At 38.7% G+C, this 144,179-nt stretch overlaps 6 protein-coding genes across 6 annotated transcripts; 3 read left to right on the top strand and 3 right to left on the bottom strand.

Moving 5' to 3' along the window:
• The first annotated feature begins 55,997 nt into the window (after positions 1–55,997).
• On the top strand, positions 55,998–66,226 carry efcab14 (EF-hand calcium binding domain 14). The gene is made up of 8 exons (XM_036596645.1): positions 55,998–56,860; positions 60,004–60,149; positions 60,467–60,612; positions 60,844–60,942; positions 61,110–61,220; positions 63,061–63,136; positions 63,259–63,384; positions 64,024–66,226. Exons 1-8 carry the CDS (start codon positions 56,685–56,687, stop codon positions 64,197–64,199), a joined length of 1,056 nt encoding a protein of 351 aa, XP_036452538.1. The 5' UTR covers positions 55,998–56,684; the 3' UTR covers positions 64,200–66,226.
• Positions 66,227–67,805: 1,579 nt separating this feature from the next.
• On the bottom strand, positions 67,806–69,839 carry znf830 (zinc finger protein 830). The gene has a single exon (XM_036597504.1). It carries the CDS (start codon positions 69,711–69,713, stop codon positions 68,652–68,654), a length of 1,062 nt encoding a protein of 353 aa, XP_036453397.1. The 5' UTR covers positions 69,714–69,839; the 3' UTR covers positions 67,806–68,651.
• Positions 69,840–71,798: 1,959 nt separating this feature from the next.
• Positions 71,799–86,396, top strand: LOC118826419 (ankyrin repeat domain-containing protein 13C-like). Its single transcript, XM_036597382.1, has 13 exons — positions 71,799–72,423; positions 73,805–73,846; positions 74,110–74,214; positions 78,009–78,094; positions 78,338–78,383; positions 79,440–79,506; positions 79,663–79,807; positions 81,189–81,320; positions 82,517–82,678; positions 83,924–84,003; positions 84,230–84,328; positions 85,532–85,632; positions 85,836–86,396. Exons 1-13 carry the CDS (start codon positions 72,132–72,134, stop codon positions 85,964–85,966), a joined length of 1,488 nt encoding a protein of 495 aa, XP_036453275.1. The 5' UTR covers positions 71,799–72,131; the 3' UTR covers positions 85,967–86,396.
• Positions 86,397–92,971: 6,575 nt separating this feature from the next.
• On the bottom strand, positions 92,972–106,833 carry LOC118826417 (serine/arginine-rich splicing factor 11-like). Its single transcript, XM_036597381.1, has 12 exons — positions 106,529–106,833; positions 104,849–104,982; positions 101,892–102,001; positions 101,246–101,314; positions 101,060–101,109; positions 100,746–100,867; positions 99,034–99,121; positions 97,572–97,691; positions 95,626–95,715; positions 94,855–94,932; positions 94,568–94,742; positions 92,972–93,839 (listed from the first exon to the last, which is right to left on the bottom strand). Exons 1-12 carry the CDS (start codon positions 106,648–106,650, stop codon positions 93,648–93,650), a joined length of 1,350 nt encoding a protein of 449 aa, XP_036453274.1. The 5' UTR covers positions 106,651–106,833; the 3' UTR covers positions 92,972–93,647.
• A 4,338-nt stretch (positions 106,834–111,171) lies between these two features.
• Positions 111,172–121,577, top strand: rpe65a (retinoid isomerohydrolase RPE65 a). The gene is made up of 14 exons (XM_036597048.1): positions 111,172–111,242; positions 112,126–112,208; positions 112,414–112,564; positions 114,532–114,639; positions 114,756–114,897; positions 115,306–115,453; positions 116,285–116,366; positions 116,520–116,652; positions 116,857–116,996; positions 117,785–117,914; positions 118,142–118,256; positions 119,929–120,023; positions 120,223–120,334; positions 121,432–121,577. The coding sequence occupies exons 1-14, from the start codon at positions 111,232–111,234 to the stop codon at positions 121,575–121,577; spliced, it is 1,596 nt and encodes a 531-aa protein (XP_036452941.1). The 5' UTR covers positions 111,172–111,231.
• Positions 121,578–124,271: 2,694 nt separating this feature from the next.
• On the bottom strand, positions 124,272–132,248 carry LOC118825913 (RING finger protein 11-like). Its single transcript, XM_036596779.1, has 3 exons — positions 131,665–132,248; positions 128,166–128,335; positions 124,272–127,290 (listed from the first exon to the last, which is right to left on the bottom strand). The coding sequence occupies exons 1-3, from the start codon at positions 131,785–131,787 to the stop codon at positions 127,119–127,121; spliced, it is 465 nt and encodes a 154-aa protein (XP_036452672.1). The 5' UTR covers positions 131,788–132,248; the 3' UTR covers positions 124,272–127,118.
• Between the last annotated feature and the right edge of the window lie 11,931 nt (positions 132,249–144,179).

Genomic DNA, 144,179 nt, shown 5'->3' with positions numbered 1-144,179 from the left:
CAGAGCTATAAAGCTAATATAGGTAAAAAAAAGCAATGGAAATTAGCATCAGGCAAACTGCATGCAAAATCATACCAAAGTCATTCTGACTGAGTCTAAGAAGAACTGACAAAATATGCATGTAGGCCAATTTACAAGAAAAAAATGTTCTAGAAGCCATGTATGCATAATCAAACTGGGGAAATATTTTAGCCACTGGCCATTAATCCCCTAATAAGCCATGGTTTTATTACACACTTTTATAATCTAAGAATAGCTCCATTAGTTTGCATTGAAGTCCTTGTAGTTACTGAATAATAAGCCTTTGTATAAAATAAACCTGGAATGTTAAGGGGCTAAAGTGGCAAGTGCCTAATAAGGAGAAGGTTTGAGTGACGGAGGCTAGTTCTACACTAGTTTTACACTAGCAGTTATGTACATATAAAAGTATATAATTACAAATATTACACATTTTCATGTGAATCGGAAGTTATTTATTAATTTCATTCTAGTAACTAAATAATACAATTTAAGATGAATAACTGAATGTAACAGCTACATTTTAAGACATTAATTATCTAAATGTTTTTTTAGGGGACCAAAACCTTCTTCTATGGCATCACTACAAATAACCCTTTTTGCCACCTTTGGTTTAAGACAGTAATTGGCCCCCATACCCGAGTGAAAATGCATATAGTTGTGTGTAAAAGTTTGGGCACCCCGGTCAAATGATGTTTTGCTGATTGTCTTAGTAAAAATAAGTTACATATCCTCTACAGAGAACACGCTTCTGCACATTTTAATGCATGATTGCTGTTTATTTACTGTATTTAATATATAGGAAAAAAATGAAACATAAAATGGGGCTTGTGCACAAGGTAAGGCACCTTTTATTTTTTATGTTTTTTTTTTCCAATAAGCAAACAAACATAAACTGTGCACAAAATAGCCATCTTTAAGTATGTTTCATGTAGATGTTGTGTTAACTTATTTTCACTTAGAAATTCGACAAAGCACGTCATTTGACCAGGGGTGTTCCAACACTTGTGTATATGACTGTACAACTGTGTGATTTTCATTGAAATTTCTACTTGCAGCACTCCCATCATCATTGTCATCCTCCCACCCAGCCGAGACTGAGGGCTGATCCACTGTGTCTTGACCAGAGAAACACATTTCCGGCTGGAAAACTTGGCCTAAGAATGAATTGCCATCTAATCCCCTGCAGATGAAATCAAAACACCAGGAATAGCCCTGTCCTCTCTGTTTGATAACTCTGGCTTCAGTCTCCCCCTGGGCTTCCAACACGATCATTCATTCTCTCAGCCTGTCTCTAAGTAAAACAACTCTTAATATATACTAAACAAACTCGGTGCATAACCTGAGCAGGCCACCAAAAACCCAGCATCTGATAAAGCCATGCCCCCATCCATTACCAACTGTTTATGAAATGGAAAGTGATAGCGAAGTAATTTGGAATTAAACCCTGTAATATTCTGCTGAGTGGGTGAACTGGATCACATTACAGATAGAGCGGACTTCTCTATTATTCACGAATGTGGCAACTCGCTCTAGAACGTAGCCCCATATTACATTTCTCAGAAGATAAACGGTGTGCTACATACAGGGGAGAACATGTTGCTATTTTATTATTATCTGGCCATGCCTGGCAGTGGTCATGCATTTTCAGATATTAAAACATCACTGGAACTTCCTGAAGCTGTCGCCTGGACAATGTGCTGGTGTTATTTCCACCAAATATGGAGCACTAGTGAATTTTTTAACCGGCCCTTTGGGAGCTGCTGTGGGACGAAAATAACACGAGTGAAAATGAAGAGAGGAGACAGACTTTAAAAAACTGGCTTTGCTTTTTTTTATCCCAGTCCCACATTAATAACCTGAACCTTCCATGTGTTCACATTTATCAAGTGTGTGGGAGACCAGTTAGTTAAAAAGGGGAAAAAAAAGCATCTTCAGTTACCATTAGGAAAAAAATGAAAGCTAAAAAACTGATCATGTAAATAAATGTAGGAATTCCTTTGCAGGGTTATTAGAGCTGAGTGCGTATTACATAAAGTCATTACTCAATAGTAATTAATTGAACAGAAATGAATTACAAGCTCACACAGTGAGACTATCTGTAGTCTCTATTATATTTGTACTGCTCTGCATAATGTCAGTGTCATAACAAGGCCTTACATTCAGAAATGGTAACTTTATAGGAGATGGAAAAACGCTCTTAACTTTAATGTACATTAATATAAATAAGATCTTATTCCACATCAGCTTGGAGCATTTCTATTGGTCCATTCATCATGGAATGTTCCCACAAACTAAAGAACAGCTGCCATTTCCAAATACAAACGGTGAATTTGTGATGGTGACAATGCACCCTTAAGATATTCACTACAGGTGAACAGGATCATTTTAAAACAACAGATAACAAAAGGAAGCTTTGAAGGTTGAAGGTCTGAAGGTTATTAACTCTCACAAGTACATTTTTGTATTTGAAGCTTCCCCCAAAAAATATATATTTAAACATGCAAAAAATGCATATTAATGCACATTTAAAAACTAGAATCTGAATGATGTTAGAATTATAAAAATGTAATTTTATTTTAAATACACAATCCAGAAAAGATTCTACTGAGCAGACTGTTAAAGTCTCATTCTTTTACTGTTTAATCAAGAAAACACTATGCGTTTTTATTACTAGAACACGTTTGAGGTCATGTTGTAGTACAAAATCTCATAGAAATCCAGCTATAAGCAATAAGAAATTCTTCTGTAATATCTTTCAGAAAAATGCGAGGAATAATACAATTTGATGAATGCAGGTTTTCTAGTACAGGAGGTTTTTGGTTGTGAAAAGCCAGTTTTGAGAAAACCTTTAAAAAAAGAGTCTCAGAGCTGCAGTGAGATCTCAGAAAACATGCTTCACTTGTGTGGATGTTGTCATTACCAATGAAATAGACATATTTGTATGTTCTAATTAGAGTCTAAGCTTTTCAGAGATACATGACCTAACATGGTTGTGCTAAGTGCGACTGAGGTAAGCCTACATCAAACTGCTACATTTTGGAAAGTATAATTAGTAGTAAACAGAGGTAAATTGTTAAAACGTGTTGAAATAAATGTCTTTTGAGCCTTGACATTTTTATAATCACAGTTTAAGAGACTTTATGTTATGCATGCAATTTACACAAAAATCAGAAAACCACAATGTTTCTTCTGCCTGTATTTTCTTGTCTTAAAAGTCTTCAGAGTGGTGCCATAGAGGAACCACAACTGGTTCCATAAAAAATCTTCCAATAGAAGTTTCCAAAGAAAGTGTTTCAAAAAGACGACTCCATCATTTTACCACCTAATATCTATCTGCTGCATCTGCAGCAAATGATTGCCTACCACAAGCAATATTTTAGACAAGCTTCCCCTGTCGACTTGATGCTGAAACTGGGAGAAAAACACAGGCTAGACAAATATGAATTCATAGCATTTTCGATACTATAAAAAATAACACTATATAATGGTAACACATAAGTAATCAAAAGTATCAGTTCAAACTTTCAGTCATTATGTACAGTACTGTGTCAGAAGCCACCTCTATTTAATTTCCAGTCAAAAAGGCCATAAAGTACAAGTTAATCATTTTTTAGCCAAAAACAGAAGCCTCAACAATTAAATATGAATAATAATTATTCATTAATATTAATAATACATATTGCCCTTATTACAGCTTCCATTGTTTTTGGGAGACTCACTTTCATTTTTTAAAGAAATCTGCAGGAATTTTTTTCCACACCTCCAAAGTTGAGTCTTAAAAGTTGGTTGCATTTTCTGCTTCTCATAATCCAAATGACCCCAAACAGATTCAGTAATGTTGAGGTCTGGACTCTGGAGTGGTCATTTTCTTCTTTTTTGTCTGTTTTCTTTTCTCAGTGAGGCTCTTTGACAGCTACACATCCTTTCAGGCTCATAGCGCTGAGTTGTCTTCTCACAGTAAAAGGATGGACAGAAACACCTTTGGATTTTTTCAGATCTGAAGCAAGAGCGAAGCTTGATTCTCTTCTCTCTTTTAACCTTTAAGTACTGTTTATCGAATGGGGTCAGTTTTGGTGGTCTACCAGGTCTTGCATGGATTGTGAGGAGTACCATTTTTTTAGATCTTTTACGATTTACCATGTTATCATTTACCATTTTTTTTTACATCTAATCTCCTGAATTATCTACTGAAAAATGTATGTATTTGTATTTAATGGCTGTGTTCACTTAAAATTAAAATTAACTGCAGCATTTTAAGGTAAGTGGTAGCCAAATCATCAGGAAGGTGATGATATAACTGGTAAATTCCAACACAACCAAACATATCAGTCCATAGTGTCACAATATGGTTGACTGCCCCAGTCAACTGTAAGTGCTGTTATTGTTAAATGCAAGCAACTAGGAGCAACAACAGCTCAACCATGAAGTGGTAGACCATGATAAAGTGGGGCCAATGAGTGCTGAAGCGCATAGCACGTAAAAATCACCTCCCTTCTGTTGCATAATTCACTACAGAGTTACGAACGGCTTCTGGAAGCAACATCACATCATGAAATGGGTTTCTAAGTGTTGGCTGAATGTTGCTTCCAACTTTGTGGCAACAGTTCTAGGAAGGCGCTTTCCTGTTCCAGCATGACTGCACCCCTGTGCACAAAACATAGTTTGATGTGTTTATTGTGGAGGAACTTGAGTGGCCTGCATAGAGCCCTGACCTCAACCTCACTGAACACCTTTGGAATGAATTGGAATGTCTATTGCGAGCCAGGTCTTCTCATCCAATATCAGTGCCTGACCTTGCAAATGCTCCTTTGACTGAATGGGCACATGGCTGCATCTGGGCCAGGATGGCTTGCCATCATTGATGGAACAATGAACTGAATTTAAGTCAAAGAATTTAGACCAAGCCAAAGTCCTGACCTTAATCCTATAGAAATGTTGTGGAGGTACCTGACGCAAGCAGTTCATGGGAGGAAACTCACCAACATAACAGAGGTGAAGCTGTTTTGTACAGAGGAACGGGCTAAAATTCCACCAAGCCGATGCGCAGGACTAATCAACAGTTACCGGAAACATGTAGTTGCAGTTTTTGCTGTACAAGGATGTCATACCAGACACTGAAAGCAAAGGTTCAGATACTTTTGCCACTCAAAGAAATGTAATATTGAATCATTTCCCTCAACCAAGGGGGTTTTTGACTCATTTGCTTAATTTGGTTCTCTTTATCTACTCTTAGGACTTTTGTGAACACCTGATGAAGTTTTAGATCAAATCATGCCGAAATTCTAAAGGGTTCACAAACTTTCAAGCACCACTGTAAGTGACCATCATCAGGGAATGGTCAGGTGTCCACATACAATTTATGATCAAAATTACCTTACATAAATGATGTGGTTGTATTATCTGTGAACACACAAAGATCAATTTCAGCCAGTACTATTTTAAAGTACTTGGATTGGATCGGAGGCAAAAAAGATACACAGGTTCAAAACATTTCTAGGGAAAAGCATGAATTTACTGTCTGGTAATCGACTGTGCAGTTCAGAAGCAGCTGATAGAGATTAGATTGAAAACTCTGGAGTATTCCACCCGCTAAAAGGTTGTTTAGAGAACCAAAAGTGGAAGCATCGCTGCATGAACCCTTTTGGCACCATCATTTTGAACGGTGTATGCTGCAGCACAGGGGCATCTGATATGATCCTACATGCTTTGGAAGCATCGCCACAATCAACAGCCTCTAGTCAAATGTCGAGACTGCGATGTCTGATGATATGGGCTTTCAGCCCCCACTCATACCCTCTCTGTTTTGACTGACAGCTCTTTGTCTCGCATGGCTAAATCTTTCACTGCTTCCTGTACAGCGGCGAAGTCATGCTCACTGTACTCCTGATCCAAATGAATCTGCCAAATGAAGCGAGCCGCAAAGCCACAAAGCATGAACTAAAATAATCTCTGATTAAAGAAGTTCTCAGTAATGCCCAGAGAGATCGCTGTGTTTTAAAACAAAGCCGGAGTGCCAGTGATGTTTCAGGAGTACGTCAGTATTGGCTTTGAGTCAAATCCTGCTGAGTGATGTCTGATATCATGGACGGTGCTCTGTCAGCCTCAGTCTTCATTCTCTCACACATTTTTTATTGCTATGGTAACAATAAGCAGACATTTCTAATCTAATCAGTCATTTCTGCCCCTGGTTTGAGGACACCTAGCTTTTCCATTGTTTTTAATAAAGATGGGCAATTTTTTGTCGACACATTAAAGACTATATACTCTTAAAAATGATGGTTCTTCAAGGATCCTTTAGTAAAGGGAATGGATCTTTTCAGAACCATGAGTCCTATATAAGACCATTTCATGCTTAAATGGTCCTTTGCATGGTGAAATGGTTCTCTCAGATTGATGGAGAATGTGTTGTACATGATTCTATATAGAACATTTTTGAAAATTCTTCTATATAGCACCAAAAAGGGTTATTCTATTGTCACAAGCTTGACAATATAAAAATAGCAGATCCCTTTTCGGTGCTATATAGAGCTATTTTCAAAAAGTTTCTACATAGAACCCTATATAAACCACATTCTCCAGGCAGCTATATTTTGAGGACAATAATATCAGCCATATAAAGGCATGATTTCCTAGCTGTCCAAAAAACATGTATCTCTATTTTTTCTACACCATTTGAGCACAACAGCTTTCCTTTACACTGTGTGGAATTTTCGGGATGAGTGTGCTAACAGAAATACTTCAAAAGTAATTGAAATAAAAGATTTTTATGTTAACTTACATTAAAAGTAAACAATGTTTTGCCTTCTTCTGTATTTTTTTGGACAGTGCCAATTTGTAATAAAGTCTGTCATGGTACTAGGTTGGAAATAAAGCCAAAGCCACCCATTTCATCCCCTTGCTGTGATGTCAGCACACATCAGCATTCAAACCTTCAATGTCTTTAAACCAACATTGGTCCAAAGAAGCTTCACAGCATGCTTTCAACAACAGTTTGGAAAAGAAAACTGGGTTCCACATTCCACACCAACTCACCAAAAGCATGTCCAGACACATGGATTCTAACGAAAACTTCAATTTATCTATATTTATATTGCTGCAGGCGGAACAAAACCTTGTATCTCCATTTTTTTAATTTTTCAGTGTTTGACATTATTTGAAAATGCCTCTTTCATGATGAAGGCACAAAAAGAAATGGCCCAAAATTACTCGGACAAAAGTCTGGTTACATTGACTTACATTAATAGTAAAGTAGGTTTTTTCCTTCTCCGGTAAAGTTACCATTTTGGAAATACAAGGTTATATCAGCAGTGATACACACACACACACACATATATATATATATATATATATATATATATATATATATATATATATATATATATATATATATAGAGAGAGAGAGAGAGAGAGAGAGAGAGAGAGAGAGAGAGAGAGAGAGAGATAGATAGATAGATAGATAGATAGATAGATAGATGTGTGTGTATGTATGTGTGTGTATATATATATATATATATATATATATATATATATATATATATATTTAATGACTATTTGCTACATAAGCCACAAAAATGTTATAAGCGGTCCTCTAGGGGAAAAATAAAATGCAAGAAAAAGGTAGGATATGGGCTCTTCACAGCTTCTCAACTAGCCTGGGTTTCCCGAAATTATCTTAGTATAAAGATTATTCTTAAATGTAGAGCAAGCATCACATTGATGATACTGAAGGTAAGATGCTTTTGGCAAACTGAGCCCTGAAAGCTTTAAGAAGGTTAAGAGACTAACAGCGGTTCTATGGTATCACTCTAAAGAAACCTTTTTGGCTTCATTATTTTTAAGAGTGTACACAGATTCTAAACTCATAATTTTGCAATTGAGTCAGCTGTCATTCAGTGTGAGGAAGTGATGGAAATGAATCACAGACATCTCCACAGGGTCAAAGGTCAGTTGGACCATTCCAAACCCACATGGGGCTCTTTAGCTCAGCCTGAGCAGAACCAGTGCTGCCTAACGTTTTCCAGCCGGAGTGAAGTCATCTTCAGCTCTGGAGCAGCAGATCTGTCTCTTTAGAGTCCGGAGAGCCCATTTAAAGAGATCTGCTGTCAGTCTCCAACACCCGGCCACGCCTGCCCCGTCCAAACGGTCAGAGCAGAGTCAGAGCGGAGTTTCTGTGCTCTTTACAAGCTCTGGATTTCAGTCACGCAGAAGAGAGTCAGTGGACTGATGATTAAACCAAATCCAACTGGAAAATTAACTAATGGATCATATTATTCAAGAGGTTCTGTCAATGTGTCTTACTTGAAGTAAGAGCAGAGAGAGAGAGAGAGAGAGAGAGAGAGAGAGAATGAATGAGGCCTACAGAATTATTGGCACCGTTAGTAAAATCAGTGAAATATGCTGTGAAAAATGTCTTTGTTGTTTATCAGACTGATCTTACAGTGAAATGTGAGAAAAAATGTCTTTTTCTGAATAATCTGACTTCACTGAAACGTTAGCCTTCTCTCACATTATTGAGTGTAAGATGAAGCTGATAAACAAGACAATCTATCATATTTCATTTCTAATGTTTACCAAATATGACAATATTGCTAGAGGACATTGAGAGTGAGAGAGAGAGGGAGAGAGAGAGAGAGAGAGAGAGAGAGAGACACTAAAGAGAGACAGACAGAAGAGAGAGAGATGGACAAAGAGAGAGAGACAGACAGACAGACAGAGAAAAAGAGAGGAAAGAAAGAGGGACAGGAAAGGACAAGGAAGGAAAGGAAACAAAGAAAAAAGAAGAAAAAGAAAAGAAAGAGGGAAAGGAAAAGAAGGAACAATATGGAGGAAAAAAGAAAGAGAGACAGGAAAGGAAAAGAAAGAGGAAAAGGAAGCAAAACAAAAAAAAGGAAAGGAAAGAAAGAAAGAAAGAAAGAAAGAAAGAAAGAAAGAAAAGGACAAGGAAGGAAGGAAAAATAAGGAACAATTAAATGAAGAAAGAGGGATGGGAGAGGAAGACAGTAAAACAGAGAAAAGGAAAGAAAGTTAAGCAGGAAAAATTAAGGAAAGAGGGAGAGCAACACAGAGAGAGAGAGACAGCAAGAGAGTGAGAGACAGACAGAGATAGAGAGAGACAGACAGAGAGACAGAGAAAGAATGAGAGACAGTAACAGAGTGAGATAGACAAAGAGAGTCAGACAGAGAGACAGTAAGAGAGTAAGAGACAGACAGACAGAGAGAGAGAGAGACTGAAAGAGAGAAACATAGAGAAAGAGAAAGTGAGAGAGAGACAGACACAGAAAGAGAGACAGATGGAGAGACAGAGAAAGAGAGAGAGAGAGAGAGAGAGAGAGACAGATAGAGAGACCTCCAGAGGTATTGGCATTTTGTACATTTTTGGGTTTTTTTTGTGAAAAGACAGAAAGAGAGATGGAGAAAGAGAAAGAAAAGAAATAGAGAGAAAGAAAGCAAGAAAAAGAGAAGTATAGGGAGAGAAAGATGAGCAATAGAGAGGGAGAGAGAGAGAGACAGAGAGAAAAAGAGTAAGTGAGAGGGTGAAAACTCCCTGCAGTATCAGCGTGACGCTGCTGAGTGTCTGTGATGGTCAGAAACAGCAGTCCTGTCATGGAACTGTACAAAACGGTCACTGAGATAAGAATGAACACAAACACACGTCCAGAGCTGATTCCCTGCGTGGTACTTCCTCCCCCCTGCTGTCGCGTCCTGAGCCCCCCTCGGTGTGCTGATGCGGTGGGGATGCGGCTCTCTGGCCGCTTTGTTATGGTAATAACAGTAAGCCTAACTGTCCCCACTTTGCCTGTCAACTCGCATTTGCTTTGCTGTTTCTTTTCACCGGAGGATGCTGCTGTGCTTCTCCAGGCTCCTTTTCCTTTTTCTCCTCTCACCATGCTTTTTTCTCTCTCCTCCCCTCCATTCCTTGTGTAGACCTTCTACTCCTGGAACCTATTATTCCATCCCTTTCAGCCCTGACTAAAAAAAGAGTCGCATTCTAACACTCAGACCCCGACTCAAACTGAGCCCGATCTCGACCACAGCAGCTCAAAAACAGTCCATAAAAACGCTCCTAATGTAACTCACTGAGGAATCTAATCATTCTCAGGTGAGAAAGTCGGCTCATCCTCTGCTCATAATGACGGTGCAGAATCATAATCATGTTCTTTAAGCTCTGTGTTTATAGCCGCCCCTTCTGTTAGTGCCAGCATTATAACCTTCATATAAAACCGTATAAACTAATCAAATGAAACTCATTTCTCTGTTTAATACAAACTGAACTCAGCTCAACAGAAACAGCACTAAACTCATCCATCACCATCAGCCAAGCAGGCAGTACAGAAAACACTCTATTTCTTTCTCTTTCCTTCCTTCCTTTCTTTCTTTTTCTTTCCTTCTTTTTCATTATTTTTCTTTCTTTTATTCTTTCTTCTGTTTATTTTTTCTCTCTTTTCCCCTTTTCCATTTCTTTTTATACTGTTTGTTTAATGTCATTTTCTTTCTTCGTTGTTTTTCACTTTCCTTCAGTTTCCCTTCTCACTTTGTTTACTTTCCTACATTCTTTCATTTTTTATTTTTTTCCTTCTCTTTGTCGCCCCCCCCTAAATTTTCTTTCCTTTTCTGTGCTCCTTCTCTTTCTTTCCCTCTTTTTTCCTTCCTTTCCACTTTCTTCATTCATTACTTACTATTTGCTCTCCCTCTTTCTTTCACTTTTTCCTTCTTATTTTTTTGCTTTCTTTCCTTTTTCTCTTTCTTCATCTCTTCCTTTCCTATTCCTCTTTCTTCATTTAATTTGTCCTTCTTATTTTTTTCGTTCTTCTTTTCTTCCTAATTCCTTTGCTTCTTCTTTCTTTTTGTTTCCTTTCATCTTTTTTTTCCTTTCAGGTACATCTTTCTTCCTTTCTTTTTTTGTCCTCATCCTTCATTCCCTTTTCTTGTCCCTCTTTCTTACCTTTCCATTCCTTTTTTTTGTTTTCTTTTCATCCTTTCCCTTTCCTGTCCCTCTTTCTTTCCTTTCCTTCTTTTTCTTTTTGTTTCCTTTCCTTGTCCTTTTCTCTTTACTCAACCTCTTTCTTTCTTTCTTTCTTTCTTTCTTTCTTTCTTTCTTTCTTTCTTTTCTGTCCTCTTCCGTTCTTCCTCTTTCTTGTCTCTTTCTTTCTTTCCTTTCCTTCTCTTTTCTTTTAGTGTTCTTTTTAGTGTCATCTTCCTTCTTTCTACTTTCTTGTGCCTTTTTTCCTTTCCTTCTTCTTTCTTTGTTTCCTCTCCTCTTCTTTACCCTTTCATGTCCATCTTTTTTTCTGTATTGTTCCGTCCTTTCCTTTTCTTGTCCCTCTTTCTTTCCTCTCCTTTCTGTTTTTTTTTTTCCTTTCCTCTTCCTTCCCCTTTCTTGTCCCTCTTTCTTTCTTTCTTTCTTTCTTTCTTTCTTTCTTTCTTTCTTTCTTTCTTTCTTCAGTTTTAAAGTTCATTTCAGGCTTTGGCTGAAAGTTTCTTCTTCTTCTTCTTCTTCTTCTTCTTCTTCTTCTTCTTCTTGTTCCTCTTTCCATTACTCAGTTTCTCTCACTCTCAGTCTCACCTCATCTCTGTCTCGTTAATGGGCGTCATCTGTCTGCTCTGCAGTGAGCTTCAGTCTGGAGGCGTCTCCGTCCTGCGGCACCTCGCTCCGTCCCCTTAACACTTCATCCTCCACCTCAACCTGCACGCCGCACACCCGCCACTCTGACGCTCCCCACATTCATCGCTGCATATGGTTTGAATACTTCCCCCAAAATCTTCATACACCAAAAATAATCCCCACTGATTCAAACTACACATTGTTCACTCCAAACTGTCAAAACTTTTTCTCTTCCAGATCGAAACCTGCAGCCAGTTTGTTAAATGAAGGTCAATCACTTGGCTGATGTTCTGCAGCTGTACTGTAGTAAGACAGACATGCTGGTAATGTGTTTACTCAGAAATGGTGGTAAATTACTGCATTTACTGGAAGATGTTCATATGGAGCACTGTTGTGTTTTGGCCGTCAGCATCACTCCTAAATCCCTTTCTGAAACTGTCCCAACAACAAACAGCCTCAGAGGAGTTGTTTCAGATGCAGTCCTGTTGTTTAACTCTGACAGATCATAAACCTACACGGGCATGAATTATAGAGCAGAGCAGGAGGGAGGCAGGCTTTCCAGCTGCCACTCAAGCCTTTCCTACGGCAAAATGCATGTGACTCCAAGCAAGATTTCCAGCATGAAATTGGCAAAGACGTTTTTCAAAATAATAGTCAGTTTTGCAAAAGAAATTGCTGCTGTTGTTGAAGGTGACAATTTTGCTTAATTTCAGTGTTTGTCAGGTCCAAAAAATAGTGATGATTATAATATTGACAGAATATTCTTATTATTCTTCTTATTATTATTATTTTATTTTTACTTTTTTTTATTTTTGTCATGGTATTTTTTTTATTGTCAAGTGCCCACATAATCACAATTCATAAGGACTTTTCAGGGACATCTGGATGTGGTGCTGTTTTACCATAAAACTATAAAGCTCAGCAGAGTGAAACTGGAAAATCTACTGACTATCTGCTGTAAATTCCACCTCTTCGTGCCTCTCAGGTTATTAGAATTGCGAGGAGCACTTGAAACACTAATTCAGCGGTGTAAAAAGTCCAGGAGATGCACGAGGCTTCAGCTATTCGCTCCTTCACATGAGCTGTCATAACTCATTTACTGAATCCCTTCAGAGCCTGACAAGTTTGTCACTTCAGATGACCAAAGCACTCTTCATTCAGGTCGACATGCTGGCTTACGGTCAGTGGTGGAAAAGACTGCTTTGGTCCTTTATTATTTCACCTTCTAGTGGTTTTCAGTTATGGCACATCTGTCCAATTTTAAGTAACTAAATTTCTGCATTTTCTATTTTTTTATTCTAAATTTCTATTTCTCAGCCTTTTTAATCATTTTCAGTTTTTAGATTTGTTTACATCTTTACATTTCCACCACTTGTCTTTAAGTCACAGTCATCACCTGTGACAGAAAAAGCATAGTGTAATTTGATATTAATTACCTTTCAGTCATAACTGATTGAAACAACCTGAGAAATTCTGTCAAAAGTGCAGATTCTAATCTTTTAATACCACACTTGGTATTTTGACTTGAAATTGATGAAAATGGGCACAGATATTACTGACATTTTTCCATTTTTACTATATTTTTCTCATTGACATCGAAGCAGAAAAAAAGTTGATACAGAATGTAAATGGAATGCAAATATCATTTTTGCTGAGCTCACTATGTGCTCATTAAACTATCAGGAAGGGGCCGATCATTTCAGATTGGTCTACACCGCGCTGTGCCATGCCTGCAGTTTCAGAATTCACAATCAGTTTAGAGTTTGCCGTCTCTTGGCACCTAGTTAGAATTCCACTTATCCATGCCAGTTCCAGCTGTATCCTTAAGCATGGGGTTCAGTCCTGCATCCACACAGCCCGACAAAAGTCATGGAGGAGAACCATAGCATACAAATTCTATACAGTCTAGCTAATTAAGACACTACGACAAAGTCTATAAAGGCTTTCATGGCTTAATAAATTGCTTTGAAATCTTGCACCGCTTTAGATACACACTAAACCAAGGTTCAGAAACAATTCTTTGAATGCTGTTTTTTTAAGAAAGATCACTTTCAGTACTGAAAGAAAGATCACTTTCAATACTGCTTACAGAAAAAAATCACTTTTAATGCTGCTTTCAGCTAAAATGGTCTTCAAAAACTTGATGGACTTCAGAAACTGTATTAACTCATTTTCAATGCTGTTTTCAGAAAAGATCATTTCAATGCTGTTTTCAGAAACTTTATTTACTCATTTTCTATGGCTTTTAGAAACTTTATTAACTCATTCAATGCTGCTTTTAGAAACTTTATTAACTCATTCAATGCAGCTTTTAGAAACTTTAGTTTTCAGTGCTGTTTCAGTGCTGCTTTCAGACAAGTTTGTTTTCAATGCTGCTTTCGGGAAAAGATCATTTTCAGTGCTGCTTGTAGAAGACATTGTTTCAACGGTGCTTTTGGAAACTAGTTTTCAGCGCTGTTTTCAGAAAAGATCATTTTCAGTGCTGCTTGTAGAAGACATTGTTTCAACGCTGCTTTTGGAAACTAGTTTTCAGCGCTGTTTTCAGAAAAGATCATTTTCAATGCTGCTTTTGGAAACTAGTTTTCAGCGCTGTTTTCAGAAAAGATCATTTTCAACGCTGCTTTCCGAAAAGATCGTTTTCAATGAAATGATTATTCACTGTTTTCAGCAAGACCATGTGTACAACAGTGAAAATATCCACTAATCAGGTGGCCTTAAGAAAATAGTTTTCTTAAAAGGGCCACAAATGTGGGGAAGAAAAAAGGCTAACAAAAGTTGAAATTCCTGTGTACTGGTGAAAAGGAAGCTACAGAGGTTCGTGTTATCTTACGGGTCGTCTCGCTTGGTCGCTGGACAATAAAAAAAGAAAAAAAAAGCCTTGTCCACTTCGAGATGCAGCTGTGCAAGGCGTACAAAATGGGCTCTGAAGTTCTCCAAATCCGGAGCTTTGAGATAGGCTATTTGGGCTTTTGAAATAAATGTCACGCCGACATTTTAGGTGCGGCGCCGAGGTCCTGAGTGCTTTTGCCTCCACAAAATGGCGCCCGAAAAAAAAAAAGAAAAAAGAAAAAAAACTCCTGTCACTGCAGCAAGACATCTGCATGTGTGCAGCAGTCTGACAGGATTTGTTGGACTTTCTAAATCGCTCCTTTTCCCCACGCATTGTTATGCGAGCCCATCTCCCAAACAGACTTGACAGAGAGCTTGACGCTAATGTCAGTCAATTGGACGTTTTGTTTTGACATCCTCGCTGCGGTTGTTCTGTTTAGCATCCCGCTTACGTCTAGTCACTTCTCGTTTCTTGCCCTTGTTCGCGCTGCTTGCCAAGTGTGCCTTGTGTTTGGAGCGATGTTGTGGTAAACTGCTGTTTTGCCAGCAATATCGTAATTGCGCTATTGACAGCTGTATTTACATGAAGCCCTGGTACTGCGTGTGTTTATCTAAAAACCTGCGGAGGGGCTGAGGAGCGCTGGGAGGTGGCAGGGCGCGAGCTGACAGGCAGATTACGTCTCTGAGAGGCGAGCGTAGTGGGGTGGGTGGTGGTGGTGGTGGTGCTGGGGAGGGTAACATCGCCTAGGCATGAGGGTGCAGGCAAATTACACAGCAGCCGGGCAGCGAGTGACAGGAACAAGCTGTGGAGGGACGCCTTCGATTCCCGGGCCAGTCCCCATATAAGACAGGATCAGTGTCAGGAAGAATTTGACTCACAATTATTGTGTTTTGGTCACCGTCTCCATGGCCCGCAGGCGTCTCCTCAGCCCAACGTATGGAGCCATCTTATTGTGTATATGCAAATGTTTGGAGAGGGTAAATTCTGAAGCTGGCACCTAAATTTCTCAAGGAGCGCAGGAGCAGGTGTCACTTTGGCTCGTCGGCACCCCATTAGCCTTGTCCTCCAGGTTTTACCCCTGTTTCCTAGTTTCGTACACTTACCGAGACGTGCATCCTCTGGGGCCCAAACTTGAAATGCGTTTCTGTTCTGAAAGTTGAAAACATCCCTTCATTAACTCAGTCAACAGCAACTTCCGAGAATATATTCCTGCAATGCTTACTACATTATAATGACTGAGGATTAAGTGCTGTTTGAATAGAAAAGTAGAAGTTAGAATCAAAGATGTTCACATTGATATGATCGTATGCCAATGTTGTATACTCTGGTCAAATTTCTTATTATTTTTATTATGTGTTGATTTTCTAAGTGAAAGTAAGTTAACACATCCTGTATTTTAATGTACAATTTCTGTTTTTTTGGTTTAACATATAAAAAAAAAAAAAAACTAAACATAAAATATGAAATGTGCCATAACTTTTGCACAAGCCACAATTTATGTTGTTTTTTTTTCCAATATGTTAAATTTAGCAATTAAACAGTAGTTGTGCTTTAAAATGTGCAGAAATATGGAGGATGTGTTATTACTTATTTTCACTTGTCCTTTGACCAGGGGTGCCCAAACTTTTGAATACAACCGTTTTAGCAATGGTGTCCTCTTTATGGTAACAGCTAAGTTGGAAAAAATAAAAAAAAATGTTTTTCAGTGTTACATTTGTGAATAAATTGAAATGTGGCCATTTACACCCATTTATCTTACCTACTATTCACTTTTTGACCACTTTAACTCACTGAACCCTGCCTTCAGAGCAGCTGGGCTGTATTCAAGTCCATGTTGGCCACAGTAAAATGGATCAGCATATGGAATTGGAGCTTTGAGTGTGCTAGTATGTTTCCTATCACTGCATAAAAGAAGCTCTATGCTGCCTTTAGTGGTGGATGCACTGCAATAGTTTTTAAACTAGCTTGTGCACACATTCAGAACACATTTACATAAGTATTTGTTTAATCAGCACAATAAAAGGTGACAGAAGTGTGAAGGCTATTTGTACTCATGTGTTATTGTTATTACAAACTTACAAACAAAATAAATTTTGATGTCAAATAAATACGATGCAAGCATTTAGAAATCACATTATTAAAGGAGAAGAGTAGATTAGACTGAAAGTAGCATTAAAAGCATTAAAGTTAAAATAGACTTGGCATTGAATGGCTAAAGGAAAGATGACCTGTAGGTGACCAGATCACTGATAAACATCATCTTTCCTTTTATATCTTGCCACAGAGTAGAGGATGCCAGTACTTTAGTCTACTAGTGTATTAGTACACTCTTATATGTTAGCATGTTTAATATGTTTGTGCTCAAAAATGCCAAAATAAAACAAACATTTAAATGTTCATCTTTGAGAGTTTGTCCTTTAGATATGAAAATCAATGCAACACTGAAAGCAAAAATACAAAGCACTGAGAAATCGCATTATTAAAGAAGAGTAGATCAAAAGGCAGAAACAGCTCTGTATATTAATAAATTAGTACATTCCTGTTTATATTAACAAGCTCAAACATCACAAAATCAAACAAAATAGAGATCTCCGGCATTATTAGATGTTCCTTAGATATCAAAATAAATGCAACACTGAGAGCAAATAATGCAAAGCAATGAGAAATCACAGAGGAGAGCAGATTGGAAGGCAGAAAGACCCGCACAGCATCAAAGGAAATATCCCTGGCATGAAAGGGCCCAAAGAAAGATGACCTGTAGGTGACCAGACCACTGATTAATGTCCTCTTCCTTTTTATATCTTGCCACAGAGTGGAGGATGCTAGTATTTCAGTCTGCTTGTACATTACACTCTCAGAAATAAATGGTATGAACTGTCACTGGGGCAGTATCCCTCTTGTCACTGGGGTGGTATCCTCAAGGGTACATCTCAGGAAACATAATTGTACCATAATCTATTGAAATTTTCTAAGTTGTATTGACTCCACACACCCCGTCTCGTCTCCAGGCTTTTTATTTTATTGTTCTGTTTTAAAACATTAGGTTATAAAAAGGTACAAATATGTACTTTTCACCTGAAAAAAACTTATTTAATGTTTACAATTGGACCTTAAAACCACTGTTGTACCTTTGAGGGAGCATTTATATTGTCTGTACCTTGATGAACAAGAAATGTACCTGCACAGAACCTTTATTTCTAACAGTGTAGTACCTTTCTTCATATGTTAGCATGCTTAGAATGTTTGTGCTCAAAAATCACAAAAGAAAACAAAAATAAAAATGTTCTGCTGTGAAAGAAAACAGTCTTTAGATATCAAAATCAATGCAACACTGAGAGCAAAAAGAAAAAAAAGGGGAGAAACAGCTTTGGCAGTTTTTTGCCTTGGCGTTAAAGTGTTTTTTGTCAGTATATTAGTTTGCTTGTATAATAATATATTCCCCTTCATATATTACTTGGCTCAAAATCTTGGTGCTCAAAAACAAAATAAAACAAAAGTCTTTTTAGATCATGCACTTTAGATGAAAATAAATGCGAGACTGAGAGCAAATGTACATAAATGTAAAGCAGACAGAAATCATGTTTTTAAAGAAGAAGCTTTTTGCCTTGGCAAGGTCCACTTATGATGTTTGTATGGTTTTATGTACCAAAAACAGCCATAATTTATTTTTACGTTGCCATTTTCCAGCCTCTCTTTATCCATTAGAATTAGGCGGGCTGTTTTGTTTTCAGGCCTCTAAGACTGGTCTATGTTAATCTATGTAAAAGAGCTCTGTTCTGATCGGCTAACCTGTATTGTGCCTCATTCTTAAAACAGTCCAGGCTGAAATGCTCCTTATAACCTCAGTGTGAATGGGTGGGGCTAATCAGCCATAGCCTGAATAGGCAGATGTTTAAAAATGCTTTGGTGTTTGTGACCTCACAAATAACATAAATTCAAAGTTGGCTATTTTTATTGTTTAGTTTATATACAAGGACCATGTAGAGTGGGAACAAAATATAATTTTTTGAAACTTGAACAATGTTTGCATACTTTATTAAACTCTTATTTTTGAAAAAAGTGAAGAAAATTCCATAATATGGGCCCTTCAAAGAGTAAAAAACTGAGATGACCTCTAGGTAACCAGATCATTCACAAGTGACAAAACAGTGCACTTCCTTCACTGTATAGTTAGCACAGAGCAGTATTTCATTCTGCGTCTACTGGATCTCGTACAACCCCAGCGGACCTCCGCTGACTGACAGTGCTTAATGCCCACGTCCATTACAATTTGCTTTTCCTCAACATCCGACAGCTTGCTGGTCAGTTTGTGTCCGATTTCAGCCTCAGAGCCTTTGACATCAGAAGGCTGAGCAGTCAGAGGTAATTTATCAATAAATGATCTTTTCCAGATCCATGTAAATGACAAACATCCTTTAATACTGAGTGGACGTTTGTTATTTAGAGCTTTACAAGGTGTAGTTATCATCAGAAGCATATTGTAATTGTACATTAATTATTTCTGACTTGTAGCTCATTGAAACAAGTTGAGATATTCTGTTGAAAGTGCAGATTCTAATTGTTCAGTCAGTATCAAATTTGTGTTTGTAAGTATAAGAGGAGATATAGCGTATGTCCAAAAGTTTGTAGACACCTGTCTGTCAGCTTTTAAATGGCAAAAAGGTGCCCGTAGACACCCACCCGAGCTCCATCTCTCCAGAGAACACAGTTCCACAACCCATTGCTGGGGGGATTTATACCTCTCAAGCCAATGCTTGGCACAGGGCATGGTGACCATGAGCTGCAGCTGCTCCAGAGCATCACATTCTACTGACAAATGCTTTTTGTGTGCAGATTACATGACTGTGTGCACATTTTAACATCAATGTGAGCAATGAGTGCATTTTAAAGTAGCTCAGTTCTCTAATTAGAAGGAGCGTCTGGACACTTTTGGCCATAAAGTGTATTATATTTATCCGTCCAAGTTGTTCATCCGTTATTATCTTGCTTTGAGGAAAGAAAACTTTTTATCACTTCATGCCAGAAGTGCAGACTTGAACCTACCGAAACAAAGTAAATCAAATATGAATGTAATAATAATCTACATAATTGTGCAATTATATATGAATAGTTGCGTAATGTGAATCAAATGTTTAGGAAAATGACAATTAAAACTCTAGAGGACCTCTAAGGGTTAAGAACAGATTTGATGTTTGCCCCAGACACTCTTGCTCTGCCATCTCATGTCATTTTAAAGAATTTCGAAATCTCTTTTCAAGACACGCCAGTATAACGTCTTGCGGGTAGTGTGCCCAAAAATGAGGGGGAAGCGTATCTTCCTATCCCGGCGTGCATGTTAGCGAGGAAATCTAAGCGCCATCTCATTCTCATTTTTAATCCTGTTCTCTCTCCTGTGGTGACTGCGAGAGGAACTCTTTAGTACTGCACACACAACTGTAGAGAATGTTAAGAAGCAGTAAATCTCTCTTCTGCATTCTGTTCCAGCCCAGCAAACCCTGGGCTCTGAAAGCTCAAGGCTTTGTTACGCTCATACTCACTGTTGACACAACTAAAGCCTGTGAAAATACCTGTTCCTGGCCTCATAATCCGCTGTTAGTACCGAGCCCCTTCCCCTCCTTTTACACATAGAGACAATGTGCAGCGACACATTACTGAGCGCACAGTCATTATTGAATATCAGGAGTGGAAGTCCGGCCAAACACTAGTTTCTGTATTTGCATGCTCAGAGTGCACTCAACCAACTCAACACAAAGCCTGAGCATGCAGAGTGCAAAAGTTCAGAGGGGAAAAAAAAACAGCCTTCTGTTGTTTCTGCTCTTCGCCTCTGGCCTAACATGCCCTGAATAGGCCAGGAAATGGACAGTGAGGATCGACAGAGATGCAGAAAATGCTTTAGAAATCATAAAAAATAAAGATAAAAGTGAAAAAAGTAGAATTATATCTTAAAATCCTTGAATTATCTGTAATACATTCTTAAATGCGTGTTTATTAGGACTGGCCCTAATCATTTCAATGCTTGAGTATTCATTCATTATGCTGGCATGTTTCTTTATTTAACATTCAAAGTTTCGTTTTTTTTAAGCCTCAAAAATTGTAGCCTAAACTACAACACATTTTATCAGCAAACCCTTTAGACAGAATAGTTATTGCTTATGTATGGAAAACATTAAAAATAAATTAGTAGTAACAAAGTTAACATGTCAGTATTGCGCTAATGTAATAAATTATTATAAATCCCACCAAATTTTTTATGCAATTAACACTGGTTTCACCCTTCAAACCATCTGTAGCTCCAACATGAATCCCAGCTGCTCATGCGCTGCTGTTGTGACACTGCGATGGCATCCCTCTTGTCAAGGGCAGATCTAGGGGAGCTGGCTCGCTCCAGAAGAAATCTGATTGGCTCCTTAAGTGCCCCCCCTCCAGGCACTTGCCACCTCCAAGCACATAATTGACAAACTCATCGACTTTTAGTGAAATTCCTGAATTTAAATGGTGCCACTCATATGAAACTGTTCAGATTAAAAGAGTTTCAGGAGCGCTACTGGATAATATTAACTAAAGTTACTGGTACTTTAATTGTACTGTAAAACGAAACCTCTTTGGTGCAACAGAAGTTTCTTGAGCAGTTTGTTGCACTTTCAAATATATAATGTTTTTCTTCTGGGCGCAAAAAAGACTACTATGTGCAAATTATCATTGTTTGCAGCCAATCAAGTACCACTTTGTTTAGTCTGAAACTGATGTAGAACACATTCATTTCTATGCACTGTGCTCGCAATGAAAGATAAGCAAATTATATTGCGAGTGGCAATAACGGGGGTCCAAGCACTTCGTGCCTTAGGGAGCCAGTGTAGGCCTTTCAGCAGATAGAAAACAAATAAGTTTTCAGAATGGTCTCTATTTATAAAAACTGTTGAGGAGGGGTCTCTAAAGGAGAAAAGTTTTCAAACTTCCTGGAAAGCAATACAGTTTCTGACATGACTTGAATTGCCATAGTAGCTGAACTCAATGAACTGAATCATCCTACAGAAAGAGCACCCAATCTTGGTCCTAGAGATCTGCCACCCTGCAGAGTTTAACTCCGGTCTTTATATAACACACCTGATCCAATTAATAGATGCCTTCAGAGGCATTTGAAAATTAGACACAGAGTTGTTGGATCTGATCTCTCCAGGGTGGTGGATCCACAGGACCAGGATTGGTCCCCTCTGTTCCACAGCAATTACCTGTTTCCCTGTATAAGTGTACCATAATGTTTAATTTTCATTGAAACTCATTAAAAAATGCTAAGCTAAATTGTCCAAGCATGTGGAACCTGTACAAGGGGTTGGTATCTCAACATATCCCATTTGTCACTACTTATGAGTTTATATGTCTGTATTTGGTAGTTGGAAATTGTTAGCCTCATGGTTAGATTAGGCAATATCACTATCACTACTAACATTAGCACTGGAGAACACCTTCAGGAGACTATGCTAGACAGAGCTTGCGGGACAAAGGTAGATAAATCAATAGTCAAGTTGAATTACTGAAAGTAATAAATACACTGTGATTAGATTTTTTTTACTTATACAGCTATAACAAAATGCACTGCTTGCTTTTAAGTGGAAAGAGCAAATATGATGTGCAATGTCTTGTGATTAACTACACAAAGCAATATGATTCATCATGATTATTATAATCATTTGACAGGTCGAAAGTAAAGAATTATAGCTGGTTTAGGTGTATGCATTCTAAATTGATGCCAGCCATCCACATCTACTCACCTAACAGAGCCACAGACTACACCAGTTGCCACACAGGTGAGTGGGAGCACTTTTAATTATAAAATGTTAGGAAAAATTCTCAGTGCAAAATCTGCAGTAAGAGGTGGGTGTACTGCTTTGATGAATCATCTCAAATACGGAAGTACAGACAAAAAAAAATTGGGCCAAGCACAAAATTCTGATGTTTTTTCCTAATGGTTTTGGGCTGGTCAGAGTCCAGATTTAAACCCTATAGAAGAATATTTAGTCTCACATGAAACACAAACTAGCTTGGCAGTGTTTTTCAGCTGCCATCAGTGCTGAGTGGAACAATATTAACTCTGTAATAGGCTGTCTGCAAGTAATGCAATTAAGACTAACATTTAAAGAAATTAAAGTGAACAGTTATCCCATACTAACCTTATTTATTAGTTTAATTATTGTTAATTTACTGGCCTCTAATCAGTTGTTAAGACCACTAAATGCTCAATATTTTTTTTACACATAGGAGTGTATAATGATCCAAGGATCCGAGAACGGATGGTAAACACTACTAATACATCATTGCTGTCTACTGGACATATTTCGAACTACAGTCACAAACATGCTTAAAACTATGGTTAATAAAGCATAAATTAAGCATAAACAGGAGGGGGAGTCAAGAATAATTATTCGAGTACTTGTTCAGAAACTATTTAAAGCTTGTAAAAATTCTGCTAGTGTCTTCCCTGTTATTTATCCTTATATGTTGTTGCTGTCTAAACAAAATCTCATCATTTATTTTTTTTATTTAAAAGAGGCAGCTGAGCCGACTGAAATGGTCCAAAAATACTGCGAATAAAATTTGGTTTCATTATTTTTATGATTTTTTTTTTTCCATAAAGAGTCCCTGAAGCAGAGGAATAAGAGGTCCCTTAACGGTTTCCTTACCCCAAATGCTCTGGCTCTCTCCATGATGAGTTGTGACATCATCCCATTAAATAAATAAATAAATAAATGAATAGATAAATAAATAAACACCAAAGAAAAACCTCCCCTTCCCTTTAGTGCCCCCTGGTGAACACCTATTTTCAATACAGTTGCAAAGAAATAAGGCAAAGAAAGAAAGAAAGAAAGAAAGAAGGAAAGTAAGACAGAAAGAAAGAATGAAAGAAAGAAAGAAAGAAAAACATACTCCCTCTGGAACATAACTGGAGCTCAGCTACAGCAGTGAACGAAAGAGCCTGTCACTCTGTCTGGAATGAAACTGTATCTATAGCAGTACAAGTGAACAAGCTTTAAACCATTCGAGCACATTCAGTGCCCTCTAAATACTCTTACTCTAAATATGCCCTTTTTTCAGCATTGAGAAAATCCTCCTAAATTTAGCAGACTGTACACTGATGGCCCGGAGCAGACTCAGTGAAAAGTCGGTGGATTAAAAATCTGTCCAGAGTACTGGAAAAGAACAGAGGAAAGTAGGCCAGCTTGATTAGCCCTACAGTGTATGTCTCCTGCTCTTGAATAAAGATTTCTCTCTCTCTCTCACTCTACCTCTCCCCTCTCTCTCCCTGCCACCTTTCAGAGATGGAAAGCTTTAAATTAAATATCAGAAATCCTGAATATGATGATAAAACCCAAAAAAGGACATAAAGGGGAACACGCTCAAAGGAGAGTTGGAGAGAGAAAAAAAGAGGGAGCAGCTCTAGCGGACCCCTTTAATCTCCACTCGAGCCCACCGCAGTGGAGAGGGGTGCAGCACACCGGTAAAGTGAAGACAAAAGGCTCTGCACACATCCAGACCATCAGGTGCAGTAGATGCTCCGAATGATAATGTTGATGCACAAAACTGAGAAAATGAGGCGTCACTGCTTCTTTCGGACACAGACACGCGTAATTGTAGGTGTTCGCATTCTGCCATCCACAGGCCGTGAAATTGGACAAAACAAACAAGAGTTCAAACAATCAAGTGAGTAATTAGATTTGCAACACAAATCTGCAGAAAGGCGGCCGAGCAGAAAGCCGAGGCGGTAAAGCCCTACAATGCTTCACATTCCTTTTCTATAAGATCTGCAATGATATGTTCATGCAAATAAAGAGCGCATTTAAAAACATAAAAGAAGAGGAATTTTTGCTCATATTCAGCACATTTTTCCTCACCTTTATTTGCTATTCCATTTGCTTCCCGTGTGCAATGAATATGATCTCTATCTGCATCCCAAACACGTCATAATCTACATTCCAAAAACTGTAAGAGACCTAAAAGCTTGGAATCACAATCACGGTTCACAAGTTTGAACTGTTTTCAATTAAGTATTTAAAAAAGCAAGTTGTTGCAGGTATATACATAAAATGACAATTTAGATTTCAAGTCATTTGTACAAAGAAACTTTAGATGTGTCCACATGATCAAATCACAAGCAATTAATATAAGAAATGACTATAAACAAATAATTGTAGTTTATCATTTATCACTGAATGAAGTCCTAGTGTTCCCAAAAACCAAGGAATATAAAATGAAATATCTCAATATCTTCTAGTTTGGCCAAATTACTTTTTTGTTGAGTGAAAATAAGTTAACATGTCCTACACAGGGTATAAACTTAAATGTGACATTTTTTGTTTTGCAAAAAAATTTAGTGCACAATTTCTATTTATTTTCCAGCTTTAACGTAAAACATAAAATGTGACATAACTTTGCACAGGCCACATTTTACATTTTGTTTATCATCCAATATGTTAAATTCAGCTAATAAACAGTAATTGTGCATTTAACACTTCATTTGACCAGGGGCACCCAAACTTTTGCATACTACATGCATGCATGCTATAGAGTTATTCCTGAATAAAATATACAGCAATTATTCAAATAACAAGTGATTCCAAACTTTGTAAATGCTACTGTATCAGTTTGTGGAATATATTTTGATGTTGGAGATTTTTCAGAATCGGCAAAGTTCCTCTCAATGAAGTATCTCATCTTGTCGAATGAACCTCTGAGATGATAAAAGCTCCCTTCTTGCTAACATGCAACTGCTTTTAGAGCCTGCTAATATCACAACCATCATCTGCTCACTTCTGTTACACCAATAAAGGCTGAACTGGTAAACAAGAACATGAAGCACTATCATAGTTAGTGATTCTGAACAGTGTTATGGTTGGGGTCAGGATTGGTTACACAGTTAGGCTTGAGACCAGGTTTAGATTTTGGGTTGAGTTTAGGTCAAGATTTAGGGTAAATTTAAATAGGTAAATCTAATTGATAATTAGTAGAATGTATCAAGATAAATGCAAGATAAGCATCTACAAAGCATTTACAGTGGGCTGTCCAAATAAAGTGTTACTATTAGAATATATAAAATGCATGTGAACCTAACGTTTAGTATGAAGATAATATAATACAAAACACTCTTCTTATATCAAGAGAACTAATTAAAAGTACTTTAAAAAACAAGCAAATGAGAGGTCATTAAACAGAATCCAAGAGTGCTAAGAGCTCTGGGAAACTTTGATCATTCAGAGTGTTTTGATGTGCAATGTTTGATTGTTAATTGCAGAAAAACTTACCAACTTTTTTTTTTACAGTGGTGGTGATAGGAATTGATAGTGGTAAAATAGTATTAAATCTAAAAATAAGGTCTATATATAAGGTCTATAAGGTATATTTTTCCTTACAATGCCTTACATGTTCCTCTCCGCCATCAATGGACTTTAAAATACCTTGTAGGCCATCATAAAACATGTCAGACATCAGGCAGCATATTCACAACCATTTAGCGTAAAGACATTCTGTGAGGGAGCTTTTAAAGGCTTTAAACTTTCTCAAGAACAGAGCATTTCACATCAAACCACTAAATGACTGTTTACATCTTAACTTTTAATTATGCAGAGATTTAAACAGTCAGTAGAATTCCACTTCAACACTTTCTGAATTGCTGATGGCTCTCAGTTTAGGAAATGTGACAATTAAGAAGAGAGAGAATTTATATTTGACAACTGATAATCATATCACCTCATTAACTATACTTAATATTTTACAATTATTACAATTAAAAGCAGCATCTGCACATTTGTGTCACCAGAAAGGAGAAATGCAAGCAATTTTCAATGCTTTGGCACAAAGACAGGAAACCAGTAAGAACACTGGGTAGTCTGGGATTCAGATGAATGGGTCATCAGTTCCCAAAAGAAATGTACTAGTACTTCTGACATTTCACAGAACCTGCTAGTCCTTTGCCTGCAATTTTAATTTCACATGTCACACAAGCAATATGAACTGGCATGAAGCCACAAAGCCAGTTCTTTTACAGGTGGGAAAGTGCTTTTAAAATTTTGTGAGCTCATAGTCACTTTATTTAATCAGAGCCCAAGCCGGATTGTTGGTCTCTGGGGGGAAACACCAATATAAAATCAAAATTAAACTGAAATGCTGTAAAGCCTTGCCTTGGCTGTAACCCCAACTGCGTGTAACCTTACATGTTCATTGTACAATCTACATAATAGTAGATGCATATAGAAAACTGGTACCACAAATGAAATATGAGATGAGATTGTTATCATGGCCAATACAACCTATTCAATCATGGTTGGCAGTACAACTTCAGGAACTGGAGTGAAAGTAAAGGTGATCTTATCAAGAGAGCCATGTGTGCTCCCTGTGAGTCAATATACAATATTTCAAAATTGGGAGATGTTCTGTTCTCTTTGAGAAGCTCTCAAAGTTGTCTCCTGCTTGCAGCAATATCTGCACTCCTACACAAGGTTATCTGTCCACTTCTGTCATATTGGTTGGTAGACCCTGTTGTGAATAGTCAATAGTTAACCCAGAGAGTCTCGAAATTTCTCAAATGCCCTTCTGTAATGTCATAGCATCAGCCTGTGGCCTTACAGCAGTACAGTTGTCAATACTTCTGCCAACAATAGCTAGAGTACTCACACCAACAAGAATGCTACATTTACATAAACCCAACCAACAGTGCAACACACTTCTCTATAAAGCATTCATCTGCTCAGCTCAGGCATAACTGTTGCCCAGTGAACACTTTATAATCGTAGGTTAAAGCATACTGTCACACAGCTGGTGTGACAAAAATGTCTGAGCACCCTTTAACTCGCACTTTGGTCGAGTTTATGCTTGGAAGCAACCTTTTCTTAACACAAACTGACATTTTGTAAATTAGTTTAGCTATGGAAATGGGTAGATATTGAAATAATCTATTTGATCATGGTCCATGCACATAATCTGACCACAGCTAGAGCTTTAAATTCAACATGCATGACACAATGCTGCTCTGCTAAATAACTGAAGGATTGACCGCAACAGTTGCTAAGCAGTGATTGTTGTACTAGTAGTATAAGTAGTAGTAGAAATAGTAGTAGAGTAGTAGTAGTAGAAGATGTAAACGTAGTAGAAGTAGTAGTAGCAGCCATAGTAGAAGTAGTAGTAATAATCATAATAATAGTAGTAGTAATAGAGTTATTACTACTAGTAGTAGTATTAATAGAAGTAAAAGAAGTAGTAGTAGTAGTTGTAGTAGTAGTAGTAGTAGTAGAAGTAGTAGTAGAAGTAGAAGTAGCAGGAGTAGGAGAGGTAGTAGTAATTGTAGAAGTAGTAGTAGTAGTAGTAGTAGTAGTAGTAGTAGTAGTAGAAGTAGTAATTGTAGAAATAGCAGTAGTAATAGTAGAAGTAGCAGTAGTAATAGTAGTAGCGGCAGTAGTAGAAGGGCTACTATCAGTAGAAGAAGAAGAATGAGCAGTAAAAGTAGTTTCAGTAGTAGTAGGAGAGATAGTAGTGGAAATAGTAGCAATAGTAATAGAAAGAACAACAACAGTAGTAGTAGTATAAATAGTAGGAGTAGTAGTAATCATATTAGTAGTGGTAGTAGTACACATAGAAGTAGTAATAGTAGTAGTAATAGTAGTATAAGTAGTAGTTGTAGAAGCACTACTATCAGTAGTAGAAAACGTAGTAGTAATAGGAGAGCTAGTAGTAGAAATAGTAGCAGTAGTAGAAGTAGTAGTAATGGTAATCATATTAGTAGTAGTGCAAGTAGAAGTTAGTATTAGTACAAGTAGAAGTACTAGTAGTAATAGTAAAAGAATAAGAAGTAGTGGTAGTATAAGTAAAAGTAGTAGTAGTAGTAAAAGTAGTACTCATAGTAGAAACAGTATGAGTACAAGTAGTAGCAGTAGTAGTACTTGTAGTAGTAGTAGTAGTAGTACAATTAGTAGTAGAAGTAGTTATAGTACATTGTACACACTCTATTTTCCTATTGTACAAAGAGCTGTTTAACTTCTGATGCCTGCAATACCCTGCTATTCCAAACATTTTTTGTCCTCTAAGAAAAAACAAGCTTGAAAACATCTATACTATACATTTTTGTTGAAACTCGTGTGTCAGCCATGCATTTTGTTGAATATGCAGACCAAAGTGCAACTGCTAAGCAGTGAACTCAGTCTATTGCTATAATCTCAACTATGCAATCAAAACAAGATGGCACATCCAGCAGCAGCATGAGAAAATTGTATGCAGTTCGATTTACTCCCAAATTCCCACCACTTTCAGATGCTGAACATCATTTTTTAAAATGACATTTGCCAGGGAGACTATTTCAAAGCTATGCACATTCATTTCGTAGTTATACAGAGTTTTCTTCTGGATCTGCCAGCCTTTTTAAATTATCAATATGTTGTGGATGTACTGCACCCCACGAAATCAAGCAATAGAACAAACACAGATCCAGAACACTGTAGCTATGAGTCTTGTGATCAAGAAAAAAAAAGGAAAAATGAAAATTGTACACCATCTTTGGAAAGTGTTCCAACTTCTTCACTTTTTCTGTAATGTATTTTCTTATAGACTTGAAAAGATAAAACAATAAACTGAATCATTTAAAAAGAATCTATCCCCATAATCTCAAATACTTATGAAATACTTATTTCCCTTCAGTAAGTATTAAAACTGTTTTTAATACTATGACCCTGCAGACTGAGCTGCACTGCATTCAGTTTCATCTGATCGCCCTTGAGATCTTGATCTTGATTGCAGTGTGCCTCAAGATCACGACTGCAGTCCACCTGTGGCAAATTCGACTGATTGAACATGAATCAGAAAGGTACACAACTGTCCGTAAACGGTCCCACAGTTCACAGTGCATGTCACAGCAAAACCAAGCAATAAAGTCCAAAGAACTCTCTGTAGACCGCAGAGATAGAATTGTGTTGAGGCATGAGATCTGGGGAAGGGCTTAAAAAATTGCTAAAGCATTGATGGTTCCCAGGAGCACTCAGGGCTTCATCATTGTGAAACTGAAGAAGTTTGGAACCACCAACAGGCCACGGAGAGCAGGCCCTCTGGCCAAACTCAGTGACCAGACAAGAAAGGCCTCGGGCTACATTCACACTGCAAGTCTTATTGCTCAGTTCTGATTTTTTACTCAGCTCCAATCCTTCTGCCTCGACAGTTTATATTCATGTAAGTGACCCACATCTGTCGTTAGTGTGAAACACCTGAAAGGACCTGCACAACTACATTTTCTCAAGTTGCTGACACACTGCAGGCACTGAATGATGACATGAATAGGCACTGAATGATGTTTTTAGCTCATTGAGGATGCATGGTCACATATTAGATATGTATCCAGACTAAGGCTGTGCTTGAAAGTGGCTCAAATCTTACTGATAAATAATGTTATTTTTCATTCCTTGCAGCCCACTAGACTATTATTTATGTCATACCAACAAACTCCCAAATGTGTTTGGATCAACATTATGTCTCACATGATTTCATTCAATATGAGAATTTAGCCAGCTAGCCCGTCTATGTATTTTCAAATTGGGAATTTGATAACTAATATATACACCGATGAGGCATAACATTATGACCACCTCCTTGTTTCTATGCTCATTGTCCATTTTATCAGCTCCAGTTACCATATAAGTGCACTTTGTAGTTCTACAATTACAGACTGTTGTCCATCTGTTTCTCTGCATACTTTGTTAGCCCCCTTTTACCCTGTTCTTCAGGGGTCAGGACCCCCATGGACCCTCACAGAGCAGGTACTATTTGGGTGGTGGATCATTCTCACACTGACGTGGTGGAGGTGTGTTAGTGTGTGTTGCGCTGGTACGAGTGGATCAGACACAGCAGCGGTGCTGGAGTTTTTAAACACTTCAGTGTCACTGCTGGACTGAGAATAGTCCACCAACCAAAAATATCCAGCCAACAGTGTCCTGTGAGCAGCGTCCTGTGACCACTGATGAAGGACTAGAGGATGACCAACACAAATTGTGCAGCAGCAGATGATCATCTCTGACTTTGCATATACCAACAAGGTAGGAGTGTCTAATAGAGTGGACAGTGAGTGGCACAGCACTGCTGTGTCTGATCCACTCATACCAGCACAACACACACTAACACCACCATGCCAGTGTCACTGCAGTGCTGAGAATGATCAACCACCGAAATATTACCTGCTCTGTGGTGGGTGTGATAACAAAGCAGAGAAACAGATGGACTACAGTCTGTAATTGTAGAACTACAAAGTGCACCTATATGGTAAATGGAGCTGATAAAATGGACCCTGAGCATAGATACAATAAAGTGCTCAGTGCATGTATATATGAGTATGTGTGCCCTGGATTTGTCTGTTCAAGCAGCTCTGAAAAAACAGATCAGGGTGATTTTTAGGCAAAAGAATTTTGGATTTGCGCCAGTTCAATCCTGCAATACAGACTTGTTTAAGGAGGTAAGTAAGAACCCAATGGCTGTTGGAGCTTGAGAAATCCTGTGCAGAGATGGAGGAACCTGCCAGAAGGACAACCATCTATGCAACAGTACATCAATCACGTCTTTATGGTAGAGTGGCTAGATAGAGAACACTTTTAGGTAAAAGACATATGACAGCCCACCTGGACCCCTTACTCTGAGGACTCTTAAATACATTCTGTGGTCTGATGAGACAAACATTAAACTCTTTAACCTGAACTGCTGTGCCTGGCAAAAGCCATGTGCTACTCATCACCTTGCTAATACATCCCTATTCCATATGGCGAAGCATCATTCTATTGGGATGCTTCTGTCCAGCAGAGACTGAAGACTGGTCAGGTTTTAGGGAATCCTAATACAGAAAGCCTTTCAGAAAACGCAAATGACCACAACTTCAGACTGGAGAAAACATTCACCTTTCGGCACAAAAACGACAAAACACACAACCGAGGCAACACAGAAAGGTCTGTGAATGTCCTTCAGTGGCCCAGGCAAAGCAACCCCCCACCGCTCCCCCCACAGTCTCTAGAGGCCACAGTCACTTCCCAAACAATCTGACAGAGCTTGAGAGGGTCTGTGAGTCAGAATGGACAATACCTAATTCCAGATGTGCAAATGTGGTCAAGGCCTACCCAAGAAGACCCAAAGCTGTCATTTTTGCCAAAGAGAGTTAAATGATGAGTTAAAATTCTAAATGATTTTAATTAAGTCTATAACAAAACAAAGAAGCGGGAAGAAGTGAAGAGGTCTGAATACTTTCTGAAGCCACTGTCTTCCTCCTTTTGTGTTAACTAAGCCCCAAGGTAGAGTTCATGTTCCCCTGAGTATACTCAGTTTTGGCTCCTCTCTGAAAATAGAGGATTTTATATGCGGCATGATGAGTTCGTATTTGCTCAAGCTCTCATTTCTTCCCTTGCTCTCTTGCAAAGTCCCAGCCATAATCCATGCAAAGCCTTATTCTGTGCTGTACACGCATCGGCTGCCCTTCACGGCCAAAAGAAAGTTAATCTCTGTTTGATGGAGTTGAGCATCTCTGCAGTTCATGCACGCCAACACAAAGCCCAGATGCCAAGCAGGGCTAACTGAGGTGATGTTAGCTGGAGATGTGTCCAACGATGACAAAGACATCAAATAGACAATTAGGACTACTATGTGGGAGTAGTACATTGTAGGTTGTACCAACACTTCTGGCGTCCCCATTTGCCCTCCCTTGACTGGCAAGCAAACAGAGTTATTTCCATGCTCTGTCACTTGGTGAACTCTAACTGCGGTCAAAGTGACTATGGGCTGGTTTCCCAGACACAGATTAAGCCTAGTCTTGCAGTGAATTGCAATGACAACGATGATGCTCCGTTAAAAATCCTTTTTAAGCGAGGACATGTGTTTAATCTGTGTGTGGGGAAAGAAAATGGCACATCACATTCGAACACTATTCTAACGAGTCTACCGTGTTCAAAGCACAGCAGGATTCCTCGCTGGTCTATTTGATTCAAAACACCTTGTTCCCATGCATTCCCATCTGCTGAGGCATGCACCGTGTGATTCATGTCTAAGATCATATTTATCATGAATTCTGGCTTGGCGATGGCTCCAAAACAGATCTCACACTGACCTCAGGTGGATAACTCATCTGGTCTTGATAAAATTACTGACAAGGGCTTTCAGTGATCTCTAAAACATCCTTGTTTTTGATGACAGTGGGCTGGCAGGATGGGCTGTTGTCTCTTACTAGCAGATTTAGTGGCTTTGATGACTAGGAATAGGGCTGTACGATATGGACATAAAATGCGATGTTCAATAAAGCTGCCTGACATCACGATGACTATATGAGAAGCAATAAATTATTATTAATATAATGTGTCTCTGACTGAATGTGACACAGGGACATTCATTTCTGGATGTGTGAACAGAAATATAACTAACTTGTCCTTTAGGTGAATAGCAAAAAACAAAATCACAAAAGCACCATTTACTATTGTGCAAAATGAAACAATACTAATACTAGAAATACTAACAGCTACTTACACCATAACTGCAAGCATATTTTTTGTGCACTGAAAGGCTGAGAAACAGCAATACCTGAACAGCTTTTTCTATAAAGGCTACAAAAACAAATAAATATATATTTTTATAAAGATACACAAGAAGAAATAATATTTATTTATTTGTTAGTTTGTTTGTTTATGTTTAGTTATTAACTATGTTTGTTGTGACAGTAGCCACTACTGCCTCACACACTTAAAACATAATACTGGGTGTGTCGACAATCCTAATGTTTAAAGTATTTTTACAGGCTTGTAGTTCAAGATAGAGTAGTTTCGAGCTGTGCATGTGTGTTTTGTAATCAGCTGTTTAGCCTAATGGTTAAGTTGCTTGTCCCCCATATAGGACAGCAGGATTCAGTCCCAGTGCATATGTTCTGTCATGCAGCTCTTAATGATGTTTTTATTGCTGATGGGCATTTCATTCAAATTATTTTGAAATATTAGAAAAAAAAGTATAAAAGTATAGGACTCCTAAGGCTACAAGTTACTGCAGACTGGACACAAGGTGGACAAAATGCAGTATCCTAAACTTGCGGCTTCCTATTCAGCACCTCTCATTTGCTGTACTATAATAAATTGAAATCCATACAATAAATCCCCAGTAGATGAAGGCGACTTGAAATTTACCCCGATAAAGTTGTCCATCTAAAGTCTTTAAAGATAAACAGACACATGTTAAGCGTGTTTTGAGTTTACATTGCATTTCACTTTTTTCACAATTTTACCCTAAAAAAGTGAGATTTAGCTGATACCAAATGTGATGAATTCGATAACTAATATATGGTATTGAAAGATTAATTCCATTAAATCTATACAAATAGAGTGTAAAATTAAGCTGAGCTTCTTGTTTATCAGCTCTTTTCTGCAATGCTTCCTATGTACTATAGCTGTGCTTTGTACCAGCTGCTACCTGCCAGAGACCCTCTGGTGGTGCGGCACCATGCTTCTCATGTGGTGTGCAGTAGCCTTTAGCCAGCTACAGCAGATTGGGCTTGATGGTCTGTGATGGTCTGTGAGAGTAGCCAGTTGCAGTTGGGGGCGGAACAGAAAAGAGCGCTATCAAGCCGGACAGTTTTACTGGCAGCACCCCACAGCTCTCACAGCACTCACATATCAGAGAACATTTTTTTGAAGAATATACATTTGAATTTATATTCAAATTAATAACCACAAACACTACACACTTTTATAAGCTACATGGTTACAGTTTGTGTCTACATCATTGGCAGATCAGCCTCAGCCAATGAGAATTGAGTTCTGACATCATCAAGCTCATGTTGGGTGATGAGCAACTGCGGTGCCTGGCTCTGAAAACCTGATAGCCACCTCCTTAAGCTCAAACCAGGTGGTGTTCGCTTTGTATAGTTAAACAGAACAAGCCTTCTTCCTATGCTTCCTTTTCTGAAACGAGCAAAACATAAGACACAGGCTCTACACTGCCCTCTAGTGGAGCACAGAGCTCAGACAGTTCATGGTTCTGAGATGAGAATGTGTAAAATTATAGAGAAGCTAATTTACAATTTGATTTTTAAAGCTCTAAAACTTTCATGATTATCCCAATATTCAAAAATTCTGACCCGTCCATACTGAGAACAGATTTTTTGTGTCTGAAATCTTCTCATCTCTGCTCTGGTAATGGTGAGACAGCAAAGTTTTCAATCTAAACACATGAACACGATCTACATCCAATCCAAGCACAAACATTTGGCCAGACCTCTGACCAGCACTAACCTCATTACACATCTTCATCTCCGCTCACAATGTAGGTGATGAGTTTCCAAAAGTCCAAAAATAACAAGCACAGCAAAGGAACGCTGGAAGGAAGAGCTCTCTCTTCACACCTTTTCGCTAGCTCAGGGCTAAACTGAAATGCTCTCTCTGCAGTGGGCCGCAGCCTGTCCGAGCGTTTGAAGTCTGAGGAGAGACCGCAGCATCTAGATTGATATGGCTGCAGAAGCTGTGAGGAGTCGTGGCGAGGCCAGTTTTACAATTTCTTGGAATGATGATGTCACTGCATTTCCACTATAAAGTCTCACTCAGGCAGCCATAATGGATTTTCAGCCTCCACACTTAGCCCTCCATTCCTGTTTTTTTTTTTTTTCATGATTTCTGGGCAGTGGGAAAGTGCGAGTGTGGTAGGCAGATTTTCTGACGCTGCTTTGAGTGCAATTGTGTATGGAAACGTGTGATTTCCCCTGGCGGTTTCACTGTTCACCATTGCGGCCGTGCTTTTTTTTTTTCACAGGCCTTCTGGTCATTTGCATTGCTGGTCCTTTTGTACAGTCGCTCACAATGAGCTCTCAGAATTTTCTAAATCTTCCAAATCTTTTATGTCCATTACGAGCCAGTGAAGGGATTTAATCAAGCCGCTGATGATTGTAATTCTCTGGCAGTTGTGCAATAAGCCCCAGTGTTCATGGGAAACAGCTTCTCAACAGTGTGCGACAATGTGGATAAGGTAATGTTTGCAAGTTCGGTTCAGTTAAATGTCACTGAAGTGTTGTTTGTTCAACATTATTTTCTGCAACAGATATTGACACAAGGCCAAGAACGAGGCAAAATCAAAACCATGTCATTATGAGTGCAACTGAGTGCATGAGCAGAGTTTTGCAAGGGACACTAATGAACAATAAAGTTAACAGCATTTCATCAGCTAAAAGACCTACCTTTCCTCAAGAGAGTGTCACTCTCTTTCTTTCTTCCTCTCCCTCTAATCACCATTTAGTTCGTGCAAAGTGCTTGGTGGACCTAATTGTTATGAGGGATGGTGAAGCAGCAGAATGTTAATAAAGAGTGTAAAAATAAATAATAGGGCAAAGTCAGTTTTCTGAAAGAATTATTGGCCTAATTAAAGTGCAGCAAACAATCACTTTTACGCTTTTCTCAACTCTGATTAATAGAGTCAGAGAAAGACGGTGGCTCAAAAAGAGATTTATATAAGAAATAAAGGGTTATGGCAACAGTTAAAGGGTTAGATGTTTGTGACAAGGTGTCTCACTCGCAGGACTTCATACAACAAGTCAATCTTCACCACTAGAGAAATAAATAGACATACAGTCACAATCAAAAGTTTGGTCAAATTACATGTTTTGTTGATTTTGAAGTGAAAGTAAGTCACACATCCTCTACAGAGGACACACTTCTACACATGTTAATACACAATAACTGTTTGTTTGCTGAATTTAGCATATTGGAAAAAAATAAAACATTAGATGAAAAAGTTACGGCACATTTTGTGTTTTTTTTTCCAACCTTCTCTGTACACTCTCAAAAAAAGGTATGAAACTGTCACTGGGGCAGTACCCCTCTTATCACTGGGGTGGTACCCTCAAGAGCACATCTCAGTACCTTTAGTCAGGGAACATAATTGTACCATAATCCATTGAAATTATATTTTCTAAGTTGCATTGACTCCACACACCCCGTCTCATCTCCACGCTTTTTATTTTATTGTTCTGTTTTAAAACATTCGGATATGAAAAGGTACAAATATGTACTTTTCACCTACTTTTCACAATTGGACCTTAAAACCAAAAGGGTACATTTACACTGTTTGTACCTTGATGAACGAGTAATGTACCTGCACAGAACCTTTAATTCTAACAGTGTAGAGGATGTGTTGAGATATTCTCACTTAGAAAATCAACAAAACGTGTAATTTGACATGTTTGAACTGACAAATAGAATGATGCTATAATTATTGGTAATTGTCTCTGTATTTCAAAAGAGGAATGACCTGTCATTTTTGATACTTGATATTTGTCAAAAAACAATAAAACAATGTTAAGATGGATGGTTGTCAACATTGCCTAACAGAGGACAAACCTGTAACCAGACCATTGATGTAGCGTAAGCATGGCTGAAAAGCCCCCCAAAAATTCCAAATAAAAATGTAGATGTGTGTCACGCATTCAGATAATACATGTGGTAATTTTGGGGGGGTTTTTTCTTCCAATTTGTTCACAAACCCCAGAAAATCCTATCATATATATTATGTGTCGTGAAAGTATCAAGTATCATGATATATTTCTTGTCCTATCACACACCCTTAATAGATCGACAGCTAGATAGATGCACCTCAGTCTTACGTCCTATCTAAGCAGCCTGAAGTGCATGTGAAGTACTCTCCATGCAGGCCCAGTCATTGTGGATGTGGCTGGGCAGAAGCTGGAGGAGGGGTACAGCTCTCCCCAGCTGGGTTTCTGGCTTTGTGTGGAATTGCCTTAGACAAGTCCAAAGCTCTAACTAATCTCTTACCCCCTGCCCTGCCAGCCACTCCGAAACCCTCGAACACGTCCGCCTCAGCGGGACAGCGCTAGCCGGCATCTATTTCTAATCCCCTCTTTATCTGTATCTTCCCCGCGCGGCCTTGTATTATTGAATTATGCCAGGAGACCTTGTTGTAGCACTAGTCAGGAGGGCATGTGGTTGGCATATCTGTACATCTCCAGTATTTTTCTGAGGACAGAAGTCATAGATTAAGTCAGGATTTTGGAGATTATGTCTTTTTATTATTGACCCCTTACACCCCTCTCAGATCAGCTCATTAGTGGTTGCAATGTTTTGCTGCATGTCTGTGTTCATATTACACCATATAATGATGCCAAACATAAGCCAGAAATATCTGATGCAAATAAGATGATTTGGCTTCATGCTACACAACTTTATTAACCAGTACTTCATATCCTGCTTCACTGTAATACAGTAACGGCAACACTTGTGTTATTAAGCTTGCAAAGCTTGAGTTGGCAGCCATCCAGTTAACAAACAATAGCCTAGCCTATAGCACAAAGCAAGGATAGCTTACCTGCAAAACTTCAGTATTTTCGTTGTCCTAAGAAAAACAGATATGTGCATTTTTCTCTACATCATTTGAACACAGACCAATAGAAAGGCTCCAAAATTACTTGGAATAAAATCCCTTTACATTAATTTACATTAGAAATTACATTAGAACATTTTTGCCTTTTCCTGAAAAGTTTTTTGCAGGGTTTCTTTTTTTTGGACAGCAACAATTTGCTTAATAATTTAATAATAATTGATACTTAATACAACAAAAATAAACAACTGTGCATTAGGGTAGTTTAGACTTTGGCTAGCTGAATGTACTCTGTGTGTCATTACTGACACCATGGAAGATAAAATATCCACAGCACAAATTATGCAATCCAGAACTTTTATACCTGAATTGTACCTGCAAATAAATCAGGCAAACCAGAAGTTTTATACCAAAAGTGGCACAGCATGGAACATGTCAATCTGACTGCAATGTTTTTGCTTTTACACCAGATGCAAGTGAAAAATGTGTATTTTTGCACATGCTGTTCACAGCTTACTACTGGCAACTAGCAGCAAATAATTATGAGTTTGGTGTAATAATAAATCTTTATTTAGATAGCACTTTTAATTTTAGTTGTAAAATCTTACACTGGACTATAGGTAATGTGTTGGAAATAAGTCTTTACGTTCTAAACAGACAAAATAAGCCACACTGCTCTAAGCACAAACTAGCCTAAACTGGGATGTTTTTAATTTATTTAAAAACACGTTTCAAGCTTGCATTCCTAAGATTCTCTACACGCTCAAAAAAAAAATGTTTTTCAAGTGTTCTTTAGTAAAGAATGGTTCTGTTTAGAACCACAAGTGAACCATTTAATGTTAAAATGGTTATTTGCATGTTTAAATGGTTCTTCAGATTAATGGAGAATGTATTGTACATGGTTCTATATAGAACCTTTTTGAAAATGGGTTCAGCTACTGTTATGATGTCAAGCTTGTAACAACATTTGCTGCAGTTCTTGATGCATGTGGCTGGTATGTGGCTGAAAAGGTTACATCGATCAACATAGGAGCATGTTGCAAACATCTTGTACTGGCTGCCTTGTGAGAAGACAAATTTGCAGACAGACTTGCTGCTTTGACAGGCCTTTGGTGATGTGCTATAAATGTGGCTCGCCTGTTGATTCTCTACATAATTTATGGCTCCTTTTGGAAAAAAAAAAAAACAGTGAGGGTCACTGCTCTAACATCAAATGATAACTGCACCCATCTCTGCAGACTGCAGACCGCAGTAATCCTGGCTAAACCATTTCATATTTTGTGAGAAATCTTCCATTTAGGCCATTTTCACATGAACTTTTGTTCTCTATTCTGGTTCCCCAGAGAGTTTAGAAAGATTTTTACAGAATATGTTTGTGTTTCACAATACTTAATCCAATCTGTTTCAAGGCATGACTAGAAAGATACACATTTCTAATATGCAAGGATGACTGCCAAACATTTTAAGCTGGAAAAACATACATATTTACTTATTTATGTGTTTATTCATTTATTTATTTATTGCTTGTTATGATGTGTGTGTGGCAAATTCCCATGTATTTTCCAAATGTATTTTCTATTTGATGATGGTACAATATGGGTGGAAACTGTATGGGATGTGTGTGTAAAATTACAGGATTTGTAAGGCGTGTTGCTGGGCTGATCCTGGGCAGAATGACAGAAATATGTAGCACACGCAGCTTTATCACAATCCACAGAGGTGATGATTTGCAAATAATTTGATCAGCGCAGAAATCCGTGAAGCAAAAGGCGTCTTACCCAACTTTACTGACTGGGAGGGGATTTGGTGAGATGAAATCCTCATAGACATGTGCAGATGTTAATCATCTACAGTGAGATCCTAGATCACACCCTAGATCATCTACCCTAATCACTTTAATAGAAACACATATTTTGTACTTCCATTTATTGGCCCCTTGCTGAGATCCACCTACTTTATAGGATAGGTGTATAGGTGTTCAATAACAGATTGTAGCCCATCTGTCCCATCTGTTACCAGCACCCCTCTCCCTCACACACCTCTGGTCAGTTTCTGAAAAAAAAAGGCTAGTGAGTAGAGCTTTAAAAAGGACCTGAAATGTTGGTCCAAACTCGAATACAACCCAATAATTTTCTATCCTAGTGCAGTCCGTCCCAACACATAGCATGGCAATTTGAGCCCAAACACAGACCTGCCAACCCTGGGAAAATATTTTGCATAGCACAACAGTATTAAAAAAACACTTTGTTTAGCACACAGTCATTTCCCCACTTGCCACCTTATCATCAAGTTTGGTTGTTTAAAATATCTGCTGCTCTCCCCCTGTCAGTGTTATCCTTATCTGACATCGTGTTCATTTTAATTGTAAGGCATGCACACACACATCTCTCTGTAACTTTTATTTCTGTGGCACATGTACTTGTTTTTTTTCTTCTTTTCATCCTGCCAGGATCGGCTCATTATGGTTACAGGTTTGCCTGCAGTGATTTTGAATACAGTTCTGTGAAAAGTCTCATTTAACAATCTGCAACAGACAGACAGTATAACTTCACATTACTTTGTGCCAACTTAAATGCCTGGTGAACAAGCAAGCTAGCTAATGTAACATTAAGCTAACATTATTAACGTTAAATATTTTCCCACGGTTGGCAGGTCTGTGTTAAGTTAGCTAATTCAATTGACAATTTCAACTTTCCACAGCCACTCCAGCCCATTTTCCTTTGCAAAGGAGTTGAAAGCACCGTCCTCCCTGTGGAACCAGCCTGATGGATTGAGGAGGCCGAACAAGAGGCATTTCGAGTTGCTGTTGGTTTACAGTCTCTGGAAATGATTGACATTATGCATTTGTCATGATGGTCGAACTCTTCTTCTTTTGTTTTCTGGATGGCTAGCTGCTGCGCCCTCTTGCGTTAGATTTGAGTACTGCACATGCACAATTGAACTTGCAGGCATCACCAGCTTCATGCATAGAGTGACAAATCGTATCGGCATACTCTGATGTCAAAACCTGCTACAGAAAATATGTAATGGCTGGAAGGTCTGCAAACGTGACCCAAGCTCAGCAAAATTCTATCCAAACCCAACCCGATCTGCAAGTTTTAGACCAAAGTACCAAACAAGCTCATTATCACCAAAGTGCTATGTGAAACCTAATATTTCTAATGACAACATGGTTAAAATACAGTGTGACAACAATAGCTGTCATTGAATAACAGACAAATACATATAATATATTTTATATCAAATGACAAATTCATTCATCAAGCAATGCTTTTGAAAAATATCCTTAACATTTTTTAGCCTAGATGAACTTTCTATACTGCGCTGTTCTCTCGCTGTGCGTTTGCTGACATCTTCACCACTTTAATCCTTCATCTCTAACATACTGAACACACAGCGTATAAAGTAGCTTACAAACAAATTAAGTGTCCTGTTGGCTGCTCCAATCTGTACTTCCTTGAACAGATCCACTGTGTTAATTTCCACGCATCCACTCATTTGGAAAATTACGCCCGAATCCAACAGAACCTGACATGAGCAGTGGGGTCTTGTTGGGTTTGGGCAAACATTTTAAGCTATACCAGAGAGTGTGTGGATTTTTAGTTTTAAAGGGTTAGCAGTAATGAACGGTGGTTGCAAAAATATTATATTATGCTGTGCAGTAGTTAGACATGACATTTCAAAATACCATATGGCCATGAAACACTCGCTGGACCCTGAGAACAAAGTGCGTGCCAAACAAGCTTATACCCTAGAACGTCTGCTCTCGACAAAATGAGCTCAAGCTGCACAAAACGTACCCAGGTTTGACAGTATGAAGCGGAGCAGGCCAGGGTTGCCAAGAGACCTCAGGCCCGGTAATAATAGTCTGCAAACCGTTATAATTATTAATGAATATGAAAAGTGTAGATTACACTAGCAGCAGGGAGTTATTTGAACTTGTCATGTGGGGGGCAAAAAAACCCCAAAAGTGATTAAATGCAGCTGAATTTCAAAGGCCGTCGATGGGATTCTTCATTTATTTACGCTGTCCTATATCAGCGTTCGCTTTCTTTTGCAATTAAGTGCCCTGCGTGAAACGACAGCGCTCAATGCCCTGAGTGACGTTTAAGAGAGAGAGAAAAGAGAGAGAGAGAGAGGGGAGAGAGAAATGCAATGCATTTCACCTTGGCACACTGTAACCCTTATCTCTTACACTACTTCTGTGTTTTTATGAGGCTAATGCCAGTGTGATCCAGCGTGCGGGCAAAAGGCTTTGAAGGTAATACCCAAATGTGCTGACGGCCTCCCCTGTGTATCCCCCCACATGCTCCCACTCATCCCCCGGCCTGTCAGGCAGTGAGCAGAAGAGACGCCTTTACAAAGAGAATCGCAGATCAGCCTCTGCATTAGCAAACAAGCGCACAGCACTCACCAGCCCAAAACCCCCCCCCTTCCTATCCCCATCCAAGCCCCTAACTGTATGTGGAACGCATGCCTCGACAACAACGAATCCGAGCCTTCCGATTGGCTAGCTGCAGCTGAGAAACGCTGGCAGCCTTTGAAAGTGACAAAAAGCCGATGGTGAAATCAGTTGTTCAAATCTGGTTAGAAGGGTCCGGGGTGGAGATTAAACAGAGTGGGAAGTTCTGACGACAACGTCTTCCAAACAGCTTCCTGAAGGGATTTCCAATTGGTTTGTCATTGATTATGAGACCTATTAAGGGTTATCTCTTTGAAAGAATCAGTGGCCAGGGCAGCCCTGTGCTTTCGGGTAATAGAACTGCTATTATTCTCCAGGAATCTGCCCAGTAATTGCAGTCTTCTCCCTTGCGATTAGCAAGATGTTAAATGCTGTACATTTCATTAAGACTGAGTTTACTTTGTAAAAAAAAGACCCTTGGTGCCTTTGTAACTTATTACATTAGAAAGGCTAGAGAAACTGTCAGTCATTTCTGCCTCAGCCTATTAGCCAAGCGTATAAGGGGTCAATTAGGTTTTGACTTGGCTGGTCTAATTAGCTGTCAGTCATTTTTCACATCTGCCAGTCATTTTGTCATTTTAAGTGATGCAAACATCAGGCATTAGGCTTAAAATTGTAAGTTGTAGTCTTACACATTTTCCAGCTTTTCCCCTACAATAATAAAAGCCGGGCAGCCCAGTCGGCCAAACTTGCATGCCACTTGTGTGAAAAACAGACATTAGGATATAACTGACACATTAAATGCTTACTAGCATTTGATTTAATGTGGTATTCATTTAATTTTGGGCAAAATACAATATTTTCAAATTGTTTTGCATGATCTACTTTCAATTTTAAAGATGCACTACATTCAGATCCCATGTACAGCATGGATATGATTAGAGGTGAGCTGGTTTGTGCCAAGGGAGCAGCGTAATCGTCTAGCATCTAGTCACCCATTATGATCCATAAATCAGTTATACATGAACTCTTTGTATATAAATTAAATGAATATAAATGAACTTATACAAACATAATTGCATGTTTTGAAAATAAATGTGTAGAGAATTGATAACAGTGTAATTACATGTATAGTGTTTTTGAAACATTGTTCTGCGTGATAATACTACACCAGCCCCCACACAACTGACGACACCACATACTCACGACAACACTGGCAGAGTCTACCACCCAGCCTGAAAAAATTCTAGGAGAAACTATTTCCCATGGTTATTTTTTCCACATGTTCCACAACTCATGCCATCCACAGAGTTGGCCAACATCCCTAAACTGGCAAGGCCTTGCCTTTCATCTCCCAGACAGGCCCATCATACCCAATCAAAGGCACCACAATGGAAGGCTGCACCATGTGGAACTCTTGGCCGCCTCCAAACGCATCTGCATACACTAGTCCTAGAGTCCAACTTCTTGTCCACTCTAGTTCATCGTAAAGTTTCAGACCTTTGTGGTTGAGCTGCGGTCACTGGAGAGAGAATACAGCTTTGTGGGTAGAAGGCCTTCATATACTAACATTAAAGGAGTCAGCTGAGCCGATAAGAATGTTATGTTGAGACTTTGCAGGCAGATCCCAGGGACTCCCCTATTACTATTAGCTTATCAGGCTTTAGATTCATTACGATAGACTTCAAATGCAGTTTTGGGGGTTGAATTAAGTTTATCTTCCACATTCAAATTACATCTAATGAAATACAGATTGAACTTGAATGTGATAGATAAACTTAATTCAACCCACAGACTTGAAACACAATCTCTGATTTATCTTACGCTGCATTTATTTATTTATTTCACCCACCCTCCACTCCCTCCCCCACCAGAACAGGGCTACTGAACAATCTCTTTTTTTTTTCTTTGCATCAGATTAAAGTCCGTCTACCAGCTCAGAGACATAAAACACAATGCATTATGTGTGTATAAATAAGGTTTAGTGCCTGTACGTGTGGGGTGTGGGGTCAGATAGACCTATAAATATGGCTCCAGTGGGAGAGTTCACAGTCTCTCAGTTGTGCCCTCAATTGCCGAGGCTCCATCAACAGAATAACCAAGAGTTCCCAGAGGTGCACTAAAGCCCATCCGCTAAACCCGCTGCAACATTATGGACGATGCACTCGCGGACGGTTTTCTGGAGGAAGCTCAGGCCTAGCCTGGTTTGTCTAGTTCACATCTAACTCTCTGCCTTCAGGGAACTAGCAGGTGAGAACCTGGCCTTAGCTCATCTCTGTCTCCGACACTGCATACGATGATTGAATTTGATGTGTGTGTTCAGGGAGTTCACGGCCATGTTCAGCATGCATGTCAATTTGGATCAGGAGCAATTCATCAAAGAGGAATTGCTGTGGGCTCTTACTCTTGACACTGACATTGATGAATAAGGCATTATCGTGGGAGCAAAAATACTTTTCCTGCAAAGGGTCTAACCTAATCAGGCTGAACTGTGCAGGCCTGTTTGCCTCCGAGTCTCTTGAAGCTCCTGCCTGGAACCCTTGCAACTGGCAGCCTAGTTATTATGTACCATTACAACAGATGTAACACTATACTAGAAAACCAGCCACTAAGACACAAAATATGCAGGGACTTTGATGCCTGTAGTGTTGTGTTGGTAATTCCTGTTTAGGGCTTATTTGTTTTTGACATGAGCAATCAATCAAACTAGGGATACACCAAAATGAGAATTGTGTGATATCTAATATTATTTATGTATATATCTGCTAATACATAAACATTTATAAAATATCAACTTTATTTTTAGAAAAATAACAAATGTTTAGGGTTACAAATGCAGTAAAATGAATAAAATGCAGATGATTTAGCAGCAACCCAGCGTCGCCTAAACGTTCTGCTTTTCCAGATACAGCCCTGCTAAAAAAATCATAGAAACCATTAAGAGTTTCTATTGGTCCCTGATGCTGTCCATTAGTCACTAATGGTATCTTGTGGTTTCCTGATGTGTTGCTATCACAGTGTAAAGGATTCTAATGGTTTAACAGGTGCTCTGAAACCAATTGCACATGTATTTGATGGTTTCCTAACGGGATCTAAAGGTGTCCTACAGGAAACTAGTGGTCTCTACTGATAACTATTAAGCCAGTTGTCTGGTTTTAAACCTAATGTTTCTAATAGTCTTTTTTCATCAGGTACTACAATAAATACATCACCAAATATCAGTTTGAAATATCGGTCAAATCAAAATATCTGCCGATAGTTTTTTTTTAAGCAAATAGCTGCCAATTCCCATATGATTCTGATATCATTGTGCATCCTTAATTTGAACTAGGCATGTGCACGAGTACTCTGTTAACTGTTCGAGGTGCCAGCACGCGAATACTGAAATCACTATACGGTATTTGTTTCATTACAAGAAGGCTAACACCTCAGTGCAGTGCCAGTTTTAGGACTGTAAAATGACAATGTTGTTTGTATTTGTATGTATATTATACTTTGCTACTATGAAACATGAGTGCTTTAACGTGGTCGTATTGCCAAGGACATGTTGTCAAGGACGTGACTCATCTACCACACAATCTGCAGAATTCTCTTTGCTATGTAAGAATAATAAAACATGTTTTCAAGTGTTTCCCTCTGTGTGCTGATAAACTTTTGTGCTACTGATTTTTTCCCTATTCCGAGGTTAAACAAATATCTATTCACTGTTTATCAAACTGTATCAGACTGTGCATCCCTAATTTAACCAACACTGAGAGTTATTCAAAACAGCACATGACACTATACAGAATGTGAAGGGAAACTAAGTAGACAGTCCAAAGAATTTGTTCGAATGTAGTCCTTCCAGGAATTTGAGATTCAAATTCATGCAAATTCAACAGCAATCCCTCTCGATATTTGCAGATTGAAGACGATTGTGATTTTGTCCAATGACCACATTATAACCACATTAAATGCCATGTAATGTGGAAATTCTGCAGTGATTGGACAAAATTGCAAGCCCTCACAAACCGTGTGAGGGTTGGTTGAATTTGCATGAATGTGTAATTGAAAATTGTTGAAAGACTGTTTTACTAATAGATTGCTGATTAATGAAAACATTAACTGTACATCAACTAACTGAGGGGTATATTTTTAAGACATCATTAAAAAAACAACCTAGATAGATCAGCATATTCATGAACATTCATTTTAAATGCATTGATAACAAATAAATAAAAAAACAAACCACTATGTACTGTCAGATGTGAAAGCATTTCATCCATCAAACACAATTATCCAGGATCAAATCACAAGCAAAGAAATGAGTACATGAACTGAATCTGATCAGTGCTGTTTTATAATCATTTGATTTAATAACAGGTGGATCAGTGCTTATTTTCTTTTAATTGAAATGTAACAGATCACAGTATAATTGAGTGCATGTTAACAGATGAGGCACTGAGCTGCTGGCAGGAGTGTGTACCATATTTTTCTTGATTTCAATTTTGATTATTTAACATACATCAAATTAACACTAAATTAATTACTCGCATTAATGGTTATTTACACCCTCATCATGATGAGGCAGGTGTTATCCCACTATGCATTCCTCAAAATGCAGCAGCTGTTTAACATACAGCATTAGGCGGTTTGTCAGCACTGACACTATAGATATATAAACTCAAGCTGTTTTGTTTGGTTTTATTTTAACATTTTTTTTTATTTTCATGGTCTTAAATTTAATAAGACCTTAATTAGTTGGATAAGTTGGGATAATCCAATAAATAAATAAATAAATAAATAAATAATCCTTAAACTTCTCCTTCACAGAAATTGACTGACTCTGCATTCCTCCACTCTACTAATTCAATAAAGTGGCTTAAAGAAATACAAACCTGATTTACACTCGCAGATATTATGATTTGAATAATTGATGTCATGAAGTAATAACATCTCTTGAATTCACGCTTTTTTGAATGACGTTTTAGAGAATTCTATTGAGCCTACTCAGATGAGATGTGAAATTAAAATCCCCGCAGGACTTTTGATAAGAGCACCATTTATGTTTTAATTTTTCACTATGAAATGATTAAAAGGAGACAGCGACTAGAACAATTTCTACTGGCACATGTATTTTTCATGTCCATGTCCTGATTCACAGCTTCACTCTCAAAGCACAGCAGACAGAAGTTGTCTGGAATCTTAACCTTTGAGAGAAAAATGAGCTACCATTCATCTTCCTGTGGCGCTCAATATCTATCTGCACTGACAGCTGAGTCAAGGAGGCGCAGTTGCTGCTATTATTTCACGTAAAGAGAGCACCCCATGGTGGCCGTCCGCAGTACTGTATCTCTCAGGGAAAGGATCGTAGCGCTTGAGGCCAGCCGAGCTGAAATGAAAGCAAAGTTTGATGCTAATCTCAGAATCTTAGCTTCTACATTTTACAGAGACTGCAAAGATTCGGTTCAGTCAGGCATGGCTGGCTAGATTGACGAGGATAAAAGAACGCACCCCTGAAATGTAGCCTAGGTAAACACAGGATATTGGTTTTGAAAGCATACAGGGTAGAAAAATGCAGGCAGAAGTTCTGGACTACATAATAGTGGAAAAAAAAGTCATTAGATCTGCTCCAAAATGTATAAATCATGTGGGAAAATCAGCCCAAACATGCAGGCTTAATGTTACTGTTTAATCTTTGTTATAGAAATTCTTTGAATTAAAGCAGTTTGACATTTTTCAGCTTTTTTCCAAACATTAAACCAATGTTTTTTTGTTGGAGGCAGAAAGTTTCTTTCTTTGCTGTGGCCTATAAGACAACATAACCATAACGAGGTCTCAGCCCTTATACTGTCAAAAACTATGTACAGGTACAGTTTTCATTCATCAAGCGTATCATCAAAGGTACAACAATGGTTTTAAGTTCTTCCCAGTGGGAAAAGTATGTATTTGTATCTTTTAAAAAACCAAGGCTTCAAAACAAAACAATAAAATAAAAGGCCTGAAGGCAAGACAGCATGTGTGGAGTCAATGCAACTTAAAAAATGTAATTAAAATGAATTACAATACATACAACCATTTAAGGTACCCCCCAGTGACAGTTTAGTACTTTTTTTTCCTGAGAGTGTACTCTACTCTTCATCTAGCCAACAGATACAAAATAAAGACATGTAACACTTGTTTTTTCACTACTGCTATATCTCAACCAATATGGTGAATGTAATGTAGTTTAATGTTTGAAATATATTATTAAAGAGGAATTCCTCTGATTTTTCAATTTGTTCTGTATCATTTATTAATTATTTATTAGTTAAGGCATTCAGAGTAGGCTGTGAAATGTGCCATTTTGTTTACTAAGTCAGAATTGTTTACACTGGTGGTAAATGGTGACTAAAACCAGATGTCCAAAATGTTTAAAATGCCCATTTTTTTTAGATTTGGCTTGTATTTTATCATATTTGCATGATTTATGCACAAAAAACATGACACTAACGTTTTCCGAACTCTCTTTATCCTTTAGAATTAAACTTTACTTTAATATTGGTATATATGTAAATGAGCTCCATTCTGACTGCCTTGTATTGTGGCTCATTCGAAAAAGTAGTCCAGGCTGAAACATTCCTTATAACTTCAGCATGAATGGGTGGAGCTAAACTACTTTAGGCTGAATAGGTGTATATATGTAAATGTATTGATTTTCATGACACAACAGAATTCATTAAAAATGGGCTGTTTTTGCAGCATAGTTTCCATAGACACTCACTTAGCACTTAATTAAGTATACCTACCTTGTGTCTACATTCATTGTCCATTTAATCAGCTCCACTTATCATATAGGTGCATTTTGTAGTTCTACAATTACAGACTGTAGTCCATCCGTTTCTCTGTTTCAGCTACGAAGACAAAATACATGGTAAGTGAAGCTGATAAAATTTTCAGATACAAGGTACTTAAGTCACTACTGAGTATGTAGACTGTATGAATAGTATGCTTTGAACCTCTAAAAGCTACATCACAGAAAGCCACTACATACAATTGTTACAAATACATTCCATGATGCCTGAGACAGAACATTTGTGTACAATTAACCATTTCACATCAAATCAATCTGAATGACTATGTTTACATCTCGACCACTGAATCTTGCAGAGATTTTGAAAGAAATCTGTGCAAGTTATGGTAACCATCTATGAGTCGTGGGTATAAAATTGTGGAAATAGCGATATGAAGTCCAATGAAGATGTTATGGGCCTCCCCGCACTATGGGCCCCAGTACAATTGCCCTGCGTGCACTGCCAGTAGTTATGCTAATGTGCTTAGAGCACTTCAAAAAGCAAAGTTAACCAGTAGCAAAGGTGACTACCCTCCACAAGGCGGAGTCCCTGTAGGCTACTCTTGGAAAGAGGCCTCACACCGCACTGGCCGTAGTAATCTGTATTCATATGACAGTGCATGTCAGATGAAAGTGTTCTAATTAGCAATCTGGTCCTCCAATTTCTATTCATCACACTGACACTCGCTCACTTCCTCCCTCACAAGAAATGTCTGCCAACCGAAACCACAGGAATCAGTCCCGACGAGCCTAAGAGGACCCCCACGGCGAACAAAGTGTGAAAACAAGTGTTTCTGTCTAATCAGATGCCCCCGCCCCCTCTCACACACAACCCCAGCCGCCAGCCGCCTTGTAGCGGGCTCGGACGAGGCGGCACTCCTTCACCCCGCCACAAACGGAACGAAGGGAAACGGTGGCAAACAGATGAAACATCACGGGTGTCTTTGAACAGGCGGAGTCCTGCTGTGGAGGCTTTGCCAGTGCCTGAAGCTTTGTTGGGTAAAATAAAAAAATAAAAAAAACATCTCAGTGAAGCCTGTCAAAGACTGGATTTGTAAAGGGCTTTCAGGAGCCATCGCCCCCACAGAGCTCTGACATATTTCAGGCAAGCCGAGATAAAGTGAGCCACTCCAGAAGCTCACAGTGGGGAGCGTTAGAGAGCACTGAACCCGAGCGAGAATGCCCGTTTAAAGGTGTATCGCGAGTGTCTCACGTCCCTCCTGGCTGCATGAAAATGTCAAGTCAGGAAACTGCTGGTCATATTAAAATAAAGAGGGAAAATCGGAGCAAGTTCACAGCTACAGTTACAATAAGAGAGCTTTTAACAAATGCAAATGCAGTATAAAGTACAGTTTAGCAGCCTGAACCCGACCTGTACTTGCGAGTTTAAGGCCCGATCCAACCAGGCCCGATTGGTACTGCTAAATTTGAAGCCTGTACCCGACCTGAACCCATTCACATGCACGAAAAGAGATGGATTATTATAGACACTGTTTCACAGTGATTGGCGTTCTTACTATTTTAGTTAAGCCCACTTCATACTGTTTGATTACAGCGGACTTATACATACACGTTATTCCACGCCACTCTGGTTGTTTTAAAGAAGTGTCATAGCTGCATAGTCATAGCTCCTTAAGTTCTTTGTGACAGTGACCAAGGCTCTACAATAGGCCTGAGGGATATCCAAAGGTAATTAGTAAGATATTCTCTAGTAAAAAAAATCTCAATTATCAATTATATCACTTCCCTCAATCCCCCAACCAATACACACAGTCTGCCACAGCTTTCTATTGCATTTTTACTTTACATGCTTTTTTTTAACATTGACTGTTTTAATAAAAAATCTTTAATAAATCTCACATAATAATTAACATAATATTGAGAAATCCAATATCTTGAGCTTTTTCTGGTGCAGATCCGTGACAACTTGCGTGCTAATAGTGCTTCCTGCTGGAGGAACTAAAGACTGCAATAGACAATGATTTCCTAAGCTGTGCCCACATGTTTTATATATTACAAGACAAGGCGCTTTTCATCGAGACAGCGGAGTGTTCATAATTTAACTACCAGGACACTTAATATGTGCAGATGCTGGGGAATTTACTGTAAAGTTTTCTAATGGCTTTTAAAGCCTTCATTATAACTCAATATTTTAATAGTGAAAGTAAATAAAACATTATGTGTATCTATATTAGTTAATATTATTTGTTACCTCTTTCTGGTCCTGACATAGATGTAGACATTTGTTTTTGGTTCCATACACTCAAGTTAAACTTAACATAGAGTAAAATAAGTAAAGGTTCCGTGGGGTAAAGCTAACATCACAGTGCATAGCAGAGAGAACTACCAGAGAGCTTCTTAACATCTCTCTTTATCACACAGAAAAAAGTGACTACTAGTACTAGTTTTCTTCCCCAACAGGGAGATTATAACTTTTTACCCATCGCCATTGGGTTACCTATCTATCATCAACAATATCTGATTGCATCGGCCAGGCCTGTTCTATAGTGCAAGCAAAATGTTTGCATTTGCTCCTTCTACTTTTCTAAAAAAAAATGAGACCAACATTTTTATTAGGAGCACCCATACAAGAAGAGACATGACTAGGCTACCACTTCATTATACATTACACATGATGCAGATTGTGTTCAGTGAGGCCCCTGACCTCTAAATTATCAAATTTACAGGGCATGATTGGACTCATTGCACATCACAAGAAGCCTAACTACCTGCTAAATAACTAAGCTGCAGAGCTGTGCAGCTTAGTTACGAACTGCTGGTTTATTGTAAGACTCATGTCTTTTGCCTTCACTGTGGTCTCACAGCAGTGAATCTAAATCTCTTGGGTTAAAATGTATATTTCATCATGCAATGTGCAACGTGCAGAAACGGCCTACGTCAGGCCCAGCTACATATTTGCAGCGCACCGTTCAGCGTTATTAGCTAATACAGCCGCATCTAATTAAAGCCAGGTGTGTTGATTTTCCATGCTGGCATTTAAACAGGCTACCAAAATAACCAGCAGCTAAATGGAGCTCTTATGAGCCAGAATAATCTCTCAGATGGAGCATTTGATTTGATTGCATTGAGAAGTTAAAAATAAAGGAAAACGTGTTTTGTTCATAGCTGTGCTGTGAAGAATGCAAATTAAAATGCGATGGAAAGCAGCTGCACACTAACAAAGCTAACGATGCACACTTTGCCCCGTTAGTTGGATCAATTGAATCAGCTCACCAATAAGAAGTAATGCTTTCAGTTCCAAAGCTCAGTTTGAAATATTGTCTCTCATTTCCTCTTCAGATCTTCAGATCTCCTTTGCAGATTCTGATCATAAAGAATCTGCAAAAATGTTATAAAACACTAAGTCAAGAAATGTGAAATTGCCAAGACGTTCCAAAGTGAGAAATCTTCCAGGAAGCAGGACTGCAGGCCAAACTTATAAGAACTGCTGGTACAAAGACAAACTATGTGTTAATTAGATAAAAGACAGAAACAGAAGACAGAAAAACTGCAAGAAAAGAACAAAAATCATAATAAATAAAGAACTCAACAAAGCCTTTGAGAGGGAGTCCCCAGCGACAATAAGTAAAGTAAAGATGCCTGGCAGCATTACGTTCACACCTTCAAAATAACTAAATGTGACGTCTGGAATGGAGCTAAATGGACAAGTCTGGGGCAAACACACCATACTGCTGGATTTCCTATGGAGTGCTTCAGTGCTTCACTGGTTGTATGGCCCAGTGCTGTTCATTCTCAAGCAATAACATTTAACTTCCAGGAGAAAATAAATGAAAATCTTTTCATATTTTCATGACAGTCAAAAGCAGAACAGCTTAATGTAAGTGCAGTAAGAGCAGGGGTAAGAAAAGCTTGGCTCAGGGCTACAGAGGACAAAAATGTCCAGAGGAATTTAATATTTGCAGTGCCGGCATCTTATATCTTCTTATGCATGGTCAGCATGTACAGTTGCATTTGGTTTGACTGTGCAGCTCATGAATAACAGAGCGTTTTGGTTGAGGGACCTGATATTTGACTGTCATTATTATTATGAAGTTCCTCCAGTTTTTAATATCGCTGAACTCTCTGTTGACTTAACAGTCAGGCAAAAAGCCAAGACATTGTTCCCTCTTATGGCAGCCTGGAAAAGGAAACAAAGGGCTGTGACCCATTTACAGTCATGTTATTTGTGTTTAAGATTAAATGAAACTGTCATCAACAGATTAACCGATTGCTAAAAGGTCACCATCTGCTACAGCCCAAAAAATGACCACAGTTTTCCTGCTTAAAATGGTTTCGTCTCTTCACAAGCCTCAAGCAGGAATAAACCAAGCAAAAAAGTGGTCTGGATAAAAAAACCTGACATATATTACCACATCATTACATAATAGATGAAACTTACACAGCAGACAAAGAACATCTGAAATTTTGAAGTTAGGTTTCTCTGCCTCATATATATGTATATATTTCGCCTCAGTGGAACTAAGGGATCTTGGCCAACCCCTGAAAAACAACACCATAGCATCGTCATTCCTTCACCAAACGTGATAGTTGGTACAATGCAGTCAGGCAGGTAACGTTCTCCTGGCATTCACCGAACACAGACTCGTCCACCAGACTGCCAGATAAAGGAGCATTTTTGATCTTAGGCTTGTGTGTAGCTGTGTACAAACTATATATATATATATATATATATATATACATATATATACATATATATATATATATGTATATATGTATATACACATATATATATATATATATACACACACACATGTATGTATATATATATATAATATATATATATATATATATATATATGTGTGTGTGTGTGTGTGTGTGTGTGTATGTATACATATATTATGTTTTATATAACTCAAATAATGGACCAACAGGGTTTGTTTAACTTAGAAACTGAAAATATGTTTAAGTAAATAAGTTGTATTGTCTGTATGTAGCAGGTTTACATAAAATGGACAAAAATGAAGGTATGAAACTGCATTTCAATCAAAGCAAACTGTTCATTTTGATACAACAAGAATTCCATTCCAATGAAACCCAAATCATTTGCACTGAGATGTTTCAACTTTTTTCCATCAACAACTGAACTTTAGGTAACAAACTCTGTGTATGGAAACTGTACTCTACTGGATTGAATGGAAATGGGGTAAATGTGTGGCATCGTTTCATTAAGCTTATACAGTAATTAATTTTTGAGTTTAGATGCATAAAAAAACACTATAAAATACAGACAGACAATCAAAATAATTGAAAAAGTCATTGTGAAGCCTCAGTCTGTGCTTGGAAAAGTCAAAACAGTTCAAATAAGTTATTTACTTGAGGTTCCTTTTCAGAAACTTGAAAGGAAAGACCTTGGTCTGAACTCGAAACCCAGGAGAGCTGCTGAGGGCTGAACTCATGCAGGATGTGTACTTTCAAACAAGCTTTTGAAAAATGAGTGATTTAGCCAACCACCAATATTCTCCTAAATGTGAGGTACTGTATGCACTGATAGATTTTTGAATAATTTAACATCTTAAGTTTCAAAAGTATTGTTTTTATTACAAAATGCTGTCCTTACATTGGTCATCTGCACTTTTGTACTTAAATATATTTGAGGCCATGTTTCTGAATAATGCAGTGAAATTTTTACTTCAGCAAGTTACTTCACACTGTTACGTGCTGCTTAGTTGTCCAGTTTGTCCAGTTAATTCTCGTTGTGAGAAGAGCTTCGTGATGTCACAGACGGGGCTAAAATACCAGAGCAACCGCTAATGTGTTAGTTCCATTGCTAATTAGCTGAAACTGTAATGTCAGCAGTTACGTTAGTTCCGCTATTTATTTAACTTCATTGGTTACCACTGGTTTCACCACAACCTCCTGCTAAGCAGAAAGTGGACATAATTAGGCCTGGTACAATGGGTCCTAAAACCAGTCCTGGCCACCCTTTGCTCTGCACATGTTTTGTGGTTTCTGTACTCTGTACACCTGACCCAGCCAATGAGATGCAAAGCAAAAATGTGCAGTGTTGGGTCACCAGGACTGAGATTGGGAACACTTGACCAAGTAGGAAAGTTAGTACGCTCAAACGAAGGTCTTCAACTCTGGACCATGAGTCCAGATTTTGGTATTGGATTTTGTAGTGACTGGTAACGTTAACTAATCTGTTGATTTAACTGGCTGTGTCATACCCATAGATATAAATACATATGTATGTATCTATGATCATACCTACCTGTGATTACAAATTCCAGGACCAGAAATTGGATTTGAGATCGAAGATTAGTTTGTGTGTTGCAACCCCAGAAAATAGTTTTGATTGTTTGAAAACGCTGATGAAAATGTTTTCGATGATTTTACTGTATCACAGAGACCCAATTTCAACAAATTTATCTGTACTTCTCAGAGAACCTTTTGTAGGGTCCACTGTCATATGGACTTCACACATACATTTTGATGTACAAAAGTGATTCCCCAACTGAACAGTGGAAGATGGATGTTCATTTGTTGTATAAGTCTCTGAAAAGTGTGAAAAACAAGAAAGCCCAAAGACTGTTAACTTTAATTGACCGATTTTTGTTGACTGACAAAGACCCTCAGCTACCTTTATTTTATTTTTGTTTTATTTTATTCTAGTTTTTCCCTCTCAACTTTTATTTTTCTGTTTACCATGGTGGTCTTTCAATGCTCTGTTTGCAACATATACCTTATGTGTCAGTACACTAACTGAATAATGTTATAATTATAACAATAATAATTATAATTATAGTTATAATTATAATTATTATTGTTGTTGTTGTTGTTATTATGTTGTCAGTTGTCGTTTCGCTACCTGTGAGAGCTTTTATTTTGAAGCCCAGTGCCATCGTTTCAGAACGTTGTTGCGTTTCTGCGATACGTATACCATGCGCACTTAGGTTATGAAGACGGTATGATTTACAGATCAGTGAAAGTGCGACGGGTGTTTAAAATCTGCGCAGCTTCTTCTGCGGCAGAAACCAAACGTTCCTGGAGAGGAAGCGGTGTAGCAGGAGCCGATTCGCTAAGCTAACCGTTTACATTTAAACGAATTTAATCTGTCGTCGACAACAAGGACGGCTGTGGAGAGTCTGGAGTGAACTTAACTAAAATCTGATCGCTACTGAAACCTCCGGTGGCAGAAATCATTGGGAAATGCGCTGTTTTCATGACGGGGTGGTACAGGCAGCCCTGTAGCTAAACCAGCTAACCTAGCTGGATTATAGCCACTGGAGCTGGTTGTGTTGTGGGAATTTGACCGAATAAATCGACCGTTTTGTTTGTTTTCAGCACCTAGATGTGAATGAGGTTCGTAAATGTTGACATGACTAATCAACGTGGACTGAGGTTCGGGTTGTGTTGATAATCTGACCGAATTAGATCTGATTAGATCACCCTTAACTCTTAACCGGACTGTCAACACACAGAAGTGACAGACAGACAGACAGCAAGGTGGCTGTCTGTCGGTGTAGTAGGAAGGAGTAACGTTAAATACTCGAACACAGCGCGGCTCTATTTCGGCTCTGACAACAACAGACAGCCACCCGCCCGCTGCCTCTCAGTCAGTCACACCAAACTGGATAAAACGTTGGATCTGGTCGGGCTTAAACCGGGGTCGGCCGGAGCGCTGACCCCTCAGAAGAAGATGAAGAAGCGCAAAGAGCTGAACGCTTTGATAGGACTGGGCGACAGCAAGAGGAAGAAGACAAAGAAGGGCTCCGGACACCGGCTGCTGCGGACCGAACCGCCCGGATCCGAGTCCGAGTCCAGCTCGGAGGACGACGAGTTCACCAACCTCAGCAGTGCTGGAGTTTTCAGAAAGTTAGTGTCTCACTTTGACGGGATCTGTGGTCCTCTATCATAGTCTACCCTCTTAAAAAGGGCGGTTCTTTAGTAAAGGAAATGGTTCTATTTAGAGCCAAAGGTTCTATGTAGAACCATTCCGTGCTTAAATGGTTCTCTGCATGGTGAAATGGTGCTTCAGACTGATGGACAATGTGTTGTATGTGGTTCTATATTGAACTTCTTAGAAAAGCTTGATGTTGCAACAACAGCAGAACCCTTTTTGGTGCTATATGGAACCATTTTCAAAAAGGTTCTGTATAGAACCAAATACAACACATTCTCCATTAATCTGAAGAACCATTTTACCATGCAGAGAACCATTTAAGCATGAAATGGTTCTGTAGAGAACTATTCCCCTTACTAAAGAACTCTTGAAGAACCATCTTTTTAAGAGGGTAGTACACATTTTTGTTTTTTTCCTACTCAGCACATTAAAAAAGATGGTTCTTCAAGGGTTCTTTAGTAAATAAAATGGTTCGATATAGAACCATGAACACTCAAAGAACCCTTTGCATGATTAAATGGTTCTTTGCATCATGGAAGCGTTATTCGGATTGATGAAGAATGAGCTGTAGATGGTTCTGTTTAAGCACATGAAAAGGGCTCTACATAGCACCAAAAAGGGTTCTTCTGTTGTCATTGTATCAAGCTTGTTACAGTAGAAGAACCCTTTTCAAAAAGGTTCTGTTTAGAACCATATACAGCACATTCTCCATCAATCTGAAGAATCCTTTCATGATTCAAAGAACCATTTAATTATGCAAAGGGTTCTTTGAGAGTTCATGGTTCTATATAGAACCATTGTCTTGACTAAAGAACCCTTGAAGAACACATCTGATGATTTTTTTCAAAATTTCTGTGTAATTCAGGCATTAAGATGTTAAACAGTCATGCGGAGTGGTTTGTTATGAAGTGGTTCACTGTAGAAAAATGTTACGATTCAGATTTTCCTTATGATGGTTTTAATGGGAACCAGGAGTCACAATGTCACAACACAGATTCATTTTACTTACTACACAGTATGACCAGTGAACCTACACGTGTCTCCTGAGTTTTATATGTAACGTTGATAACATTAGAGTAGCTTTCAAAACAATCTGGGGACTGTTTTGTTTTACAAAGCCCTGCATGTATTTTAAAAATACAGTTTAGGCCAAAACGTCATCAGTAAACTATCATAAAACAACATATGAGACATCAGGAAACGTATTAGTGACCATTTAATTTAATAACTTTCTTTGAGGGAGATTTCAGAGGCATTGACCTCATTGGACGTCCAAAACACTCTGAATGACTTTGTTTACGCATTACTGGTTGAGTAATGCAGATGTTTTTACCAAACCACTTTAATACCTTGGATCAGGTGTGCTGGATGAGAGAAAACAGGAGATCAGTGGAAATTTTGGCTGAATGTTTCAGAAATGTTTCTGTTCTCAGCTCCAGTCTTCAATACCTGCTGCTCTGCACAGTTTTAAGGGTCCCCTACCCCCCCAGCACACCTAATACAGCTAATGACTGGCTTGGTCATTAGCTGATGAGCTTGAGGGCAGGAAATCATGGAAAATGTGCAGGGAAGTGACTCCCCATCACTACAGTTGAGGACCACTCATCTTATACATTCCTGACTTCTGACTGAAGTTATCAGACTAAAAAAGAAATCCTGCTTTGGTTCAACAGTTCTGATCACACATGGACTGTTGGTTGCTAAGTAAAATGTTGGCTTCACTCTAAGCTGATGGTTTTGGTGGAAGAAATTGGCAGTTTTTAAAAAACACATCTTTGCAAAATATTTGAGGCCTCTTTGTTATAATTGTTCTTTTTCCTTGCAGAACATTCATAAAAGAACAAGAGAAGAAGTGTATTATTGCAAGTTACGTCACGGCTGTGATTGGATCCAGTCAAGGAGTCATTACCACCAAATTTGCGATAACACATCCATTTGTGTTCTGTTTCTCAAGTTAGTGGTTCTTAAACTGGTCCTCAGGACCGCCAGGGTCGTGAACATTTTCCCTCTGGCTCTCAGGAATGGTTTGAGAACCACTCTTGTGAGTGAAACACCCCAGAGATTATCACATTAGTTTTGTTTTTTCCACTCTGACAAACATCACTGTTACAGCTGCACCAATCATGAATTTATATAGCCGATTCTGATTTCTTTACAACCAAGTCAGCTGATGTCCGCTTTTTTTGGCCAGTGTTTATTGGCAGTTATTTATTGGCCGCTCTGCACAATTTACTGCTTTTCTTGCTGTATCACACTGACTTCATCTCGGTAAAGGGTTGTTAATGAGCTGATTAGCTGAATTAGATGTGTCGGGAGTACAGAAATACTAGATGAGTGGTTCTCAACACTAAGTAAACGAAGCACATAGCGCAGTAATATTTTCTACAGTAATACTTTCTGTTAGCAAATGCTGCAACTTAATTAACATTGCTCTTTTAAAACAATGGCATTTTTTAAAATCTTAAATAATCTGTTGTCTATTTAAATGAGAATCAAATCACATTTATTGTCACAACACAATGATGCTGTGGGCTAGGCATTTAATTTGAGAATGCTGATTTTATGAGTAGTCCAGTCTTGGCCAGTTGTAATTGTGACCCCTGATCGTTATACAGCTGTTTATGCCCTCACTGAATTCAGTCAGGTGTGCTCATTATGGAAACCACACAGTGCATGTTAGAGCTGAACAGTTAGTCATTTTTATATCCAAATCACAATCTGAAAGACTGCAGGAGCTGCAGTTCTAACCTTAAACTATTCATTAACATTGTCTTAACAAATTTTAAGTGGGGAAATTTAGCCTGGTAATGCAGAGCTTGTGAACCGACATACTACATTCAGCGTGTTCAGTCTCAAATATTTTAAAAAAGTGCTGATCTTCTTGGTGGAAAAAAGGTCCTAGAGCTTAACGTAAAGAAATCAATCACATTTAAATATTTCAATCTCAATATTGCTCAGAAAAAATCGCAAACTAGACATTTTCCCCAAATCTTTCAGCCCAGGTGCAGGTGGACTGTAGGAAATGTTTACTGTACCTGCACTGTGGATGGGTTTATTGTTAATAAGTGTTGTTAAGAGTTACTCTGTCTCTTTTTTTGTTTGTTTTGTTTTGCAGAAGTTACACCCAGTGCTGCAGCATCTGCTACCCCTTATGTGTGTTTATCATTTTGGCTGCTTGTGTCATGGCCTGTGCTGGACTGATATGGATGCAGATAGCACTTAAAGAAGATTTGGACTCCTTGAAAGAAAAGCTTCGCACCAGTAAGTTCGCACTTATAATTCTGCGCAAAATCTTAGATATAAAATAGGCAGCGTGATCTGTTTGATACTTAGTCTGCTTCATCTTTGACCCAAAATAAAAGACGTCACCATGAAACCACACTATATGACTACATAGTCTGCAATTTAGTTGTTAAATTATACAGCACTAAAGGTGACAGTTATGTACTTTGTTCTGTCTCTCATCTCGCAAACATTTACAACAATAAATTTGTCTTGCGTAACCATTCAGAATGAAGTCTGTTTTTACAGTGTCTGGGTCATTGCGACCCTTTCAAGCATTTTGTTTGTATTAACAGTGGAATCGAGTCAGAAGGCTTCTTCACATGAAATACCGAAGCTTGGTGAGGAGCTGAAGGCCAAACAGCGGATGTTGGAGGACATGGAGAATGGAGACAGGGGTTTGAATAAATTGTGGTCCAATCTTACGGAAATCAACAGGAAGGTCAGCTCACCACTAACATTTCATATTTCCAATCAAATTCATTCATTACATTTTAAAATGCCCTCCTTGCTTTGTCAGTTGTTAGTCAGTGCTGAAGGCTCTGTAGTGCACGAATGTATTACAGTGCATGTGCATTCCCCCTCACTGTAGGTGCCAGGTTGTTTACTTGCCATGAAATTGATTGATTGCCTTAGGGCTGCTTCACGCTGAGTCTTTTTTCTGTCTGTGTAGATAAGTACACTGGACTCTGCTGTTAACCACCTGAAGGCAAACATTAAATCAGCATCAGATTTGATTAGTCTGCCAACAACAGTGGAAGAGCTCCAGAAGGTAAGTGAATTCAGCAAAAAAAAAATAATGGTGATAAAAGTATATATAAAATATTTTGATATTGCCAAATAAGACCAGTTATTCATATATCAGTATATGTCTTATATTTGTGCTCCTAAAACTATTATCTGACATTTTCACTTACTTACTTATTTTTTTCCCTACAGAGTGTAGCTACAATTGGAAGCACACTTACTAGTGTTCAACATGATGTGAAGATGATTCAGACTTTTATAGAGGACCAGAAGAAAGGAGAGGACAAACAGAAGACTCTAACGGTAAACAAGCGTTTTCAAAGAGGGAGGAAAACACATGAATGTGCGTTTAGCGTGATTGAGTAATTTTCAGCGCTGTGGCGGTCTTTGTTAGTCAGTTAATAGAGTGAAATTTACATTCTCGATGAATCAGCACCGTGAATGGCTTAAAATGTGGATGTGATGATCAGCAAGTTTTCTGCAGGTGATTATGAAGCAGCTTCTCCACAAGGAGGATCTGTTAGTACTCAAGTTTCTTTTGTTAGCATCACTGAAAGAGAGGAAACTCACAGCAGAAGGATTTCACACATGCATGTGTGACTGTAGTTACAAATTGAATTTGAGTGTCCATAAGAGTTCAGCAACTCATATCTGGCTAACCATAGGGAAGAAAAAACAAACCACAAAATGAACTTTGGCTGAAAATAATGTAGAACTGCAGGCTTAACTTTTTATTAGTGTTGGACAAAAAATATATCAGCACACACAAAGCGTGTTTTTTAAATTAAAAATGGCCAGAGGGCATCAGCAGGTTTTTCATGTTTGAGTTACGGTGGCTGCCTCTTCAGATAAGCTGATAAGCTGGCAGAGCCAACTTGTCACATTAAAGAGTCGGCGTCTTCCTCACAAGGTATTTTCCCCTACGTAAAGTTGTTTCTGCCAAAGGAGGAAGTACCAGTTATAGAAGCTTGCTTACTTTTTCAACACACAAAAATTTCATCTGTCTTGATTTACTTCTTTAAAAACTATATATATATTTTTTAATAAACTAGTGCAAAGTAACATTTCCATTGGTTTTGTTCTGATACATAACGTTTATTTGTACATACTGTCTAACTGAAGATCAAACAGTGATGTGTCCAAATATATCAAAAAAAGCAGAACATTTCGGGGGGGTGCTTTTTCATATGTCTGTATGTTTTTTACTGTAATGATTTCTCTAGGCTTCTATAAGAACGATACACCAATCAGGCATAACATTATGACCACCTCCTTGTTTCTATGCTCATTGTCTATTTTATCAGCTCCACTTACTATATAGGTGCACTTTGTAGTTCTACAGTTACAGACTGTAGTCCATCTGTTTCTCTGTATACTTTGTTAGCCCCCTTTTACCCTGTTCTTCGTTGGTCACGACCCTCACAGAGCAGGTACTATTTGGGTGGTGGATCATTCTCAGCACTGCAGTAACACTGACGTGGTGGTGGTGTGTTAGTGTGTGTTGTGCTGGTGCGAGTGGATCAGACACAGCAGCGCTGCTGGAGTTTTTAAACACGTCAGTGTCACTGCTGGACTGAGAATCATGCACCAACCAGAAATATCCAGCCAACAGCGTCCTGTGGGCAGCGTCCTGTGACCACTGATGAAGGACTAGAGGATGACCAACACAAACTGTGCAGCAGCAGATGAGCTATCGTCTCTGACTTTGCATCTAGCAACAGGGTAGGAGTGTCTAATAGAGTGGACAGTGAGTGGACACAGTGTTTAAAAACTTCAGCAGCACTGCTGTGTCTGATCCACTCGTACCAGCACAACACACAATAACACGCCACCACCACGTCAGTGTTACTGCAGTGCTGAGAATGATCCACCGCCCAAATAGTACCTGCTCTGTGAGGGTCCATGGGGGTCCTGACCACTGAAGAACAGGGTAAAAGGGGTCTAACAAAGTATGCAGAGAAACAGATGGACTACAGTCTGTAACTGTAGAACTACAAAGTGCACCTATATAGTAGAGCTGATAACATGGACGATGAGCGTAGAAACAAGGAGGTGGTCATAATGTTAAGCCTGATTGGTGTATGTTTCACATAGAAAGTTATTATGTCCTGAAAATTTGACTGTAATCGTTTGCTGTATTTAGGACTCTCCATTGGCCGTGGACCATGATGAAAGTAGCAGAAACCTCAATGAGGGGACAGAAACCAGTGGCAATTCTGGTATCTATTTCAGCTTTTCAGCATTTCCAACATCTTTAGTCATTGCACTAGAGAAGGCTATTAGACTGTGTGCGGAGTGTCTGAATGTGAATCTCACGTGTCCTCTTATCACATTCGCTCAGGTCCCACACAACCTTCAGGTTCGCACCCCACCCGACACCCGCGGTTTCTGACTAAGAGCCGTGCCAAGAGAGAGAACTCACCCATACGACAGCGACTAACTTTTCCAGGGGTTAGCTCCGTCGAAGGTCATTATTTTTGCTTTCATATGCAGTTTGTTGTCGATTATAGGAAAAACTCCTTAAAAGGGGGGTTCTTTGAGGGTTCTTTTGTAGAGCCAATGTTTTTGCATGGTTAAATGTCTCCATATTAAATTCTCCATATGGTTCTCTAAAGTATCTTTTAAAATTAGTTTTATCTTTTCTCTAAAGTGTCTTTTAAGAAGGGTGCCACTATTGTTACAAATAAAAAAGCATGTTTTGGGTACCATGTAGAACTTTTCTTAACAGTGTAGTCTAAGACTACATTGCAGTGCCAAATGTGCATCACCATTGGAAATTCTTTTTAGTAGAGGCTTAGGCCTAATCTGGATCTAGATGTTTAAAAGGTTTGAATTTGGCACATTCATCTTAATGTAGTGCAATTTTTTTTTATCAGCATGAAAGTTATGCACCTCAAACCAAGCATACAAACTTACGTTTGGGAAATTTTATTTGATGTTCACAGATTCCAGAAAGTTGTTACCCCCCCCCCAAAAAAAATATACCTAAAATTCATTCATGGGAAACCTAGCTGGTGTATTTCTTGTTGTGGCAGACGGAGCTGAATCTGTAGATGTAATCGAGTACTTTTAATAGACATGTTTGCTTTTCTCTCTTTTCTCTTAGATTTAGAGAAGCTTCTGCAAGCTCGACTGGGCTACATCTCTGAAGGCGTGTCATATGAGGACTTGAGGAAGATCTTTGGGCCGTCCACTCCGGACGCCCACCTTCTCCAGCCTTACGATGTAGATCGAGACCACAGGTATACCTTGGATGAGCTCCAGGCTGCTATAGCTCTGTGAGCTGAGCCCGTGGCTTTTGTTAACGGATCAAAATCGATTGACTTCCTGATCGTGGAGCGGTCATGAAGAACATTAAGATGAAGCAAGAACACTTGAGCCCTGAATGAACAGCTGGACGACACGCTGCCTCGGTGGATGCTGTTCAGCTGGTGGCTCCCAATGACCGCTGCACTTTCTAATTCGTTTAAATCAGTGTTTGAGAGGTTAATTGGCTGATGGCAGACGGATCCTCTTTGCATGCCAGCAGCACAGGGTACGCGTCACCAGTTGAGCTGTTTACTTTGACGTTGTCTTTCGGCGACAGCAGATTTGACGTAAGCGTTTACAGTGCTGTAATTGACCTCAGAAGAAACAATCTGAAGATTCTTAAGCTAAAGGTGTGTGGGTTTGTTTTAGTACACGTGAATGTGATGGAAATGAATACTTACTCAGAAGTGAATACTTATATTGCAGCTTCTTGCTGGCTGCTTTGATGCCTAACCTTAAAATAAAAGAAAAATAACAACTAGATTTATTCTCACAAAATGTCACACTTCCCACTTGTGATTCTCTGAATGTTTGTAGTCATGTTTTTCTATTTTTCTCTAAGTACACAATCATGCTGGAAGGCTGTCTAGAGTAGGAATTGGTTGTTTGTTTTTTTTTGTCTTTTTACTCTCCCTTATTTATATCCTATTCTGTTAAAATATATTTCCTTCTTATCATAATCTGAATTTACAATTTGAAGGGCTATGAAGACGATAAGCTTTCTAAATTATTTACTATATAGTTCTTCATTCTGCAAATGTAGCAATAACATTTATGGGCTGGTTTCCCCAGATGCAGATTAAAGGTGTAAACAAAGACATTCAGAGTGTCCTGATGTGAAATGATGGAAAAATAGTGGTAAATCTCAATGGGAATATTTTGCCTCACAACACCCTGCATGTAATTTTCTACCATGAATGTATTTAAAATAAGCCAAAATCTCATCTCAAAACTATCGAAAAACAGTGTCTCAGGCATCAGGCAGTGTATCGATAACCGTTTAATGTAGTAACGTTCCGTGAGGTAGCTTTTAAAGACTTCAGACGTCTGGTTCCCACTGCCGTGAACAATTTTGACTCTGTAGATTTCTCTTCAACAGCGCTTTTCACACCAAACCACTGAATGACTTTGTTTACATCGTAACCATTTAATTATACAGATATCTTCAGAAAAATCATTGGCATTCCCATTTAAGCTCAAGCCTAGACTAGATGGGATTTTAATTGAGAAACAGCATTGGCATTGCAATTTCATCTAAGTGTAAATTCAATCCATGTCAGAGAAACTGGCCCCAAAGGCTTTTATTTGGAACTGGTGTTTTACTCTGTGTTCTCCAATAATGTATTCGGGACAAGAGGGATGATTCTACACAGCTTGTCCATTTGTGGGGGAAGCAGGTCTAGACAGGTAGTGAAAAACACTGCTTTGGTTTGAGTCTAGTTTTTTTATGATAATGTTTCACTTACTGTCCAGTCACATTAAACTGTGTAGTAATGTAAATATATGAAACTCGTATTAGCCTGAGTATCAGCCTAAAGGCAGCAGCACTGCTTTTGTCCTGGCAAACTGAAAGTGCTTAATTTTTCCTCTAATGTTGTGACCATTTTCATCCAATCAGTGTTTCTAATCCAGACTACAGCATGCAGAGGAGAGGAGCCAAGGCAGCACCATTTATGCTACTTTCTGTTTGGTTTTGGGTTCAGAAAAACATAAATACTACCTATAACTGGCATCACAGAATGGCCAACAGCTCCCCAGCCATGGCTTATTATTGTCTGACTGTTTGGGCAGGAGTAGTACGTCATGTCAGCGGGCTGCTGCTCAGGCTAATTTTTAACTGCTTTATGTATTAATAAAGGTTGTTCCTCTGAAGGGGTGGGTCGGAGAACCTGATGGTGTAAAATACTCAGCATTGTACATTGTAATGAATTCAGGTTTGCTCTGCGTTTTGCTTTTGACATAACATGTATAAAGACCTAATTTATCTGAACGATCTGCTTCATCTGTCTCACTGTGTTGCTTTATGTTTAACCAGGCCCATGTTTACACACGCTATCAGCTATCAACATTGATCATTTGCTGGCACTGTGTTATTATCAGGATGTTTAAATGAGAGGTGTACTAGGGCCTAGACGATATATCATTTGGCTGATAATGTTGGCCGATGTTGATGACTCATGGTTTTATTTGTATTGGCGATACTTTGCCAATAATTAGTGTCTTTTGTCACAGTTTCCCAGCAATAGGTGTTCCCTTAGACCAGGGGTGTCATACTCAACTACTAAAAGGGCCACATTCCTCAAATCCGTGGGCCAGCTGTGTTTTTATTTCTTTTTTACTTAACACTTTGCCATGACCCGAACAGCCATTGTTTATTCAGAATAGGCCAAAACTTAAGCTTGTAAGGTCACGTTAATTGTCATGTGTTAACAGTAAACACAAACAACAGTAGCAACAAAGCTGGAGCTTCAAGCTCTGATTGACCTTTTACTCTGCGCATGTTTTTTGGTGAAGGGTCACAGACAGCGATTCTGGCTAGATAGGGTTTTATAGGTTTTTTTTTAACGGAATCATTTGACTCCAGTGACAATTATGTCTGACCAGTCAGTGGTTTGCCACATCAGCACCTCCACCTGTACGTCCCGGCTCGGCACGCTTGGTACACCAACAAGCACATTTAGCACAGGTCTTCAGGTAATGCAGAGGAAATGACAACAAAATGATCATGGATTTATAACCGTACCATACCACACTGCCTGGGGTATAAATGCCATTACAGTTGTTCGTAAACCTGGTCCTTGAGTGGTCCTGCATTGTACATGTAATCAGCTCACCTTCAAGCCCTTCCTGCAATTTAAAGTATGTGTTAACTAAAATGTACACAATTCGGAAACACATTTTTGGCTCCTATGTGAATACTTAAATATCAAATACGTACTAGATATAAAGCATAAATCCCTTTATTTTACAGCCCATACTTAAAATCTCAAGTATTTTACTGACCACAGATTGGTCCAGGGCTGTCTGAGCATGTAAGTACAAGCATGGAAAACCATTTCTGGCCCAGGCGAGTTGGGAAATGTGCTGCAGTGAGTGAGGCCTTCAACTGGGTCAGTTTAAAACTCTGTACTGAATCAATGCACCAGGTTCATTTCTCTCGTATAGGCTGGGGTCTCAAAGCATGAATACATATTGAGATGCACACTGTGTGGAAACTCTGCGGTCTGCTGCAGTAAGAGGACTGCAGTTATCTCTCTTGTGTGATATTTAGCCCTTTGAGGTATCAGAACTGTTTACAGTATCCCGTGATGATTAGTGTGGGAGCCAAATTCTTTCTATATCTTCACAGCATACACAGAAAAAAGGTCATTTTTTTGCAGTTCTGAGATGCAACAGTTGATGTTTCAACTAAATTTGTTTTTAAAAGCTTTGTTCGAATCCCTCAGTCTGGGAAATGTAGATAGCCCATGTCTGCTGGGTGGTAGTGGTTCAGAAATGGTTTTCTGAGAGTGTCATGTTTATCGTGATGCCATGGATGGTGCTGGGTTTAATGAGAAACGAAGCCGTGGACGAATTTATGGGTTGAATTAGGGCTGGGCAATATGACGATATTTTATCATTATCGTGATACGTTACATCACAACATGCTTACCCGAGCATATCGTGGACATCATCAGTAGTTAAAGGACGCTGACCGACTGCATGTTTCATCATGTTTCGACATAGTTATACTGTTATTTGTATTGAGTGCAACGTGTGTGAAACATTGAACCAAAAAAATTTTTGTATGCAGTTTTTCATATTACTCTTCAATGTGGCTCTACTGGTCCTGTTTTTTTTTCAGTTACAACTAATCAAACGTCAGAAAAACTACATATTGAGATGCACACTGTGTATCGTGAAAATGTCTTCAAGTATCTTGATGTTGTATTTTTGCCATCTTGCCCAACCCTGGATTTTTATTGTTTGATTGGTGATGTAATGTGAAAAAAGACAAAAAACAGTGTTTTGGTTGGGGTGGATAGGCTACCAAGGTGGAACACATGGTAGTCATGTGAAACTCCCCTTGTTTTAGGACTGGAAACCCACAATTAGCTTTCAAAACCTCTTGCAACGTTACATAATGAATTTTAGATTTAATGGAGAACAATAAGAAAATATAACCCAGGGTGACAGGATTTGTAACATCTGTTGACAACAAATAACCTTGTCATTTATACAACCAGAACAATGGAAAAGTAAGTTTCAGTATTTTACAGAAGCCCACAGTTTAGTTCAGGGGTGTCGAAGTGCGGTCCTGGAGGGTCAGCGCAGTCTGGTGACCTTCAGCGTGACTGCTGAGGTGTCCTTCGAGCAGAACCACTGCTCATCAGCCTGGTGTCACTTCAGCAGTTCTTCATCGGAGCTCAGGAGAAGCAGTGGGTGCTACGCCAGCGCTCCTTTAGCTCTCCAGTCTCTCGACAACACATGCAGCAGTTCCTCTTCATCTTCCTCATCATTCTCAGCGGCCTCTCGGCCCTCCTCCTCCGCCGCTGCCCTCTGCTTGGCCGTCTTGACCTGAGCAGCCTCCTGTTTGGCCCTGAGGAGTTCCACTCTGCGGAAACACTCGATCTGCTCATCGATCTCATCGATCTGGCGCTCGATGCGGCCTTCCTCATCATCCTCAGCCACGATGGCGTCCGAGGCACTGTTGACCAGGCGCATCTCCTTCTGGAACTCCTCCCACTCGCGGTCCATCTGCTCACGTGGCGTGTCCACGTTGCGCACACGTGCATCCCTCACCGGGTCATCGAAGAAGCCTTCGGGCAGCTGCAGCTCGGGCTTGGCCCCCTTACCCTCCCCTTCCTCTTCCTCCTTCTCTTCCACCTTCTCCTCTTCCTCCCCGGTGGTCTTCGAGGGGGTCCCGCCGGGGGCAGCGGACTCAAAGAAATCTGCAGGGAGCCCAGCAGCGCCACCTGGCGGCTTCAGCCCAGCGTTAACAGTATCACTTTTTCCCTTCTGTTCCTTTTCCTCCTCCTCCTCATCTTCATCATCATCATCATCTTCACCATACTGTCCAGCAAGAAGCCCAAGCCCAGCCACGCCTTTGGTCTGGAAGAAACCTGCCGGCAGCCCCTTTTGACTCTTGGCCTCCTTCCCTGCTCCTTCTTCCTCTTTCTTCCTCTCCTCCTTCGCTCTCTTCCCCGCTCCCTGCTGCTCCTCCTCCTCCTTCTTCCTCTTTAGCCCCTGCTCCTGCTCCTGCTCCTGCCCCTGCCCCTCTTTCAACCGCCCCACTTTCTCCTTGTGCCCCCTGCCCAGCACGTGCGCCTGCCACACTGCCTCGCTCTTCACCTGCTCTCCGCACAGCGTGCACATCAGCCGCCCCGCGCTCGTGTACTTGGCGAAAGGAGACTGCACGCGCCGCTGCCGCTCCGCCGCGCGCTGCTTCTCCTTCATGAGGCGCCGCAGCTCCTCCTGACTCACCGCCTTCTTCCCCTTAGACGCCATGCTGCTCTGCCTCTCAGTGCTGGAGCCGAAGACGCGCCGCAGACGGAGCGATGGTGATGTTTATCATGTTCTACAGCGGAAGGAAAGAAAGATTTTCCTCCATTGAACTCCGAAAGACCACACACAGCGACGTCACTTCCGCCAGCGCCCGGTTTGGGGGGGGGGCGGTTAGGGGGTTTCAGCGCTTCAAAATATCGGCGGTGTTATTTATTGGTTTAAAGTTGCTTTGTGATTCCCTGTTTAACAGTCTCTGCCACAGAAAGAAATGTATTTCTCTCTCATGAGATTGTTTCGGTTTAAAAAAAAAATAGGAAAGTTAAAACATGAAAGGAAAAATATCGCTGACGGTGATTTTTTTTTCAAAATAAAAGTCCCATTAGGCCAATGGCCGTCTTTGCAAACGCGGGCTCGCAAACACTTACTTTTGTTAATTTTTTTATATATATGGTTAGTTTATAAAAGCAATATTATTATGATAAAAATGTGGATTTTCCGTGCTAAACAGGCGGCCACAGATTCGCCTCCAGAACAAACACGCACAGGCGGGTCCGGTGACGTCACGTCCGCCAGCCAAATGTCCGGGAGGTTTTTTCAGCGCTTCAAAAATACCGGCGGTGCTACTGAAGACTGTGTGTGTTTATTTATACACCGACAGATTTGATACGGTTGCGGCTTTGAAAACAACAACAAAAAAAATAATTAAAGACTGTGATTTTTTTTTCAAAACAAAAGAACCTGTGGATTAATGACATTCCTTTTTTCTTCATTTCCTTCTTTTTCCCCTTCTTTTCTTCTTTCCTTTCCTTTTCCCATCTTTTCTTTTTCTTTTCTTCTTTTTTTTAAAATTTAGTTCTCAAAATCACAAATTTCATACACCCTTAATGTATGTGATGAGTAAGGGAGTGGCTTTTAGACTAAATCTCTTTAACTAATCTTCTTTTAAAGTCTACAGATCAACTCAACACGATTAAGCAAATACACAATAGAAAAATGAGAGTTCAGTGGATTCTGTGGGCCCTTTACAAAAGACACATCCCTGAGTCACATCGAAAAATTTACTAATAGTACCATCAAGCAGGGAATCACAGAAAAAATGTCACTGACTGAGATTTTTTCAAAACGATCGTGTGGATTACTGATCGTCTTTTTTTTTTAAACAAAAGACCACGTGGATTAATGACCATCTTTTTTCCCCTCTTTCTCTTCCTATTTCTCTTCTTTTCCTTCTTTTTTCTTTTATATTATTTTTTCTTCTACTTTTTCTCATTTCACATAAGATATATGTATCTTCTGGTGCTTTATTAACCAGCTGAGGTTGGCCACAGCCACACCATACATACCTTATACATACATATATATATATTATATATATACATATATATATATATATTATATATATATATATACACCATACATACTTTGAAAAGTCTCTCTCTCCCTCTCACCCCACCCTCACCCCACCCTCACCACCACATTCAGCACTCAATAGCAGTAATGTTAACCAATCAGCACTCAGTAGCAGGAATGATAACCAACCAGCACTCAGTAGCAGGAATGTTAACCAATCAGCACTCAGTAGCAGTAATGATAACCAACCAGCACGCAGTAGCAGGAATGATAACCAACCAGCACGCAGTAACAGTAATGTTAACCAATCAGCACTCACTAGCAGTAATGATAACCAATCAGCACTCACTAGCAGTAATGTTAACCAATCAGCACTCAGTAGCAGTAATGATAACCAATCAGCACTCAATAGCAGTAATGATAACCAATCAGCACTCACTAACAGTAATGTTAACCAATCAGCACTCAATAGCAGTAATGATAACCAATCAGCACTCAGTAGCAGTAATGATAACCAATCAGCTCTCAGTAGCAGTGAAGGACAGGTAAGTATTCTTTGCTCTTTTAATGAAATACATCCTACTTTATAAAATCACAGAAATGTCTGAACAGATGGTTAAAAGCTATTTTAACTTTTCGTTTTTAGCTGTTTAGCTCCATCCACGCCCATTTATTGAGGGTTCGCTCGCGGGCGCCCTCTGGCGTTTCGCAGTCATATTTCGAATATAACGGGAGAAATAGGAAGCGGATCCGCCGGTGGGTCAATTTTATCGCCCCACCGCGGCGCTGTGTTTAATTTAATCTCCTCCAGCAGCAGCAGCGGTGCGTTTCGGAAGGAGCAGAGCTGCGGATCCACCATGAGGGCTCTCTGCCTCCGGCTGACCGCAGAAACCGAGCTAAGGGACAGCCGGGCATCTCCGCTCCAGCGTCTGCAGTGATTAGACCGACTTCCACACCGCAGTAACTCCGCTATAGTGCACCGCGGGGATGCGTAGTGATGTCTAGTGCTGCTGCGTGGTGGCCATTTGGATTAAACACAGCATCCCGCATTAATATCCGTGTGTTTTCGAAATGACGGGGGACACGATTTACAGCCTGCGCAGAGACACGGCTCACAGCGAGCACCAGAACACACTGGAACCGCTCCAGATCTCAGCAGCAGCAGAGCGACTGAAAGGAGGCAACAACAACCACGTCTACAACAACAACAACAACCAGTGCAGGCAGAGCAGCAAGAAGAGCCCCGCCGTCGGTGTGACTGCCTCGTCCGGATTCCCCGTCCATGAGTGTGTTTATAAGGGCGACGTGCGGCGGCTCTCCTCGTTAATCCGCACTGAAAACATCGCCCAGAAGGACGTACACGGTGAGATTTTCGCGAGGCTGAAGTTGGGCTTTCCCGTTCCACCTTAAATGGTTCTGCACCATTTAAGCTGGAACGGGAAAATTCGATCAAGGAGCTGGCGAATGTGTTGCCCTGGAAACGGCTGCAGCGGCTACACGTACATTCAGACACGGGCCGGTTATATAACGCTGTTTTAGCCGTTCATTCACCGTGTTTTCGTATTAGAAGTTCAGTTTGAATAAGTAAAATTTTATTAGTGATATGCAAATTATTAAAATAATGGAGTTGGGCGTGTAAAAATAACCTCACACGTCAGATTTTGCTGGAAATCGAGTTGTTACTCGTAAAAATGTAGTGTAAGAACTGGACTTGTACGTGTAAGAGTTCAGATTTCGCTAGTGACAAATCAGTTATACACTCTTAAAAAAGATGGTTCTCCACTCAGAGAACCTTTTGCATGATTAAGGGGTTCTTTTAATCACGAAATTGTTCTTCAGATCGATGGAGAATGTGCTGCAGATGGTTCTATATAGCACCAAAAAGGGTTCCTCTGTTCTTACAAGCTTGTCATCATAATAACAGAACCCTTCTTGGTGCTATATAGAACCATTTTCAAAAAGGTGCTATATAGAACCATCTGCAGCACATTTTCCATTAATCTGAAGAACTATGTCATGATGCAAAGAACCCTTTAATCACGCAAAAGGTTCTTTGAGTATTAATGGTTCTATAGAGAACCATTTTCTTTACTAAAGAACCCTTGAAGAGCCATCTTTTTTAAGAGTGTAGAATAATAACGTGATAAATGTCATTTTTACTTTACTTGTGACAATAGAATTATCACATGTAGCTAATTAATATTAGTAACAACTGTTTCTCCCATTATAATGAATGTGTTTTTTCTTACTAGTGAGAACAGAAATAGTAACCTACATGCTAAAATAGCTAAAATATCATTTATACTAGTAAAATTGCCATTCCGTTTATTATTGATGCCAAAACATTTTCGCTTGTTCAAATTGAATTTCAGATTTGATTTGGATTAAAATCTAAAAACGACACTCCTAAATCAAAACCTTTTTTAAGTTTATTAGCTTTACACAATCACAAAGCAGGTTAATGTTTGGGGAAACCAAATAGAGCAAATATGAAAAAAAAACTCATGATCAGGCCTGATTAGAAGAGTTTACGACCACTTAACGTTCGATTTTCAGTCAGAAGTAAACACTGTCTGTCTGTTCTGATTTAACTCCCAGCTCCTGATAACAGGTAGCTGCTCTATCCGCAGCTAAAACAGGAAGCATTGCCAGATAAATATGGTTTAGGTAATTCAGACCTTGGAATGAATGTGTTTTACATCATAATTACCAGCAGTGTCTCGATGACTCTCCGTTTTCCACAGGAAATACACCCCTCCACCTGGCTGTGATGTTGGGTCATAAAGGTGAGTGTTTCACCAGCAGCAAAATACGCCCACAGGTTCAGAGCAATCATTTTATAAACAGTTTCTACAGTAAACATGCTTTTTTGTTACTGTGCTGGTATATGTAAAATACCTTGTTTCTGATTGGCTGCCCTGTGTTGTACCTCATTGAAACAGCAGTCTGTGCCAAAACATTCTGTTTAACTTCAGCGTGATTGGGTGGGGCTTGAAAAGCTTGTGGTGCTGGTCTGATGATTTACTTCAATGCTTTGTTTCTCTTTCAGAGTGTGCACATCTGCTTCTGGCCCACAATGCACCTGTGAAAGTGAAGAATGCCCTCGGGTGGAGCCCCCTTGCCGAGGCCATCAGCTATGGGGACAGACAAATGAGTAAGTGGCAGTAAGACCACAGAGATGTAGCTGGGATCTAGTGCAAAAATTGCCTACAATTAAAGGAGAATTCCACCAATTTTTCAAAATTACTACATAATTCAGTTGTTACGATGTAAACAAAGTCATTCAGAGTGCTTTGATATGAAATGGGTCATTATAGAGAAACATTTTTACACGGTGCTGAGTCACATATATAGCTGTTTATTTACAAATATAGCCATTTTGTTTACTATCCACAACCACCAGTGAACCTGTACATGCTTATGACTTTTTATATGTAATGTTACTGTAATGTTTATATGTAATGCTAATGATAGTAAAATAGTGGTAAATCTGAATTTTTTTTTTAAGTTTTCTTTGGAGACTATTTGCCTTGCAGTGTCCTGCGTAAATCAACTATAGTAAAACAAATTTTAAAAATTTGCTAGAATTTCCCTTTAGTAAAAAAACACTGCAATTTGCATGTTTACTCGCTATTGGTATTCTAATAGTTAAAATACATTATTAAGATTGTGTAAGTAGAGATATAGGCGTTAGAGTCCCAGTGTGGTTGCCCTGTCTGCACTGCCAGTCGTTAGGCCACTGAGCCGCGGCCACGGCAGTGTACAGTTTATTTTTTCCCTGTTCTGACCTGCATGCTTTATCTCATCAAGGGCTTGAGAATTAGCTAATGAATTGAGTCAGCAGGTTTAAAACCGGAAAACATTAGACTGTTGTGACACTCCATGTATGTTATTGCTTGGACACAGCGCAGTCGTTCTGTCCACTAGACAAGCTTTATTTCAGTTCTGACTGGTGGACGTTGCCTCTGATCTCTAGTGAGGAAGTCTGGTGTAGGGCTGCAGCTAAAGATTATCGTATAATTGATTAATCCATCAACTGTTAGTTGATTCACTGACTAATTGAATCATTTACATTCAGCCATTTCCTCTCGTTTGGCATTGTCAAAGTTCTGCCGATTTCTCTTTTTTCATCATGGATCTAAACCAGGGCTGCTCAACATGGGGGCCACAAGCCAATTTTGGCCTGCAAAGACTTTCGATTTGGCCTGTCTGAAAGATTTGATTTTATAAAGTACTTTTAGAAACAATACATATAGTGTAAAATAAAATAAAATAAAAAATAAAATTTATTTTACGCTATATTTAAAATTTAACTGAATTAAAATGTAATGTAATTAAAAAAAAAAACTTAAGGCTAACAAGGTGCTCGGCTAGTGCGCCCAGGCACAAGCTTGACGTCACACAGTTTGGGCACCCCTAACTTAAACAATAGGCTCATTGCAACCCTATCCTGTAATACTATGCACAAGGTGCTATTTCTCTTTATTAAAAAGTGATATATAGCAGAACAGCTTTGAATGTGTGATATGCTTCTTTGCTTTTAATGTAAGTTAATGTAAAGGTCTTTAATTCCAAGCAGTTCTGGACCATGTCTGTTGGTCCATTAAAAGTCTTTCTATGATATATTAATGCACACTCTCACCCTCAGCATGAGTTAGTGACCATTCCTTGCACCACTGCAGTTGCTATGCAGGACGAGGAAGGAGACTCTTTATATAAGGGTCGTATTTCATTTGCTGACAAAGGTGTTTTTAGTGTCCTTTATGGTTACCTGAGTTTGTGCCTGCGGCTGTGAGCGGTTGGTTTATTCCATGACTAAAGGAGTAACAGGGGAGACTGGAGCCCTATAACTTACATACAGTGGCATCTATGACATTCTGTGACATTTCCTTTACACTAGTTATTATAACTATGTGTGTACTGAAAGTAGGAGTAACATACAATAATACATCCAAAAAAGTTGGGATGCTGTGCAGAATGTAAATAAAAACAGAGTGAAATGATGTGCAAATCATTTAGACCCTCTATTTAATCAAAAATAGTACAAAGACAGCATATCAAATGTTGAAACTGAGAAGTTGTATTGTTTTTGAAAAAGATGCCCATTTTGAATTTGATGCCAGCAACACATTTTAAAACAGTTGGGATGGAGGCAACAAAAGACTGGTGAAGTTATTTGGTAAAGTTAAAAAAACACCTGGTGGAACATGCCACAGCTGATTAGGTTAATTGGCCACAGGTCAGTAACATGATCGGGTATAAAAAGGGCATCCCAGAGAGGCTGAGTCTTTCAGTACAGTAAAGATGGGAAGGGGTTCACCACTCTGTGAAAGACGTTTCTCAACATAAATTAGCAAAGAACTCGGGTGTTTCATCATCTAGGCTACATAATTTTAAAAGATTCAGAGAGTCCAGAGAAATCACTGTATGAAAGGGACAAGGCTGAAAACCAGTATTGGCTGGTTGTGATCTTTAGGCCTTCAGGCGGCACTGCACTGAAAAATAGAATTGATTCCGTCGTGCATGGGCTCAGGAGCACTTCCGAAAACCATTGTCTTTAAGCACAGTTTGTCGCTGCATCCGCAAATGCAAGTTAAAACTCTACCATGCAAAGAAGAAACCATATATAAACAGGATACAGAAACGCTACCGCCTTCTCTGGGCTTCAGCTCATTTAAGATGGACTGAGGTGGAGTGGAAAAGTGTCCTGTGGTCTGAAGAATCAGAATGTGAGATTTGATTTGGAAATCATGGACACAGCATCCTTCGGGCTAAAGAGGAGAGGAGCCACCTTGTTATCAGTGCACAGTTCAAAAGCCAGCATCTGTGATGGTACAGGGGTGCAGTAGTTCACATGGCATGGGTGACTGGCACATCTGGGAAGACAGCATTAATGCTGAATGATATATACAGTTTTTGGTAACATGCTGCCATCCAGACGATGTTTGTTACAGGAAAGGCCTTGCTTATTTCAGTAAGGCAATATCTAGCTATGTATTGCACGTATTAAACGCCTGCACGCCTGCAGTCCAGTCCTGTCACCCACTGACAACATGTGGTGCGTTATGAAGCAAAAAATATGACAAATGAGACCCCGAACTGTTGAGCATCTGAAATCCTATATCAAACAAGAATGGGAAAAAAAAATTCACTTTCATAACAACAGTAATTGGTCTACTCAGTTCTCAAATGCCTACAGAGTGTTGTTAAAAGAAGAGGTGATGCAGCACAGTGGTAAATATGGCCCTGTCCTTCAACTTTTTTGGAACGTGTTGCTGGCATCAGTTTCAAAATGGATATATATTTTTTGAAAAACAATACCATTTTTCAGTTTCTACATAAATTCACGAATAAAATAATATCACACATAAAATCATAATGTTTTTCATTAAAACACAAAAAGGTTTAATCACAGAAAAGATGTTTCGATAATAGCTGATCTTAATATTACACACTGATTTTTGACTTTGTGACACATTTACTTCAAAACAATGGGATTTAACTGCTCACCATGTGGCCATTAGGGACAGGGGACAAGGACAGGACAGGGATTAAAGCTCTGTGTTTCGGTAGCGACATGACACCTCGGACAGCACATATTAAAAATTAAAAAAAAGTAAGTATTATTAAATAAGTATTGAAATATTTGAAATTTAGAAATTAGGATTTGGGACAAACACCTCCCAATATAAAGTATTATATAAATGATGATGTTGTATATATTTGTCTCATTACTATGTCAATTAAAATCTTAGTTTTAAATAGGACAGATTTAAATATAATAGGATTTATGTAGAATAGATTTTTATTTAGAATGGCCAATGGGGGTCCTGATAAAGAAGCTGAACCATCAGCAGTCTATGCCGTTTTTATGTTACTAGACTGTATGTCTATGTGTGTACTGGGGGAATCCTGTCCTGTATTAATGTATTCCTCTCCCTGTTCTAGTCACAGCGTTACTGCGGAAGCTGAAACAGCAGTCTAGAGAAAACGTGGAGAACAAAAGGCCTCGGCTGCTCAAAGCACTGTGGGAGGTAAAACACACACACACACACACACACACACACACACACACACACACACACACACAGTGTTTTACACAGCAGGATTCTGTAGTTTCAGCAGAAAATAAACAACTATGGCATTTTGTAAAATCAGTAAGCAGGAATTCAAGCCTGCACAGCCTAAAATGCCTTCATATTTGTCTTTTCTGCCCAATATTCAATATTCTTTTTTAATAATATTTCAAATAATGCTGTTTTTTCATAACTTCATAGCTTGGGGACTTTTACCTGGAGCTGCACTGGGACTTTCAGAGTTGGGGTGAGTGTGGTATCACTATGCAGTTACTCTAGACACCTAAACCTGTGAGGACATTTTCAGCATCAAAGCTGACACTAACACACTGTTCTGCTCTGTAGGTTTTATGGCTGTTCATTGAATATGTATTCCATCATTTTCCCATTGGAATGTTGCTGAGTGAATATAGTACAAATTGCACAGTTACTAATTTTGACTAGTTGACAAGGCATTCAAAAACGTATTAGACTAGTCGTATTACTATGTGGGACGTCAGTGAAGGTAGTTAGTTAATAGCTTGCTAATAGGGGCTGGGCTGGCAGAGGCTGCAGATTGAGGTGTGAGATGTGCTTTGCTGAAAAGTTCTCAGTAAGTTTGAGATTCAGACACTCTGCCTGCAGTAGTAAATGGCTGTCTGATGTAAACTGCATGCTAAAATTACCACAGCTCTCAGAATCTCACCTCTCACTGAGAATTTGAACTGGCTCTGGCTATCTGCGCTTCTGTGCACTGGTTTATCAGTCTGATGTGTTTCACATCAGACCTAGACACTGAACCAGGAAACATTCATGCTATTCCATTTTTTAAAAAGATCCTGAATTTTGTCTGAAGCTGTGGATGGAAAGTAAACAACATACATCTGTGACTGGTCATTTTGTGTGTCAGGGGCACTGGTTCTCGCAACCTACAAGCTCTGGCTTTCAAGCCTACTCTGTTTGCAGTGCAGTTGGTTTAATTTCCTGTAGTATTTCACCACAAATAAAGTACTTTAGGCTTTGTGACCTTCAGACAACTAATTTCTGTTGTGCCTACAGCGCCAACTAGTGGATTTATTAGTCAGCCAGTGTATGCAACCTAGCATACCTAGCATATAGTGTACAGTCACATCTGCCTTGCGGTTGGATCAGTTTACGTCTTGACTTTGGAATTGGTCAAGGAACAGCATCCCTTTTTAGCACGTCATGTTGGTCAAGTTTTGTGCCATTTAGCATGAGTTCTCTGCAGCACATGCAGAGCTCCATAATTCTGCTAAACAGTTTTTGTCCTTGCACAATTTGACTTTTCCTCTCTTCTTTTCAGTGCCTCTTCTATCGCGAATTTTGCCATCCGATGCCTGCAAAATCTACAAGCAGGGACTCAATATCAGGTAGCTTTTACTGACACTTTTGTAACGCTAACACTGGTTCTGACTCTGTATGTGCATGACAGATCCAGTTTTTAAAGATTGAGTAGTAACTGAATAGTGTAACTGATCACAAATAACTCAAGAATTGAGTAATTGAGCTGCTGGTGGGCTCTGCAGGTTAGACACCACACTTGTGGACTTCAGTGACAGGAAGTGCCAGAGAGGCGACCTCAGCTTCATCTTTAACGGAGAAGCACCACCTGCCGAGGCCTTCATCGTCCTGGACAACGAACACAAGGTGTACCAGAGAATTCATCATGAGGTGAGAAGTAGTGAATTCCAGGGAATTTACCAGATTAACCCCTTAAATACACAGGGCTCGGGCTTACTCTTCAATTACTCACTTTCATAACCAGATAGCTTCAGGGCCAGTTCTGTGTCGGTGCAAATGCATGCATTACACACTCAGTTTGAATTTGTGCATGATCAGTTGAAGTTTCGGGAAAATACATTTAAACAGCCTGCCTAACTCTTAGGTAGGATCAGTGCTCTGGTGGTGTACTTTGAAGACTAATTCGGCACTTGTACAACTGATGAAGTCTGAGACGTTTGTGCATTCTCGATCAATATAAAAATTTATCAGACATAACTAGCACCATTTTTTAGCCAATGCTACTTGAATATCTCTGTTGTGTTTTTTTTTTTTTTTTTTTGCTTAGTAAAATCCACAAATTAGCAATTTATGTGATAATCTCTGCAATAGAGGTGGGCGATATGGCAATATGTAATATTATGATACTTCAGGAAGTTTTTATGAAACACAGTGTGTCACAAGATTTATTTTTTCTGACATCTGATACATTAGAACAGACAAAGTTGTGCCACATTTTAAAATTACTATCAAAACTATAATTCCAATTACTTATATTCAACATTTCACACACTGCGCTGCACTAAATCCCATTAAACAGGACTAATTATACTCTTTTTTTAATCAAACATGCAGTTCTTTTTAAGTACTGACCATATCCACAACATGGTCAGAAAAGTGTACTGTGACATATAGTGATGTAATTTATCACCATAATGATAAATATTGTCATATCACCCAACTAATCTCTGCACATCAGCCATTGAAGTGTGGAATATTCCATTAATTTCATGAACTTATTAATTTTTTAATCATATAGTCATGAATAAATGGCAGCTGTGTATTTTATTATATTTTTTTAAAAAAATCATGCACTTCTCTAGCGTGCATCCCTGTTTATTTTTCATGTACCCCCAGTAATTTAGCTCTGGAACTAGACCTGCATAGCTTGCAAACTGATTTCATAGTAGTTACTAAATAATTTATATTACTGAATAGACTAATAGATGAATAATAAGCCTCCGTGTTAAGAGGTTATTTGTTTTCTATACTTCCTTGTACACAAATCTGAACTTTAAAACAAGTTGTGTTTCACAAGACGGGGTTTCTCAGTTTTACTCTATAATTTAAGCTCCAGTTGAGGACTTTCCAGTACAAACACCTCCTACCTCTTTTCCTGTTGGACGGGCTTGACTTTTAGTTAGGTGTATCTGGTTAACTGTGAAATCCTACATTGTGATACTCTTCAGGTTGACAAATTAAAGGATATATACTGTATATGCTGTACAGGCCGTTTAGAGCACTTTTCCTTGCCCTTCCCGCTTCTCTCCAGGATACGGAAATGGATACAGAGGAGGAGGTGGATATTCTGATGAGCAGCGATATCTACTCAGCCACTCTCTCCACCAAGTCCATCTCTTTCGCCCGCAGTCAGATCGGCTGGCTCTTCAGGGAGGACAAGACGGTAATCATTTCAGCCTAAATATGTCAGCATGGTAGACAGTGGGATTCAGGTTTGATTTGCAGCTTGTTGTGCAGATATAATTGCTATTGTGCTCACAGTTGAGTTTCTTGAAGACCGTAAAAGTTACGCAGCGTCTTGTCTCATCAGTAGAAGCATGTTAAGCTTCATAATCTTCTGGCTTAATGATCCCCACAGCCCTTGGGATCAGTCGCAGGTTGCTGTGATGGTCACGCAATGGGAAAAATTCCTCCTGCTGTGTTAAGATTTTGAACTGAATGGGAATATTTTTTAAAAGTGCTTACAGGTTGCAGATTTTGTCATTGTCCTCAGTGGTTTTTCAGCACAACAAAAAGCTAAAATTAAAGACCTTGGAGCATCACTAGATGCTAGTTTATCATTTGAGTCCTTTTTGAGTGCCCAGTAATATCTCTAAGACTGTGTTTTATTACTTAAGAAACATAAGACACATACTAAACCTACAGGGTGCTGAGAAGTTAGTCCCTGCATTCACACCTATTAGATTAGACTACTGTAACATGTTATTGGCTGGTTGCCCTGCCTGTATCTCTAAATAGTCTCTAGCTAATTCAGAAAGCAGCAACCTGTGTGCTTGCAGGAAAAGAACATCTGAGCATATTTCTCTGGTCTCATTCACTCTATACTGGATTCCTGTTCTGTGTTGATTATAAGTTCTTGTTTATAACATTCAAAGCTCTTAATGGCTGAGCTTACCTGTCCAGACTGCTTAGCTCAGCTGAGGCAGGCTTACTGCAAACCCTAAAGATCACTTACCACTCAGTTGGTGGAAGATCCTTTTCTTATATAGCTCCTAAACTTTGGAAGAGCATTCCTGAAAACATTAGGAATATAACCTTGCTAGGTTTTTTTAAACCCAGATTAAAAACAGATTTGTTTAGGCTTGCCTAGATTATTTTGGCTCATTTTCTCATATTTGTAATTGTGCAGTTATTTCATTTAGATTGTGGTGTTTTGTCTTTACAGTGTTTGACTTCCTGTGAGAATGTGTAATTAAATTTGGAAATCACAATATATCTGCTCAATAAAGAATAATAATAATAATAATAATAATAATAATATTATTATTATTATTATTATTATTATTATTATTATTATTATTATTATTATATCTGTTTTTACCTAAGCCCACAATAAGTGCTCACTTTTGTGCATTGCAGGAGAAGGTAGGGAACTTTGTGGGAGATTTCTACACAGTGAAGGGTCTGGTTTTGGAGTCCAGGAAGAGGCGAGAACACCTCAGTGAGGAGGACATTCTGCGCAATAAAGCCATCATGGAGAGCCTGAGCAAAGGAGGCAGTCTTGCAGAGCAGACCTTCGAGGTGAGCTTTGGATGAGATGATATGAGAGTCGATACACAGCTATGTTTGAATTTATGATGGTTTGCCAGATACAACCAGGATACATAGAGAAATGTTGTGCCATGTTATTCACACTTTTTATGTGGGAACGATTTGGATGAAAAGCAACACGTCACATGCGAAAACTGTCGGAAATCTAGAGTCATAATTGTAATTTTACTATACATTATAACATAAGAGAACCGTCAAGGTGCTCTAGGGCTTCAGAGAAGGCCTAACAATTTCTGCTAGCTTATAAAAATGTTTAGTTAATCAGAAATGGGTTTTCTCTGTGTTATCTCAGTTGATGTAACTAATGAAGTGAGGCCTAACGTTAAACATAATAACAAAGTCACAGTGGAATCTTAAGTATCAAGTTTTTTTATATATATATGAGATTGTATTGGGGAAGGACTCAGAGCTTCACAGCTTGTTCAGAAGGCTGACAGCCTGTGGGTAGGAACTGTTCATTAGCCAGGTTGTTCTAGCCTGGATGCTGCAGTATCTCCTGCCTGATGGCAGTATGGTGAACAGGCCGTGTGCTGTGTGACTACTGTCCAACTAGAATCTGCAGATCATGTTGTGATTTTTAAATGAGTGGGGTCGATTTTGTTAGAAAAATGTCACCATAGGCCTTCTAGAAGTCCTAGATAAGTCACTGACTGTGAGTAATTAATGAGTTTTTAGTAACAGAAAACAGCGGCCACAGCTCTATCCAAGACTCTACTCAGAGTCACTGTCAAACTGCTACAAGGTAAACTGTATACTAATATTTAGGTCATGTGTTTAAAGTAAAACGCAGAATGTCCTTTAGAAGCTTCAAGTATCTGTTAATCTAGAACTGCCAAACAATGTTCATGTGAAAAGCCATCTTTGGGGGGGGCTGAATCGAAGCTCTAATAGTCATGATTTTCCACTGCATAATTATTACATAATTACATAGTTATTTACATTCACATTAGATGTATTCTTAACAAAACAAGTACACAGAATTTTTTTTCCGTTAAATTATAGAATTTAAATTAAATCTCCTCTTTGACTCGCGAGCACTCGCAAGCATTTTTGGCCGAACTTCTCTGCTTATTTCAGTGAGCTATAATTAAACAACATGTAAGAAGAGGTGACTCATGGCATATACACCATGGGGCACCTTAGAGGGTTAAATGAAAAGTCAAAAACTCTAAAAATAAAATATATTTTATTTTTCTGTCTGAATTTGTTCCACAGCCTGTCAGAAGACAGTCACTCTCTGCCCCTGAGCCCAACACACTGTCCTGGGAGGAATACATCTCGGCAGAAGTGGGACAGTAAGTCACAGCACTTCAACTGTCACTTAAATCATCTCTAGCTTCTTGCATTCTGCTTTTTGCTGACTTTGCGCAGATGAAACAGAAATCAGATCCCAGTCCGAGAGTGCAGTAGTTCACAGCACACTTCAGTGGTTTTCATGGATTGAACAAATTTGTAAACATTGCAGATGTTGTTTTAGTATTTTGTCTTCTGCAGTGTGATATGTGTGGATGTTTGTCACAGGGCTCCTCCTCTGGGCCGAGAACAGGTGTGTAAGGAGAGCAGGAAAAATTTCAAGGCGACCGTAGCCATGAGCCGAGACTTTCCACTGGGCATCGAATCGTAAGTGCATTTTCTCAGTGCTTCGGGGTAAAGATATACTCCAATTACAGAATAAAGTGGTAACATTTTACATTAAAGACTCACTTCATGTCATTGTTGTCATATTTCCAAAATGGTAACTTGTAATCGAAGTCAATGTAACAGGACTTTTTCCAAGTCATTTTTGACCATTTCTGTTAATCCATTTGTCATTAAATTTAAACACAATGCACAGAGTAACTGGTATTCTCAAATTATGGAAAAGAGTAAAAAAAAAACACAACAAAAGTGGAGTTGGAAAGTTTTTTTGTGGTAGCAATGATGTATAAGAGCCTTCAGTTGGTAACACGAAACATATTTTGTGATTTTAAGGGTTTTGTGTAGTCATTTAGAACAGAAATAATAATAATAATAATAATAATAATATATCTTGATTTATAGAGATTTTTTATGCTGGTGGCCGCTCAAGTGCTTTAAAGACAGGTGATAAAGCTTAATAGTAATAGAAGGAACTATGAGTATTAAAGAAAATTGTTTGATATTTGATTTTATGATTAGTCTGTGAAACTGAAAAACAAAGCTATTTCTTGATTTTTCCACTGACAATAACAGAACCAGAAGCAAGAATCGACCCATTTGCTGTTTTTCTGTACTGGTTTTTAAAATGAAAATCAAATGAACAGAAGGTACACGGACCTTCACAGCAGGGGGATCTGGCCCCTCATTGCTCATTAGCAGCTCAACACAGTCACATCATTTCACACTCAGAGAGATAACAGTGTCCTAGTTAATCTGATAACAGAAGTATTTTATTTGGTTATATTGTTTATAAATATCAGTTTCCCTTCTGCTGATAGAGTGGCTACTAACAGGCCTGCAGAAAGAGGCTACGTAATAGTCAGTAGCTACAGTAGATGACAGTAATGTACCAGTATTAGTCAAAATTTCATACTATCAATAGAAGAAAATTTAGTTATTTTAAATGCTTTAAGAAATCCATGCTTGACTGTTGGCATATGTGCTTGGTAAGGTTTTGTTGATTGTTCATAAAGTTGTGATGAACAGCGATAAGTGATTCAGTAAAAAGAGTGTTCCAAACCTTCTAAAGCTCAGGCACAAAAACAAGGAACATTTTCTTTACAACAAAACCTTTTTCCCAAAAACAGAGATTTCAGTGCACAAAGATATGATGTGAAATTCATTGGAGTGTGCTTGCTTTTCTAGCTTGCTGAATGTATTGGAGGTCATTGCCCCCTTCAAACACTTCAACAAACTCAGAGAATTCGTTCAGATGAAGCTTCCTCCGGGATTTCCAGTCAAACTCGGTAAGGGTACACTCTCGATTTGATTTGAACCGCTTGACAGTTAATATCTGCAAGTGGGGATCCACATCATCACTAACACAGAAGACAGTTCTGTTCCAAGTTCCCTGCTTTTTCCGGTTACCGGTTTGGTGCTTTTCTGATTGACATCATGAAACTCGAAGGAGGCATTAACTTTCTTTTTCTCCACATGTCTGAATTTTAAGACGTCCCAGTGTTTCCGACCATCACGGCCACGGTGACGTTTCAGGAGTTCCGCTACACTGAGTTTGAAGAGTCCGTCTTCACCATCCCTGCCGATTATAAAGAAGACCCTAACCGATTCCCTGACCTTTAGCCTCTTGGTTAGCAATCTATAAGCCTGTCCCAGAAGGCACACTGAGCCCTGCGGCCCTCCTCCATGTCCACGCTTTGGTGACGGCAACAATGTACGGATGTATAGCGCTAAAGACCTTTAAGGACATAAGGGCACTAGGTATAAAGTGCACATTTGAGACAGATCCATGTGATATACAGACTATGCATATACAATAGGGAAGGACAGATCTCAGATCGCCCCCTGCTGTTTGTGGTCAAAACTTAACCGTGTATTGGAATTGATACAAAACAGTAAATCAAGTTAATATTTAATGTCTTTCGCCAAAAATATGTTATTGTCATTATACCTGGTAAAATAACGGGCGGCATCATTGCATCATTAGAAACATGAGGAGTATTATGTTCAGTATTTCGGGTAACGAGCTGGTTTGGGTCAGTTTCAGACAGAATTTTGCTATCTATCTATATATATATATATATATATATATATATATATATATATATATATATATATATATATATATATACATACCTGGGACGCAAAACTTCATGTGTTTCGGGTCGGGTCAGGTTTTGACAAAATATTGTCTGGCTTGGGTCAGGTTCTGACTCAAATCTTAACAGCTTGATGTTGGATTCAGACAGCAAGGTTTCAGGCTGTACTTAACTGGGCCAAAATTTGTGGTCCAGTTAAAGCTTTAATGCACATTGGAGCTTGTACAGCAATAAAGTGTGGAGTCTTACCCACATTCATTTTTTTTTATATTATTTATCAGAATCAGACTGTATGAGCACAAACAGCAGATGATGTAGGTCTGTACTTTTCCTCCCCATATCCAGCCAAAGTATGTTAGTGATCATACTTTTACTTGCATAATTTTTTAAATGAGCAAACTTGGTTATATACAGTGGCCCAATCCAGATTAAATATGTAACATAGCTTAATGATTAATTACACCGATAAATGCATTTTATCTCACCCCTGTATGTCATCCTCTCTGTCATGTTGGCTAGGCAGCTGTAAGCAAACTTTGATTGGAACCTGTATCAAGAGGAATTTTGATTCAAACACTGTTGCTGAGTCTACAATGATGTGATTTGCACCAAAGGCCGCAATATGGTTGCATAGAGGACGCTTATGAACACCTTACCTCGTGTGCAAATGAGGACCTCAGAACAGCAGTGTGCCAACTGGGACAAGGCTTATAGAGATCTTACACCATCAACTAAAACATTATTATATATCTTTTTGTTTGATTATCTCGATATAAAAGGGATAGACCTCCTAACCTCAGTCATTTGTGGTGAAACCACTCTTTATTTTTGTCATTTGCTTCAGTGAAAACTGTGAACAGTATCTGTGTGTGTGTGTGTTTATGTGTGTGTGTGTGTGTGTTTGTGTGTATGCTGCGTGTGTTGTGAGGAAATGGATCGTGAATTATGCTCTGGATATTCATTATCTCCCTCCAGTGCCAACAGAGGAGATTGTGTGTTACTGTTCTAAAGCTCAGGACCTTTAGCTGCAGGACTGCGTCTACTCACCAGCCATAGAAAACACTCAGTACTCGCAGAGGTACGAGCATATTGTGTGTGTGAAGCAGTAAAGTTCTTCAGGATCAGCTCTTTTGTAGTTCCTTCATCTGATGCTGCTGCTGCGTGTTTTTGGTCAGGATTACTAGGAAACAACGCTGCTGTTTAAAATGCTAATCATCAATTCTAACAAATAAGTACTAACAGTTCAGGAGCCGAAATCACCTTAGAGTCGTTCTGTAAGTGTGGCTACGTTTTATTGTCCATGGGATATTTCTCTGATACACTTATTATACTGCAAATAATATACAAAAGATTTACGGAAGTCTGGAGAGGCCATAAGATGTTGCTATAATTTTCTGGATTGTTATCTTGAGATCACAAAACAATTAACTTGTTATCTCAAGATAACAACTTGATCTTGAGATCACAAGATAATTAACTCGAGAATTGCATATAAGAAAACTCTTACGAACTTTTTAGTGTTTGTCTTAACCTTTTCAACTCCTTGAGACCACCGGTGGTTCCAAAACGCACTTCGTCATATTCTTCATAACTTTCAGATTTCATAAGCTACATTCAAAAGGTGGGTGTCATGAGAGCTGTAACTGTCTTCTTTCCAGTCAAATAGATGGGTGATGTAATTTTAAACCCTTATAATAAAAGAAGCTGAACTCACTTTTTTTTTTCTACTGAAAGTCGACCCATTTTTCCACAAATCTGGGCTATAAACTATAAACAGATGGCGTCTCTTCAGTGATCTGCTCTGTAAAAATTATTTTTTATAAAATAATACAAAGAGCATCTAAGATTTTTTGGCTTTCAGCAGTAAATTGTAAGCATATAGCAGTATGTGTATGATCATAAAACACTTTATGTTAATTTGAGGGGAGCTACAAAAAAATAAATGAAATAAAAAATTGTTATTTCATGCAGTTACTGAATAATTTGCCTCACGATTTGGTCATATAAATTCAGATGGAAAAACCAAAATATACCCTGGTCAATAAGGGAAGAACCTTCACAAGTTTTTTTCTTAAGAAAGCTTTCGTGAATCTCAATGTGTGTGTGTGTGTATGTATATATATATATATATATATATATATATATATATACACATATATACATATATACATATATATATATATATATATATATATATATATATATATAATATTTTTAGTTATTTATTTTTTCTGATTATTATAAATCAATGATCACACAATAGCAGTTCTCAAACTTTAAGGCCTCCTTTGTTGGTAGTGCCACTGCACAGCTCTCGCCCCCACTCGCTCCTTGACCTGTACACCAGTGGTCATCAACGCTGCTCCTGGAGACCTACCTTTCTAAAGAATTCACTTCCAACCCAAACTGAACACATATTAGATTCGGTGGATTTGGGCCAGGGCTCAATTCAGCAGGAAGATAAGATGTCCAGGAGCAGAACTGGTGACCACTGCTGCACTGAACTAAATAACACGATGGCATCTTGCAGAAACGATACCTTTGTCTGCCTTCTGTTTTGCCAAAAAATGAACAGTGACCTTAAAAACAAATTCTTTTTTGTAGTTTTTCCTTTATCGTCAGGAAAGAACTGTGACAAATAAGCATTTATTGCAAAATAGTGTAAAGGTATTCAAGGTGTGTCATGTTATTTGTTAAGTTATACTCATGTGTTAAGATAACAATTCAAAATATACATGTAATTCAAAAATGCATCAAAGAAATGTCCCACAGACCTGATCGCTACCCAACAATTATACAGTTACCCCTTTATTCTTTATAGTGTCCTGGGCTCCTTTAAGCTTCACTCCTTCAGCTTCTCCCCTACTGAAATACTCCTTCAGAAAGCAATAACCAAAACGAATGAGGTACTAATGAACAAGGTACTGTCAGGTATTAGTGAAGGCGCACTGAGTTTGTGGATCTATGCACTGATTGGCATCACTGTATTTGAATAGAGTCTCATAAAAAAGCTATTGAGCTACTGAACTAGTAAAACAGGCTGTTGAACATGTCAGCAAAAAAAAAGTCGAGGGCATTCAGACATATCAAAGTAAAAGTCTTGCTTTTGGGGGTTTTTTTTAACCTATATTTTTAGGGTTGGTCTTGTTTCTGTTTTCTCAAATTATGATTTTCTGGAATATGTATCTTACACATAGTCGTACTACAGAGGCATTCAGATGCTCAATTAATTTCTCTCACACTCGTGTAAAGACCATGTTACTGTTCAATGACAACAGACTTAATGAATATACTGTGAGGAGTTATGCTCAAAAGTGTTTTGACAAACATTTAGAATACCACTTGCTGAACCTGCACTGATCTGAAAAGACTTGCTCCACAAATGATGGCCTCCTTAATAAAGTGGAATTCCAGCCATTTTTCAAAATCTCTACATAATTAAATAATTGTCATTCAGAGTGGTTTGATGGGAGATGCTCGGTTCTAGAGGATCTTAGGCAGTGGTGGTGATAGGAACCGGACGTCTGAAGAGTTTAATGCCTCTAAAAGCTCCTTCACAGAAAGTTACTACAAGAAATGATTATGAATACGCCGCCTGACGTCTCAGACATTGTTTTATGATAGTTTTGAGAGAACATTTTGGCCTAAAACCACATTTAACTAATTATCAACATTACCTATAAGACACATGGTGGTGGTTTTGGAAAGTAAATAAAATGGCCATATAGACTTTGCGACCCAGGGTTCCTGTCACCACCACTGTAAAGAAATTTGAGTAAGTTTCTCTGTAATGAGCAATTTCAAATCAAATCACTCTGAATGACTTTGTTTACATCTTAACCACTAACTTATGCAGAAATTTTGAAAAATCAGTGGGATTCCCCTTCAATACTAGATCAAACTTTTATGCTTTATAGTGTCTGAAGGACGAGCTGATGCCTTCACCATTTTCCTTTTCTGTATACTTTATATAATAACTCATTCACATGCTGCACTAAGAACTAAATGTAGCGTTTGTGGGGTGTTTTTATAGCCTGAGAAGATCCTGTAGCTGAAGTATAGAAACTGTACCAGCACTACAGCTCACGATGGTAACATCCCTCTGTATTTTTATATAAATATAATGTGGCAAAGTTGTCACTCTGTGTGTCATTGTCTTGTGAATATTCATAAAGCATTTACATTAGCATCACTGCTCAGCAGTATTCATTTCTTTTTTGCTCTGTTCTGTGTTTTGCACCATGGAAACTACCCACGTAAAAATGATGTAAAGACAAAAACATATTGCAGACTGTACAGTTGGCATGTAAGCCACACAGTATTTTCCTATCAAGCAGAAATTCTCAATCCAGTCTATTTCTTTTCCTCACACACCCGAGTTGTTGCAGAACTTGGATTATGTGGCTCTGGTGTGATGGAAGATGGATAGGAACAGGCTGGAGTTTCTACTGTACACCATACAGAAATAAATGTAACAGTTCAGTTTGATTCGTTGTTGTTTCTTATTATATTGAAACGGTACAAGTTCACTTCACAATACAAACAGAAGTTCCTGGTGCATCTCACTTTATTCTGAAAGTGAAATTCTACTGTTCATTCAAAACATCTGCATAAATTGATGTAAACAAAGAGTGGTTTGATGTGAAACACATCATTCTAGAGAAACTTACCCAGTCAGAATTGTTGACACCACGGTGGTGGTGATAGGAACCAGACGTCTGAAGAGTTGAACGCTTCTAAAAGCTCCCTCATAGAAAACGGTGGTAACGAATACGCTGCCTGATGCATCAAACTCTGTTTTTTGCTAGTTCTGAGAGCTGGTTTTGACCTAAAACATGTATTTTTAAAACTGTTCATGGTGGAAAGGTACATGCAGGGCATTGCAAGGTAAAATAGTCCCCAAAGAAAACTTTTTTTTCCCCAGATTTATCAGTATTTTATCAACATTACATATAAAAACTCAGAAGACACATGTAGGTTCACTGGTTGTTTTGGAGAGCAAATAAAAAAAATGTAAACATCACAAACCTGGTTCCTGTCACCACCACTGTAAAGAAATCTGAGTCTGTTGCTTTAGAAATTAATCGTTTCACATTAAACCTCCCCGAATGACTGGTGACACTTCAATGACTGAATTATGCAGAACGTTTGAAAAACTAGTGAAATTCCCCTTTAATGCAACCTCACAGCATGAAACTACATATAATGGTTTAAGGCTGCCTGGGTTCAACAGTCAGTCTGTGCCCACTGCCTGCATGTTAGTGCTTATTGGAGTAATAATTGCTTTATGTTCTTCATATCTGTGCAGTATGATTTGTTTCCTCTGCTAAAAAGCAATATTATTCACGATTGACACCACAAACATGAAGACAAAAAAGTGACCGGAGCGGTCCACCTCCTTCAGTCCCTGATTGGTGGAAAGCTCGCTATGATTAGTCCAAGAGGTGTTTATGAACTTAGCCGGCTCAGGAGCAGGTTAGACATACAGCACAAGTTGCATAAGTGGTGCAGCCTGGTCACGTCATACTCAGTAAAGTGCTCATGTACTTTTGGCCAAAAACAAATCTTCAGGCTATTTTTAAATATAAAAACCCAGAGAAATAACTGTGTTTCTGTCTACAGTACACTAGTGCCTAAATAGTGAATTCACTGATGAGACTAAATAAAAACCTGAGATTTCATGATGCACTGAATCCTCTCTTAAAAAAGATAATTAAATAGAAGTGAGGTAAAGTGAGATTTAAAGGCAATTCCACTAATATTTTAAAACTGAGGAATAATCAGTGTTAAAGTGTGGGGCAGTCATGGGCTGGGAGGTTAGAAAACCAGCCTTGTGACGGTCACCAGCTTCGATCCCCCGAGCTGACAGTACAGGACTGAAGCGCCCTTGAGCAAGGCACCTAAGCCCCAACTGCTCACTGGGCACTGCGTATAGGGCTGCCCACCCCACCGGGCAAGTGTCACTTAATCTTAAGATATAAACGGTCATTTAGAGTGGCGTGAGAAATGCTCCGTTGTACAGAAACTCTCAAGTCAGAATTGTTCACAGTGGTGGAAATAGCAATCAGACTTTTGAGTTTAATGCCTCTAAAAGTTTCAAAGGTTTAGGCCTAGAATGTTCTTTTACTAAAATCTATTTGTAGTGGAGGGGTACATGCAGGGTGTTCTAAGGCTAAATAGTCCCCCCAAAAAAACTTATTTTTCCAGATTTACTAGTATTTTGCCGGTATCAACATTACATAGAAAATCTCAGAAGACATGTAGATTCACTGGTTGTTTTGGATAGAAAATAAAACGGCTACATTTGTGTTTTATGACTCCCGGCTCCCCATTGGCACCAATGTTTTTAAAAATCCTAGACTGTAAGCTTTTCTACAGTGAACAATTTGTATCAAACCACTCTGAATGACTGTTTACCTTTCCCCTTTAAGACCCCTGCTATTCTGAAAAATAAACAAACTGACTCACACATTCATGACTGCCTTGCTTCTTTTGCGCAGCCAGACAAAAAACTGTTACACAAAAGGGCTCAGGCAACACCTTTTCCCACTCAAGTGAGTTTATTTACAGTATAAAAATTTCACTTGACACTTTTGAACTCCTGAATGACCAACTACTGAATGATGCCTAAGGATATAAAGCACTAATCATACACATACATCATGAACCCACTATTTAAAATGACAAATGTTCCAAATCGGTATCAAAACAGATAAACTGGGGCAAGAATGTTTTCCAACACAAAACAATACACTTTCCTGGACACCAACACCATGTCCTGTTACCTCAGGCATAGTTTTATGAGTGAGGGTGAAAAAAACTGAACCAGACAAAAAAAGCAACTCATTTTGTTTGACAGTCACTCGAACACTTAAAAGAAAAAGTACTGGCGAGGAGAGATGACAGAAAAGATGCACATACCGAGCGCTGTCTGACCGGTCAGCAGTTAAACTGAATGCTTCTGTTTCCTTCCCTTTTGTAAGGCAAATACATGTGACAACAGAAGGAAGGAAATGCAGCCTCTATCCTGTGTTCCAATAATTATTACTAGTTAACCCAGTCCAGTCACTCTAAATCAGCACGAGGGTAAGAAGGGAGGGTCGAAGAGTAACGTTAAACTGTGAGGTTAATAAAGAAGATACATAGCCGACAAAAGTAATCGCAACTTTCCTCATTCAACTCAAAGTTCATTCTGTTACAGGGCCTCAATCGCTAACTTCCATGTCTTGTTCTTCATGGTGGTCATCACCGTTTTGCTTGGACTGCTTTGGGCTGTGTTTGCCCTCACCGTCATCCACGTAACGGGCAGGAGAAGAGCCGGAATCTTCTGAATCTTTCATCTCCCGCTCCTTCTCACTGTCGTAGCCCTGTTCTTCTTCATCGTAGTCTCGGGTCACCTGCAAACAGAGCGGAAGTTACATCACCAGAACATGCGTTCATTAAGAACAGCCACATTGTTCAATTTTGATACCAACACCTTGATTTTTGTACCGATTACTGAACGATACTTTTTCCCCCTCACATTTAAATTCCTTTACCTTTTAAACTACAAACTGAAAATGGGCGTGGATTAAACCAGAAATGAGTGAAGTGCTGAAATGGGTTTATTTACTAAGGCTGCAGCTTATTCAAGAAGCATCCATGAGATTTATGCCTATAAAATTTATTTCAGACAAGCAAGCAGCAGCACATATTTTGGGACATGAATGCCTACCGACAGATGCGAAGACCAGACTTGCTTAGGTACTGAAATTCGGAAATTAAAACAATTTTCACAAACAAATCTGAAGCACAGAAGCAATTCAAATCAGTACCATAATGGTACTAAATTTCAATACCCAGCTCAGATTAAGGAGCTTATTAAATGGAGGCTGTAGATTTATTTAGTTTGAGTGTTTTCATTACACTTTACAAGCATAACCAGCTGTTAGGATAGCCCCATACATTTGTTTTGCTCTTCAATACTCAGCACACTGCACAACTAATGCAAGTCAATACATGCACTAAATGAATTTCACTATAACCAACAACTATAATTCACTTAAATTCATAAATAATTTCTATGAGCCCCTCTTTATTCAGTGTCTGGAATTTTTTTTTAAATAACCTTCATTTTTGATAATACCTTCACATCTCGCTTCTCACTGTCAGACGTCCTCTCTCTCTCTCTTTCTCTCTCCCTGTCCTTGTCTTTGCTCTTTTTCTTTTTGCTGGAAGAGCGTTCTCTCTCCGATCTCCTCTCCCGGTCGCGCTCTCGATCCTTCTCCCTCTCGCGATCCCTCTTTTTTTCCTTCTTGTGTCTGTAAGAATTTTTAGTACATCCATGAATATCTAGCAACATCAGCAGCATCTACAGTTACTTCAACTCAAGCATACATTTCCCTCATCTCTCGCATCTTATGTAAAACCTACTTTCTTGGTGACGGGGACCTGGACGCTCTCCTCTTTGGAGATCTTCGGGGAGATCGGCTAACACTCCTTCTGCGCCGCCTGCAATAAAAAAAGGAAAAAGGAGAACAAACATGAATAAAATATAAACTGACAACAGTATGAATAGACAGTGAAATGAAATACAGCAGAAATTCAAGCTCAAAAAAACTGACACATCATTTAAGTAGAATTCACAGCTGCTATTACATTAAAATAGCCATTTTAAGTGAGGATGCTTAATAAGGTGGAGGTTTGAGGCTAATTTGAAAGTCAACATACAAATCTTAAGTCTTTCTGAATACTGCAAGCAACCTACAGATAACTTTCCCCTTTTCCAAACAACCAAGTTTTTTTGCAAAGTGGAATAAAAAGCAAGTAAAACCTAAATGAAGTAAATAACTAAGACAAACTATTAATGCTAGTGTTCTGTATATAAAGACTGTACTGTCTAGAAGAAAAACTCAAAGCTGTTCTAGTAGAATTTGTCTTTTACCCAAACTGTTCAGTAAGCAATTCAAACATTTAAAAGATCAATTAAACAGCAGCAGCAATCACTAACACCAGCTGGTCACTTTAACACACAAGCAGTTACATGCAAAGTTAAATCTACTCATGCATTTACACAAAATGAAGGTGGATGGATGGATGGATGGGTTTGGTTTCAGGTTAAGTCTATGTCTGCATGATACTACAACTAAGCATGAGTCTTCCAGCTGGAGCATGGAAAAGATGGTTGAGGTTAAAAACATTTACCGGCTCGTGCTTCTAGATCTCCTGGCGGTGCTGTAGCTCTTTGGAGGCGTTTTAGAGCGTTTCTTGTCTTTTTCCTCTTTCTTTCTATCCCTGAGAATAAAACAGAAGCACCTTCATGGAGGCCCTTTGTTGTGCTCCCTGTACCTGACGTCTCCTTCTATTCCAAGTAACAGCTTGTAAGCACGGTTGAATGGTAGCCATGACGCCAATGGGTTCATTTCCATTGTGCATGCCACATTTATTCTGGTGAACAACAGCCAGACCTCAGGCATGGCCCATGCAAATCAGCTAAACACTCTATAAGCCAATCAGGGCAGAACATATGTTTCAGTTAGTAATGGAAATTCATATGAGAGAGAGAGAGAGAGAGAGAGAGAGAGAGAGAGAGAGAGAGAGAGAGAGAGAGAGAGAGGTTAACGTCTCTTAGACTGCCACACTAGTGAAGTTACAATTATTAGGGATGCACTGATATGAGATGTGAACAAATCCCAAAATCCAATATTTCTTTCCGAGTACGTATCTGCTGCTACTGATACAAACAATTGTAAAATACCACACTTATTTCTGTGAGACTGAAAATGGAGTAAAATTTATAAAATGCAGATATTTCAGCAAAGTAACCCAGCAGCATCTAAACAATCTGCTGTCTCAGAACTCGATAAGAGAGTCATCAAATATTAGTTTGAAATATCAGTCCAATGCCAATTTAAAAAAAAATTAGAGATTATCTGCTAATCCCAAAATAATTCTGATATCATTGTGCACCCCTGATAATGTGCTTCAGCTTATGCGGCTGCAGCTTGGTACGAAGACGGAAACAGCATGGCTGCATAATCACATTCACAGAGAAGTGTATATTTCTGTCAGGCTACTTAAACCATTTCCTTTTGACGCACACAAACTTCACACAATGCAAACCCCAAAATAGAGCTGTTCAGTTTGACATTTAAGCACTTGGTTCACTCAAATTGCCTGACACGCTGTCCGGCAACCACAGTAAGAACAGTTCTTTGGACTAATAAGCCTGCTTTCACCAGCCAAGCTGCCGTCACATTAGAACTGAGTTAGGGTTGGCATAATATGGATGACCTTTACATTTCTGCTGTTTCCACTCTCATCTAAAGTGACTCATTTCCCGTTAAGAATAAAGAAATCATGACAGAGGTTGATGAGCCAATACCCTTTTATAGATTAGTACACCTTATTAGAACGAACAGCTAAAAATGAAGTTCTTATAAAGCAAAGTGGCTGCATAATATTCAGAGAAACTAAAGACAAACAAGATGCATCGTTATATTACATGACAAGGGAAACAAAAAAACAAGCAGCAATGATACTAAATAGAAATATACAGTAGATTACTAGCTTGCAGAGCATGGTGATTAAATTTTCTGTAAGTACAACGGGGGAAGTGCCAAAAGGGTTTTTCCCCTTTACACAATCCCATGGAAAAACCACTTCTGGTTCCCTAAAAAGCCTTTAAGTAGATGGTTTTCAGAGAACCATCTTTGTACAGGAGGTGCGAGTGTGAAGAACCTTTTTAAAGTTTAAGGAACGTCCACTTCTAGAAAAAAATCCTTGAACTGTGAAGGTTCTTCAAACCGTTAAAAGTTCAGTCACACATTTCTCTTCCAAACAAAAGTGGTTCACCTATGTCAGGGGTGTCCAATCTTATCCGCAAAAGACCGGTGTGGCTGCAGGTTTTCATTTCAATCACGCAGGAGCTCACATGATCAGCTGTTTGAAGACTGAGAGCAACTAACAAAACAAGTGAACTCAGGTTTGCTCCTGTTTGTTTGAAATGAAAACCTGTAGTCACACTGGCCCTTTGCAGATTAGACTGGGCACCACCTGGCGACGCTCAAAGCTTGTGTCACCTTTATTTTTAACAATGCAGTTCACAAAACAGGCCCTAACAGCTGGGCATATGTTTATGAGTCACTAACCTGGATCTGCTGGTGGAGCGTCGGTTCCTGTCTCTGGAGCGAGACCTCCTCCTCCTGGGGCTTCTGGAGCGCTTGCGGCTCCTGGAACGAGAGCGCCTCCGGGACCTGCTGGTGGACCTCCTAGGGAATAAACACCAAGAAAAAAGATGCAACTCTGGGACCAAATTCCATCTGCTCATTGATGAGGTTATCGATCCAGTACCTAGTATCACTATCGGGCTGATACCGGCAGAAAATACTATCATAAACTGCAAAGCAAACTGCCACATGACGTATCCTATTATCACCATAAGATTAACAAGCAGCAAGCCAAGAACTGTACTAGAATCTATACTAAACTACAATTACAATTCTTTTATTTTAAGCAGTCTAATTTTGCACAATGCACCCTGTAAGTAATATTTCTGAGGGACATTTCTAGTAGCTTTTAAAAGGGGGGAAAAAACTAAACGTTGCACCCACATCAGCCAGTTTTTAAGGTTTCAAAATCAGTACTGGCATTGTACCACTCATGCAACTGAATTCATTAGGATGCAAAGAACAAAAAGAGGTCTTATGAATACACTTGGAGCCTAGTTACACTTAGCGACTTCACTTGTTGTGGCCTGATCGAACAGCCATCTGGATTGTGAAAAAGCAAAGTTTGAATGTATCAAAGATTCATAAGAGATGGACTCCCATCACTCAGACAGACCACTTCAGGAGATGGTTTGTAACACACTGGGAAACGCAGCTGTGACAAATGTACATGTAGCAGTTTCTTAAACCTGCATATGCAATCAGTTACTTTCAGTGATTACAAAATCCAGGATTTCTGAAAAACCTGTTTGAGACAAATAAAACAATTTACTGCATAATTGCACATGAAATTAAAGGGTTTATTTGTCTCAAACAGGTTCTTGAGACAATTAAATCCTTAAATTAATGCATATGAAATTAAAGGGCTTTTTGCTGCATCTAGCTTCAGAGTTCCTATAACCATCCTCTCCAATCAATTTCAACTCCTCTGACCCACTGAGCCCTTTAATCAGTGAAACCGATCATGACCAAAAAAAAAAATGCATCGCCTTGTACATTAAGTCAAAAACTAGCGCTAGTTCTTCCCTTTAGCTTTTATAAAACAAATAACTGCATAAGACAAACTTCCAGTGTCATCTCACGACATTACAGAGGACACTTCCTTGGATTTGCATGTAGTGTGGGAAAAGCAGCACTGATGCAAATCGGACTTGTATCCGTCTGCAAGAGACACACTCACACAGCCAGGCCTAAATGATGTGGGTAGATCTGGGTATCTGGACTGTATCAGAATTTTAGACGTACGAAATGGCAAAAGTGTAAATGGGCTCTTAGTTTTATAGAACTGTTTTACAGTTTTGATCATGAACACAGAAAAAACTATACATGGAATGGCACTCTTGCGCACACCCCACAAGCTTTACACATTACAGTAAGTGTGTACCTGTGTCGAGAGCGGGAACGTGATCTCCTCCGTCTGGATCTGGACCTGGATCTGGAGCGGGAATACTTGCGTTTGCTGTCTTTTTTATCTGAAATAAAACACAGTGTTAACATACTTTCATAATCTAAGCCATATTTCATTACTGTTGAAACAAAACCCCGTATTTCTATAAAAGGAACTTTAAAGAAGGAAAAAAACTTTTTTTTAAATTCGGATTTTGTTCCGTGTCATTTTTGACCATTTCCATTGGTGCATTTGTCATGAATTTTAAACACATTCGCAATAGTAGCTGGCTTTTTCAAATTATGCCAAAAAATGAGGACAAAAATGGAAATGTTTTGGTCTGACAGCAATAATATGTCCATCAGTTGTAATCTTATTGTCTTCCACAGGCAATGATTTACAGGTATTTACCTACATACAGGGGTGGGCGATATGGTAAAAATATTAAATCACGATACTTTAAGACATTTTCATGATATGCATCGCAATATTTAGTTTTTAGAACCTGCATTTTATAAAAACACTACTATTAAAAAATCTACAACTATTATGATTTGTTAATTTATAAAATGCAATGCACTAAATCTAATCAGATATGCCCACTTTGTAACGAATCATGTAGTTGGTCAGTGTTCTTTAAGTACTGACTATACCCATGATATGCACAGAAAAGCATACTGTGCCATAATATATCATAATAATGATCAATTATCGTCATACTGCCCAGCCATACCTACACAGCACTAAAACATTACATTCGCTTTTAGCAAGCAGGAATCAGCTCTTTAGGCAGGATCTCTGCTGTATAAAGTTTTTGTTCTTACTGGCAATTCATTCCTATTCCCAATAGCATCAGGCAAAAAATGGAAAAAAACCTTAACAACACACAGCCTCACACACCAACATGAGACAAATGGAGCAACATTAGCAACTGCTAGTCTAGAAAAGACACCATGTAAATAGCACAGTTTGACCATCACTATGCTCACAGCTGACCAAAGCTTAGCACAGTTTAAGAGCTCATATCTTTTTCTTACATTTTATCTTTCCCTGAGGTCAGCTTGTGACAATTTAAGTCTTTTTAAATGACCAAGTTCCCACTGATAAGACTGATATTTGTAAATGACCTCTGTTCTGTTCTGCCCTGTATTGTGCCTCGTTCAAAAAGCAGTCCAGAGCTAAACAATCCCACTTTGGGCTAAACAGCTGTAGGCTAAATAGGCAAATTATTGTATGTGTGTTCTTTTTTTTCATGACATCACAAAAACAACAATCTTGTTGCTTTTTTAAAAATGTTTTTACTGAATTTTCATATATGCGCTATATGGACTGGGGAATAAATGCTGTGTTTTGAAACTTCACCTGTTTGCGTGATACAGACACTTAAATAACCATGATGGCCAGAGTACCTGAGATAGACTTGCTAATGTAAACGCTCTCATGGAGTTTTCTTTTTTTTTAAAAAACATTGGAAAACTGTACTGCAAGTTTTCAGTCCCGAAGGAGCCAAATTCCAGTATCAAGGTCAGACTACACTAGCATGCAGGTCAATCTATCCATGAAAGGACCAGACCATTAAAACTCTTAATGGCGCTGGCTCAGTCCAGTTTCTTATACTATGATCCTAGGTGCATGTAAACATAGCTTATGAACGAATGCCATTGTAAGGGTAGATTCAGGAACTGTTTTGAATTGAGCTTCCTACTCACTGCCAGGCTCAATAGCAGCAGAGATCAGAGACTGGGCCTCTCGGACTCTCTTCATAGCTTCCTCAATCTCTTTGCTGGAAGCGTCTGCCTTCAGACCCATACTGGCAGCCATCGGATTCATTCTGCAGGAGTGGAGGAAAGAAGAACAGTTTCACTTCAGATTCTGAGGAAAATTATATGCTGGTAAAATGAGAAAGGCCCAAAGACATGAGGAAAGTAGCATGAATGAGGTCATTACTGGACATTAATTTTTCCCTTTCAGAGCACCCATAGGGCCTGTGCAAATAGATGACTCAGTAAAAGCAAAAACTCACTTGGGATCCACTGAGGACATTAACTTCAGAAGCTGCTCAGCTGAAAGAGCCTGTGAAGGACACAAAAACCTAATCACCACATGATAAAGCACAAACTGAGATAGAATGAAGTGGCCAATAACGATGTCCACAATCTACATTAATGGGATCAGTGACCACCCAAGTGAAATAATCATGAGCACTCACCTGGGGATTCATGCCAGCTCCTGGTAACATGGCAGGACCGCCAAGAGCACCCAGAGGAACACCTCCCATCTGAAAAGGAAGCAAAAAGGTTGGTTTTTAAGACTGTATTCATGACAAGAGTTTCAATTCAAATCCAGCCACCTTTAAGTCCAAACTAAAGACACTTCATTTTGTTTGACTCAGAACTTTCAACCAATGACACCGCTGACAATGAGTGCGTTCACATGCACTCAATAATCCCATCATAATCTGATTTCTGCAGTTATCCGATTACTCAAATGGTCATGTGAACACCATACTCCGATTTAGAAATCTGATTAAGAAATCCAATAAAGAGGCTAGATTTTAGCTCCGTAATCAGATTTCTCAGTGCATGTAAACTCTTACTCTGATTTCTATCGGATTTCTGCGCATGTGCAGGAACAGACAGTGGTACCAGCACTGTTGCTGCGAGATGCAGCAAAATACTTTTGAAGTGGCGCTGAAACCAATGACATTCTCGACAAAACTGAAGATATAAATATTTTTCATCTTCTAAATGATGTATGTTTGTATTTTCATTTTTTATAAACTACATTAGCATTTAATTAAATTTTCTTTTAAGCATACAAAGAAAACTGAGACCACAAAATCAAATGAGCATTACCGATGCTAGAGGGTTGGGTGTTGGTAGCAGCCCTCCTCCTGGAAGAAGCCCAGCGACAGCATTGGCAGGCGCCAGCAGCGACAAAGCCTTCGACTCATCCGGAATCACACCTTTAGGATCAAAAAAGCTGGAATTAAAACTCTGGGAAATCTAATCTAGGATATGCTCAAGAAAGGGGAAACATCATCACAGAACATTCAGATCTTCAAGCAATAATTATACTTGCCCCCATGTCATTACCACCTGCGTCTCTTTTCTCTTAATAGGTATCTTTTCATCAAAAAAAGTTGTCCAAGTCACTTATCACTGTGTGAGAAACTAAACTGGGGAAATGTCATTTAAAAAAAAAAAAAAAAAAAAAAAAAAACACACTACTGCAGTTGGTACTGCCAAGATGTGATCACCTGGACGTGTGATATTTAAGTCATGAACCAAACGTGAGCGAGCACAGTGGCTTCTCCGGGGGGGGATGTGCTTTCAACTTTTCATTTAGACGTTTTATGAACAAGCGACTCACGTTGGCAGCTTCGCTAAAAGCACACAGAGAAAGATCGAGATACACAACACAAAAACACTTTAAGAGATTGTGGCGATGAACAATAATAAGTTTCAGATTTACAAAGAATATCAATATAGTGACAAAGCAGGTTATAACTATGTCTATGTTTTTTTTTTTTTTATATTTTTCCCCTTACACATCTCCAATTCTGGGCTTTTGCTGGGAACTGTCCTTACCTGATGACCCACAGGAACAATATCTTAAACTCAGCACATATAACCAGTGCTGAACAAGTGATATATATATATATACACACATATATATGAAAATACCCCTAGAAATTAAAATGACATCGAAGCTGTCATACTTCAGTCCCAACAAAAGACCTAAAAACATGAGTTTTTTTTTTTCTGTGGGAGGGGGGAACTTGACAATTCCACCAACATCCATTATTATGCTTAATAAACATGTTTGAAAACAAATGTTGACAAAGAGAACACAATAACAACGCATTTAAGACAAGAACACGAGATAGAAGGCTGCAGGAGACAAAACTGTAGGGCTGTATTTTCGGCTGGGCCTGGTAAACAGGACTGGCAGAGCCAGGGAAAAAGAACTGTAAAACACAACAACAAAACAAGAGACCACTGTTAAAGAGAGGACATCACACCTGTCTCTTACATCATGTGGATTCCACCCAGCAAATCACAAACCACATAAGTGCAAATGTCAAATGTTAACCCATGTGATTACTCTAATCTTTCTGAGGCGCTTCCTTTTGTCAGTAAACAAAATTAATGCTGGGAATGCAATCCCATTGTACATTTAAGAGCAGATTTATCATATAAAAATGGGAAAAAATAATGTTTCATACGTGCATTTCTGGATCAGTCCACATGGTGACACCTCTTCTGAGCATTTGCGACAAGTTACAGTAAAGTGTTGAGATGTTGATCGATTAAACACAAACATAAAGGCTGGCAGATCTACAATGCTTAAGTGAGTAACTATGCATAGTAGCATGTTGGCAAACTATGCACATTAACATATTACACCTATACAGAAATAAAAGAGACAGTAAAGAAAGAGAGAGGAAGAAAGAAGGGGGGGGCGCAAGGTGTGGCGGCTGGCGTTTTGTAATTGCCTACAGACGCCTGTTGGCAGGGAGAGGACCACTTTCAGCCTTCAGGGAGGGGGCTCTGCGTTTGCCTTCTCCACTACAAAAACCACACACAAACAAACAACAAGAGAACATTTTAATAGGAGACAGTCTATCATGGGGAAGAACTGGTCGGAAAGGAAAATGATCAGTTTGTGAAAATAAACCGTTTATTTGCCTCCTGCTGTTAATCTGCCTCACTCTAAGGCCCCTAATAAAGACCACTAATACTCTAATTTAGCCTGAGAGGTCGCTCTTAGAAACCTTACTCACAGTCTAGTCTCTCCTCTGCATGTGAGCTTGATCTTCAGTTTGAAATTCTACTGGGAAAGGATGGAAAAAAATGCCGCAGGAACACATTACAGAAACCAAAAAAAGACCCAGTGCAGTGTAGTCCTGTTTTGGGGTCTTCGTTATAAAGAGAAAAAAAAATAGAGGAAAAAAAAATTGCACAACATTAACCTGGTCTGAAAACAACGATAAGGTCTGCAGACTGAAAGGTGCTCCAAGTCCTATGAATACAGAAATTTTGACCCAGTTAACTTTTGATACAAATCTTTTGTAATGCTATTAACAAAAGGGTCCAGAAAAACCTACTGCACTGACTTTTTTCCCTTCATTTTACCACCTTGATCAAAAACCTATTATGAAATTATAAAATCTGCAGTTATGAAAGAACAATTAAATGCTATATTTGGAACATTATAAATCAGCTCCCTCTTTGTTTACTACTTTCTATTTAAAAAACAAGAAAAAGCTGTGATCTTCAATAGCAGATATGTTTCCTCTGATCTAAAGGCTTTAGTTTTGCTTAATAAATAAATGATATACAGGAGTGCAGCACTGTGCCCTTCTTAAACTCCATAATCATTTATTCCAGCATAATTCAATTACTAATACTGTAGGATACTCAAAACACTGTATTACATGCCTGGTAACAATCTCACGCAAGACTAGCTTTGATCAACTTGGATCAAAACATACGTTCCAGATGTTAAAGTATCTTTTGGAGCACAAGTCAGTGTGCAAGCTTCTGTTCAACAGCTGTCCAGTGGAATGTGCACAGGGCTAAAGTTAATGCTTTGTTTCAAGCACCAACTGCACCACAGTACATAAGCAGTACAGCTGTGCTCTGCTATCTACACAGAGGTTTGGCTTTCAGCAATAAGAGCCACTGATCCAATTCAGCGTATAAGACCTGTGTCACAGACACTTTAATTAAAAAAGAAAAAAAATAAATAAATAAACAGTTTCTGCATCAGTAGGTAAGTGAAAGGCAGATATCGTTGAGTTACCAACCTTCTGCATAGGGCACAACTATAAGAGCTCTGTCCACAAACACTGTGTTGGTGAGGTGCTGGGCCACCCCCACCGACTCCTGCTCCTGGAACCGCACGAAGCACACACGAGACGTCACCGGCATGGTCGAGTCACTGGACACAAAAGAGCGTTACAGTTACATCACATTTTTGTTTCATTTCAGTTTTGGCCAATAAAACCGCTTAAATTTTGGTGCCTTGAGATTTATTAGTGCAGTATGAAAGGAAGGTGCATTAACACTGGTTACTAACAGCATCTGGAAGAGCCCCCATTACTGACCTGGCCACAGTAACGCATCTCAGTTTTCTCAGAGCTTTGGTCACCATATGTACTAATTCATGTTTCTGCAGTGTAGTAAGAATCTTCAAGGCATTTCCATGATCATATTCATGATTCATGACAAGGAAGTGCAGTAACAATTTCATAAAACCACTCATTTCAGTTTTTCCCTTCCCATCATGCCGCTATATGGGAGCTCATTCCTGCCAGGGAAAAATGTATATGGCCATGATTTTCCTCCTTCTCTAATTCTACCAAAAAAATTGACTGATCTCTAATGATCAAGATCATGTATAGTCACTTATTTTCTCAAAATTTTGATTCATTAGGCCCACATAAAGACTTCTCAAAAACTGACTTACAACAAAATGATCTATTTTCTCAAAAAATAAACAATTATTCTCTCACATCAATGACTTACGTTAAAATAATGACATTTTCTCAAAGTAACTGTTCATTCTGACTTAGTAATAGACTTAGAAATAGCGTAATTTTCTCAAAATGTCGACTTAATTTCTCGAAACAACTACTTAATATAACAACTTACAATCCCAACACGACTCGTTACGTCGGTTGGGTCGACACAGTACGTCGGGATTCCGTCTTAACTCAAAATCTCGAGAAAAGAAGTCATTATTTCGAGATACCAAGTCAAAAACAGTCCCATGGTAACTAATATGCACAGCAGCAGAGTCTCTCTCTCTCTCTCTCTCTCTCTGAGGTCGGAGCTGCTGCTCGTGTAACAAAAACAGACGGCATAAAAAATAAAAACGAAACTGTTTTGAGTTTCGCGGCTGCACATTTTACACATTTAATTTTAAGTTAATTTTAATAAATCAACTATCTTAGCTATCTGACTTCTGCTAGCAACGGTTACCACCACAGACCAACTGTGTGTCTTCAAAGTACGAAGCTGAACTCAGCTTTGGTCGAATTGGCCCGTTCCACCTTAAATGGTGCAGCAGTTGTTTTAACGCCTGAGGCGCCAGAATGTAACTGCTGCTCCATTTAAGGTGGAACGGGCAAATTCGAACAAGAAACCTAAGAATATGAAGCCACCTTCAGCCTCGTCTGCAAAGTCGGGCTAAAGGTTATTTTTTTTACATAACCAATGTTTAAACTGGAAAAAGAAACCACGAGCTGGAAACATGGCTCTGGTCATCTCGGTAGTGTTAGCATCCAGACTAGGCTAGGCTAGGCTAGGCTAGGCTAAAACGGCGCGGCCTACTTCTCTCTGCTCGGCAGCCACAGATAAACCTTCACCAGCGAACAGAGGACGGAGCGCTACTTTCAATCAGAGCAGCACCGGCGGGGCGGTGGGCGCTCAGAGAGAGGGAGAGAGAGGGAGAAAGGGAGCTGGAGCGCTGGTTCGCCACTCACTCTGGAGGGAAGAGCCGGAGCTCCTCGATGGTGCCGAGGAAGCCGAACAGGGTGCGCATCTGCTCGGACGTCGTGCTCGGGGACACGTTGGTCACCTGAACGACGTTCGTGCTGCAGTTCATCTTCGGACAGACTTCACAAACCCAGCGCCTGAAAGGGTCTCTGAGCTCTAATATCCGCCGTGAAACAGCCTCCGGAGATGTGGGAGCAGCGTTTTCTCTGTTCTTCACTCTCAAAACCACAGACTCCGAACGACGGGCCGCAGCGCATCCGTCTACCGCTTATGGCGGAAACTCCGTAAAGAAGGCGCAAAGAGCCGAGCGGAGCTGCAGGCTTTGTAAAATAAAAGACCTCGGTTACAGAGGGCTTTTAAAAGAAACTTACAGCGCCGTTATACAATAGGTACAAGTAACAAACAAACACATGAGTAATGAGCAAAAATAAATAAATGAATGAATGAATGAATGAATGAATGAATGAGGTAGTAGTAGTGGTAGTAGTAAATAACAATAATACAACAAAAGAACAACATATATAATTAAGTAAAAAATTTAAAAAAATAAAACACTAATCTAAAGGAAATTAACAGCAGAATTACCAACAACAGGGGCAAAAGAGTCACAACACTCTAGACATAAGCCAGCCTAAACAATTTTTTTTAAATCTGGATTTAAAACATCTAATGAACTTGCATTCCTGATATTCTCTGGATTCTTTAGGAGCTATATAAGAAAAGGATTTTTTACCAGCTGGGAAACTAGGAGTTTGCTGTAAGTCTGTAGAGGCTCTCCTATTATTATTATTATTATTATTATTATTATTATTATTATTATACTCACAATTATACACTGTCAGAAAAAATTACTAAACTAAATCTAAAACATCAGAGGTACATCTTCGGTATCTTTATGTAGGGAACATAATTGTACCATATTCCATTGCAATTACATTTTTTTAAGTTGTACTTAAACTCCACACACACACACACACACACACACACACACACACACACACACACACACACACTGTTTTGTCTCCAGGCTTTTATTTTTATTCTTCCGTTTTAAAGCATTAAATTATGAAAAAGTTTTACTTTCTCCCAGGAATAACCTATCTAAGGTATACAAATGGGCTGGATACAAATCTGGATTTGAAACATCTAATGAACTTGCATTCCTAATATTCTCTGGAATGACATTCCAGAGTTTAGGAGCTATATAAGAAAAGGATTTCTTACCAGCTGGGAAACTAGGAGTTTGCTGTTAGTCTATAGAGGCTCTCCCATTTCAACAGATCAGTAAAATATGCTGAAGCTAGGCCATTAGAAGTTTTAAATGTCATTTAAAATGAAAAACTAATCAAATTATAATGAAACATAGAGCAATGATAATATAGAAAAAATAAAAGACAAAGACAGATGAATGAATTATGTGCCACTTACAGCTCATTACCTACATTGTTGTAAATCAATGCTAAAATAACTTATAAATCAAGTCAATTATCATGTATACAACGCACACGCACACACACACACACACACACACACAGAGAGAGAGAGAGAGAGAGAGAGAGAGAGAGAGAGTGAGATGCAGTGAGTTATAGGAAAATTAAGTTCAACATTCTTCAACTTGAATTCATTTGTTGCACTAGCAGGTGCTATTTTTCTAAATTTGGATTAATCTGATTGCATTATAATCGATTGATTGATTACAATTCAGTAAACATATGTGTGCAGTATAGCCTTCCCTGCTAGTAGTGTATTAATGGCTATGTTTGGCTGTGTCTCTGCTGGAAAACAAACAGATCACACAAATCTGTTGAGGAATGTCATACAAAAGCAAAGCCTTCTTTTTGTGAGCTGGAACAACGACTGCCCTTATGTTCAGAAGGCCTCAGCTGCCCTGACCAAGTGAGGTTGCAAAAATAAGCCCAAAAATACCACTAATGTCGGATTTGAAGTTAGAGGAAGTGTTCTTGTACACGTTTTTACTGGACGTGTGCTGAAGCTGGCATTCCTCACAGAGAAAGAGTTTTTCATTGCGATCCCGGGTTCACATATTTTGCAATATCAGCAGTGCATGCTGGATTCTTATTGGTGTCTCCAGCCAGCTTTAAACATTCAATAATGTGATGCACCAATACCATACAAAAACCGATCACAATATTGGCTTTTATTCATTTTTAATGTTGAATACAGACAGCCTTAAAGTCTAGATCTTTATAAGAGAAATCCACCCATTTTGAAAAATTTCTGCAGGATTCAATCATTCAGAGTGGTTTGATGTGATGTGGTTCACTGTAGAGAAACATACCTACTAGGATCTCTTTACAGTGATGGTGATAGGAACCAGGTGATGTATACAGCCCAAATATAGTCATTTTATTTGCTATCCAAAATGACTAGTGAGCTTACACGTGTCTGAGATTTTCACATGTAATTGTGATGGTGATAAATATGATGTAAATAGTGTTAAATATGTTTAAAAAAGTTGACTTTTCACACTGTTTAGACTTACGATGCCCTGCATGTAACTCTTTGCCATTATTTTGTGCCTAAGCATTGCTTCTAATTGATGAAAAAAACCTTCACAGGTCGCAAAATTACAGGATGAATTTATTGGATTATACTGACAACCTTTTCCATGTAATAGTTTTTTGTGATGTAGCTTTTATATACGTTTGCTTCAGGTTCCTATCACCACCGCTGTGAAGTCTGACTCAGGTTTGTCTAGAAGGGAGTATTTCACACCAAACCACTCTGAAATACTTTGTTTACATCTTAACCATTTAATCATGCAGAAATTGTGAAAAATTGTGAATTCCCCTTTGAAATCTATTTTGACGCTGTGGCCACTATAGACACCTCATTTTCGTGCTGTGAACTAGATTGTCGAGTGTTCTGCTTTTATGATGAGCAGAATTATATCTGATTGGAAGCTGAGTCTCTTTCCCATGGGCTCTGAAGAGACAAAGTGTTGGTTGTTCCAAATGCATATCTGACAATCTCTGAGGAGAGTGTGATTACTGCAGAGACAAGCCTTCAGAGAGGAGCCACATAACAATGATTACCTTTAGAGCAGTGGATCTGCAACAGCCCCATGCCTCAGGCACATTTGGGGAGACGTTAGAAATATGAGGCAGTCTTGGATTTGCACTTGAGACAGATAATACTAATAACCTTAGATTAATGACAATCATTCAAACGATAGAAAATCACAGGGAAAATTGGAGAGAAATGCTGTAGAAGTACAAGTCAAATGTTTAAATAAACCTACTCAAAAAAGCCTTTTCCACATTCTTACTATTATTAAAGATACAGAGTGACTTCAAAATTATGAAATGACATACAGAATTATACAGTGACCATTAAACAAATATACTGTCCCCTTGGAAATAAAAGGCTCTACCTGACATTTTTGTCAAAATGTAATTATTCACATATTCTGTGACAACTTCTTAACATAATATGGGGTGTTTTTTAAGTTCTATGTATTTTTTGACTCGTTATCCAGACAACAAAAAAAAATTATATCTCCAATATCTCAGAGCTGCTCAGAGCACAGATAGAACCTCATAATTCCAAGGGGACAAAATCTAAATCAAATCGGGGGCTTGATCCCCAGTGATGCCACAGCCATCCGCAGCCACGAGTCTAGAAGAGCACATCTTCCTCCCGCTCCCCATCACTCAGAGAGATGCAAGCCAGTGTCTGTTAACTGACTGTAGCAGAACTGTCAGTTAGCGTTCTCCTCCAAGTGTGTTCAGAGGTCCAGTGACGCTGCATTAGCAGTTTGAAAAGATGCAATGATGCTTCACATGACTCAGAGACAGGATTTAGTATATAAGGTTTAGCACATTTTTCACTTATTTTCCATTGACTTTCCTCTTCTTTACACAAGTGGATTATATTATATCTAATCTCCACAGAAATATAAAAATGAATGACTTGTACTTAGTGGCTGTTTTGACTTAAAATTAAACAAGTGAAGGGTGGTCTCTGACTTTTTTACAGATCTGTACATGCATTTTCTTCATTCTGAATACCTTATAAGGAATTATAAGTGTTCAGAAAGTACTAAAAATTTAAGAATTCTTCATTATTGTTGTGTGAGCCTAGGTGGGAAACTTTATTGAATTATTTGCATTGTGTACTATGAATGCTATCATAATCTCATCAAAAAAGCAGAAAATATCAGCAAAACATCTGACAAATTTATATTTATAAATAGAAAAATTCCATAATTAAGTCAAAAAAGGGTCAAATTATATTCTAGATGAGTATTACAACATGATGTGTAGCTTGTAATTTAATTGCTCAGTGATGCTGAAGAATAAAGCTTTTCAGAATGTTTTTTTTTTCATGCTCTTAGCTTTGTGTCGTTGTATAATACAGTCTTGTGTTTATTATCTTATTGCCACACTATATTCAGCAGCTTTTGGCCCAAGCTGGGAAAAGCAAATCCTATTTGACATCACGGCTATTACGAGGGACCCTCGTACAAAGAACCTGTTGTTCAGCGAACACTGTAATTGGCTGTATGATTAGTCAAAGTTAGCTGGGTTATAACATGTGAATGGAGGACCTCAGTATAAAAAGCCTCAGATCTCAGCAGGACTCCGGGCTCCACTAACCAACACAACACACTCGGACCTTCGCACACCTGCTGGTTGTATCACAGGGCTCAACCACACAAGGAGGAAAAATGGTTAGCCGGTAAGTGCAACATTACTTTGACTATAACACCCACAGCTTTCAGAGATACCACAAACAGCAGCTTGAACTTTTAATTCCATAAAAAAATCAGCATCTTCACTGCAAAATGAAAGGAAATGAAGTGAAAACATCTTAAATTTAGTGAATATGCATTTCTCATTAAGAGACTGTTGTAAGAATATTATACTATTACTCGACTTATTTCTAGACATTTTTACTTGTTTTAAGATTTTTTATCTATTGGAAGCGTCTGTTTTATTTCTTCGTACAAGTAAAATGATCTGCCAATGAAAAAAACAATTTTACATTTGAAACTGGTTAAAAAATCTATGTAATTTTCTTACAACAGTCTCATAATGAGAAATATTAAATATACTGACTAGATTTAAGATGTTTTTACTTGCCAAGGTATCAGTGCAGTCAGTTTTGCAGTCTTTTGTATAGAAATGGACATGAATGCCAAGAAAAAATGTAAATGGATGATTTGCAGTGAGATGTATGGTTCAGATGAGTGACTGTATGGTAGTCTTGTACATGGCAACAGTACAGTCTATATACTTAGTTCCAGCGTGGCATGACTGTTAGTACTGTTATAGTATGTGAAGAGTGATGGAGCTCCATCCAATAGCTTTGGGATGAGTTGGAGTGATGTTTGTGCTTATTACATCCCAAGGGTTAGTATTCTGTAACTACAAGGAAAACAATGTAAACTGACTTATTCTTAAACTGAGCTATAAAAGTTTGGACCTAGCAACTCCCAGCCATTTAAGAGGTTAAGCGCTAATATTAAGCTGAATTAAATGAGAGTTGCTCAGTCCTTATGGTTGATCAATAAAAGACTATAAATAATGATAGAATTTAAGTATAAAATGCTTGCCTCTAGTTTTGAACACCCCGCTGGAGACTACAAGAAGATTTTCGAGACTGTGGAGGAGCTGAATGAACCTCTACCAGCCACAGTCACTGGTATGTTACTCAGTTTTTTTATATTCTACATTCAGATTACATTAGAAATATCATCATGTTTTGGATTGTTCATCCAGAATTTTGTAGTTTTGTATTATGAGCAATCCATTCATCTCCATTCTATCCTGTAGTGCTTTCCAAAGCCTCTATCTCTTTTATTTCTGCTTATATTGTATCATTAGTATAACTCAAATCTTCTGTTTAGGGCGAATCCCTTCCTTTATCAGAGGAAGTCTTCTTCGCCTGGGTCCTGGCCTTTTTGAGGTGGGATCTGAACCCTTCTACCATCTCTTCGATGGCCAAGCCCTGATGCACAAGTTTGATTTCAGCAATGGCCAGGTCACCTATTTCCGCAGGTAGGTTTACAATCTACATGCAAATGAAAGCTGCAGTAAATCAGATCTGGATAAAGTCATGGTCTCCTCAGATTATGTTCCGATCAATGGCTGGCGTTTGGTACCGACACTGTTGGAATGTTTGTAGTCTCAAAGCATTAACACTTAATACCAAGAAAGACTTTGGAGTGGCCCACGAGAGATTAGACACATACATACTACCATTCAAAATCACTGTTTAAAAGTTTGAAAATAATGTTTTCAAATAATGTAAAACAATTTGTTGCAGACAAGTGTATAAATGATTCTAATACACTAGTCTTGTGCAAGATTTCAAATAATTAGTAGGACAGTAGGAAGCTGTAAATAAAAACTAAGAAATTTTGATTTGTCCAGAATGATGAAAGAGTTGTAGTTTTACATATTTGTTAGATACTCTTATCCAAAGCAAATTGCAATTCGATCATGTTATAGAGGTGGGCAAATGTAGCGTGAGGAGACTCTTATTGGTAGGTGTTCCTAATAGAGTGGGTAATCAAACCCCAGTCTGGCTATCGAAGGGCAGCAGTGTTACCCACTACACTATACCAACCACAAGATAATTAGATCAATCTAATTCTAAAGTTCTATTATATTATGTATATATTATGTATAGTTTATTGACTTCTTTACAGAATTCTTGAAATATTGAATAAAACATCAAAAACTGTAATTTTTAAACACGTATTGTATCATTCACTGCTATTAAAAGAGACACAGTTTTCACATTTTATTACCCTTTATCATCCAGCTGTTCTTGGCTACAGCTCTGCCATACATAAGTACACCCACCACTCAGCCCACATCTCACTCTCTCAGCCATCAGCTCTCGACTGACCCACAGTTCTTCCTGCTCTACACACATATCCCTAAAACAAGGCCTGCCTTCACAATAAGAGTCTTTATCAGAATAACCCTGTGAAAAAATGTTGAAGAACTAATAACCTAAACTGACTGTAGTTATTACTATTATATACAAACTCAAAAACTGTTGGCAAGTGATTACAAACTTTTGAACGGTAGTGTATATACTACTGTGTTTACACAAAAAATATGAGAGAAAGTGAGAAAGAACAGGTCTTAGTAAATCTGAATTAAGCATGCTGTGCATAAAAGGAAATGGATTAATAGCCTTATCCTGCAGCTGAGCTGTCACGTGTCTCTTAGGCTTTGGCTGCATGAGTAGCTGCAGCTTTCTGGGTCAAAATTACCAGCATTTTTGTCAGACGTCCAGCAAATCAGCAGAGTAAATATTCACATTTGTGCTAGACTGACTGGTTTTTGTATTGTGCCTTTTGTGAAAGCGCTGTATCCTGTATCCTTCTATGACCCAAGAGAATATTTCTCAGCACTTGTCTTGTAATTGTTTGTACTCAACACCTACAAAGCAGAGATCTACTACTACACCAGAGCCAGCACAAACTCTGGGTTTGGTTAAATCGTTATTGATGAATTTCTCATACACTATTTGTCAAAAAGAATTCAGACAGCCTTTCTAATTAGTGAATTCAGCTACTTTAAGGTGCCCCATTACTGACACAGGTATTCAACTGCATACACACATCTCCTTGGAAAAGCACTGACCAATAGAGTGGGATTCCCTGGGGCAGCTCCATGACAAGCATTGGCTAGAGGAGTTTAAAGCCCCTAGCATAGGGCTGTGGAGCAGAGCTGTGTTTTCTGGAGTAATGGAGCTCCATCCAGTACCTTTGTGATTAGTTGGATTGGAGTTTGTGATCCAGAGCTGATCATCTAATATCAGTACCTGACCTCACTAATGTTCTAGTGGCTGAATACAATCAAATTCTCACAGCAATGTTCCCATATCTAGTGTAAAGCCTTCTCAGAAGAGTGGAGGCTGTTATTGCAGCAAAGGGGGGCAAACATAGTCTGTCTTGTTTCATGTGAAAGTGGTTTGACATCTTGCTTGAAACTCAATCTCATCCCAGGTTCGTCAAGACAGATGCCTATGTGCGTGCCATAACTGAAAAACGTGTTGTGATCACTGAATTTGGAACCTGTGCCTATCCAGATCCCTGCAAGAACATCTTCTCCAGGTTTTTGTCCACTTGTTCTACTGCGTTGTGCCTTGTGCCTGAGTTTTTCTCCGATATATTTAATTAGTAACTGCAGACCAAGTCTGGCTTTTAAATTCACCGTCTGTTTTGGCCAGGTTCTTCACTTACTTCAAAGGTGTTGAGGTAACAGACAACTGCCTGGTGAACGTTTATCCCATTGGAGAGGACTTCTATGCTGTTACAGAGACCAACTACATCACTAAAGTGAATGTAGATACTCTAGAGACGCTGAAAAAGGTAAAGATGAAACACTGCATCTGGCACATATTTTACTACCTTCAGTTTCTTAATCTACTATAACAAATCCACTTAGGGCTGAACGATTAGTCATTTTTATATCAAAATCACAATTGGAAAAAGCGTAATTTTTAAATTGCAAGAGCAGTATTTTCAATTAATTATTAAGAGCTGTATTTGTAAGAATGCAGAGCTTGTGAAGTGGCAGTCTGTCACAGTTTATTCAGTGTTTAAGCCCCCCAAAAATGACTGTATTTAAAACACAATCACAAAATTGGTTCTGAAAAATTACAAATAGATCTTTTCACCAAATCAGCCAGTCTTAACTCCACCTTAGTATATTAAAGAAACACAATGGTGATATTTGCTTTCAGCCAATTATTTTCTTCCATGTTATCTTCCTGACAGGTTGATATGTGCGACTATGTGAACATTAATGGAGTAACAGCGCACCCCCAAATTGAAAGAGACGGCACTGTTTACAACATTGGAAACTGCATGGGAAAGGGAGCCACGCTGGCTTACAACATCGTCAAGATCCCACCAACTCAGAAAGGTAGGTGACGCTCATGAAGACTACTGTTACAAATACTAAGTACAGACTTACTGTGAAGTCCACTAAATTCTTAATGACACTCAGAGCTGATACAGTAGGCTCTGTAGGCCTGTTTCTTCAATCAGATTAAGTTTAAGAGAAATTAAAAGCTTCAGATCTCAGTAATAGACTTAATTTGTAACATCAGTCTCAGGCCCACACCTTAAAGGGGCATTTCAGTCTAAAACTAGTGTTTACTATGTTGTGTTATTGTAGTATTCTGCAGCCCAGCATTGTATTCAGCCTCATCAAGTTGACAGAATGACAAGTTTACATATATGTATATATATATATTATATATATATATATATATATATATATATATATAATATATATTATATATATATATATTAGACCAATACAACCAAGCTAGTCATCTATCTTATTTTCATTCAGCACAAAATGGACACCAGAGACAAGTTTTTACTTTTTCAGCCAGCGAAAAGCAGCCAAAGGGATGAAAAGGTGTCTAGATAGACACACCTTGCTAACTTCATCCTTTAAGTGGTGGTCATCCTATTCAGAGTCATTTTAAACAGCCCACCCTGAAATGTCCACCCCAAAACAGATAGAGTTTTTTAAAAATTTCACCCACCTTCATCATATCATCAGGATAGTCTTTAAACCGGAAAATCTGCTCTAGAGAGAATTGTGGCACCGCTGTACAATGTGCTTAGGCATCTTTACAACAGATGTAGCAATGATTACATTTATCCTTTTGGCCAAGCATGACCAAGCATGCAGACATGTTTCCCCATTATTTCTAATAAAAATGTGTTTTCTTTCCCCCAGATAAGTCAGACCCCATTGAGAAATCCAAGGTTGTGGTCCAGTTTCCCAGTGCTGAGAGGTTCAAACCATCCTATGTACACAGGTTAGCATTCAACACTTACATCTCGTTCCAATGAGATGGATTAACCTTGAGTTAAACATCATAATGCACCTTCCTTATATTCAGCAGTCTAAGGTGCATGCAAAACAAAATAGAGCCCTAATGATGTATCCCCATCTCTGTTACCCTTTCCAGCTTTGGGATGACAGAAAACTACTTTGTCTTCGTGGAGACGCCCGTCAAAATCAACCTGCTGAAGTTTTTGGGCGCCTGGGCTATTCGCGGCTCCAACTACATGGACTGCTTTGAATCTGATGAAGAAAAAGGAGTAAGAAAAATGCATTTGCAACTTAACCATTGAAATACCCAAGAGTGACTTGATTTTGTGCTATATAATCCCTGATAAGTTGTAAGACTTGCCTTTTATCATCTATCAAACATAAGGCATAACCACAAAAGCTCACATTCTAATACCTTTTTCAAAGTTATCTCAAATACATTTCAGCTTGTATTGTTGTATTAATGTCAACAGACATGGATCCACATTGCTAAGAAGGACCCAGGAGAGTACATTGACTACAAATTCAGGGCTGCCGCAATGGGCCTTTTCCACCACATCAACGCATATGAAGACTCGGGCTTCATCGTCTTCGATCTGTGTACCTGGAAAGGGTAAATGAGTCAAACTGGAATAACCTGAAAATAACTGCTGCGTTGTAATTACACTTGGGATCTTTGCCAATCTGCTTTTTAAAGCGACTGAGTGAAGTTTTCATTCAGCAGGCGGCGCAGTAGCCAGGAGCAGTGGGTTCTTTACATTTTACAGGGAATTTTTCTGGTGAAAGAATAGACTAATGCTGCTTTTACACATAAGAGTAAACGAGTTAAAAGCAGCTTGTTTGGGCAATTAGGGAAAGGGGAATTCCATTGAATTTAAAACAAATCTGCATAGGTTGATCATTAAAATGTGAAGAAAGTCATTAAGAGTGTATTGTGTCATTAAGAGCACTGTAGAGAAATGTATCATCTCTAATTTCTTCACAGTGGTGTTAATAAGAACCAGAAGTCGTGATGTCTACAATGCAAATATAGCCATTTTATTTACTATCCAATTCAACCACTTAATCTATGTGTTTCAATAAGTAATATTGATAATGGTAAAATTTTAAGACGTTTTCTTTAAAATTCTCTTCATGTACACCTCTATTTTAAAAATACACATTAGGCCAAAATCTTAACTTAAAACTATCATGAAACAATATCCCAGATGTGCAGCAGCCTATAAGCAAACCTGAGTTTGCTTTATTTTGGCCAGTCTTATCCAGTACAGTTAGAAAGAAATGACGATGGGAAATATTATAATAGAACAATTACTTATAATAATTTTGAGTAGATATAATACAAACTTGTATATTAAACCACTGAAAAGGTTTTAATGAGAATTCATGCTTGCGTTATAGATTTGAGTTCGTGTACAACTACCTGTGGCTGGCGAACCTCCGTGAAAACTGGGATGAGGTGAAGAAACACGCCATGATCGCCCCTCAGCCAGAAGTGCGGAGATTTGTGATTCCACTGGACCCCTACAGGGTACGTCACAGTTTCATTCATTTCACAGTGAGGTCATTGTCTAAAAACTAAGGAGAGATTTCCGTTCCAGTCTCATTTTAATCATGTTTTCATCTTCTCTTCCTACAAAGGAGAGATTGCTTTGTGCTACAGCTAAAGGTTTATCAGATTTAATTTCATTCTGCTAGTATCTCTTCATCGCCAATGATTCATTTGCCTCTCTCTCCCTCTCACTCACTCTTTCACAGGAGGAGCAGGGAAAGAATCTGATCTCTTTGCCCTACACCACAGCCACAGCTACCATGCGCGAGGACGGAACCATCTGGCTGGAGCCTGAGGTGCTTTTCTCCGGCCCTCGACAAGGTCAGAGTCCAGTAAAAGCAGTGTCTGCTGTTCAGAGTGATCATTTCAGATCCCTGACACTTAGCATAGTCATTTCCAAAAGTATGAACATCCGGTCAAATGACGTTTTGTTGATTTTCTGAGTAAAATGAATACATTCTCCAACATTGAACGCACTTAAATATGACATTCTTCTGCAAATATCTGGCAATTTCTATTTATCCACTGAGTTTAACATATTGGAAAAAATAAAACATAAAATCTAAAATTTGCCATAACTTTTTCACATTTAAGGTTTTATTTTTCTTCCAGTATGTTCACTTATACACATATGCAGAAGTGTATTCTCTGTAGAGGATATGTTCACTTTTTATAAACAACAATACATGTAGTTTGACCAGTGGCGCCCAAAATTTTGCATACGGCTGTACATTAATGTAACCTAAACTGTCATGCACATACATTTAAAGCTTAAATACATTTACAATAAATAAATTTTTTTAATAAAATGCATGAAAATGCATTGTTTGAGTTGGACAAGCCTCTCTTAAAAAGAAAGCTAATTTGCTATCACTTTTTTCTAGAACCCTCCTACATAACATTGACATAACCATGTCATACACATCACAGCAGATGTTATACTCTGTCATGACAGATTTTGTTTAGCAGTATAACAGTGTCTTGTTACCATTACCGGTAATTGTCATGCTTATATCACATGCTGGGTGTGCTCTAGTTAGCCACCGTGATGTGAAACATTTTGACATCAGTCATAACAATTAACGGCAACAGTGACATGACCCTGTTATGTTAATGAAGTGGTGAACTGTGACTATTAGAGCAAGGCCTTCAATTTGGGCCATAAATGTCCGAACTCAGTCAAATCATAAGGAAAACCCCCACTTCTATGGTAAAGCTAATTTCTGATGTGTCCTTATAGGATTCTAGTAGCTTGTTACCACTAAGCTAATAATGATGCATACCATTTCTTTGGCAGTTTTAAATTAAACACAGACATTTTAGGCTTCTAAAAGACATTCCATGTTTTACCTGAAATTTGTGACACATATGTTAGCATATATTTTACCTTGTAGCAACTTCAGAGTGACTCAGATAAGAGTTGCCACCACTGTTTTCCATTTGTAACAACCCACTGATCAGACTGATGCTCATATTCAGTCAGTGAGGTATCTTGGACGTCCAGAAGGTCTAAAGTGATCTTTTCACCAAATCGATCCCGCCTAAAGGATTACAAAGCATGACTGGTTGATTCCTAACTTGAAGTCCTAACCGATAGGAGAGCTTGCTTAGATGTATCTGCCTGGATACCACTGAGTCCTGATTGGCCAAATTTTCACTCAAGAATTGAACCCTTAACAATGAAACAAGAGTGGTACTGCAATATTTGAGTTTAAACACAAATTCAAAAAATTACAGACATGTATTTTTTAGTTCCCGGAAACCACAAGGCCTTTTCTGAAGGCCTAGAAGGCCCTGAGGGTTCCCTTCTATGTTAATTGGCACAATCTGCCAGGGACAGTATATGACATCTGCCATGACATGTTTATGCCATACGCTATCATTTTTTGCTGTGCCAATACCTTTGAAGAACCTGTTAGACTGTCAAGTAGTTAAGAAAGTAGTGCATCATTACTTCAAGTTTCTTATTTCCTTCTTTTGCCAACCTCAACAGCTTTCGAGTTCCCTCAGATCAACTACAAAATGAACAACGGGAGGAACTACACCTATGCTTACGCACTCGGCCTTAACCACTTCATCCCAGACAGGGTGAGGATTGCTCCTAGTTTGAATCAGTGTCTTTACTACATTTTAACCTGTTACATGGCCAGGGCCCACCGGTGGGCCCACAGTTTTACTACAGACTTTTATAGCCTAAAAAGCGGCTCAGCCAGTTAAACTCTTATCAAGACAGTCAGTCGGTCTTGTCTTTGCCTGCCAATGTAAGTGTATGTGTATTTGGTTACAGATCTGCAAGCTGAACGTGAGGACTAAGGAGACGTGGGTGTGGCAGGAGCCAGACTCGTACCCCTCAGAGCCCCTGTTCGTACAGAACCCTGAAGGAGTTGATGAGGATGACGGTGAGTTGGGCTAATGTTCAAAATCAGCTGGGCTTACAAACCCAGACTTGGACTACATCACACCACACATAGGGATTCAACACTGCTTCTTTTGTTCAGACTAAGAGGCTTACAATGACAATGTGGGGCATAAACATTTCTGATGCAAGGACACACAGTCATATGTCAAAGTTTAAAGTTTAGGTCTCTGGACAAATTTCATGTTTTTATTGATTTTCTAAGTAAAACACTCCACAGAGAACACACCTCTGCACAAGTTTATTTAATAGAAATAACAGTTCTGTGTAGATTATTTTCACTTCAATAAAACATAAAAATGTAATTTGACCACAGGTTGCAAACTTTTGTATATGGCTGTATAAGACTATGTAGACTGTATATAGTAACTAGAGACTAATAGCTATTTTACCATTTTTCAGGTTCTAAAAAAGGTTTGGGTTTTATATTGAGGTCACACTATACAGCCATATGCTAAAGTTTGAACACCCCTGGTCAAATTATGTCTTTTGTTGATTTTCTAAGTGAAAATAAGTTAACACATCCTCTACAAGGAACAAACTTAAACATGGCTTTTTTTCTGTAAAATCCTCCAATAAGTTACATTCAGCAAATAAACAGTAATTGTGCATTAAAATGTGCAGGAGTGTGTTCTCTGTAGAGGATGTGTAACTATTTTCCACACAGAAAATCAACAAAACATGTAATTTGACTGGCGGTGTTCAAACTTTTGCATGAGACTGTATATCCCAAGTATTTTGACATTTTTCGGGGCCTAAAAACTACACATATTTATACCCAGTTATAATGGCTTAATGGCAAATGGTCCCTTACAAATACGATACAGAAAATACGACAAAGACAAATAAGTAAAATTCAGAAACTAGATATGTTTATTGGTTGGTATTCAACAGCATACTTTCACACATCTCAGCACGAAACGTGTGATGATGTAGGCCGTTAGCACCATGCTAACTGACGGGGTCGAATCCTCCATTAGTTTACATTAGCCTTGTAGCTCCAGTGCAAAAGTGAAGAAGCTAAACTTCAGACTTTTGGTTGATTGACTACAAAACTGTGATTTCTTACTGAAATTGCAGGTGTCCTGCTGACTATCGTGGTTTCCCCCGGAGCTCAGAGACCAACGTACTGCCTGATCTTGAATGCCAAGGACCTGTCAGAGATCGCCAGGGCCGAGGTGGATGTCATGTCGCCCGTCACCTTCCACGGGATGTACAAGCCATAGAGCGGTCATAGCAGTCACATTTCTGAGCATTATCATCTACACTGGGACATCTCCAGGATCAAAACGTGTTAAGAAAAATATCAAGATATACATTTCTGATCACATTGCCTTCATTTTTTTTTTTTGAATGTTGGATTCTGTGTCTATCAGAGTGTCATTAAGTGATGTTTGAAAGTATGCAATTGTATGAATTGCCCCATGAACTCATATTCTCTGTCATTCTTATTTCTGTGATTATGCTATTTAACTCAGGTCTTAGAAGAGAACAACCGAAAAATGTACTTGTCTGTAACACTGTATTTAAAGTAGAGTAGCATGGAGACCCATTAAAGTTATTTTAAAACATTTCACCGCCCTGTCCAGACCGATTTTTTTGTATAAACAAATTTGTCTGTTCAGTATTTATTTCCTTGAAGGGCCCATATCCTGTATTTTTCTTGTATTTTATTTTTGCTCTTAAGTTCCAGTTATGATATTTGTGTGGGCTTACATACCAAAATCAGTCAAAATTCATGTTACTGTCCCTTTGAGACTGCAATATGTAAATGAGCTCTGTTCTGATTGGCTGCCCTGTATCGTGCCTCTTTCAAAAAGCTGTCAAGACTGGTATGTTTTAAGTCTTTTACAGTTTCTATATTCTACATCAAACATTTAATTAATTCATGAAGTAACAAAATGAATGAAAACCTCATTTTTCCATATTAACCCTTTAATTTACAGCTTGTGTCATTAATAACAACTCTTGTAAATCTGCATGCACTAATAACTGACTTTATCTTAAATAACAGGTTTAATATACAGATTTTTACCCCACATGAGTTTACGTCATCATCATACCCGAAAGACTAAAGTTACTTCTTTAACAAACTCATTCATTATCTTGCAGTCCACAGCTACACTTTAGCAGATTAACAAACACAAGCTCCTCAATGAACAGTTGTGATGTGGCTAAGCTTGGCTCGATTCGCTTAAGCTGAGCTGTAACGAAACATTACAGTTTACAGCAAAACGTACAGAGGTCCTTTTTACAGCACAGAGTAGCACCTGACTGATTTGTGTTGGCTGGATAAAGAATGACGTAAGCACTGCGTACTTCGCGGCATTAGAGCACATTCTCTAAAAGTCACAGATCAAACTAGATCACGCTTCCAGTTCTTTGCAGCAGCAGTGCACAGTAAGTAGTTCCATTTACTAAGTAAATCATGCCATCAAGACATGTAATCAAGTCAAATTTTGGTGGAGTTGTACTTTTCTGTGTATTTTTGAATAAAACTTGTACTGAATGATGTGATAAAATGATAAAATAATAAAACTACTGTACAGTATGTTTGTGAGAAAAGTGATCTACTCAATACTCAGTTACATTTTTGTTACATTTTACTTATTAGTTACTAATTTCTTTTTTAATTATTATTTAAATACATTCTGTTCTGCTTTATTTTAGAGCACAAAATAGAGCCAAACAAATGGCAGTTCCTATTCTGACAGATGCTGGGTTTACTAAGAAGTAAACCCAGCATCTGTCAGAAAACCCTGCAAGTTTTGTACTCAAGTAAAGTATTCAGTCCTTAAGTATTTTTCTTACCTGATACTTTTGTATTTTTACTGTTTTTTGGAGTTTCTTTTACTTTCTTTAACAGTGTGAATGTAACCATTTTATCTACTATCCAAAACCACCAGTGAACCTACTTCTGAGTTCTTATATGTTGACAGCGAAAAATAGCAGTAAAGTTAAAATAATGACTTTTTGGGGGCCCTTCATTGCTAAAAGAATACATTTTAGGCCCAAACCTTGTATCATACACTCTTTAAAAAGATGGTGCTTCAAGTGTTCTTTAGTAAAGAAAATATATAGAATCATCAACACTCAAAGAACCCTTTGCACGATAAAGTGAATGCGACACGTCACACGGACAGAAATGTCCAACATTGGTTGTAAGAGCATGACCAAGACTTCCAAGCACTACCCTGGCCCCCTAATTCCCCAGACTTGAACCCAACTGAGCATCTGTGGGACCACCTCGATTGTCGTGTTCACTCTATGGATCCTCCCCTACGCACCTTCCAGCAGCTGTGTGATGCACTGCAGTCAGCATGGCTCTAGATACCTGTTACAACCTACCAGGACCTTATTGAGTCACTCCCAGCTCGTCTAGCTGCTGTCCATGCTGCACACGGCGGTTACTCTGGATATTAGCTGGTGGTCATAATAAATGTGACTTGATTGTGTAATTTAATTAGGAATTCCCCTTTAAAGAGTCTTCCTGCATCCCTACACCTACCTCTTTAAAGACATGTTTTGGATACTGGACAAAAACAAGGAATAAAAGGAATATGAAAGTCCTACTACATCATTTCCACCCATCCTGGAAAAGAAAACACTGAAAGAACCACAGAGTCACATTTTGTATGGGTAGTAAACCAAAGCAATGTAAAAATGGCACAGATCCACAAAATGCATCAAAACTGCAGTGGGGGCAGTGCTGTGACTGTCCAACTAAATAACTGCATCTGGTCTCACTTAAAAGTAAATAACAAAGACTAAACGTTTAATTTAAATTGTACTGATGTGCCTTTAAACGTCATTCAGTAAATTAAAGCGCCACTGCACTCAACCCACTGAAAACCTTCATAGTCACTACGTGTTAAATGTTAAAAGCAACTGCAAAAATGAAAGGAGCAAACTTCACCAAGTTCAATAGTCTGCATTTTTATTGACCATGGCTCAGGCTACCATGGGAACAGCATCAGTTTGGAATAAAGGCTTCGTTTTGACTAATGAAGAACTGAACAACAGGAGCTTCGATACTGTTAGTTTGTGGAACAATCATGGATTTAAAGTACTCTAACTCAGAGGTACTCAGGGTATTCCGATCATTACAAATGCAAAAAAACTACATAATCTACTCTATTTGCATTTGAGAGAACGTAAAATCCATCATAGTCAACAGAACTATTGAAAGAAGAATTTGCACAGGAAAAGAAAAAAAAAAGAACCGGTGCAAGGATACACATAAATACGTTTTTATAATTATTGTGTGTAAAGTGCAAATCTCTAAAGTTTAGTATATACTATTTTCGTGTGCAAGCGTTTCTAATGAAATTTGAGACAGGTGGTTATTTGGTTCAAACCCCCCTCCCCATGCACAATTGAGCCCTTTTATAATTGGCCGACACCTGTAAGATTTCTGTGCCTTTGGAAATACTGATTGAGAAGACACCACCGGCAGGAATAAACATGAAGAGTCAAGGAAAGTGCAAGGATGCATTGGCCCTGTAGGGTCCATTGTACAGTGTTTCAAGTACATACTTTCGTTACAGTTAATGTTTTGTTACAGATACCATCCTTATTTTGTTGTAGGCGCTGAATTCTAAGTGAAAAAAAGAAATGTAATTTTGTCTTACAGTGTAACTGGAGTTCAAGGGTGTGCAATGATCTCCCAAGGAGGCAACATACAGCCTGTATAAATTCTGTGCAAGGTTTTAAAAAAACAGGGTCATGCTTATTCACAGCATCCAAACCAGGCCAGTGATAATATTAAAACCAGCCTGTCACAAACATGACATTCTAGCTGATCACTAATTGCTACATAAATCACTGTGAACTATTAAAGAAGAAGCCTATTTGGGTGAAAAGCCATCTTGCTTCTTAGCTGTCGATACTTGGCAGCTCCCAGCTGACAACAGAAACAGCTCAAGCTCAAATAAACAGACACTGCTCACCGCTGCCCGTCTAAAGAAGTTTTAACTTCTGTTGTTTTTGTAAGGCCCAGGTTTCCCTCGTTTTTTCTTTTATTGTGAAAGCTAACAACTGTTAAAAATAAATGCAATCAGCTTAAATAATTGGGATCAGTTATGTAATAACTGTGACAGGCCCAGAGTAAACACTAAAGCACATATGAAATTAATACTACGGCAGCTAGAAGTATAATTTCACACAAAAATTAATTAAAATGTGTATGCAATAATGATGAACTCTAAAACTTACCAATAAAAATGTATGCACTGACAATATGAGCAGTGCAAGTAACTCAAAATGTGTATGACTGTTTAGGGAGGCAGATTCTGGCAAATTCTGTTGGCTGATTATTGACTGTCATTATTCAGTGAGTAATTATTAACTGGCAAGCCTAAAATCAAGGACACAACCAATCATAATATCAGTCAGAAAACTAACAGTTCTGAGATACTTCTGAAGTAAAATAGGTAAAATATTTGCATTCAATACATTCTGAAGTTTTATTTACCCTTCATTTCTAGCCCAAATTAAAAATGGACACAAAGACCGTGAGCTAGCTTTGGCTCAAATGTACCTCAGCAGCCTTCGAAGGCCATAGCCATCCACCACGTCCATCTCTAAAATTTTGCACACCAATGTATGATGTCCTTACACCACCATGCATCACAGTTTCTCTAGGCGAAAATGGACGAAATATTTGTGTCTTATCTCTTTGCAGATGCTTACTTTTAGTGTGGCACATTGTAGCAGTTCTCGAAAAGTGGTCCCCAAAAACCATTTAGCGACATGCCTTATTTTTAATAGGCCTATATAGCGGGAACCACTTGCCTATTGCACCCTGAAGCTCACAATTCAAAGCATTCCTCAACCTGAATGATGCACCTGCCTATTTAAATAGGAACTTTTGCTTACTGGAAATTAAATCAATTCACCTTTAAATTCATTAAATTTAAACTGGTCAACAAGAAAATGCAACATATTGTAACAGAACAGTGTACTGGCTACGACCCTAGCATAGACCAATAATTCCCTTCTTGATGTTAACAGATGATTTGGTCTAATAGACTTGTAACATCATCTGCACGTTAGCCAGGAGATCATTGCACACCCCTCCGTAAAAACATGTGTCCCTCTGGTCAACCTTTACAGCTGAACAAGCTCCTTTTGCCAGCAGCCGTCCATCACAAAGCTCCCCACATTTAGCTAAGATGAGAAGAACAGGAACATTAAGTAACAGCGATGGTGACCTATACAGCAACATCAGGTCAAATCTCTCGAGTGGAGTCATTTGGGTTTTCTGAGCATAACAACTGCTTATGAAGGGAAAACCTGCCAAAACCTGTCCAGGGATCATGTAATTTAGGGTTTTGGTTGATATTAGGAACACATGACGATATCGTAAATGCTTAAAACCATGACCTCCTGCTGAAACATTTGCCCAGGGGTCTTCCATCTGGTTCTCAAAGGTCCCCAGTCAATCAACACTTCTCTTTCGCTTTAGCTCCCAACACACCACAGTTAGGTGATCAAAAGCTTTGGTATGTTGAGTACTGGGCTCAGACTGGTCCGCTGAGCTGGAACAGAAGGAAAAAAAATGTGTACTGACTGGGGATCTTCAAGGACTGACATGAACACCTTCATTCTAAACCCTTAACTGCCCAGAACAGCCCCAGTAAGTAAAAGACCCTGGGTGTCGTCTTGCTCTGCAAGGAGATTTTTACTTGTTCCTTGATGGATGGATCTTGTGGAGGGATGGAAGGGGGGGAGGGGGTTTCTATAACGCACAGTTTCATGTCGTCTGGTCAGTTGGTCTCATAAGTGGAGAGAAGTGCAGCATCCACTGGTTCCATGCAGGAAGGGCAGGTGAAAGAGCGCATGAGCCAGTCATCTATACAGTCCATGTGGTAGATGTGCATGCAGGGCAGGAACCGGATGGGGTCCCCGTATACAAAGTCCATCATACAAATCACACACCTGAGGAAGGGGAGGAAACACGATGAGCCAGAGTCTATAACAGTTGGGGGTTTGAGTCACACTTTGATTCGACTCTTGCCTTTAAATAATTCAAGACACTGTACATTTTTTGCCAAGTTACAATCATGCGCAGCTATTACTGCAATCCCATTCTCCCAAAGGTTGCAGGGGCATCAGGTCCAACGTGGCTTTAAATAACAAGTCTCTTATTATAGAAAAACCTTCAGTCAGATGGGCAGAAGAATTAGCCTGAACTAAAATGCTCTATTAAAAACTTGACTTGCACTTGACCTGCTTTAGGACTGGAGTTGGACTCCACTGAAGCGACTTCTAAACATCTTTGCTTTCAACAAGCCTAGTGATTCTCACACCGATTCTCAAGAATGCCCAGACAGTCCAGATCTTTGCCCCAACCCAACTTAAAAATGTGGACCATCTTAAGTGATCGCTGAGGACCAATGTGAGGACCAGTTTGAGGACCACTGAACTACCAACCAAGTATTTCAGTTGTGTACCATTAGTGGGTGCTAGTGAGTAACTGTGAGCCATAGGTGGCTTTTGTTTCAGTCTCAGTACTTAGAACCCAACTTTAAACCACAGACACAAAAACCAATTGATAGCTCACAAGAACACATTACAGCAGTGGTCACCAAACCTCATCCTGGAGATCTGCTTTCCTGTAGAGTTTAATTCCAATCTGCACCTAACATGCAACCCTCTCTCTTGCCTAACACTAATGCTTCTGATTCAGCCAATCAGGGACCTGTGGAGAGGATAACTGGCTGGAGCAGGTGTGTCAGGTTGTGAACTAGACTCAGCAGGAAGGCAGATCTCCAGGACCAGGGTTGGTGACCACCACGTTACAGTGCACTTACTCTCTGATCTTCTTCTCCGAGCCGTTCTTGGCGCCATCAAACACTCCTCTGGGCAGATGCTGAATGAGGCCAATGCGCTGAGCGATGCGAATCTGCTCCTCCTCAGTCAGCTGACTGGCCAGACACCTTTGACTGGGTGTGGGATGGTACACAGGCATGCGGGCCTGCTCCTGCTCAACACACATAACCAGCAGGCACGCTTTAAAAGCAGCTTGGAACTGCAATGTCTAATGCTCAGGCAGTTGGAGTGGGCGCTGCTTTTGCATGCCACTGGTGCTTTTACCTATCTGAGATGGGAAAGCTGAAGACAAGTATGTGATTCTGTGCAAAACTCAAGATGCAGCCCAACTAAACGTTCGCTATGATTAGGAAAAATACTACAGACCCTTTTCTTCTTGGTCTAAAGTGATGACGTTGAATAATCATGCCCTGGATGATCAGATGATTTTTAACTGCATGTCATTTTCATACTTTCATTCACAATAAGATCTGGACTGTCTATAATTTATAACTGTCTAGTCCCATAGACCAAAATACTAAATTTAATCTGACAAATCAAGTGAGATAAACTCACTCTTTAGCCACCTAGCTTGAGCGATCTGAAAATTTCCTTCAGATTTGTGCTCAGGTAAGCTCTGAGAACACATGGAGCAAAGGAAATTTTCCATGTGGAAATGAATTAGTTCAAATACAAGAACAGATATTCAATAAGCTCGGCCATCCAAATGGATGCAATAATGCTTCTTTTTATTAAAGTAAGAGGAATGCAGCTTAACAGGAACACACCAAGCATAAAATTTCTTTGATGAGACGACTCACTTCTGGCAGAAATCCAGGTAATACATAACCCACAAGCAAAAGTATCATTAATTATCATTTGCTTGATGTTGCTGCCAAGATTGTCAGCAAAGATGCCTTTTTCACCTTTTACTGAACACTTTGTATGTGTTTATGCTCTTTTAAACTGCATGATCTACACTGACCTTTGGTCTTAACACAAGTACCTTTCATATCACACTACCTGATGATATAAAATAACACTCATACAATTCTTCACTGTCTCATTTTCTCTTTCACATTTCCTGTTCTATTGCAATTGAAATAAACAAGCTGTTGCTCTAATCTTCCACACTAAAAGTAGAGACCTACAATTGGGGATGACGCTACAGGACTTTGGTACAATGCAACAGTCTGGTATTTTTATTTTTTGTCAATCTATGTAACAAACCCAGTATTCAGATCTCACCAGTAAGTGGCATAAACAGGGCTTAATACTACACACACCCACACACTCCAAAACTGATTTAATTGAATTGTATAAGAATTGTTAGAGTTTTCCACTAAATCTTATTAGGAGGCAGTGTGCATGTGCAATAGTAACAGGAAACACATGATCAACCAGGAAATTGCTTCAGCTGGCATGGTGGACATGAAATGGCTCTTTTTATTTTTACAGTCTGCTGCCGTCCTTCCTTATACAGTGCAACTGCAATGAAACAGTGATGCGCATTAACCTAATTTGTGTTTTTAATGTTTTTGACCATATTAATGTTTCATTTTGCTTATTTTGAGAGATACTCTAGACAACACCAGCGAACTAGCAAGCCAGCATCCTTACTAGGTCTGCAGTCATGTTAACGGACACAAAAGGTAGATTAAATAAACAATGGGAGTGACTTATTGTGAAGAATAGTATATAAAGATGTATTCCATTAATATTCAAATCAAGTGTTCATGGTTTTTGTAACTGTAGGCCACCTCGACATGTTAGCATGGCATGAAGTGACTGACAGCGTTAGATAGCTAACTTGAATGATGGTTAGCATGAGAGTCGCACCTCAATAGGAATGTTGTGCACATAAACATCTGCTTTAATTAGTAGTGAAGTTGCGAGTGAATAGAAATTCTAAAGCAGGGAATTTGATCACAGCTGAAATATACAAAGTTATGTTTATTTCTTTCACATTAGACTTTAAAGTTTACATATGTCTTGTAATGAGCCTCAGCAAATACTGTTTAGTACAGTGTGGACTACAATAAATGTGTGTGAATTTAACATGTATTGTCACACAGTCTAAGTAACTGTGCTGTGAATACAGAAGGTACTATTAACTCTTTAGAAATACATAAATGTCATGTAAAAGAACTGCACAAATCCTACAAGCACTTCTAATTTAAACGGTATTTAATTCATTCAGGTTTATTGAACATGATGAGGAGACAAATTATAATACCAATTTTTACACTGGATTTGTGTATTTAAATTGAATGTAAAAACTGACATGTAATTGAAATACATAAAGTTTTAACTTTTGGGCTTCCCTGACCATGTACTAAATGAGATGAATAGATGGCATTGCCAATTAACAATGAACCAGCTGTGAATTTTAACTGGTTAGTGTAACTTGTGTCAAATGTTTTCTCATAATTTTCCTTCTTCATCTTGGACAGAGGTCACTAAACTGCTAGCCATGAACTATGAACTAGCCATAAACTCATTTTTGCTCACTAATGCATACGTGTAGGTGTTGCTAACTGTTAGTATCTCACTAACTAAATATTTAGATGTGAAGTCAAGATCACTGTAACCTCTGATATTAACTGCTACAACATATTGGGTCAGTTGGCCAGACAGGGATCAAGCCTAGCCCACACCTACATTTTCACTTCATTGGGGAATCTTCGTTCAGACTGCTGTGTAGTCCCGGAATTCGCTTAATCCCAGTCTTTGAAACCAAGCAATTATATTACATATTTAGGCAAAGTACTAATTCATCCATGTGTCTGTAAGACTTGGCAGCAGACTTGGCTTTAATGGTTTTGATGAGCCCTTTCACTAGAAGTTTCCTCAACTGCCTGGACACTGATATAAAACTAATTCAGTAAAGATTATGTTGTCCTGTTTAGAACCATTATTATAAAATTGTAAAACTATAGGAATTTCTATGGGATTAATTTACGAATATTATAGGCAATTCAGGCAATCACAACAGATCCTACACAAGTGTTAGTGACCACTATAAGGCAGGGGTGCCCAGCTGTCCAGAGTGGTCGATCTCCAGGACCAAGAGCCCCCTGTTATAAGGAAACACTAGTTTTTATAGTACTACTATCGATCTTCCTTGTAAGGAATGTGACATTAGCAAACAGAAGATGTTTGTCTGACCACAGGCGATGGCTGAATAACTTCAAGACATTCCTAAACATTAAAAACCTTTCTATCGACTCTAAACACCACTTAGCTTCACTGCATGGGGAAAATAAGGCTGTCAACACGAAACGCTGCTGCAAAGATGACAACAACTCCGGCTAAACATCCAGGTTAACGTAACTGGGCCTCTGTACACGAAGCTTCAGTCGGGTCCTCAGTCCCGTTCCACCTTAAATGGTGCAGCAGTTAACTTTACATTCTGGCGCCTCATGTAACTGCTGCACCATTTAAGGTGGAACGGGAAAATCCGGACAAGAAGCTGCCTAAAGCTTCGTAATGTTAACTGACCTCATACGGCGGAGGAGGCTCCAGATCTGGGTCTGCCCCGTCCCCATAACTCGCCCTGTCCGACTGGGACTCATGAAGCAGAGAGATGTCATCCGATGTCGGCGATTTCAGACAGTTGCCCATGTTTTTCTCTTCGCCAGACAACAATTAGCAGCTAACCTCACCTTGTTCCTTCGCTCTGCAGCGGTTAGCTGGCTGACAGCTTCACCAGCGAATCGGTTTTATGAAATATGACCAAGTAAGACGCCTCTTTATGCTTTCATTTTCATTTTAATGAATGTTTACAGCTATTTGACCATCGTATCCAATCCGCAGAGGCGCTTGGTTACAGGCTAACCCAACCTAGCAAAAGCCAACTAGCATGCTAACGTAAAACGCTGTAAATCTGTCATCCGTCACGCGGTGACCCGTTGATCGACACTCAAGCCCGTCTAAACAAACCCTCTGTGGCTCTAAATATGGGTCATGTCGATAAAGTCTTGTGTGAAAAGGTTCCGGCTAATCCGACCCTCTTTGTTTCCCTGCTAGCCGGCTAGCTCGCTGCTAGCAGACACCAGTAACACGTCACTGTGTTGTTCTTTGACGCAAACGGGCCGCGCGTTCCCTGATTGGACGGCGTCGTTGGCGGCGTCACGCCTGTGGCTTGTGTTTGCACACGTGGAACTGCAGAGCAGAGAAGAAGATCCAGAAAACATGGACCATATGTTTTTTAATGTTATTAGTGGCTAAAGAATTTTCCAGATATCTGTCTGATAAATCCGGATACAGTGCAGATATAAACCCTAAAGATGGTTTGAATGTACTGTGTAGTGTGAGCCCCGCCTCAAAGTCTCTTACATTTCTTAGCAATTAAGAAGCCACATCTTTCGTTGGGTATTTAAGTTTGCTGGAAGACTGAATTTATCTAGTTATCTAGTTTATCTTAAATACACACACACACACACACACACACATACATATATATATATATATATATATATATATATATATATATATACATATATATATGTGTGTGTGTGTGTGTGTGTGTGTGTGTGTGTATACCCCCCACACACACATGGATTATTCTACAGAAACGTCCATTTTTGTGTCTCTACCATTTACAGATATATTACACTTAAAAACATGTTAGGGTTACAATTTATTTATATTTTAAAATAAAACAATAAGTTATTTTAACAATTAAACCTTCTTGAGCCTCAATTTAGCAACATTGATTTTTAAATCAATTATCTAGAATTCCAAGCACCACAGACGTGACCATCCCCACAGTCATGTGTAAAGGGTGAGGCCATATTTTGAAGAAAAAAAACACGTTTTTCTGCAATTTTAACTACAATAATCTATACATGATTATGAATATATAAATTAAATGACATAAAGAAAACAAATGCCAAATAAATATTATAAAATATATAATGAAAGTTGTTGTCCCCAGGTTTCGTGTCAGTGGTGTTGCCGCGTAACAAAAAAATCTCTTATTTTGAAATAAAAATCACACTGATGACATCACTTGACTTCCTTTTACCTATTTTCTGAGGATCTATGAAGAAAAGCACATGGTGAGTCCACTGTGTCTTTTCAGTTATCAGACATTTTCTCATTTAGCTCATGATTTCATATGAAGCTTTTAGCTGAAGCCACTGGTGTGACCTACTTTATTCTTAGGTAATTGTGAAAAAATAGAATACAAATGGATTAAATTACATATTTTAGTGGATATTCAATGATTGACAACATGTGGTTTGATGCTCTGTAGCAGCCATTTTGTAAAATGCATTTTTCATTAAAAATGTCTCTGGTGTTACCTTTCTTATGTGTAACACCAACGAGGACTGGTAACACCAGTGACACCTATGGATAGATAGAAAAGTGGACGTTCCTGTAGAATGAACCATATATGTATGTATGTATATGCATATTAAAGATAAACTATAGACATAAAATCAGAATAAAAGTGACTGGGGACACAAATACCCAAATTTGATCTCTTCTTAATGGACCTCACTATTAAAGACTTTTCGATTGGAAACTAACAAAAAAGTTATTAGACTAAAACTATTAGATAATAAATAATAAAACTATTAGAATTTATGATATTATAGATGCCTCATGAGTTTTTTTTTTTAGTTTTTTTGCTTTCTTTCTGTTTTATATCACCTATATGGTAATGTTTTATTGAATGTATTCTTGTCAAGCATATTTATTCTGTCTTTATCACGTAACAGGTTGTGTTAACTGAAAATCATTGCAATAAAAAAATATTAAAAACTTGGAGTTGGAGACAGAGATACAAAAGGTGCCTCAGAAACTCAGGTCAGAGAAAATTTGTTTATAGTTCTGCTATGTATTTTCAGGAATGTTAATCGTTTATTCCCATCACATGAGGTTTTCTTAAAATCTGCGACAGGGAGAAGCTCATGTAGCACTAAAGCCTACATTCAGGTTATATGACACTTAAAGAAATAATTTTAAAAAATGGCATAAAAATTCAAGAAAATTTTGTTATTGTATTTTTGGGGGTAATATCTTGTTTGCCTGGCTTTGAAAAACTGCTCTGTGGAGTTAATCATGTGTTTTCTGTCCCTTCATTTTTATTATACCAGCATTAAACCTGAATCACACTGTTTAATACTGTGTGGATCACAAAAAAGTTCCTTCCAGAATTTTCTTTCTTACTCAGATAGGAAGTTTTAAAATGTTTAGGACAAAATTGCATGTATGGAGAAAAAAACATGCATCTCTTCTGTTTTCAGCTTGACTTGAAAAGATACATACACTGTGTATATGTTAGAAATCATCTGGACATCATATAGTTCTCATACCTCAGTAACTCAGGATGCAAGACAAACAATAAGCTCTGCAATGCAGCTTTAATCGTGTTCTGTAGAATAAATATGGAGGGACAGCTGAAGTGACCGTTCTTTGAGCTTAACACGAGCAATCTCTCCCAGTTCCACCTTCAGTGGGCCCAAAAATATTCGGACACTTTAACAGTTTAAACTTTGGTAAACATAACAGAATAAATGTATCAGCAAAAAACTTGATGGTGGAAGCCAGAGAGCACTAAGGGTGCTGTAAAACACAGAGGTGGAAAAATGGTCTGGAGATGTTTTTCTTGCAGTGGCATCAGTGAGTTTGCGTTCATTGATGGGATCATGAACTCAGAAAGTGTACAGAGGCATTTTAGATGCAAACCCGCAGAAGTGTTCTAAGAAATCACTCAAATAATGATGATCTGAAAGACACCAGCTGCCTTTTAAAAGAATACTTTTAAAAAAGAAAATGTCTTGAAATGGTTTGTTTAAAATAAACAACACTTGCTTTGACAATTTCTTAACTAACAAAATGAACTTCATGCATTTTTAAATAAGTCACAAATGTCTAAATACTATTTGGGGCCACTGCACATGGTGTACTAAACTGATTTGGTCAACGTTAAAGAGAGGGTGCCAGGAAGCACTAATTCTTTTCCTGAAAACATGCTTAGAGTTCATGGCTTGAGCAGTTTAAAACATTAAACTCTCTGAAAGATCACATATGTGTGGTGCAGACTATTTGAGGGCAAGTTATTCTTGCATGGATCGTACTGAGTCAAGCTCTCGGCGGTAAACAGGCCCTGTTATGAACAAAAGGGTTCAAACAGACAAACGTCACGGTGAAAGTGTCTGTTTTAAAAGTTTTACTAATTTATTTATATATTTTACAAACCAATCTCTTTGATGCAAATGGTAAAACACTTCACACACGAATGGAACAAGGAATGACAGGAACTACTGGGCTACAAGTGTGAGCACAGAAGGACATAAATCAGGTATCAATAATCGCTTCAAATGATCATTTTTTTGGATTTGCAGCACTTACATTACGCAGAACACTTACATATATTATTTCTTGCTTATAAAATATAAGCAATTTTCTAATATTTCTAATATTGCAATTTCAAACAAAAGAAAAGGCAGAACTCTTCCACAATGTTTACAAGACACTGTTGAAAAATAATAATAGAACTCTGTATAAAAGGCTACTTAGCGCGGTGAAGATAGTTAGCAGGCCATACAAATTTTATTACTTGTTTAACAGACAAAAAACCTTCAAAAAACTGGAAAATGAAAACAGTGAAAAGTATAAAAGGAGGTTTGAAAGGTTATAAACTTACATACAATCCAAACCAAACATTGATAGAGATTAAACCTCTACAGGCTGATTCAGCCTGAAACCAAACTAGTTCAGGAGAAATGGCACTAATCCAATACCAGACAGATCAGACTGATATCAGCAGAAACTGCCTGATCAGATATCAGAGGAAGAAAAATTAATCCAATCCTGTAACTAATCTAACCTAGTTGGTAAATTATATATATTGCGTCTCATGTACATAATGTACCAAATTCCTGTTATTTACATATACTCTTAAAAAAATGGTGCTTTAAGGGTTCTTTAGTAAAGAAAATTGGTTCTATATAGAACCATGAAAACTTTAAGAACTCTTTGCATGATTAAAGGGTTCTTTGCATCATGAAAGGGTTCTCTAAATTCATGGAAAATGTGCATGAATGTGCTATAGATAGTTCTATATAGAACCTTTTTAAAAAGGGTTTTATGTAGCACCCAAAAGTGTTCTTCTATTGTTACAAGCTTGACACTGTAACAATAGAAGAACGCTTTTGTGTGCTATATAGAACCATCTACAGCATATTCTCCATCAATCTGAAGAACCCTTTCATGATGCAAAGAACGCTTCAATCATGCAGAGGGTTCTTTGAATGTTCATGGTTTTCTTTACTAAAGAACCCTTGAACCTTTTTTAAGAGTGTAGTGCACACTGTATTTATTCAATAGTACACTACAGACTGTATTACACTCTTGAAAAAGATGGTTCTTCAAGGATTCTTTGGTAAGGAAAATGGTTCTATATAGCACCATGAACACTCAAAGAACCCTTTGCATGATTAAAGTGTTCTTTGCATCTCAAAAGCGTTCATCAGACTGTGCTGTAAAGGGTTCTAAATAGCACCACAAAAAAGGTTCTTCTATTGTTACAATGTTAAGCTTGTAACAACAGAAGAACGCTTTTCATAAAGGTTCTACATAGAACTATCTATAGCACATTCATGTGCATTCTTCATCAAACTAAAGAACATTTTAATGATGCAAAAAACCCTTTAATCATGCAAAGCGTTCATGGTTCAATATGGAATCAATTTCCTTTTCTAAAGAACTCTTGAAAAAAACGTTTTAAGAGTGCATATTTGGGACTTTTTAGTTTATTGATCGATATTGGCTGATACTCAAGGTATTAGAAAAGAAAAAGTGGTATTGTGCCATCTCTACTGTTTCATTTTATTTTCAAACAATGAATTCAGGGAAATGAAATCCTTGTTTGCCTAAGATTTGTAAAAATAAACTCTGCTAAACAAGTGTTTAAGTTTGAATGGCCTGAAGTCAAGTTTGTTGAGATATGTGAATAAAGGCATAGGTTACGCCCCTGAAATGATCCAAGAAGCTAGTAAGGAAGCTGAAAATATATCGTGCTTGTTAGACCAGTGAATGGTATTCTCTGAAAATAAACACATTTACATAACACTATTGGCTACATGGCTTTTGTTAAATGTACCGGATACGTCTTATAGGCTTGCTACAACCTCCTACTACCAAAATTATCAGTGCCTTGTTCCCCAATGTAAAGCAACATCTGAAGTAAGGAACAAGGCAACTGAACTGTACAGTGCCTTTGTGTACACCATATCGAGAGGTACAAATGAACAGGTAAAGGAGTGATTCTACTTAAATTAGTCATTAACCTTGATTTGCAGGCCATTTTATTTCCTGGACTCAGTCTATCACCAAAATGGCATAAGCCTTCCCCCTTTTGAAAGACTAGGGGATAAGCATGGTTCTGCTTCCTAGGACAACTGTGTGACCAGTGTTTCATCCTGTAGTAATCTTCTGGTGGTTCCATACATGTAGGCCGTATCGATCCTGCTTATATACCAGACACTCCTGCTTGTGTCACTTGTACCTATATGTTCAAACTAACGTTAACAACTGATCCTGGAAGAATTATCACCATGATTTCAATGCAGAGATCCCTGTTGGAGAGCAAGAGGAAGAGTTCTCTTAGCTAAATCAATGCCAGAAATCTTCAGCAGTTACTGCATTTTAGTTATTACACACTGCTCTCCATTCAAAGCAAGCTGGGTTTCTCGGCTTCATCTAGTGAATGTCCAGCAGTGCTGTGAAGTTCACCTAGAAGGTCACAGGACCTTTGTGGTCTGGTTCCGGCCTCCGACTTCTGACGCTCTTTGCTGAGTTTGTTGCTGTTTTCACAATCATCCTCTGAACTCGAGGGCTCGTTAACAACCATGTTGCTGTTTTCAAAATCCCATGGGTAGAATCTGACAGTGTCAGGATTAGAGCCAAACAGCATTTCAGCAACACTTTGCTGAACAGAATCAGTGGAACGCGAGGCCACCATTTTGCTGAGCTCAGAGCAGAAAAAATCTATCTCAGCGAGTTCTGCCATCGCTGTGACATTTACGGAGGAATTTTTGACTTGTTCAGTAATTTTCTCATTGCTGGATTCACAGGGGCCAGCATCAGTAAAGAGACTGGGAGCGGACTCAAAAAAACAGTCTTTTGTTGAACATTTGGGCAAATAGCCATCAGGGTGGACAAACAGATGAGAATCTTCTCTGTTTTGTGTGGTACCACAGTGTAGTTGAGGAGAATGACTGACTCCTGAGTCACAGCTGCTGGATCTGGTTTCTCCGTCAGATTTGGAATTGTTCTGGATCAAGCCAGGGACAAGAATATCCGTGCTGCAAAGAGTGTAACTGCCCCCTGTTGCATGTGGCACAGGACTGAAGGGGTCAAAACTGTCAAGTTCAGATCCACTAAAAGAATCCCCAAGGATGTCAGAAGAAGCTGTATATGCATGACATGAATCTTTTATCACTCCATCATTGGTCGAAGGGTTGCAGATTTCAGAATCAAATATCAACGCATCATTGGACTCAGGGCTAAAGGGATCGGGAGCTTCCAGATCCAAAATACCAGGACTGGGCATCTCTCGGTCGGGGCTTAGAAAGCTTGGAGCCAAGTCTGCAGATGGATATGTATCTGTAGGTGCAGGACTGAAGGAATCCAGCCCACTATTTTCATGATAACCGGAATCTAGCCTCCCGCAGTCCGCAGACATAAGGTTGACTGAGTTGACTTTATGTGTTGCGTCGTCAGTGGGTACAGGTTCGAATGGGTCCAAAGCTTTGAGCTCAGGTTCTTTTATATCATAGTTTCTGGTGTTCAAAGATTCAGGATTGCTTTCGAAGTTATCACAGTGATCTATGCTATCTGAATCAAGGCTGAATGGGTTGTGAGAACAAAGCTTGTAACCATCAGTAGTGGCCAACCCTGTTTCATCAGAGACAGGGCTAATGAGGTATTGAACTACAAGCTCAGTGTTGGAGTTCTCTGAACAGATGTCTGCTGTACAAGCAGGGACATTTCCAGTGTTTTCTGGGATGTTTTTCAATGCACTGTCGCTGTCTAAATTAAACTCACTGTGGTCAAATACATCAAGGCCAGCACTCTGGTCTTCATGTTCAGGATATGGGAAGTCATCTTTGGGACTCCTCCTCTCAGATTCACACTGCATTGGTTCATTTGGCTCGGGACTGAGGGGTTGTTCTGTTCCGATTGGGGATTCTTCTTTGTCAAAACTGTCCTCATAAGCCTCAAGACTATAGTGCTTGGGATCGTCATCCTCTGGACCACCACAGTCAAATTCATCTGTGTCATTGGATTCAGGACTTGTATGGTCACACTCAGATTTCTTTCTGTCACTGGCTTCAGCAGAAACAGGGCTGGCATCCGGACTACCAGGGTCTAAGCGCACTGTGAAGAAATATATATCTCCAAATTTGTGGTCATATGCATCTGCATCTGCATCTGTGAGTTCTGGACTGTGGCTTGCTTGATTTGCATGATCAAAGTCACAAGGGTCACTGAAGACTTGACAGGTGGGGCTTGGATTACCAGGCTGAATCTGAGGGGAAGGATTTTCTGTATCTTCAAGATCAGGCTTTAATTCACTAACTGCATCGTCATCAGCTTTGAAGGAAAATGGATCGGCAACTTCAACAGATTCCTGTTTAGCACTTGTGGCATGAACATCTGGCTCTGGAGCATAGTCTTCAGGACTGAGAGGAAAACTGGTGTATGAACTTGTGTCAATCCGCTGAAGACCATACAACGCTTGATTCCTTCTTACATAACTAGGTCCTGCCTTAGCTTCTACCTCACCCTCTGGGTGCTCCATGCCAGTGAATGTACCGAAATCTCCATCAAAAGAACTATCAACTGTGGAAGAGTCACTGGAAAGAGATTCATGACTGTCATTATGTTCACAATGGATTGGGTCAAATCGTCCTCCATCGTCAAGCTGGGAGCTTGCGGGGAGATCAGATTCAGTTTGCATTGTGTTATTTAGCTCCATGCTGTCAAGCTCTTGGCTAACTGTGATGTGGATTCCAACATCAGGACAGATGTCACTGTATGGCGTGTACCTCTCAGAGTCACTGGGGTCTGGGACATTTTGATCAAACATTCCAGAGTCAATGGACTGACTACAGTTAGCACCAGGAGAAATATGGGCAACAACATAAGACGTATCAACATGCTCGTCTTTACTGGAGGACTCAGGACTAGAGGGCAGTAGGTCTAGTTCCTCAGCATTGCTTTCTTCAGTGAGGGGGTAATCCTGAGAGAAACGGGCATCTGCTACATCATTGAAAAGAACATCGGAAGCAAAAGGGTCGGTGCCTTTGAATGGATCACCAGATAGGAACTCTGAGAGAAAATAAAATGGTGTTAGATACTGATTTTAACATTGTGCATTCCTTCTAATTGGTGCACACAAATAATACAGTAAGTCTAATGAAATATATTAAGTAGGTCTAGCAGTGTATAGAGATACCATCTCGCTTCTGAAAACTGTATGTTTGCAGTCATACTGACCTGTCATGTCTACTTTTGGGAAGCGGTCATCTCCAAACACGTCGTCTAGAGAGAATTAAAAAGAGGAAGAGAGTTTTTAAATAATCTTCGAGTTACATACTCTGTATTTCAATAGGAATAGATTAGATCAGGTAACTGTTTCACTTACGATCCACAAAAGGGTCTGGATGGAAGAAGTCAAACTCCCTGCTGGTGGTCTGACTGACCGGTTTTGTGTCAAGAGACTGGACAATCTCAAAATCCTCTTCTTCCAGATCAGGAGAGTCCATGTGCTTTAAGAGGGAAAAAACATCCATTATGCTAATAATAATTTCATACTCCTTAATAATCCTTCAGGTTCATTTTGAGATTTAGGCTTAGCACTTCAAAGGTAATAAATTAAGGTACAAATTAAGTTCCAGTTACCAGTGAAGCTCAGCATGGAAAAAAAAACAATGGGCACCTGGACATCAGGACTAGCACTAGGGCTTTTACTTCAGTGAATATAAAACACAATCACTTTAAAGACAAAAAATATTGAATAAATTTGTCTTCACATTTAAAGGAAGGCCAACCACTCAATTAATAAAATTCACAGTAATGAGAATATCTAACACCTGTTATAAATCTTAATGCAGAATGATAAACAAAGTCCAATGAATGTAAAGTTGTCTTTGAAGTATACCTATATATAAACATAACCCCATAATATAATAATAAAATAGGTAAAAGGTAGCTTCAACCAGTTTTTTGTGCAAATTGAGTAAAGCAAAAACTGATCCTAAAATAAAATCCTTCAACTTCTTTATCAATTGTTCAACATGCAATTTAAAAGACAGGATATCATCTAATATAAAACCAAAGTATGAAAATGCATATCAGCATTTAAAACATTATTGCAGAGATCATTAATGTATAACATGAACAACAAGAGCCCCAAAATGGAACCCTGAGGCACCTCAGTTCTGAATAAAAAAATACTATTCTGCAATATGGATCATCACAGTCATTAAACAATAGATGTTGTTTTACATAACCTGTTCCACATTCGTCGTTTACCTGTGGTGTGTTTGATCTGGGGGAAGCATCCTCTTCTTTAACTTCAGTCAAAGTGATCTCAGTGAATGAAGATGAACCACTGCTCTTCTGTGGGATAATTATAATTATGTAAAAGGTTCAGTGTATATATACGGTGTACAGACAAGAGTTTTAAACATATTCAGATTACGCAGAAACTTTGTTCCTTTAAGTATATGGGTTCTCTTGTGACTGTTGCCACACATACCAAGTTCTCAGCAGAACGCTGCAGTTTTTCAAGGCCTTCTATGTTTTGTTGCTGCTCTTTCTCCACAGTTATATGTTTGATTGGGTTTTCATCCTCATATACATGATCATAACACTCTTCTGCATCCTCCTCTTCCTCTCCTGAACTGTTCTCCAGATCTATGCTCAAGGGCTCCCCCACTTGGTGACAGGTAATCTCAGGAACACATGCCTCAATGGCAATCATCTCAGCGATCAGTTCACCCAGTCTCTCTTTGGTCTAGAGGGGAAACCAGAAAGAAACCAGGTATTTTACAGCTGAATCAAATAAAGGATGATTCCACTGATTGAAATAAAAGGGGATTCCATTGATTTTTCAGAAGTCCTGCATAATTTACTGTATAAGTCACACAAAAATTGTAGGGAAATTTGCCAATTTAATTCAATTTTACATTTGTCCTTAAGAAGTTTTCAGCATTTTCACACAACTGATTTATAAAAATGCAATGTTCATGAATCCTGCACTCTAATGCCTGTGGGACATGGGCACTACTGTTTGTGTGTCAGGTTGTAAACTTCATCTACGCACATTTTCACATTTTGTAAATCACTACTGAAGCATGAATTTTCACATATGGTTATTTTAGGATCAATTCTGTGCATACAAATGTGTTATAAATGAGGCCCCTTTATATGTACTTTATATGTAAATAATATTGTATTTTGCACTTCTGGTTAGATGCTTACTACATTTCAGTGGCTCTGTACCTGTACTCTGCACATTGACAATAAAGTTAAATCTAATCTAATCTAATAACCATTTTATTTGCTACACAAAATGACAAGTAAACCTACATGTGTTTTCTGATTTTTTTATATATACTTATATTATGGTAAATTAGTGATTTATCTGTAACATTAAGTTTTCTTTGGGTGCCCTGCATGTACCACTACAAAAGGCTAAAAAAACAAATTTTATGTCAAAATCTGATCTCATAACTATCAGGTCTCATACATCAGACAGGGTATTCATAGCCATTTCAGAAAATAGTTTTCTGTGACTTAGCATTTGGATGCATTTAATGCTTTGGATGTCTGGTTCCTATCATCTCCACTGTGAACGACTTTGACTCTCTTGACCATTTAGATTTCTCCAGAAAGGCATGTTTCACATAAAGCTACTCTGAATGACTTTGCTTACAGTTGAATGATATAATTATGTAGAAATCTTTGTAAATCTGCACAATTCCTCTTTTAATAAGATAAACCCAGCACAGAACGAGCTTAAAATATCTTGTATAGAGACACATGTAGACTTACATCAGCACTAATATACAGTACACTGTATGAAGGTACTTGGATGAACACATCCATCCATTCATCCATCTAATTATTAGTCTAGCTATTCATCCATTCGTCCAATGAGAACATAGATGCTTTTACCATGGAACTCTGCCAAAGTAAGCACACTTACTCTTTTGTGAAATATGAAATGCTGTGAAAGCATCGATGTTGTAAGTGAAACCTTAGAGATGTCTAGACTCCACAGCATAACTAATTTAGATTCCTGTTCTATGGCTGTTCTTAGCCAGAGACACAGATTTTCCTTAAGTGCAAGGATGCTTACAAACCTCCAGTCGCTGTACACACAGGATAATGCTGATTTGGCTTAATGGCAGGTTGGTGCCTTCCAGCTTAATGTGCTCATAGAGAAAGAGTCACTTAAGAGCATGTTGTTATGGCCTATTATCAAGAAAAAAACAATTAGGGCCTTTGATGTAAGTGAGTAGCAGAACGCTCACAGCAAATAAGTGCAGCTGTCTGGGGAGCCACACACTACTTACAGCTTTGCCCCCCCCCCAACCCCCCTATCATTTGATATAGCAGATTCTCTCTTTATTTATTTTAGGTTCCTCATGAGGTTTTTTAAACAGACGCTACCATAAGCTTCACAGTTGTGGCACTTAATTAGAAAGATTAATTTAGTGAGTAATATTCACAATTACCCTCTTCAACCGAATTAAAAATTCCTTTATAATTTAACCAGGGTTCTGTTCTCAGCACTAGTGCCCTCCAGAATTCCCTGTAGGTATAAAGGAAAAACTAAAACTCCTACCTCTGTGATGTCTGCGTACGTCTCGCCAATGGAGTGTTTCAGCGGACCCATCCGACCGTGTGCGTCCTCCACCCTTGCTCTGGTATTGCTGATCTCCTCATGGAGGCGCTGAAGCTCATCTTTAGCTCTCTGCAGCTCC

The sequence above is a fragment of the Colossoma macropomum genome, unplaced genomic scaffold (assembly GCF_904425465.1).
Source record: "Colossoma macropomum unplaced genomic scaffold, Colossoma_macropomum, whole genome shotgun sequence".
NCBI lineage: Eukaryota > Metazoa > Chordata > Actinopteri > Characiformes > Serrasalmidae > Colossoma > Colossoma macropomum.
Note: the sequence above shows the minus strand (reverse complement) of the source record. Positions and strands in the feature narration are given on the sequence as shown.

Coding starts and splice junctions, on each gene's coding strand:
- efcab14 (XM_036596645.1), top strand. CDS start 56,685: ATGAAGAAGCGCAAAGAGCTGAACGCTTTGATAGGACTGGGCGACAGC. Junction 56,861..60,003: donor AGTGCTGGAGTTTTCAGAAA/GTTAGTGTCTCA, acceptor TTTGTTTTGCAG/AAGTTACACCCAGTGCTGCA. Junction 63,137..63,258: donor AGAAACCAGTGGCAATTCTG/GTATCTATTTCA, acceptor ACATTCGCTCAG/GTCCCACACAACCTTCAGGT.
- znf830 (XM_036597504.1), bottom strand. CDS start 69,713: ATGGCGTCTAAGGGGAAGAAGGCGGTGAGTCAGGAGGAGCTGCGGCGC.
- LOC118826419 (XM_036597382.1), top strand. CDS start 72,132: ATGACGGGGGACACGATTTACAGCCTGCGCAGAGACACGGCTCACAGC. Junction 73,847..74,109: donor TGTGATGTTGGGTCATAAAG/GTGAGTGTTTCA, acceptor TTTCTCTTTCAG/AGTGTGCACATCTGCTTCTG. Junction 82,679..83,923: donor TTGCAGAGCAGACCTTCGAG/GTGAGCTTTGGA, acceptor TTTGTTCCACAG/CCTGTCAGAAGACAGTCACT.
- LOC118826417 (XM_036597381.1), bottom strand. CDS start 106,650: ATGAACTGCAGCACGAACGTCGTTCAGGTGACCAACGTGTCCCCGAGC. Junction 101,110..101,245: donor GAGCTGGCATGAATCCCCAG/GTGAGTGCTCAT, acceptor TGTCCTTCACAG/GCTCTTTCAGCTGAGCAGCT. Junction 97,692..99,033: donor CGTTCCCGCTCTCGACACAG/GTACACACTTAC, acceptor TTTATTCCCTAG/GAGGTCCACCAGCAGGTCCC.
- rpe65a (XM_036597048.1), top strand. Junction 112,565..114,531: donor CAGGTCACCTATTTCCGCAG/GTAGGTTTACAA, acceptor ATCTCATCCCAG/GTTCGTCAAGACAGATGCCT. Junction 116,653..116,856: donor AATCTGATGAAGAAAAAGGA/GTAAGAAAAATG, acceptor TAATGTCAACAG/ACATGGATCCACATTGCTAA.
- LOC118825913 (XM_036596779.1), bottom strand. CDS start 131,787: ATGGGCAACTGTCTGAAATCGCCGACATCGGATGACATCTCTCTGCTT. Junction 128,336..131,664: donor AGCCTCCTCCGCCGTATGAG/GTCAGTTAACAT, acceptor TGTGTTGAGCAG/GAGCAGGCCCGCATGCCTGT. Junction 127,291..128,165: donor TCGGAGAAGAAGATCAGAGA/GTAAGTGCACTG, acceptor CCCCTTCCTCAG/GTGTGTGATTTGTATGATGG.